Source organism: Rhinatrema bivittatum, chromosome 2 (genome assembly GCF_901001135.1).
Source record: "Rhinatrema bivittatum chromosome 2, aRhiBiv1.1, whole genome shotgun sequence".
NCBI classification, from domain to species: Eukaryota; Metazoa; Chordata; class Amphibia; order Gymnophiona; family Rhinatrematidae; genus Rhinatrema; species Rhinatrema bivittatum.
This window is the reverse complement of record NC_042616.1, coordinates 338,959,846-339,104,024: the sequence shown is the minus strand read 5'-3', so window position 1 is coordinate 339,104,024 and position 144,179 is coordinate 338,959,846. Positions and strand designations below refer to the sequence as shown.

General features: G+C 45.2%; 1 protein-coding gene across 2 annotated transcripts; it reads left to right on the top strand.

Annotated features, from left to right (window-relative positions):
• Positions 1-76,830: 76,830 nt before the first annotated feature.
• LOC115084669 (zinc finger protein RFP-like) lies at positions 76,831-141,332 on the top strand. Of its 2 annotated transcripts, XM_029589848.1 has the most exons (8): positions 76,831-77,244; positions 95,037-95,111; positions 113,848-114,075; positions 117,581-117,603; positions 120,805-120,914; positions 136,612-136,617; positions 136,718-136,747; positions 140,024-141,332. In XM_029589848.1, exons 1-8 carry the CDS (start codon positions 76,831-76,833, stop codon positions 140,542-140,544), a joined length of 1,407 nt encoding a protein of 468 aa, XP_029445708.1. In that variant the 3' UTR covers positions 140,545-141,332. The 2 variants fall into 2 exon arrangements, with proteins under 2 accessions (XP_029445708.1, XP_029445709.1); XM_029589849.1 differs by lacking the exon at positions 113,848-114,075 and having other exon boundaries at positions 140,024-141,331.
• The last annotated feature ends 2,847 nt before the right edge of the window (positions 141,333-144,179 follow it).

Here is a 144,179-nt window from a genome sequence, read left to right as displayed (position 1 = left end):
AGGGGCACACAGGACGAGAGATGGACTTTATCTGCTCTCAGTTTCTCCATGGATAGCTTCACAGTCCAGGGTTCACTGTAAGGGAAGGCTTAAGGCTCTTTTGCATTAGTCCTACTAGAAGCCCCTTTTCCTTCTCTGTAACCAGCACAGTCTTTTGCATCCAAAAATTACACTGAAAGGCAATTTATTGATAACTGACAAGATAACTGATGAATATTTCAAGTAAAGTCAAAGAATAGTTAGGCAGAAGAAAGATTATTAAATTTGTGACCTCACTCTTCTAGTAAAGTCTCAGATTCTCTCTCTGGAAGCAAGTTTCCTTAATTTGTGACCTCCTCTTTCCAGTTATTTAGAGAGAAGATAATTTAACCCTCCTTACACTCCCAAATTTATCACGTTCTCCCCTCTGTAGACTGGTTAGAATAAAGTCCCAATAAATTACCAGGATGTCCCAACTCTCATACCTTCCCTGAAGTCTTCTCACATATTTTGGCTCTCCTTATGAAGTACTAGATGGGTACTTTTGTCTCAAGCGTGTAGACCTGAATAAGCAGCAAACACCATTCTTGAATACTCTCAGCTCCTTCCCTCTGGAAATGGACAGGGTTCCATTACTCCTCCGATGAAATCCTTCACTCCTCTAGGCTCTTCCTAGGTGGAAGTCGCCTCTTCCCAACAGAACAGAAACTGATTCCCTGGTACCAAGGGCACTCAGTTCCTGGTGGAAAAAACAGTAGCCTTCTACTCCAAAAATATGAAAAAATAAACAAGAGACAGGAAGGGTGGAAAAACTTCCTAACCTCCAAAATGAGATAATAGTTACTGGCAGAAAAAAAAAAACAACTGAAGACTTGAAACGTCCCTACATTGGGTCACAGACAGGTTTAAACTCTGGAGGAGTTGTGGAATACAATCTAAATCTTCCCTTCCCTTGTTTTTACTATACTTAGGGATGCCCCAATCTTCTGTGAATAGTTCACACAAGAGTCTCATAAATGGAAGTCTCCCAAAAATGGATTAAAAGAGCAAAAGTAATCAGAAGGAGGTCAGATTTACAGGCTGACTCAAAAAGGGAAACAAACAGACCACCCTTAAGGGATAAGTAAAAATTAACCGACCAGAGACAGAGAGCTCCTGCCTTCAGGAAATCCAACTAAAATTCCATGCTCCTAAGATGTTGCCTGGTAGTGATAAACAGCTAGGGCCCGCCATCTGCAACTCCCACATGGGGAAGTAAAACCCAAACCTCGCGTCACTAACATTCTCTTTGAATTTCCCCATGCCAGTCAGTACACCCCTTTGTTAAGGAAAACCAGGGGTTCCTTACACAGGAATTTGTATCTGCTTCCACTGCTGCCATGGCTTTACAAAATCAGCAGCAAGCAGCTGCACCTGGTGCACGAAGCATAAACATGATGCTTGGTAATATGACAACCCCAATGATGGGACTGCTATAGCCCCATTCATTTGCTGCATCAACTTGCTGGTGTTGTGGGGGCAGATATGCAGTGGACACTTGCAGGTTTTCTAGAGATGCACGCCACAGCTGTAAACAGTGAGGCCACTTGGCACGAGCTAGCTGTAATTCCCATGTTACTTGGCTCTCCTTATGAAGGTGCATGGGCCTTCACTATGGAGCCTGGAGCGGAGTCCAGTTCCCCCTCCCAAAAGCCACAGGGATGAGCAGTCTCATATTTTCTTTCCAGAGGAGTCACCAGAGCTGCATCAGTGAACATAACAGGTGACTGAGGAACAAAAGGAGATGAAGTTGCTGTTTTCAGCACCCATACTGATGACACTCACTTTGCAGGACTGCACTCTGCAGTTTGTTTTGGCTACAGATGACCACCTTCACTGAATTGCCCCTTTCATGGTGCCTTGGAATATTCTCACCACTGTTTGTGTGCTTTGTCTCTCTCAAGCTGCCTTAGGGTGCTGATTTGTCACTCTCTCGGTGCCTTGGTGTGCTTCTGCCAGTATTGGTACGGCTCTGTTACTCTCATGGTGTCTTGGGCTGTTCATAAACACTGCTGGTACCACTTTTCCCCATTCTTGGAGTTTTAGAGTGCTCTTCCTTATGCTATTGATTAGGGATGTGAATCGTTTTTTGACGATTTAAAATATCGTCCGATATATTTTAAATCGTCAAAAATCGTTAGAGCCGCGATACAATAACAATTCCCCCGATTTATCGTCAAAAAATCGTAAAGCGGGGGAAGGGGGAGGGGAAGGGGGAGGGCGGGAAAACCGGCACACTAAAACAATCCTTAAACCCACCCCGACCCTTTAAAATAAATCCCCCACCCTCCCAAACCCCCCCAAAATGCCTTAAATTACCTGGGGTCCAGAGGAAGGGTCCCGGTGTGATCTTTTACTCTCGGACCTCCGGTGCTTGTAGAAATGGCGCTGGCGCTATCTTTGGTTTTTCCGTACGGAAAAACGATTCGCGGCAGGAGATCGCTCCCGGACCCCTGTTGGACCCCCAGGGACTTTTGGCCAGCTTGGGGTGGCCTCCTGACCCCCACAAGACTTGCCAAAAGTCCAGAGGGGGTCCGGAACGATCTCCTGCAGTCGAATCGTGTTGTCTACGGCCAGCGCCATTTTGCGCAAAATGGCAGCGCAAAATGGCGCCGGCCGTAGACAACACGATTCGACTGCAGGAGGTCGTTCCGGACCCCCTCTGGACTTTTGGCAAGTCTTGTGGGGGTCAGGAGGCCCCTCCAAGCTGGCCAAAAGTCCCTGGGGGTCCAGCGGGGGTCCGGGAGCGATCTCCTACGCTCCTGACCTCGGGGGACAAAAAACAAAATGGTGCCGGCGCTACCTTTGCCCTGTCATATGACAAGGCAAAGGTAGCGCCGGCACCATTTCTATAAGCACCGGAGGTCCGAGAGTAAAAGATCACACCGGGACCCTTCCTCTGGACCCCAGGTAATTTAAGGCATTTGGGGGGGGTTCGGGAGGGTGGGGGATTTATTTTAAAGGGTCGGGGTGGGTTTTAGGGATGTTTTAGTGTGCTGGTTTTCGATTTACATGATTTTCACGATTTTCACGATATTTAAAAAAACCCAAACGGCGACGATCCGATTCCCTCCCCCTCCCAGCCGAAATCGATCGTTAAGATGATCGATCACACGATTCACATCTCTACTATTGATGTCTGCCTTCAAGTTTCATTAAACTTGGAGAGCAAACTCCAGAGTTAGAGTTCAAAATAGGATTCACTGCTTGCCTTCTCCCGTTGACTTTAATGTAAATGAAAGATACAACAAAACAAATGAATTTAAGAACCAAAATGAATGGCAAATGAACTGAAATAAACCTAACCAAAATTCTTTCCTGTGTACGTCCCTAGTAATCATAATAATAAAATCATTTCTTATTCCCCACTTTGGTAGCTGTCATGCAGTTCAAGCACCAGAACATACTGCCAGGCTATCCACCGTGGAAGTGTCTTGTGTGCCAGTTTAGGAAGAATTAAAATTGTAACATGTGGTGTGATCCTGTTTGGATCAAAATCCAATTCCTATTAGTAAATTAGAAAGTGAACAATTAATTAAATCAAAACAATTCTTCTTGGTTGCCATGGAATGCTCCTGCTGGCTCAAAAATAAGTTCAGTCTCTAGGCTGAACATCCAGACAGCCAAATGATCAGAAAACCCCTAAAGGTTTCATTACAAGGGAGCAACAAGATCAGCATTAATTGATGCATTTTTTTAACCCACAAATTTCCAATGAATTATTTTAGCAAATCAAACAAATGTATTTTCTCTCAGTTTTAGAGCTACTTTTTGTGAACTTGCTCATTTCAGAACAGTGAATATAAGCAAGTGCACAGTTAGAGCTTTTGCTGGGTATTACTCATTACATAAGAACAATGCTCATGTTCCTGCCTCAGCACTCTCTGGGTTTCCGGATCATTGAAAGGAAATTTTCAAAGCTTCATCCCATATGAACCTCCAAGGGACGTCCTATGAGGTGCATGTGCAGAAACCCAAAAAAGAGAAAGCTCACCAGGGGAAAAATCAGGCTTCAAGAATTCACAAGCAGTTCTGAAGACCTAAAATTCCAACAGAAAAGCAAAAAAAAGGAAATTCACAAAGTGGAGGTAATAACTGGGATTTATTGAAACAGCAAACAGGCCATATTTAGGGTTGCCAACTGGCTCCAGACTTTTAGGACAGTCCTGGTTTTACCCCACTGCATGCTGGGACTTATTTTGATTTCCCTAATGCATTCCCTAAGAAAAGCGAGACTGTAAGTACCTGCATGCAGTGGAGTAAAACCAGGACTGGTTTAACCTGTCCTGAAAATCTGGAGCCAATTGGCAACCCTAGCCATATTTCACCAAACATATGGTTGTGTATATTTAAAGAAACAGATAAAATAGTTATAAAAAGTAACATGAAAAGATTTGCAGATCAATTTGTATGAGTATTTTTTTCTAAAAAAAGAAAAACCCCTGTGATAGTAAAACATGCTGTATGTCAGTTTAAGTCCAATTCCCCACAGGCTAAGGCTGACCTTATGAGGAGTCCATTTGGATCTTTGAGGGGCCCTGTAGTGGCATGATAGCCCCATCCTGCCAACATCCCCCGCGCCATCACAGTAGCTCTACTCCCCAACATTACTTCCTCTTCCTCAGGTTCTGAAGCAGACCACGTGCAGAGACATCCGTGCTAGGCCATAAGGAACAGTCCCCTTTCCCCAGTGCTTAAATCTCAGGGGACCCTACTGTTCTTCAATATCTTGGGGGAGTAAAGGCCTCTGGGGTTCAGTCACCCCAGATCCCGCACTCCTCTAGGGTCAGTCCTGCCCCCCAGGAAAGAGCTTCAGACTAGAACAAAAGCAACATAAATTAAGTAAGAGTTTTCATGAATAAGGTGATCCTGGGCTTCATATACAAAAATTCCAATTTTACAAATTATTTTATGAGGAGGAAGTCTTTTGATATTGGGTGAGAAACTATGTTGCATGCGAAGGTGGATATTTTCTTCTATAATGTTTTTCAATTTGGGGTTAGATCCATAAGATTTATGAGAAAATATTATTTCAGTTTCTAGCTTTTATATAGACATACCTATCCTGAAAAGTTGTTTGGGGTATGGTTGCGGAGATAATGTGCACACAGATGGACAAAGCAAATACCTAAATCTTTTCTTTTCCTTTTTTTTTTTTTAGAAAAAAAATTGCTAAACAGGTCAATAAGTACATTCAGTATAAAATCAAGAATTACAGTATAACTATTATATGGCGCAATTACCAAAGGGATTTCTTCAGATAAATGAGCGTTTATCAGCGAAAAAAGAAACAACTGAAAATTATCCTTCCTATTCTACGGAAGGGTGGCACCGGGGTTAGGGTGGGCACTGTAATTACCCATAGAGATTTCATTTTGAAATCCCCACACATTCTTTATCATGAGCACTTTTTACCTGTAAAGAATCACCTGAAAATTCCAGCCCACATGGAATTTTCAAAGGGAAAATCTGCAAAGGGTTTCTCTTTGAAAATGAGTTTGCAAGCCCTGAGATACATATCTCTGGGTCTCCAAGGACTATAGAAACCATGAAAATTGCCTTCAAAATGTGTTCCAAGTACAATGGAAAAGATTTTAAAAAGATGAAATGCTCCTATAACCTAAGGAAGAATCCGAGAACAAAAAAAGCAGTTGTAAAAAAGTTGTAATAATTATGACCAGATAAGCCTTGATGTGAAAATCTCTTTAGCACATCAGACCTCCTAGTTTATGGGTTGTTGAAACCAGTGCCACATATGAAGTTAGACAGATAACTGAAACCAAAGGGATCTCAAATGCTTCTCACTAATCGAGCGCTGTTTAAGAGAAATTCCCCTTCTTGATCCTTAGTTGCAGTACTTCACATGACCTCTACAATGTTTCATTTTATTTCATAAATACCTCCTAGGAAAACTCAATATTGCAAGTATATCGTTCCTGTTTTTTCTCTGCTAGTATTTGCTTCTGGAGCAATCAGTAGCTGCAGTAAATAACAAGCTGGTTTCCTTCCTAGGCCATTATTCTACCCAACCAGTGAAATCTGCCTTGTAACTATTTCTTATCTTTGTAGCTGGCATAGTTTCAGCATTCTGACAATTCCTGTTCAATGAACTAACATACCATGCATAAGTCCTCTTTGAAAAATATCGGGTACACGCACACCCTTGCACGGCATATCTGCACACATTTATGCCTGGATGGAAGCAGGTGTAGTTATGCATACATTTAGGTACATGTGTTTAATTTTTGAAAGTGCATGTGTAAATGGTTCTCTCATATAGGCCCCTCCTCCTTTGGGTGCAGGCTTCAGTTTGGAAGGGAGAGGTGTGAGCAGAGGCACAATGAGGGAGGGAAGAGAGAGAGTGAAGGCACAGGTTTCAAAGGTGTCATTAGGTATTCAAAGGATTCAAGCCTCAAGCCCATAGACCAGGGAGGCATCCTGTCTAAAGATGGTGCAGAAGGATTTCTCCTTTTGAAAAATGTCATCTTGCTTGACTCTCTTGCCCCACAGTGATCAAAGGGCACCTGCTCTGTCCAAACAGCCCTCCCTTTGATGCAAATGCTCTCTTTAACCCAAATGCTCAGCCACATAGTTGGATGAGTGGCAGCATTCTGACAAAAAGCAACCTACACTGAGCAGAGATCCCTTGAGTTTCCCACCCCTAGGGTCAGTGCTTCTCCTATCTCCCAATCCTACCATCCCCACCCCCCCTTGAGATAATTAAACTTAACAATAATGTATGTCCCCACTTCCCAGCCAACCAGTTAGTCAGCCAGATGGTAAATCCCTCACACCACTCTCAATCTGCGCTGGTGCTTGCTGCCACTGGCAAAACAGCTGATTCCTTCTGGCACCACACAGCTCATGCAGTGCTTGAAGGCATCAGCTGTCCCACCAGGAGCAATGAGAAAGCAGTGACATTTGGGGTACTGAAATACAGATTCAAGGGCTCCTGTTATGTCCATGAATGTATATGCAAAAATGGTTGGGCTACAGCCCTATAGGCCCCTCCTGATGCAGCCTTTTGGGTGAAACATGGTGTCCAAGTCAGGAGACAGAGTCTTGGCCTAGGCCTGGGCCAATGCTGTGGCTTTGGTCAAGGCCTGAACTCCCGAATAGGTTCTTACCTGATCTGTTGGGTATCTGTTAGTAAGGCCAAGGCCTGATGACAGGTCCCAACCCAGAGGCCATGTCCTGATGCCATAGCCTGACCAGGAGGCCAGATCCTGGTGTCATCTAGGGCAAGGCTCCAGAGTCAAGACCCATCCTGCGGCCTAGGCCGAGGCCCAGGCATTGGCCTTGAATAGGCCAAGGCTGAGGCCATGGTGAACTACCAAAGTCTCAGCCTGGGCCTAGGCCTCACCGTTGGATCCCCATTGGACTGGACAAGTGGGGACCCGGAGGGTTCCTGGCCCAGGCATCTTTCCGGGTGGGTGGGGGGGCCGTAAGAGGCCCCGTTTTCAGTGTTTTGGCCATTTTATGTTTATTTTCTTTTTTAATGTTTGATTTGGGGATTTTTTGCACGAAACAAACAAATCAAACATTCCATGAAATGAAATTTGTGGAAAATAAATTTCCAAAAATGAACCAAAAAATGACAACAAATTGTTTTTCCCTGCACATCTCTACTAGAGCTGTGCAAGTCAAAAAATGTTGTGTAGTTTGGGGACAAATTTCCATGTTTTGGTTTTCCCCAATTTTTTTTCTTTTTTTTATGTTTTGGAAATAGTGGGCCTAATTTTAAAAAACATTTACATGCTTAAAACTGGATTTTATACCTGTAAAAGTACTTTACCTGTGAAGTGGGCTTTTGAAAATGTCTACAGTCTATGCCATTGAATTGTCCACAGATTATTCACTTGTAAGTGTACTTTATACGCATAAATGGCTTTTTAAAATTGCTACGATAGTATGTTACAGTTACAAGTGAAACTCCTTTTAAATTATCTGCAGTGTACACTAAAAACAACAGGACACAAAATGTGGTTTTTTTTTCTATCAGTTTGTTTTGAAAACAATATGAAACAACATAGACAATGTCGTTAAAATGATCTATGTCCTTTCAAACAAATGCACATTCCTAATATGCACCTCTAAGTGTTTATCTACAGCACTATGGCAGTCTTGTAGTGCTACATAATGTAAAATGTTTAATAGTAATAGCAGAAGTAGTGATGTTTCAAACCATCTAATTAAAACCTTCATTTAAGCAATCATTAAGCAAACCCCAGAATAAGCATTAAAGGTGTGATTTTGCGTTGGAAAGGGTATCCAGTATTCTGAAGCAGGTGTACAGTAATGCTGCAGCCCACTTGAGCAATCAGCCGAAACCAATGTAGCAAAGTCAGATACTGGTAAGAGCAGAAGCTTTCACCCAGCTGTTATTATGCGAATAGACAAAACAAAGCAACCTGAAGCGACAGCACAAGGAATGAACTTTCAAAACATTTTTGGCTTCAGTTGTGCAATGTTCGTCTATAAAATGCACTGTTCATTCTCACTGCTCGTCAACAAGAGGAACTGGACCCCAACATATCTTGTAACTCTGCTGTGCACGAGTTATGGGAACCTTACTATATTCATCCACAACTGGCAAGAATAAAGATTTTATCTTGTAGGCTACCATTCATATAGGCAAAAAGGTTTCTTCTGGAATTGTACAACTCTTTTTTTTACATTTATAAGGGTCTATGCAATAAGGTTTAACATGCACACTAAGGCTATTTATCATGTGCTAAAAATACTGTGCTAGGCTAATGTGCATGCTAAACCGGAAAACATTAGCATTTATTCACTAAAATTAGACTGAATCAGCCTGTAAATGAAGGAGCATCACAGGCAATTGAGACTTTAGCAGGTGTATGGGAAGTAGCTCTCTTCTGTGCATTCACTAACCCTGAAAATTGTACACCTGTCTTGGAGCAAATATTAAATATTTACCATGCATGCTAAGGCTTAAAACTGACTGTTTCTGGAAATATCCCATGCTAACCAGCTCAAAGTGAAAGGTTTGGGTAACATGGAAAATTTCCTCTGCCTCTAGAAGTCTCCATCTGCAAGCACTATCAGATCCCCACCCCCAGCTCTATCCCCACCATCACTCCTATCCAGACAGCTATCACTTACCCGCCCCCAGATAGTCATCGCGCTCCCAATCATCAGACATCCCCTGATAATCAACAGGCACCCATCTCCTGAACCCCATCCTCCCCCTCTTGCATGAAGCCCTTTTCCCCAAGCCCAGAATAAGAGCTTGGCATTATGGAGGGTCATCCATCTTCATAGGTAGAAGGGATGTCAGAGCCCTCCTGCCCATTCTAATATAGCTGTCAAATGATGCCATTAGGCAACATTTCACCAATCATGTACTGAAGCTCTGCCAAATGGTGTAATTTGGCAATTACAGCACAGAAATAAGGAGGGCTGTGATGTCCCTGCTGCTTGTGAAAACGAAGGACCTTCTAGAATGTAAGCCCTCACTCTGGAAGGGGGAGGATCAAGAGGATGATACTTCATTCAGGGTTTGGAGAAGATGGATAATTGATGACTATCAGGGGAAGAAAGATTTAGATATTGAGGCGGAGTGTCTACTGTCTAGTTATCTGATGGTGGCAATGTAAAGGTTGATGGTAAAGGATGGGATGATACCAGGGGAGGAGTTGGGGCAGATTATTATTGAGGGTTTCAAGAAAAAGGTATATCCTCCAAGCTATTCATCCCTTTCACTTTGAGCTGGTTAGCATGAGGGATTTCCAGTGACAGGTAGCATACATGCCATACATTTTTGAGTTTCGGTGCATGCTATTATCTCGTACATGTTCTGAAGGCAATTTTTTGTGTACTTGTGGTAAAATATTTTTGCATAACAATGTGCACATGAAACAAAAATGTGAGTTTTATTCAGTAGGACCCAAAATGTGAGCACTGAGCAATGCACAATATGCAGATTTTCTAGCAGGGGTAAACAGAGGGTGAAAGCATAAGCTAATTTCACCAATATGAGTCAAAATACTTTACTTACAAACAGCAGAAACACTTCCAGTAAAACAGTATTTGGATTTGTTTTCTTTTTAGTCACTTGTTTACTAAATTTTAGGTCAAAAAAATCAAATGTAATTTTGATTTCAAATTGTGATATTCCCATAACTCAAACTATCCTTTTTAAACCAAACTGTAGTCCCTCACACACTATTCTGTTCCACTCCACCTACAAAACATTTTCCTAATAATTTAATGCACATCAAAACACAAGTTGCGAGTTGCTTCTTTGCCATTATCTTATTTATATTCTATATACACAGTATATATAAAAAGATTGTGTCAGTCAGTTGTGTTGGTCACATTTACATGTCTGTCTTTGGCCGCCAGGTGCTGCTTGAAACAGTGGAAGTTGCAATGTGCAAAGACAATATGCTTTGTCTGCAAAGCACTGTCACAAACACACACATGGACATAAGCACACAGGCACATGCACACATACAAGCACCCGCACATATACATGCACACACACACGCACAGAGGCAACCACACACATATGGGCTCCCCCAAACACACATACATACAAAAGGCACAGGTACACTGACAGAAGCACCCACACTCATAGGCACATATACACAGATGCACATATATATCGGCTGTTATTCAAGCAATGCTGGTTAATGTTCACTAATATGCTGTCTGCAAAGCCCTGTCTCTCACAGTCCCACACACAAGGACAGGCAGGCATAGGCACACGTACGTAGGCACACACAAGTTTGCACAAGCACACACACAAGGGCATGCTACCATGCACAAGCTCACTCGAGCTCTCAAAAGCAAACAGAAGCACAAACGCTCCCACTCACGCACACACTGGCTCACATACGAATTCATACACACACAGGAAAACACACAGAGAGGCAAATATGTACAGGCCCCCCTCACACACACACAGACACACGCAGGCAGAGGTATCCACAAACACAAGCACAGGCCCACACACATACACACACACACAAAACCTGGCATAGATCAGACTACCCGAGCAATGCCAGGAAGTTTTCGTTAATATTCAATAAATGGCAAGAGCCACACTTTATCTTGTTCTTATTAAAATTCTTTGCAATTTTTTTCTCTCATTAACTATTTTTACTTTCTGTTACAATATTCATATCTGAGGGCTATTTAATTTGATTCTATTTGATATTTCATTAGTGTGTTTTCAGGTTGTATCTAGTTATTCACTCTATAGCTGGCAAGTTACCAATTTATCTATTTATTTTATATATTTATTTAAAGTTATTCATTACCCATGCCCTTCCTAGGGTTTGGGGCAGGGAACTAAAGGACATATATCGCCCCGCCTCCTTTCCCCTGTCCCATAGCAGATCTAATTAAACCTTCCTCCCACGCCACCCCCATAACCCCCCCCCCCAGCTCCCCTCTCTCCCACCTAACCCCTGCCCAGTTCCCTCCCCACCTCCCCCTCTTACCCTAGCTTTGTCCCCTCAATAATTATATAAGGCTTAATGTTATCATATACCAGTTAAAATTGTCATCAAGTTATAATGTTTTAATGTTACAATGTAAGACACCTTAGCATTAAGTTATATTGCTTCAATGTTACAATGTATCAATAATAAGACGCCTTAGTCTTACTAGCCCACTAGTTATAATGTAAACCAACGTGATATACTCCAATGAATGTCAGTATATAAAAGCAAATAAATAAATATAATAAGTACATATTAAACAAAGAAAAACATAAAAACTACCAAAAGCAGGTAAATTACCTGAAATTCAGATCCATATTGTAGGAAGTAGTCTGTACTTCTAAACAGTACTTTTTTAAAGATCTCTTTGAAAACCTGCATATAAGAAATTGTTCTAATAATTGCAGGAAGGGCATTCCCTGCGACTGGTGCAACCACAGAGAAAGCCCTGTCACGTGTCTCGCCAAGGCGTGCATAACGGATTGCAGGTTCATTCAAAGTGCCTTGCTGGAATGACCTCAGGGTCCTTACAGGAGCATAAATTTGAAGGATTGAATTAATCGGAGGTGTTTTGATGTTATTTAAAAGCTTATGGATAAGCAAGGGTACTTTAAAATCAGTTTGCCATTGCACTGGTAGCCAAAGCAGTGAGCTTAGCACAGGTGGGATGCACTTGTGCATATGGTCCCATTCAGGAGGCAAGCTGCAGAGTTCTGGGCCTCTTGTAGCGGGCAGATTGTAGTGGCAAGAAAGCCAAGGTATAGGGAATTCCAGTAATCTATGGATGGGAGTTTCCCACTCCTTAGAATGTTCTCTAAATCAGATGCTGGAACTGAGTTACTGAGGGTTTCCACTCATTCAGTGCTCATCGAACATAACATTTTACAATTGAGGTCCTGTGTCAGAAAAGTGTATCCAGTTGTGCACGGATGATTTCCCAAACTCTCCTTATTTCTATACACACAGAATCAACCTTGCACATTTAGCCTGTTTTAATGTACAAAAAAAAAAATTAAATGCACATTTTGGATGATAAGGGGGGGAAATATTGAAAAATCTGCATTTAGCTGGATAACTTGTGAGTTATCCAGCTAAATGCTGCTGAATATTGACCCCCTTAGGGCCGGATTGACTAAGATTTTATTTCCATTCTGTGTCTTTGGCAAAAAAGCTTTCTAAGTCAAGCCCTAGTATTGCTTTCTCAGAGCCCAGAATTCTCAGATGGCTTGAGACAATTTTGTTTTTTTCAGCTCATCTCCCACACAGATTTATTTTTCAAAAAAGATGGAAACAACCATACTGATTGCTTTATGCAAGCCCTCTCTATATAAGACGTATGCTGCAGGGGAAAATGTGTTTGATCTGGTTCCCAAATGTTTGGCTATCTGGGAAAAATAACTTGAGGTTTGATCCAGAAAGAAACTTTTGCAAGGCACATAACTATTTATTTAAAAATGTACTTTCTGCCTCATTCAACACCAGTTGTCCTAAACGGATTACAGATAAAAACATCAATTAAAACCTACAACAAACATAAGAGAAATGCATTTGGCAGTGACAAATAAAAACTTATAGACATTAGACACATCATATCTGACCTTAAATAAGGAATAACAACATAAATGATATGCAGTATATTTATATAAGATTAACTGCTTACCCATTCTTCTCATCAACATCCATTTTCATGAGATAAAGACACTTAGGAACTTCACGTAACTGGTGCAAAAGCCTGCCTAAATAGGTAGGGTCTTAAATATAAAACCTGGCTCCTCTCCATTTCTGAGTTTACTCTGGGGCCAGCTCATCAAGAATTATTTTCACAAAATGATAGACAACCCTTGATGAATCAGGTCCATCAATTTTATACACCAAGAAATCATTAGGTCCAAGACTCGTGTATTCTCAGTTTCTCAAGTCAAGTTTATACAAAATAGATGAGCACAATCTAAAACTTTACCACCCTTTTCAAGCTCAAGGCACACCTACAATAACCAAATTGTTGCACGGCACACCAACCTTAAAGGAGCAGGCAGTACGGCATGGAGAGGACTTATATGCCAAATATTAAAACAAAGGATAGGAGGGGGCAGAGACACATATGAACCCATCACAATGGAACAGTGCCCTCTATATACAAGTGCAGGATAAAGGAGATGTCAGTGTGATGTGACAACCAGCAAAAATAGTTACCTTGGCTGCTGCATGTGAATGCCAGAGCTCCTTCACCGCTGCTACTCCCAACACTGTGAGTAAGTCACACCCAATGCTCAGTGCACACACTCCTCATCTCACTCAGCCAGGGGATAGGACACAGGCTAGAAAGACTCAGAGAAGATAAGGTGCTACACAAAGTCCAGCTATCCATGTCCTGCATTCTGGACGGATTAAGGGGAGATCCAACAGGGCAATTGCCCGGGTTGCCAACCAATAGGGTGCTGAAACCTTACCGGGGGAGGGGGCACCAAATTACTAACCTGCCAGGGGCACCAACATGTCTCAGTCTCTCTCTGATTACTATATTCCGGGTTCATGCCATAGCTAGAAGGGGCATGCATGATTACACGTGTTCTCAGAAAGACGTTCCTACACGTTTAAGAACCACTACTGTTGTCTTTTGTTGCTGTGAGGTATTAAGAGCAGAACCCAGATGCTGGCCTGGTTTTCATTTTTCCGAGGCACACCTGATCACGTCTGAAGGCACACCATGGCACATTGGTTGGGAAACACTCATCTAGATAGTTAATGCAGTGTCCTGCATAGTATTCTGGGATAAAATCACACTTTCTGCATGTTGACTGGAAGTTATTTGGAAACACTTCTCCATGCAGGGTTAATATTGATGTGTGCCCTGCTACCATAACATGAGTGTTGTACTGCAAGGCAAAATTCAGTTTTGTCTATCTCACAGCTATAAGTGTATCGCTGCCCCCTTCTTTTTTAAACAGAATTCTGGTGCTCAGCCTTTTCCTTGGTACCCGGCAGAAATAGCCCGGCTGCTGCATTCCATTATAAATCCACCACGCCCACTCCTATCAATGCAGCTGCCCTCAGTCATTAGCTTTTTACAAATGAGATTTAAAATTGTCAGTGCTGCTTGGAATTTGTATTGAATGCCAATTCCAGACTCAAGTTGGAAAAAAAAAAAAATCTATAGTTTGTTTGAATGAAGTACATGGTTTCCATCTTAAAATTCTAGACTTTCCAAAATATGAAAAATTATCATTTAGAAAATCTCTGTACAAAGCTATAGGGAAAAGAAACAGTACAATGTTAAGTTAAAGTTTAAGCTAAAGATACTTAACTCTTAAGAGTTTTGATGATGTGGTGATTATCCTAAAATTGCTATTATCCACGTCCCCTTTCAGAGATCTTAAAAATCTTCATAAATGGTCAAACTCATTCTTAAGCAGTACACAATACAACTGACCAAAATTATAAGTACCCTTTATTAAATATCCATGAACCAATTTTTTTTTTCAGTTTTGCTTAATACCAAATTCAAAACGGTCCCTAAGGCACTGAATGAAAGAACATTTAATTTGATTTTGCCTCAGCTTCCCTGAAAATGTGCTGGATGCTGCTAACAACTCTTTTTGGTTCCCCCCGAGGGCTTGGGTAGCATCTCAGTATTGGATCTGTGCTGTCTGACCTCTGGTTGCCCTTGGGTTCTTACTTTGGTGACCTTAGAGTATTGTTGGCCTTTCTGTTCATCTGCTGAAGGAACTGTTGGCCTTCTATTAGCAAACATACCAGGGGCAGCAGAACACCTTTTTGGTGGGAGGAGCCATGCAAATTGCCCACAACTCCACCCCCACCTCTGCCTTCAATATTTACAATTAATGTCAGGGGGAGAGCGAGAAGAAGGCTGCTCCACAAGAAAAACAGGGAAGGCTAGGCAGCCCCAACACAATATCCTCCCTCCCAAATACACACACAAAAGCTAGGGCCAGGACTCTCTTCTCTTCCCTCAGCCCTTCCTCTTTTTTCCTGTACCCTCTCTTCATCCCCCTCCCCATCACTAGCCCTTTCAACCTGATCCCAGCCCTCTCTTCTCCCCCTTTCAGCACCCCACCTCTCTCCCTTCAGGCCTCCTCTCCCCACCCTCTCTCTCTCTTCCCACAGCCCTCCTTCTCTCCCTTCCTCTGCCCCATCCTCCCTCTTCCCTTGCCCCCACCCCTCTTTCCTCCTGCTTCCAACCCCTTCCCTCTCCCCTCGGCTTCTCTTTTCCCCTGCTTCCACTTCCTCTCCCTCCAGGACCCATCCCCTGCTCCCAGGGTTTCCAGCTCTCCTAGTCCTCCCCATCCTCTGCTTGCCATGCAATTCCCACCCCCACCCCCCAAGTTTTTAAAAGCAGGAGGTAATGCTGGTCCCGCGGGCACTACTGGCAAGAAGGCAGATCTGGGCAACCACCATGGCAGTAAGGTGGGGTAGATCGGGCGGCTACAGCAGCAGCGAAAGAAAGAAAGAACAGAAGGTCCGGGCAGCCATGGCAGCATCCAGAGAAGGCAGGTCAGGCAGCTGCAGCCACAAAAGAGCACAGGTCTGACTGGTGGTACGGCAAGGGAGAGCAGGCCGGGTGGCAAAGCGGGACTCGCTGTGCTGCTGCTTTTTGGTTTTCTTAAGCTTGCTTATGGTGGAAGTTTTCTTTCAGATGCAAACTTCCACCAGGTAAAGCTGCATGGAAGGGGGAGAATTATGGTGCGGTCCTTTTGTTTAGGTAGCAGGAGGGAATCGGGGAAGCAGGGAAGGGTCGCTGTGGCCTGACCAGTGTGAAATGCAGCTTGCCAGGCCAAATTTCAGTGGCACCATGGCTCCTGCGGCGCACCCTGTTCCAATGCCTATGCAGCATAGCTTAATGGATGCAAAGTGGAAATTCAGACAAACAAGCTGATGCAATAAAGTGTGCACAAAAAATGTGCATCCAAACTGGGTGGCCGTTTTTTTTTTTTACTGCACGCACATTCACCACTCTTGGGCACTTGATGTAATAGGCAAATAAGCCGCCACGCTAAAAAGGCCGCGCTAGGGATACATTCTGTGTCTCTAGCGCGTCCATGGCAGCGGGCACCCAAGACATGTGACTGTGCGCGGGTTAGGCAAACGGACACTCAATTTTACAAGCGCCCATTTTCCTAACCTGACCGCTGTGAGGAATTCTTTTTGCTTTCATATTGCTTATTAAGTCGGAGGAATCATAGAAAAGCAGTATTTTCTGCTTTTCTGTTCAGGGCTTGGGGCCCCTCAAGACTCAACGCCAGCTCTGGGGCTGGCGTTAATTTTTGAGAGTTAAAATGTGCACGTCAGGCGCACAGTGATTTTTTACATTGGGGGATACTAACTAACGGCCTCATCAGCATGGCATTTACATGTGATGAGCGCTATTAGCTATGCGCTGGTTTGGACACATGTTTTGGATGTGCTGATTCTCTTATTGCATCAGGGGTTATGGATGCATGTCCAAAACACGCGTCTGACCACAGGTCAACCTGGGTGCTAGCCTGAATGCACAATTTTGCATCAGACTGAAATTGTGCAGAATTCTGATTGTCCCCAGTAGCTTCAGCAAACTGAGACCATTTTCCAAAGAGTAGCAGTATTACGTGCGGTTCATTGCAGAAGTTGGTTCTGCTGTTCTTGCCCATGATGTAACTTTGACTTTTCTATTTCACCTGCTTGATGAGGACTGAGCCACATTCTCTCATGCTAGCAACAAAGTCCCCAGTCTGTTTTACATTTTTCCTGGCGTTATTTTCTCCTGTCTGCCGTTTATCTTTTATTTTCAGCATCTTTCTGTCCTGTAGTGGTTTACTAAGCTTGGGCAGCTGTTCTCCACTACATGGGGATGAGGGAAAAGAGGCACTTCCCTTAGCTGTCCCAGGTAGTCCTCAAAAGTCAGCTCTCTAAAGAAACTTCTCTTATCATGCTGTGCACTGGCCACTATAAACTACTCACCAAGCCACTGTGCCTGTATACCTTAGAATAACTATCCAAATAACACTTTCCATTGCATTAAGCAAAGAACACTTTTAAAAATAATTTTAGAAAAGCTACTTAACTTTGAAAATGCTAGCATCACTATCCTTAATAGTGGAAGTGGAAGAGAACCGTTCTTACCTCAGCATCGCTGTTCTCCTGGCTGCTTTTTTTTTTTGCATGACATTTAGGTTGACATTCATCTTCCCTAGAAGTCTAATATTCTGCACAAAAGTGCTGCAATCTCGTTTTCTCATGTGGCCTCAGCCACTATCCCTCTTCATGCAATGCAGCTTTCGATTTGAAAATAAAACCAAAAATAAAAAATAGACCAAGCCGAAATAAAAGCAGTGGGGTTTATTCTCACCTGCAGGATCTCGGAAGGCTGCTGCTCAGTTCTTGGGAAGAGTTCCGCTCAGCCTCCTCCTCCCTTGCTGAGTGAATTCACACAGCGTGAACACTGCAAGTTATTGGCTCCAACTAGAACAGAAGAGGGGCACGGAGATCTCAGACTCAGACGTCTCTCCTCTCCCTCCCATGCACTGCTTTTCTTTTATTTAATTATTTTTCTTACCGACTTTTCAAGGAGAGAGCGACACCGGACTGCTGAGCGTCCGGCGCGGACCTCTGGGCTCCTTTGCCTTCCCTTTGTTGAACAAAATCGGAACCGTGACCCCCCCGGCTTCAAAGTCTTCGCGCATCTGAGGCGAGAGCCCTTTATCGCCCTCTGCTGGCCACAGCGCAGCTTGCTGCCTTGCATTGCTAAATGCTCCGACTGCTAAGCTGTCGTCGCAGGCTGACAAAATGAGCGATACCTGGCCAGCGCCAGTGAATGCAGCCGCTGCCCCGTACACGCTTTGCAAAACACTGTACGGGATGAGCAATTAATGAGAAAACATTTTAAGCCTCTGGCTTCCCCCGCCCTTCCCGTTTTCTGCACTGTCAAAATATGGGTCACGTGAAAAACTTATTGAAGAGCCCTGTTAAACACTAAGCACATGCTGCCTGCAGATCGAGCAGCAGACGGTGAAATTAGCCCTTTAATGCGCTTGGCTGTGAGAGTATACTATTATTGGGTAGCACATCTTTTACCAAAGAGTGTTATTTCTGGCAGCCTCTAAAAGGGAATAAAAAGTCCACAACAAAATCTTGCGCCCTTAAAAATCTGTGCAAATAAATAAATAAATAAAAGCCGTTGAAGGAATGTGAGGTGAGAGCTTCTGCCTAATCCTTAAATGTAACCCTTATGGACAAGAACCCTTCTCCCCAAACCCCAATGTGCTTATTTGCACAGGTTTTACTGACACTATTTTTTTTTCAGAAGTTGCAGAAAGTAAAAGTCCCAGGTAGACAATGAACTATTTCAGAGTTGGGCAAGGTAAAAAAAAAAAAAAGGTCGCTGACAACTTTTTTTTTACTTTTATTTCTACAGATCCAAGTGGATGAACACCATAACCACACTACTTTATTCAAAACTGTGCACGCAAACTCATTTTCAGACCTTTTGCAGGTTTTTTTCCTCTGAAAATATTGCTTATGTTTAACTGTCAGCACATAATAAAAGCTGCCTTATGTACAAAGTCTTTCTTGTGGCTGCAAAATCACAGTAAATGTTATCACCATGGCCTGCAGTAAGCTTACCGCAGCTGAATATTCAAATATTGAAACAGGCATGGTGATGAAGAAAAAGAAATGTGCATTCACCCCCTATATGCTAAACCATGATAAGTGATGCAGAACCTCCTGTGGACTTTCTGGCAGTCATTTTCAAAAGATTAGTGCACCAAAAATCGGAGGGTTCAAGTATATGAAGCAAGTGCATGCAGAAGTATTATTTTGCAAAAGCCTGTAGTCCATATGCACTAGCAGTATCACTTGTATGCATAGAAAAAGAGGGCATGTGAGGGGCATTCTGGGGCAGGTTTCAAAGTATACACATAAACAAAGGTATATAAGTGAAGGGTACATGCATATTATCCAACTTATGTGCACTCTTTTTCACCTGCTATTTAAGTCACGGAAACCAAATTTTGCTTCTCTTTTAATCTGCAGTTTTTGAGTGAGGAGTGGGGTGGAGGTGGGGGTCTGGATGTAGTGGTGGAGATCTGGGTGAACAGGAAGTACATGCGCAGATAAGTATTCATAAGTGGAGTGCACACTACATCATCCAGCTTCATCTGCCTCCACATAAAGTCAGGGTTATTACATGCACATATTAAAGTTGTTTAATGTACAAATTATGGGTGAACACTTTTATAATAATTCCAGCATATTAACAGGTAAATGTGAAGCAATTAGACAGCAAATCAAAAAACAAAAAACTTCACATATTCCATATCATTCCAAAAATGTTTTTCTATGTATTCATACGAATGTTATATCAAGGAGGAAAAAGACCTCAGAACCTCTTTGCCCATTCTAAATAGAACATATTAGCATTTTAAAAGGTAAAGTCAATCATTAGTCTTAAAATACCTCCAACCACAAAGTTCATCAATTTTATTATTCCCAAAAATGTATTTAATCCCAAAATGTATTTTTTTCTTTTATATTTTTTTTATAAATATTTAAAATCAAGCAAGTAAATGCTATGACATTTTTCAGATTGGATCCATAGCTGGAGTGATTAACTGTTAAGTACACCATAATTTGGCAAGAATGGCTTGGCGTAGGGGCAGTAGAAATGGTGTCAGTTAATAACTTTTTAAATCGGAATGGTAGGAGGAGAGCAATGCAGCAAGAAGTGGAGCTATGACACCCCCGAAATTGTGGTGTTGCCAGTATCAGGTCCACGTAGTATTCGAAAAACACCTTTGCAGGCAGAAAATGTAGCATTCTTAGGGATTGCAAAGTTCATTGGAAATTATTAAGGATCCTGAGCCTTCCTAAGATTGTTTTGATATGGTTAGAGCATTTCATGCTGAAGCTGGAAGTGTCAGGTCCCATGGGTTGTAGATGAAGCAAAACAGACTTATGCAGGACATGTTAGGCCTGAATGGATATGGTGGAGCAGGGGATGCTGCAGCTGGAAGCGTTAGGCCACAGTGGTCATGGTTGCAGCAAGACAGGCTTATGCAAGATTTGTTAGGCCTCAGTAGTGGCATTTAGAGCAAATGACGCAGAGGGTCTCAGTGGAGTAATGCCCATTGGTGATGATTGCGGAAACGTAGGCAGAGGAACTCAGTGGAGACATGCCCAGTAATGGTGTTTGCTTTAAAAAGGAGATAAAGCAGCTTTTCAATTAGAACAAAGGAGAAATCCAACAGTGGCTCAGCAGTACATGGTTTGGAGGGAAGTAACTTCAAAGGATATTAAAGAAACAGGAGTTAAAGCATCTCAATAGAGAGGTTCCATGTCTTCTCATATCTCTACTTGTTGCGCCGGAGGTGGACCCTTGGACTGAGGTGGGGTTGATGCTACCCGTAGGAGGGATCCTACGGGTCCCCACCGTCGGCAGGCAGAGAGGGCTGATGGAAGGAGGCCAGCTGGCGCTTCACCAATACCAGCCTTTGTTCCCTCGCAGGTTGAGCCTTTGGGTGCCGGGGCCGGCTGGACTTAGGTGGCCTTCATCAGTGGTATTGATGGGTGGATCGAGGTCAGCCCAGAAGCAGCAACTAGTGTAGGTAACAGTCTGTACTGGACGAGGCGGAGTCCCAGAGACCGGGGCGCCAATAGGAGCACAGTCTGATAAAGGGCGCCCGAGCAATAGCAGGCCGAAACCTGAATGAACCACGTCCAGGACAAAGGCTGAAGAGGCATCTTAAAGCAAGCTGGGTTCAGGACTGGTGGCAGGCTGGAAGCAGTGGCAAGCAAGGCTGAGGGCTGGACAAGGAGAGAGTCAAAGGATGGTCAGACGAAGCAGGGCTGGAGAGAAGCAACTGTGTGGTCAGGCAATGCAGAGGTCCAGGGTTGGAGAGAGGCAACAGAGTCTTTGGTGCAATCATAGCCCGTCTTTGGTGCAATCATAGTCCATCCTAGTTAATGTTATCTATGCAAAGTATATTCTATGTTTAAGGTTCTATGTAATGCTCTCATGCGAAATTATTGTTCCACTGTAAACCGGTTTGATTTGTATTCTATACAAGAAGATCGGTATATAAAAGTTAAAAATAACTAAATAAATAAATGTATTCTGTCATGGCCTTGGTCTCGGGAAGTGACAGCAGATAGGGACGCCCTTGGGGGGGGGGGGGGGGTGGTTCCAGGCAGAAGATCGATGGGACAGTCAAATTTCCGAAGAGGAGGTAGGAGGTCTGCCTTCTGCTTCGAGAACACGTCTTCGAAGTCTGCATAGGGAGCAGGTATGCCTGAGGAAGTGGTCACCAGAGGAACCACTGGTGGGAGCGCCACTTTCTGAAGACAAGTCTGATGACAAGCGGAGCCCCATTCTGTCAGCTGGAGAGACCCCCAATTGAATTGGGGAGAGTGACATTGGAGCCAAGGTAGTCCCAGAACTACCGGGTGAATGGACTTCTCTAGAACCAACAGTTCAATTTCTTCAGAGTGGAGAACACCAGTAAGAAGTCGAACTGGCTCTGTGGTTAAGGAGACTCGACCGGGTAACGGTTTTCCATAGATTGAAGCAATGCACAAGGAAGTCTTGAGAGGATGGGTTTCGATACCCAAGAGTTGAACCAGGTCTCTAAGGATAAAATTACCACCTGCTCCAGAGTCCACCAGAGCAAGGACAGGAAATGATCGTGTCCCAGACAATATAACAGGCATGGATAGTTGAGGAGCTGGGAACTTTGTGCCCAAGTTCAGGACCCCAACTGAACTTATGCTGGGAAGTTTTCCCGGATGGACTGGGCAAGTCTGTAGATGATGGACGGCTGCTCCACAATACAGACACAGGCCTGTTTGTCTCTGCCGGAGGTGCTCTTCTGGGGACAGACGCCCATTACCCAACTGCATGGGTTCATCAGTCTCAGCCACAGCAGAATTCCTACTGGTAGTAAGGTTGGTAGCAGGTGGCAAGTGGGAACAGACCCGCGAGAGTTTCTTGGGCATCCAATTCTCCTGGTGATGCTCTTGGAGACAGTGGTCAATTCGGCCTGTTAGATCAATAAGATCCTCAAGAGAGGAAGGGAGCTCTCAAGCTGCCAACTCATCCTTTAGCTGCGGGGAGAGCCCGTCCAGGTAGACAGCTCGCAGGCAGTCCTCCTGCCAAGCGAGTTCAGATGCTAAAGTCCGGAATTCAATGGTGTAGTCGAAAAGGCTTCTTTGGCCTTGTCGCAGGTATAGTAGACTAGTACTTGCCACTGCATACCGCCCAGGATCATCAAAGGTTCGCCGAAACACGGTCATGAACCAAGACAGCTCCCGTAGGAGTGAGTCTGATCACTCCCACAAGGGAGAAGTCCACACCAGCACCTTCCCTTCTAGACAAGACAAGATGAAGGTGACCTTGGTTAATTCATCTTGAAAGATGGAGGGTTGAGGAGCAAACTGCATATAGCACTGGTTAATAAACCCTCTACACAGCTTGGAGTCACTGTTGAAACGAGCTGGGGCTGGCAGGGTCAGTAGGGCTCTGGAGGAGGAGGTAGACAGCTGTGGCAGAGAGGAAGCCATCGCTGGAACTGAGTTGCTGGACATGGCATCTAGCTGTGTATGCAGACACTCGAGGGAAGAGGCCAGAGCTTCAAGAAACTGTTGCTGTTCTTGTACCTTTAGGGCCAGGCCAGGAATAGCCTGGGGGGCACGCAGCTGCGCTGAATCTATGGCCTTTGAAATCTGTTGTTCCGGAGGTGGACCCTTGGACTGAGGTGGGGTTGACGCTACCCGTAGGAGCGATCCTACGGGTCCTCACCGTCGGCAGACAGAGAGGGCTGATGGACGGAGGCCAGCTGGCGCTTCACCAATACCAGCCCTCGTTCCCCGCGGGTTGAGCCTTTGGGTGCCGGGACCAGCTGGACTTAGGTGGCCTCTGTCAGTGGTCGTCAATGGGTGGATCAAGGTCAGCCCAGAGGCAGCAACTAATGTAAGTAACAGTCGGCACTGGATGAGGCGGAGTCCCGGAGACCTGGGAGCCAATAGGAATACAGTCTGACAGAGGGCACCCAAGCAAGAACAGGCCGAAGCTTGAATGATCCACGTCCAGGACAAAGGCTGAAGAAGCGTCTTTAAGCAAGCTGGGTTCAGGACTGGTGGAAGGCTGGAAGCAGTGGCAAGCAAGGCTGAGGTCTGGACGAGGAGAGAGTCAAAGGATGGTCAGACGAAGCAGAAGTCCAGGGCTGGAGAGAAGCAATGGCGTGGTCAAGCGATGCAGAGGTCCGGGGCTGGAGAGAAGCAATGTAGTCAGGCAATGCAGAGGTCCAGGGTTGGAGAGAGGCAATGGAGTAGTCAGGCAATGCAAAGTTCTGGGATTAGAGAGAGGTAACGGAGTAGTCAGGAAATGCAGAGATCCGGGGTTGGAGAGAGGCAACTGAGTAGTCAGGCGATGCAGAGGTCAAACCAGGTTAGCAATCCGAAGGGAAGACGAAGGAACAGGAACTCAGGAACAAGGAAACAGGAATGAAGGCAATCAGGATCAGGAACCAGGAACAGTAGAAGCAACGAGCACTTGACTAGCGAGGGGACCTGTTGCAAAGGGAATTTGAGAGAGCGGAGCCTGGGTTTATATACCGGAGCTCTGCCGACATCATCATCTGGGGCCGTGGCCAGATTCCAGCCACGGGCCCTATGAAAGGATCAGCTGTGCGCACGCAGGCACCTAGGGAGGGGCGCGGTGCTGGTCAGGACGGAGTCTCTCCGCGGGCCACGTGGAGAGGCTTGACGTGGAACATCAGGAACTGCAGCAGAGCCGGAGACCCCATGGGTGGCCCAAGGATGGAGCTGGTGTCCCACAGCTGCCAGAGATGAGGGACCAGGTGCTGAATCACTTTGAAAGATGTGAGGGAGCCGAGCCACGGGTCTGCTGCAGCCAGCATGCGTAACACTACTACTGTCAGAAACTCCTTCTTCAAACTCCACATGTTAAAATGACTCCATCCCTTACTATTTGCTTATGACTTTCGCACAGTCCTACAATCCCTCATTCTTACCAGTACAGACTATTGAAATGCTCTCTATCTTGGTCTCCATGATAATGCACTTCATCGATTACAACTAATTCAGAATACTGCAGCTCACATTCTAACTGGCACTTCTTGGAAAGAGCATATCACTCCAATCCTCTACTCAATTCATTGGTTACCAGTTCATTACAGAATACAATACAAAGTACTATCTATCTTACACAATCTAATTCATAATGACTCTTCCACATGATTTTGTTCACTACTTCACATCTACCAACCTAGCAGACAGCTTCGATCTCTACATAAAAACCTTCTGGAAATACCATCTGTGCATCTGGCCAGGCTCAACATCACCAGAAGACATGCCTTCTCAGTAACAGATCCCACACTCTGGAATTCCATCCCAGACCATTTAAGGCAGATAACTTAGTACAAGGAATTTTTAAAAACCCTAAAGACCTATCTATTTTCAATGGCATTTAAATCACTCTCTTAGCTCTCAATAGGCAGTTTTTCGGCTTGCTATACCCCATATAACTTTCTGTTTTGCCAGGCTCTAGATTATACCTATGCTCCTTTTATCCCCATAATTTTGTATGTCTTATGTTTTATAATATGTTATAATGTTATTTATTATTATGTATATTAACAGTTGCAAACCGTTTTGACCAACGTTTGTTGTAAAAGCAGTAAATAAACCCTTTAAAATAAAATAAATAAATAAATTCCAATAAAAGCCAAAGTAGCCCATTTGCCTGGTTTTGAACCAGTCAATCCAGTTATCCAGTCAGTTGTACAATGTCTGGTTACAAGAAGGACACTAAAATCTGGTCAAGGAAAGTTCATCTACTGTGGCTGCACCAAGTGCCAATCGGATTACGCCTAACTTTGGAACTTGGCGCAGGCTCCCGAAGCCACAGAAGAAGTGCCAAGAGCATGCTTATGTAAACACCCTTGGGCACCAAACTATCTCGAGCACTGTCACATGGGGCTTCCGCATTTAAAGATGATATGGAGATAGTTTGCACATCCACAGTGTCTTCACCAGAAAATACATCAAAATAGAAAAATGATTTCAGAAACACTTTTATAATTAAATTAAAGGATATTATTTTGCTGGCAAATGGATAATTTTCTAGGTTCTTCACCTCTAGATCTTTCATCCAATTCTCCTGGTGATGCTCTTGGAGACAGTGGTCAATTCGGCCTGTTAGATCAATAAGATCCTCAAGAGAGGAAGGGAGCTCTCAAGCTGCCAACTCATCCTTTAGCTGCGGGGAGAGCCCGTCCAGGTAGACAGCTCGCAGGCAGTCCTCCTGCCAAGCGAGTTCAGATGCTAAAGTCCGGAATTCAATGGTGTAGTCGACAAGGCTTCTTTGGCTTTGTCGCAGGTATAGTAGACTAGTACTTGCCACTGCATACCGCCCAGGATCATCAATAATGTCAGTAATTTCAATTAGAAATCATTTACTTCTGATGCACAAAAAAACAATTTTTCATATGTGACTCACTCTAATTCTTAACACAGTTTAGAATAGAAACCGGTTCCTGTACAAAGATTACTTCTTAGTGAGAACAAATGTTGAATTTCAACTTTAATTCAAGAAATCTGATTCTTTGTGTAAACTTGTTATTACAAACTCTTTAGGCAATTCTAGAAATCTCCAAGTAAGTATTAAAAACTTAACTTTGACTTCTTGTGTGTCCATGTGTGTTGCACTAATGCAATTTACCAAAATTGTGTCACAGTTCTTTGGTGCGCACTTGACTTTGCTGGTAATAATTTTTGAGAGCACTGCTTGTGAATGCTGGATAGAGAGCACTGACCCAGGAATGATGTGAAGCTTTGGTAGCTTGTGATCAAGGAATAGCTCACGCTGCTTGATGGTGCAGACTGGACCTAATCTACCACTCTTGACCACGAAGTCTCAGGATACAATGGTTCGCCTACTACACTATCTCAAATCCAAATCAATAATAAAGACTGACTGCCTCATACCGCCAACCTTCCACAGTCCATAATGTTGCTGGCGGTGTGTGTATAAATGACACTGGAGTTCTTGCTGTTAGAAATCAAAAAATAATTATTTCAATCCTATTTAAGGATGCTTGCTTTAAGAGAACTCACAGAGTAAAGAAAACATTTAATCACACTCTCTCTATCTGCACTTATTTGCCAGTAAAGACAGGAACAAGTTGTAGGACTTCTATATTCCAAGTTATTTCAAACATTATTTTTCCTCTAAGGAAACAACACAGAGATGCCTTTATTTACAGGTCCTGTGATTAAACACTGCAGCACCTTTATCTACAGCTGGAATGTACACAATCTGAGGTCTATAGGACTTGAAGCAAATTTTCTTTCTGAGGCAATATGTACTTCAATTAAATCAGCTCAGAATCAGACCATCATTCATCCACTTTTCTATCAAAGCTGGCAATAAACACCGCAGACCAGCTATAGGAAGTTATCCTTATTTTTAACTTACCTCAGGAAAGGATTAGAATCCTTATTTTTAACTTACCACAGGAAAGGATTAGAATTACAATAAGCACCATTTTCATACACTGTCACAACAGCTCTTCTCTCAGACTGCATGGGCTTTCTCTGCCTCAGACTGCACAGGCTTTCTAAAAAAAAAAACCCTTAGAAGAGATCCTTAGTCCTCTGAAGTTTCTTCAAGAAATAGTTCCCATCTACTTTAAAAGACCTTCTTATCCACCAAGAAACCTTTTAAAAACACTTTGACTATGGAACATAGCTTTCAAAAGAATTTTAAGTATGTTCAAAAACTCTTTAAAGGCAAATTATTTCTCAAATCTTTCTGTGCTCTGCCTCAGCTTGGTATTATTTCACAGACCTAATCATCCAGCTGCCTTGCATAGACCCTGGGGTGGGCTAGCATTACCATGGCATTGTCTATGGGATGGCAAAGAGTTTTCTTTTTTTTTTCTCTCTGCGAGTTGGAAAATGAAACCAATAAGAAAACTCCACTTGCACAATTCAAAATCACACCAAACTTTCAGGATAGCTTCTAAATAAATGTAACAATAGTCCTGTGTCTTTTCATAACCATATTAACTATTTTAACATTTTTACAGCTAATTATATTTTTAACTTTTTAATTTTCCTACAGGCACTGAGTAGGCAGCCTCTTGCTGACATCACTAGTCCAAGTCTGTGAGGACCCCTTGGCTAGCACTGAAATTATGCAGGAACTTTGATTACAGCCCTGACACTATCTGCTGGCTTAAGCTGGCAGAGGCAGCATTCCCAGTGCTGCTGCTGCAATGTGGCACCAGCCGCACTGCGTGGCATTTATCTATTTAACAAAAAACTCATTGCAGCACTTCTGGGCTCTCTCTGGCTACCAGGAGCTCCCCAGGTTTCTGTGGCCTCAGCAACAAAGTATATGAGATTCCATAATTTATGTATTTATTTAACAGCTTTTCTATACCGACATTAGAATGCGCATCATATCGGTTTACATCTCAAAAGTAGGTGGAAAATACAATGAACAGGGGTGGGAGAAGGAGGACAGTAGAAACTCAAGGGCAGGAGGCTCTAGGGGGAGCCTGAAAATTGAACTAGAGAAGTAACAATAACTTGAAAGGTAACATATTTACATGATGCAAATTATTTGGAGCCAGTCAAAGATAACAGAGAAGCAGGAGAAGAGGGTGAAAGAGGTATGTGGAATTAGTCTGGAAATGCCTGGTGGAAGAGCCAAGTCTTTAGCATTTTCCTGAATTTAGTATGGCAAGGCTCCAGGCGGAGGTTTGTGGGTAGGGCATTCCAGTGAGTTGGGCCAGCAATTGAGAGAGCACGGTCCCTTGTTGCTGTGAGTCAGGCCTTCTTGAGGGGTGGGACTTGTAGGGTGCCTTTGAGATTTGATCTAGTGGGGTGGGTGGATTGTGTGGATCAGAGCGGTTCACTGAGCCAAGAGGAATTATTTATGTGGATGGATTTGTGTATGATAATGAGAGTTTTGAATAGGATGCGTGATGGGATGGGGAGCCAGTGGAGGTCTTTGAGGATGGGGGTTATGTGGTCTGATTTGCGTGCGTTCATGATTATCCTTGCAGTGGCATTCTGTAGTATTTGGAGGAGTTTGATGGGGAGTAGGGAAGGCCAAGGTACAAGGAATTGCAGTAATCCAGCTTGGATGATAGGGTGGATTGGATGACGGTTCTGAGATGTGTGTGTGGAGGAGTGGCTTGAGCTTTTTTATAACATTGAGCTTGTAAAAGCCTCCTTTTAGGATGGAGTTAATGTGTTTTTTTAGGTTTAGATGTGGATCAATTAGAACGCCAAGGTTTCATACAGGAGGCTGTGAAGTTAGGGAGGTATCTGTAGGGTCGTTGGGAGGAGAGAGCTTAAGGGTTTGGTGGTTGTGGATGAGGAGAAGCTCAGTTTTTGAGGAATTGAGGGCAAGTTGTAGGGAGGTGAGTAGTGAGTTTATGGATACAAGGCATTTCTCCCAGAAAATTAGTGTTGTTGATAATGATTCACAGATAGGGATGATGACTTGTACATCATCTGCATAGATGTAGAAATTGAGGCCAAAGTCAGATAGATGATGGCAGAGGGGCAGGAGGTAGATGTTGAAAAAGGTAGATGATAGGGAGGAGCCTTGGGGCACTCCTTGGGTGAGGGCAAAGTGTGTGGATTCTGAGTTGCCAAGTTTAACAGAGAAATGTCTGTTAGCCAGGTAGGATTTGAACCAGAGTAGGGCTATGCCAGAGATACCGATGTCAGCCAAGCGGGAAATGAGGAGGTTGTGGCTAATCATATCAAAGGCTGCAGAGATGTCAAGGAAGGCAATGAGAAAGCTATGACCGTGGTCAAGGCCAGTGAGGAGGGCATCGATGAGGGATAGTAGAAGGGTGTCTGTGCTCAGGTTCTTACAGAAGCCAAATTGTGAGGAGTGAAGAATGTTGTTGTCTTCAAGATAGTCCATAAGCTGGGTGTTCACCACCTTTTCCATGATTTTGGCGATGAGGGGGAGATTTGAGATGGGATGGTAGCTGGCCGGGTCTTTAGGGTCAAGAGATGGTTTTTTGATCAGGGGTTTGATGACTGCGTGTTTTAGGGAATTGGGAACTGAGCCAGCAGATAGGGAGCTGTTAATGATGTCTGCTAGGCGTTTGGCAATGATGTTGGGGATGGATAGGAGGGTTTTGGTGGGGATGGTATCAGATGGGTGGGAATGTCTTCAAGGTCCGACTGGTCCTTTCAGCTGGTCCTTTCGAATAATAGAAGGACTAGGGGGCATTCCATGAAATTAGCACATTTAAGACTAATCAGAGAAAATTCTTTTTCACTCAACGCACAATAAAGCTCTGGAATTTCTTGCCAGAGGATGTGGTTGGTGTAGCTAGGTTCAAAAAAGGTTTGGATAAGTTCTTGGAGGAGAAGTCCATTAATGGCTATTAATCAAATTTACTTAGGGAATAGCCACTGCTGTTAATTGCATCAGTGGCATGGGATCTTCTTAGTGTTTTGGTAATTGCCAGGTTCTTGTGGCCTGGTTTGGCCTCTGTTGGAAACGGGATGTTGGGCTTGATGGACCCTTGGTCTGACCCAACATGGCAATTTCTTATGTTCTTATGTTCTTGACCATTGGCCTGTGGATGATAGGCCGATGTGAAACTCAGGGCAATATTAAACTTCTTACATAGGGAACACCAATACTTGGTGGCAAACTGTGGTCCCCGGTCGGATATCATCTCCTTGGGGAGTCCATGGAAACAAAAAATATGTTTCAAAAACAACTTGGCTAATTCTGGGGCCGACGGAAGGCCCGGCAAGGGAATAAATTGACCCATCTTCGAAAAACGGTCGATGATGTTCTGGGATGGAGGCAGGTCTGTAATAAAGTCTGTTGAGATGGTGGACCATGGCTCGGTAGGTGCTGAAGTGGTTGAAGTAAGCCCCAAGTCTTCCCGGTAGGCCGTTTCTGTTGGGCGCAGACGGGACACAAGTCCACATAATTTCGGGAGTCTTGCACCATGTTGGGCCACCAATAGTGTCTTCATAACAGCTCTAGGGTCCTGGCATGACCCGGGTGTCCTGCCAACTTGGAATCATGGGCCCATTTCAGAACTCATTCATGTAGTCTATGTGGAACGACGGTTTTTCCAGTAGGAACTGTAGTAGTCACAGCAAGCTATATGCAGGCAGGATCTATGATGTAACTAGGGATTTCAGGAACATATTCAGGTTCAAATGATCTTGACAGTGCGTCAGCATGGAGGTTCTTGTAACCTGGGCGGAAACATAGAACGAAGTTGAACCGTTCAAAGAAGAGCACCCATCGGGCTTGTCGGGAATTCAGGAGTTGAGTTTCTTAAGGTGCTCAAGGTTCTTATGGTCAGTGAAGATGGTAAACTTGTGTTGCACCTCTTCCAACCAGGGGCGCCACTCTTGGAGTGCCAACTTGACTGCGAGGAGTTCTCGGTCACCAACGGTATAATGTTGTTCCATAGGAAAGAACTTATGTGAATAGAATGAACAAGGTATCAATTTACCCTTGGGAGAAAACTGGCTCAAGACGGCTCCTGCGCCAATTGCAGAGGCATCAACTTCAACAACAAATGAATGTCTTGGATCCGGATGCTGAAGGCAAGGGCCAGAACAGAAAGCCTCCTTAATCGTTTAAAAGGCAGCTTGAGCTTTAGGAGTCCATACCCGAGTGTTAGCCCTTTTCCTGGTCATGGTGGTAAGCGGGGCAACTAAGGTAGAATAATTGGCAATGAAGCTCTGGTAATACTTGGTAAAGCTAAGGAAACGTAGGGCCTCTAGGCCTACTGGCTGGGGCCAGTTATGGATCCCCTAGACTTTCTCTGGATCCATGGAGAAGCCTCGATCGGATATGATATACCCTAAGAAGGGTAAGCGATTATGCTCAATAAGGCATTTTTCCAACTTGGCATACAGATGGTTCTCTCTCAGACGTTGAAGGACGATCCGAACATGCTCTTGATGAAATTCAAGGTCCTTGGAAAAGAGTAGGATGTCGTCAAGATATATGACTACGAAGGAGTACAAGAGGTCTCAGAGAATTTTGTTTATAAGGCATTGAAAGACCACTGGGGCATTGCATAGCCCAAAGGGCATCACTGTATATTCGTAGTGACCATCCCTCATGTTGAATGCGGTTTTCCAGATATTTTCGGGTTGGATGCATACCAGATTGTACGCACCTCTCGGATCCAACTTGGTGAAGATCCGTGCCCCTTCAAGGCGATCAAACAGCTCACTGATAAGGGGCAGGGGATATCAAGCTTTGCAGGTGATGGCACTGAGCCCTCTGTAGTCAATACAAGGGCGTAGACCTCCGTCCTTTTTCTTAACGAAGAAGAACCCTGCTCCAGCAGGGGAATAAGAAGGATGAATGAACCCTTTTTCTAGGTTCTCTTTAATATACTCAGACATAGCTTGGGTCTCAGGTTGAGACAGTGGATAAGTTCTGCCTTTGGGAGAACTTATCCGGCAGCAGTTCTATAGGGCAATTGAACTTGTGTAACAGAGACAAGATATCCACTTTCAGCTTCGAGAAGACATGTTTGAAGTCAGAGTACTGCGGAGGCAAACCAGGTAAAGTAACAGACTTCAGAACAGGAACTACTGGAGATACAGAACGTAAACAGGTCTTCTGGCATTTAGAGCCCCACTGCACCAACTGCAGGGAATGCCAATCAAACTGGGGTTTGTGGGCCTGGAGCCAGAGCACCCCCAGGATAACTGGATGTGTCGATCGATTTAATACATAGAAGGACATCTCCTCTTCGTGGAGAGTGCCCACTGTAAGACGAACAGCCACTGTTTGATGGGTGATGAGCCCTGAAAGGTGTTCTCCTTGGATGGAGGCAATGCGAAGGCTCACCTCTAATGGCTGAAGAGGAATGTTCAGAAGCTTGACAATGTCATCCATAATGAAGCTGCCACTTGCTCTGGTATCGACAAGAGCAGTGGTGGCGAAGGTGTGGACCTTGATGCCCAGAGAAACGGAAAGCAAGAGCTGAGGGCCAGTAACAGTAGCGCCTAAGCTCGAGACTCCCGCCGGGCTCAGTCGTTGCAGTTTCCCGGATGAACTGGGCAGAATTGCAGACGATGTCCAGAAGTGCCACAGTAAAGGCAAAGACCCTCCTTCCGTCGACGGAGGTGTTCGGTCGGAGACAATTGCCTACGGTTCACCTCCATGGGTTCCACCATGCAAGAGGGTGGTGGTGCTGGAGTCTTAACTGGAGGACTAAGAACATGCATGGGACGTGGTGTAGGAGAGCGGGGAGCCTTTACTTCTAGGCATCTTTGCCGGAGGGAAATCAGGTCTTCTAGAGATGTGGGAGTTTCTCGGATGGAGAGCTCATCTTTCAGAGCGCAGGAGAGTCCATCTACGAAGATGGCTTGCAGAGAATCTTCTTGCCACCCAAGCTCAGTGGCCAGAGTCCTAAACTCCACCATATACTCAGAGAGGGTCCGTGGTCCTTGGCGAAGGTGGAGTAGGTTATGGCTGGCTAGAGCCTGGCGGCCTGGGTCTCCGAAGGTCTGCTTGAAGAGAGCGATGAATTCAGATAGCTTGGAAAATATGGGATGAGAGCGTTCCCATAAGGGAGAGGGCAAGAGCCTTCCCTTCCAGGTGAGATAGGATAAAGGTCACCTTGGTGATTTCCTTCAGGAACAACGAGGGTTGCAGTGCAAATTGCATGAAGCACTGATTGAGGAAGCCATGACAGGAGCGTGGATCCCCATTATATCGAGGAGGTGCAGGAAGTGCCAACGATGCTTTGGGAAGCATGGAGGCCGATAGGCCCACGGAATTGGCCAAAGCTGTATCTTGTAGCTGGAAACAAAGCTCTACCACCGAAGAAGCCAGCAATTCCAAAGCTTGGTGATGTTGACTGTGGCGGCCAAACCCGGTAGGGCCCTGGAGGGGGGAGACTCCGCCGAGTCCATGGCTTTGGCAACCTGTTGTGCTCGGGGGTGGACCCTTGTCCTGGAGCAGTGGAGAATGGCTCCCTGGTAGGGACCAGGAAGCACTTGCCCCCAGGGGGCAGAGCACTGGAGGAGACAGAGGCTAGGATGAGCTTCACCACTGGAAGCCCGAGGTCCCCTCGGGAGAAGCCTATAGGGATCCGTGCCGCTTGGACTTAGGTGGGCCTCGCAGGGTCTCCTGGAGAGATGATAGACAGGCATGCCCACAGACAGGAGAGAAGCATGCTCAGGTTCAAGACTGGAGGTCAGATGGAGCAAGGAGGACCAGAACAGCGTAGGGAATGACAAGGCTAGGGACAAAGCCAGAATCAGGAGATGAAGTCAATCAGGCAGAGGTCAGAATCCGGGAATCAGTCCGGTGAGTGGTCAACAAAGTAGAGGTCAGGTTCCGGAGGTCAGACAAGGTCACAGGCAGGCCGAGGTCAGAAGGCAAGTAGCAAGCAGAGTAGTCAAGGAGCAAGCTGAGGTCAGAAGGCAGGCAGCAGGCAGGAGGGTCAAGGAACAAGCCGAGTCAGTACCAGTAAGAGTCTGGAGGTACTACCTGGGGAGACGACAGATGAACACAGGAACAAGAGGACACTGGAACGGAAGGATGCAGGAACAAGGCTGGAACAAGGCTGGATCCTGGAATGAGATTGGAACTAGACTGGAACAAGGCTCAGAATGCAGTGACAATCTGGCACAATACTATCCCGATTGCCAAAGCAAGGAAGTACAGGCAGGGACTTCCTTATATCAGGCAATCAGGGCATGCTGCGGAGCTAAGACCCACCCCTGGCCCTACAAGAGGCCAGGCAGTCCGTGTGCGCACACGCTCGTAGGGGCATGGCCAATGCCATGGAAGGTGCCGAACTCCGATGTGAGGCCTGGTGCGCAGTGGAAGGCCCAGCGACCACTCCTGCGGGATGCCGAGGCCTGGAAGAGCTCACAGCTGCCGCTAGGGAGGCCAACCCGGGACCTGCCGTGGAACCAGAGGGTTGAGCAGGCCCATACGTGGGCCGGACACGGACGGGGTGCACAACAAAATCTATGTGTGCTAGGTGGTATATCCCAGGACCTTTTAGTTTTCTTAGAAGCCTCTCATGAGGGACTTTGTCGAACACCTTCTGAAAATCCAAATACACCACATCTATTGGTTCACCTTTGTCCACATGTTTATTTACCTCTTCATAAAAATGTAGATTTATGAGGCAAGACTTCCCTTGGGTCCATGCTAGCTGTGTCCCATTAAACCATGTCTATCTAAATGTTCTGTGATTTTATTCTTTATAACAGTTTCCATGATTTTTCCTGGCACTGAAGTCAGGATCACCAGTCTATAGTTTCTCGGATCTCCCCTGGAGCCCTTTCTAAATATCGGGATTATATTGGCCACCCTCCATTCTTCAGGTACAATGGACGATTTTAATGATAGGTTGCAAATTTTTTTACTAATAGGACTGAAATTTAATTTTTTAGTTCTTTCAGAACCCTGGAGTGTTTTCCATCCAGACCAGGTGATTTACTGCTCTTCAGTTTGTCAATCTGGCATACTACATCTTACAGGTTTACCATAATTTGGTGCAGTTCATCTGAATCATCACCCTTGAAAACTATCTTCGGAACAGGTATTTCCCCAACATCCTCTTCAGTAAACAGTGAAGGAAAGAATTTGTTTAGTCTTTCCACAATGGCCTTATCTTCCCTAAGTGCCCCTTTAATCCCTCAGTCATCTAACAGTCCAATGGACTCCCTTGCAGGCTTTCTGCTTCAGATATATTTAAAAAATTTTTATAATGAGTTTTTTACTCTATGACCAACTTCTTTCAAATTTTCTCTTAGCCTGTCTTATTAATGTCTTACATTTAACTTGCCAGTGCTTATGCTTTATCCTATTTTGCTCTGATGGATCCTTCTTCCAGTTTTGGAATCAAGATCTTTTGGCTAAAATAGCCTTTTTCACATCACTTTTTAACCATGTTGGCAATCCTTTGGCCTTCCTTCCACCTTTCTTAAACCCAACCTGTACCCAGACAACCTAAACAACTATCACCCAATCTCCAATCTCCCATTCTTAAGCAAAATCATTGAAAAGAATGTCCTATACAACTAACTACTTCCTACAGACAACAAATGCTCTTGACCCATACCAATCAGGCTTCAGGCCTCAGCATAGCTGAGGTACAAACTTAGATTGTAAGCCCTCTGGGGATAGGGAAATATCTGTCTGCAACCCTTTTTAACATATACATGCTGCCATTATGCCACTTACTGGCAGGACTAGGAATTATACATTACATTTATGCTGACGATATTCAACTAATTCTACCTATAGATGACACAATAGAGAAAACATTAAATCTAGCTAACATGTACCTAAGCATTATAAAACAACTACTAACCCAAATGGAACTTGTAATTAATATTGATAAAACAGAATTTCTACACCTAGAACGGAAAAATACTGAAATCAGCCAAACTTCAATAATCCTCAAAGACAACCAGAAAATTGAACTAGCTGGAAAAGTATGTAACCTTGGAATATTAATGGACCCTGAAATCAATCTAAAACAGCACATATCACTAAAAGTAAAAGAAGGATATGCAAAACTCATGGTACTCAGAAAACTAAAACCACTACTAACTCAAAATGACTTCCGAACAATTCTACAGGCACTAATCTTCTCCAGCACGGATTACTGTAATGCCCTTCTGCTAGGACTACCAAATATAACATTAAGACCACTTTAAATACTTCAGAACACAGCAGCTAGAATACTAACTGGAAAAAGAAGGAGGGACCATATAACTGACACCCTGCGAAACTACATTGGTTACCAATTGAACACAGAATTAAATACAAAACCCTATGTACCATCCATAAACTAATTCATGATGAGAAACCAGACTGGCTAAACACAGCATTACGGGTACACGTCCCACACAGAAACCTTCAATCAGCAAATAAAGCACTCCTAACCATTCCTTCAGTAATAACAGCAAGACTAACCCAAGTAAGGGAAAGGGCCTTATCATTAGCAGGACCCACAATATGGAACACAATGCCTCCAGAGATCAGATTACAAAGTGACCTCAAGGCATTTAAGAAAAGTTTAAAAACATGGCTTTTTAAACAAGCATTTTACAAAGAGATGGGAGAATAGGAATTATTCAGGAATAGGCAGATAAGCACCAACACACAGTACTTAGGACACAGTAGAGTATGAACTCTACATCACAGTAAGCATATTGATAACACTATGTATGATAAATTTACCCGTGAAAGTACCTTCGGTACACTTAGTCATGACCTACTTCTCTAAAAATTATTTTGTCTAATGATATATTGTAACCGAACCTTTGAAGGCACCTGTTAGAATGTACTATAATACACTTTTACCTACATTAAATATGTGCCTACATGTAAACTGTTGCCATGGTATATAACTTAGCGACGGTATAAATAAATAGGTAAATAAATATAGTACCTTAATGTAATCCACTTTGAAGCGCTGAAAAAAGTGCAAAAAGCGAAATAAATAAATAAATAAAAAGCACAGAAATTGTTCTGATAAGCCTAGTAGATGAGCTAAGACTCTAATTGGATTGTGGACAATCTGCTCTACTGGTCCTCTTAGACCTCTCCACAGCATTTCATATGGCAGACCTATGGGACCTAGGACTAGCAGACTTAGCACTTTGCTGGTTTCAATCCTTCCTTCAGAACCGCTTTCAGACTGTCTCTGTGTTACCTGCATTATCACACCTCTATCCCCTCCTATGTGGAGTGCCACAAGGATCGGTGCTCTTTCCCATACTCTTTCTTTTTTTTTTAATTTTTAATTTATTGATTTTCAAAACATTACAAAGCATTAATCATCTTTGTACAGTAATAAATGAAAATTTTGATCAACATTATTAGACAAAGGAAATCCAATCTTATTACATTAGCCCACAAAAATATTGAGGTGGAGTGATAATTATAGGAAGCCTATTAACATCCAAAAAACCAAAAAGAAACTGGTCAGAGCCTGGTATTCTTTACCCCCTTATTGTAGGTTAAGTAATTGGACTAAGCATGGGTGATAAGGAACTTATCACCCATGGGTGCTCTTTGGGTGCTAAGCTACGTCTTTAGATGTTCCGGCATAAGGAAAACATAAGTACAATTATTAAATGTAACGATACATCTACAAAGGTATCTAAGCTGGAAGCAGGCTCCTAAAGCTCTAGTTTCCTGCCTTAACACCAAGAAACCTTTCCTACGTTCTTGCGTGGCTTTAGCCAGATCCGGAAAGATCTGGACGAATTGCCCCATGAAATGAGTCTCCATATTTTGAAAATAACTTCTCATGATTGTCCCAATATCTTTCTCATAAATAAATGAAACCAACAAAGTGGCTCGCTCCACAATCTCAGTAGTCGATGATTCCAGGAAATTAGTCAGGTTCGCAATATCAAGTTGGTTATTTATCCTGTTGTCTCTTGACTGTTGATAGGGCAAAAAATATACCTTATTCAATGCTGGTATATCTTCAAGAGATATATGTAAGATTTCAACAAAATACCTCCTCAAGGTAACTCTTGGTAATTCTCCTATAATCTTAGGAAAATTTAAGAGTCTTAAATTGAATCTTCTAAATCGATTCTCCAGCATTTCTATTTTCTTATTTAGATTGGTGCAATCTGCAATTGTAGTGGATTGCACAGTTTGGAAATTCTTTAACTGATTTTCCATAACCTGTATTTTATTTCCTTGTTCATTCATTTTCCTATTATGGTCTTGAGTCACTAAGTCCATTCTGGAGGAAATTTGGGAAATTTGTGCCATGCATGTCTGGAGCGCTACATTCTGCTGAGCAATTAGCTCCCAAATTGTGTTCAAAGTTACCACAGGCGGCTTAGACGGAAACACTATTCGTGATTGAAGCTCCTGAACGCCAGAAAGTATGGAAATGTCTGTTGCTAAAGCAGAAACTGGAGCAGTCTTACCGCTTTCGCATTGTTCCGCTCTGTAGTAATGATAAAGACACATCAGGCAGGATTCGTGGTGAAGAGTGTCCCCGGGAAGGTCACCTCCCCTCCTCCTTCCCTGGGGCTCCTTTTTATTGTCCATAATTCCATCACAAAGCATGGCATGCAGATTTTTCATAACATCATTGGGTCTTTGCAAATACATACATCAATCATTGGATGTTAAAGCGACATACCATAAATGTCCTTCCTGGCCTTTATGCTGACTACGCGTAAGCTAGCAGGTCAGGAGGGGAAAAGTTCATAACTGGACATTGAGCTGTGTTAAACTAGCTATGTGTGAGAGGAAGTAGGCACCGAGCAGTTTTGGTTTGATACAGTTTGAGATCTATTCCTGGGGCAGGCCTGTCTGGAGCAGATTGTTTGAGACAGATTTCCTGTCTCAGGGGCAGGAGGAAGCTTGCGCAATTCTGCTGTCTCCAGTGAATGCCGGAGAAAGAGGAAAGTTAGAGTTAACCCCTGAGATACTCCTTCAGGGGCTAAGCTTACGATCCCACACCGCTCCTTGAACCTCCGCTTCTCTCTGAACAGTGTCTCCGCCATGCCCCGATGTTACTCCCTCCGCCTCCTCCGTCGCAGTTGTGCCCTCCATGGTCTCCTCCGGGCGCAGTCTGCTCAGGGTTTCCAACGCAATCGCAGATGGCAGCGAAGATGAAATAGCCTGAGGAACCCTTAACTCCGGTGGGCTGAGCGATGTTTCCCCAGATGAGGCGGCGGCCTCCCTCCCGTCTCCATCAGCGGGGATCAGTGTCTCTCCTCTCGGGTAAAGCTGCACGGTTTCAAGAATGGTACGTTGTCCAGCTGGGAGTGAGGGTGTTGAGGGGAATACCCTCACCTTCCCTTTACGTTTCGGGGGCATTCCGATCAAAGTAGAAAGAAAATAGAAGGACAAGCAGGAGCTACTGAAACGTGCTGCTACCAGGTGGCCCTTTCCCACTCTCTTTATCATCTATATGGCACCCCCCTTACCAAAGTCCCAGATCACCATATCACCTCCCCTTCTTAAGTAGATGGCATTTAGCTTGTGATCCCACTTTGTCTTGACCTAGACAAAGCAATTAATAACCTCATTGAATGCTTAGAAAGAACATCTGCTTTGCTTCAGATTAACAAACTGAAACTCAGCCCGCAAAAGACCAAAATACTGTGAGTTGGGAAAGAAGATCTCAGCCACCCAGGTTCAAAGGTTACCCTGGAAGGTATAGATCTACCTTTATGCCACCAATTTTGAAGACTAGGATTTCTGCTAGACTCTAAGTTGATCACTGAAGCCGAAGTCCAAGCAGTGACTAATGTACAGTCATCCTGGCCTCCCACCTGGACTACTCTGCATTGGGATGTCTATCAAACTAAGCTGGTGGCTATAACTCATCCAAAACACTGCAGCTCAAATGCTAACAAATGAAAGTAAAGGCCCTTTACTGGCTCCTAACAGTTTACCATGCCACATTTAAAATTCTAATTCTAACCTGTAAAACCTTCACAGACAACATACCACTCTATCTCAGCTATCATCTTATCCTTAATACACCTTCCTGCCCCCAGCACTCACTATCATGACCCCAATTAGCCGTCCCAGCACTCAAGGAACTATGCCTCACAAGCACCAGAAGAAGGACCTTCAGAGATGCAGCCCCAATCCTATGAAACTTGCTACCACCAATTATCAGACAAGCCCCAGACCTGCTTGTCTTTAGTAAGCTGCTAAAAATTTGGCTCTTTCAAACAGCATTTGGCCATAGCCATAACCCAGAGGTAAATCCTGAAGACTTTACCCAATAATCAGCACCCAGCTGTACTTCTAAAACTCTTTAATGTTACTCCTTTGTCTTCCATAGCCAAGCTATAAAGACTCCTAACAATTCCCTATTACTAAGTTATTTTAACTTGTTTTATGTTATATTATTATATATATGTGCATCAATTTCTATTGTGAATTTTAGCCTGCTATGAATTTAGCCATCACCCTGTAAGATTTAAACTTTTATTATCTTATTCTATTATTTCTATGCTTAAATCTTTCTATTATTTTTAGAACCCAGCAAATGTGAATGTTACCATGCTGTGAATGCAGCCATCATCCTGTAAGTTTTTAACTTTTATTAATTTATTATATTTATTTATTTGTTTGTTTGTTTGTTTATTTATTTATTTATTTTAACTATTATTTCTATAGCTCTGTAAACTGTGATTTTTTTTTAATCTGTTGTAACATGGTTTTAACTCTTTAGCTGGAATAGCATGAAAGAAATAAAGGATAATGAGGAGGAGGAGGAGGATAGTCCAATCTCTAAGGGCCCTAAAGTGATGCTTCCTCCTGGTTTGGAATGGACCCATGTCTGAGACAAGCGAGTTAGGTCTCAGCCTCCAGCTGGTCCCCTCTCTGCTTTGACGACACAGGAGACAGCTACAGAGCTGTTTCCATCCTAGGACACCCTTCAGCTTTTCCTCCGTGATTCAACATTGGTTGGTGCATGACCTCCTTCCTTCATTCTTGGTAAAAGCAGCCTGTAAAGCCCTTTGTAGACCATGCGCTCCCTCTTGCAGGAGTCAGCACTAACTAAGCTTGAATTCCCCCAGACAGGTGATGATTTCGTCCTTTGGTAGCTTCTTACTGGACTCTTCCATAGGAATACTGAGCAATATGCCAGGATCTGCTTATGAAGAAGCTCATTTTCCTCTACTCAGAACAGGATGCAGTCAGTCTAGGTTATGGGTAGTGGTGTCCCTGCTCTGCTTGCTTCCTGTGATACTACTTCCATATTTAGCAGATCTGGATGAGGAGGATACTTCCTCACTTTGGTCCATATCCAGCCTCTCTTCTCCCTCTTCCTTTCCCATGTCCACATCTTTCTTTTTTGTTTTTTTATCTTCTTCCTCCTCTTGCCCCATCTCAGCTTCATCTTACTGTATTTCTTCTACCTCCTTGTCCTCCTTCAGCCACTTTTACAATCCTCTATCACCCCTGTGGACAGCTAACTTTGATAGCCATACTTTCATACTTGTCCAGAAGGGCTAGTGTTTCTCAAGATTAGTAGCCAAGGAAGCCTGGTAAACTTAATGCAGCTTTAAAGTTCTACTGCAGTAACTAGATTACCATACTGGAGTCAAGTGTTACTGCAGAAATGTCACAGCAGCTGCCTTGCGAATATCATTAGCTTCATACATATGGTGCATGGTAAACTTGGAAGGTCACCAGTGGAAACCTTCTATATTTACTGAGCTTTAGTGCATTGATCTCCAAGTATTAAATAGTGAACCTTACAGTCATAGGGATAGGAAAATAAAGTTTCATTGGATGCGCATAGAAGCTGCTGGGCTCTGCCCAAAAAAAACCCCATGAGTTCTGATTAATAATCGGGCTTTTTTGACAGAACTCAGCAGTGTGTACCCAAAGAACTTTTAGGCCTGGTGTAACCGGGTGTGCATACCATGCAATTGCACAGGGCGGCACACCTGGAGGGATGATGGCAGTAGCGTGGGTGGAGTTGTTGTGTCCTTCTCCTCCCAAGTCCCAGTGGTCCAATGCAGTGCCGACCAGAGCAGAAGTTGTAGACTCTGCTTCTTCCCTTCATCACCTCTTGCCCCGTGGTGCCAGTCACTGAAGCCAGTATCTATTTTTTTTCATGATCAGATTTCAATGATTGCTTCCTGCTGAACCCTCCTAGCAGCTTTTTTTTTTTTTTCATATCCAACCAGTTCCTGCGTCAGAAGGGGAGAGTTATAATTGCCTCAGGCCAGGAACCGCCGGAAGTGTTTGAGCTGTGCAGGGCCTCCAAAAGGAAAATGTGCAGAGTGCAGGAGTAGCAACAGAAGGCTCTGAGCAACATAGGGGCCTGATAAGATGAGGAAGGGAAGCAATGCTGTACCAGTGTGTCCTGTTGTCAACTGCAGGAGGAATGAGTGAGAATGAGAGCCAGTCTATCAGCCTGGGGGGTATGTGTGTGTGTGTGTTAATGGCAACCTGGCTTATGTGTATGTGTGTGAATGGCAGTCTGGATTGTATGTGTGTGTGTGTTCAGTTTAGTTTATTGAGTTTTATATACCATCGTTCAGACATGCCATCACAACGGTTTACAATGTTAAGAGAAAGATAAAATACAAAGATACAGATCTAAATTATCAAAAGAAAAAACCTAAAGGCAATGAAATGAAATGAAATCTAATAACAATAAACATTAACCAGTAAATTAAGTTTATAAAAATTTTAAAAGCAATCCAAGACATATTAAAAGTGGGTGCAATAAAATTGGCTGGGGCTGTTGTCAATTGGGATCATTATAGGCACTGCTGCACAGCCATGTTTTTAGCTCTTTCTTGAATTTTTTAGTTACGGCTTGTAATCTCAAATCTACTGGCAACGAGTTCCAAGGTTTGGGGCTGGCTAGTGATATTGCTCGCTCTCTTACTTGACTCAAATGTGCTGAGTTTACTGACGGTATAGTTAACAGACCCTTGTTTGCCAATCTAAGGTTTCTTTGAGGAGTGTGTAGTCGAATGGCCGTCTTTAACCAGTCTGTTTGTTCGCCATAAATAGTTCTGTGTAGAATGCAGGATACTTTGTATTGAATATGATACTTGACTGGTAACCAGTGTAATGACATCAAAATGGGCGTTATGTGGTCACATTTTCTGCTACATGTTATTAGGACTTGTAAAGGGGCGTATTGTGGATAGAAGAAGGCCGAGTAATAAGGAATTGCAGTAATCATATCAATACTGTATGTGTGTATGTGTGTTTGAATGCCAGCATGGGGTGGGGGTGTGTGTGTGTGTGTGTGTGTGTGTGTGTGTGTGTGAATGGTACCCTGCTAGCCTGGATTGTGTGTGGTGAAAGTTTGTGCCACCCCCAGTAATCCACGAGCTCAGGGTGACTGGAAATTATTAATTAAATGTTTTCAGTTATGAGGATTATGGGATTTTTCCATTCTTAGTTTTAATTACTGGGCATTTGTGTCTTCTATTTTGAAATATTTTATTGCTGTTTGGGAAAAATTTTTAAACTTTTTATATATGTTCTTAATTATTGAATGTTATTCTGTTCATCATCTCTTTGGCAATATTCTTTTTATTAGTATGGTTTCTTATGATTTATTTATATTTCTTGATTTTATTGTTTAATTTATGAGGACTGATTATGTTTCTATTTTTCCATTGCTGCATTGCATACAGAGTCTGGCTTATTGTACTTTCCAGTTTGGTTTCTGTCTATATGTTTCTATTTATATTTTATTCTGTATTTGGTGAGGGCCTGTGTTCTGCATGTGTGACAGTGGTGGGGTATTCTGCTAGCATGTCGTTTCAATGTAGAAATTTATATCACCTTGGTTTGTTCTGCTTTCCTAATAGGAGGTAATTTAGGGCCTGGTGTAATATCTGCAGTGTTGCCTTTTCATAGATATAGTTGTTCCTGTTTTAATACTTGAAGTTGGTATTGTTTTGGTATGAGAAGTTTACTATATTGTTGTCATTCAGTTTATTCAAGGGTCAAACTCACACCTAATACACGTTGCAAAAGGCCTAATATTATATGGGTTCCAAGTGTCTTTTTTTGCAGGTTTTTCTGGGTGGCATCATAGCAGTGCATGTTTTTCTGTACAACAAAATGGGCCCAGCTACTGGGCCCAGCAAGTGTTAATTTTACAAACTGGTAGGTGGGGCAAGAGCACCTGAGGATCACTCCTGCAGAATTTAGGAATTTTGGACCTGTGGATGGGGTAAGATATGTTCATGGAGTGGTTCAATTTTGAAAGTCTGGATCACTGGAGGCAGCAGGCTTTTTAGGTGGGGAAAGGGGTTCTGGGACAGAGCATGAGATTGATATTTTCTATTGTGTGTTGGTTGTTTGGAACACAACAAAAATTCTGTGTTTAAAAAAAAACAGAATAGTGGGGCACAGCAGGGCAATGGGTGTGTTTACACAAGGCAGCAAAAATGCTAGCACCGGCCCTGAAAACTTTATTTTCCTACCCTGCTTTCTCTGCTGCCTGCTTTAGATTATATCATGGAATCTGTTTTTCCCCTGCTTTTTACTAGATCAGTACCTCAGTGGAACAATGACAGTCAATGGACCTCAATTTATAGGTCTTCTGGACTCATATAAAAATGGCTCATCAAAGCTACCTGTGCAGAATGGTGATAGACAATCACAAAGAGCAGCTGGAGGGCATAGAGAAGGAGGACAGGGAGGAGGCAGAGGTACAAGTATAGGAAGATGAGATGGAGGTGGGGCAAGAGGAGGGAGAGGAGGAAGTAATTTATAGGTTATGAAATACTTAAACAAAACTGTTCTAAGGTCTATACATTCTGTCATGGTGCAGATACCAGGCAGTATGTTATTCAGTAAACCTTTCATCCTACTGTATAAAAAGTGATCTAAGATAAAATAAATCAAATTACTGCTTTCTACTATAAGGGAACAATTTTGCTGTTATTGTGGTCTGGGTGGGTTTTTTATTGTTGCATTTCTCTACTTCCCTACAAGATTAGAAATCAAATGCCATTTTCAAACAATCAAAATGTTCTCAACCGGATAAAGTAATTGTGATTTGGATAGTACAATAGAATGATGTGTAAGCCTTTTGCCTCTGAAGACCTTATTTTAAATCTGATTGTTTTTACTTTTTAAGTGAACATGAGTTTGAACCGGTGCTACACTCAGCATAATTGGCAGCCAGAAGCTCTGGATAATGACACAGCTTTAAAAAGCAGTGGGCACTGTGAAGTGGCTCAAAAGAGGCATTCGTCTACTGGCAAGAGCTAGATAAGTACTCACCTATAAATGGTTACTCTCCAAAGGTAGCACATTTCCACGGACTCACACTGCAGCAGCAGCAGTACATTAACCTTGGAGGAGCTTCTCAAGCTGAGAACTGTAAACCTCTAGAGTTCTGCTATATTCATTAAGGTGCAGCCCTTCCAGCCATTCATTCCCACTACCGGCTGCTTTGTGATCTGGGGGAGTTGAGATCCAGGATGAGCTGGGTGGGAGGTGGGTGGTGTGTGAATCCTTGGAAAGTGCTGTCTTCAGAGAAGAACACTTATAAAGTATTGTCTTTTTCTCCAAATGCAAGAATGTACCATTGATTTAGATGCTCCTAAGAAATAGCTGAAAGGTCCAAGAAGAATCCTAATATGTATACAGCTCAGCTGGGAATGGAGTTATATAGTTAGCTTAAAAAATATAAAACTTAAAAGGAATTTGTTTAAATAAAATGTCATTCATGTAGCAGGGGTGATCAACTCCGGTCCTCAAGAGCCGCAAACAGGCCATGTTTTCAGGATATCCACAATAACTATGCATGAGTAAAATTTGCATACACTGCCCCCATTCTATGCAAATGTATCTCATGTATATTCATTATAGATATCCTAAAACCTGGCCTGTTTGTGACTCTCGAGGATCAGAGTTTGCTACCCTTTATGTAAAGGATTACCAAATACTAACTGTTTTTAAATGTGTTTGTGCTGTTAATAGATTTTATTTATTTATTTTAACAATCTTATATTCTGCTTCTTCCAAAGTATTGATTGGGGGATGACATAAAAACACATTTATGAATAATATATAAAAACACAAATAAACATCACACAGTGAACAAATAACACATAATATTAATACAACAAACAATAACTTTAAAAAATGATTTTAAAGCTTTGCTAAAATATAATACCTTCACTTTCTTCCTGAAGTGTTTTACATCTCTCTCCTCCCTCAGCTCAGCTGGCAATGCAATTCCATAATGTGGGGGGGCAAAGGCCCACGCCCATGAACACTGCAGCCTGTATTCACGAGTCATGGGAATGCTAATAGCCTTGCCCCAGATGATCTTAACAAACGTACAGGCTCATACCACTGCAATCGTTTTCCTACTGAACATGGATTCTCTGAATACAATAACATGAGTTTTCACCAGAATCTTAAACTGTGATCTCCATTTTACTGGGAGCTGGTGCAAAGAATACAGTACTTGATTAACATGATCCCGAGCACTAATCCCGCTTACCAGCCTAGCTGTCACATGCAGAACCAATTGTATTACATGGAACAACTTATCCAAAAGTCAAACACGCAGACTACTACAATAATCCAAATGTCCCAGCACCAGGCCTCTAGAACAGTTCTAAACATATTAGCATGAAGAAGAGATTTCAAGGGTCTTTAACTAATAAAAAGATATCCTTGCCAGATGCAGAATTTGTGGCTTCAAACTCAGCTTAGAGTGGTGCACACTTAGGTTCTTAACCTCAGTTAAAAGTGGCAACACAATCCCTTCATGTGACAAGGGATGACATCCTAAGACATGTTGTGACCAATGATTACTATTAGATGACGCTGCTATCAGAGTTCAAAAGCTATTTTATAATGAAACTCTTGACTTGCTGTCTCACAATCACTGCCAAACAATAAAATTATCTCTCTAAATGCAACCTGTAATGTATTAATTATGAAGGATCAAGCAAAGTTTGTGCAACAAAACTGTAAAAATTCTGCAAATCTGTTTCCTGACACAATGTTGTAGTAGTCCCACCTTTGCTCATGGCTTCATTTTCCTGTACCTTCTAGATAGAAGATAAACAATTTCACAGAAAAAAAATGTAGAAGCAGAAACCACTAAGTACTATGGGAATCTTGCCCAATCCTTCAGTGTGACCCCTTAGGAACAAAAGATCCAAATTGTATAATTATTACAATCATAGTGGCATAGTAGATGTTGGCAGAAAAAGTCCAATTAGCTCATCCAGTCTGCCCGGTTTTCCTGCTCCACATTGCTAAGGATATATCCCAGCTGCAAGCCATAGAAGTTTGATGGCCTGTAGGATATTACTCCTTATACTGGACAATGTTTTATTTTCTTCTTTATTGGTTCTCTACCATCTTGTATAAGTGAGCATTGCATACAAGATCCCATATTAAATCCAGCTCTCAGCCCCCACCCCATCCCCATCCCCATGTCTTATCATCAAGCTTTTTAATCATCTAAACAGCTACCAAAATGAGGTTGTTGCACGAACATCCAACCTCCTAGGTCCCTGTGGCCTTGTTGGACAGTACCCGGCTACCATTGCCCTGCTAATATTGAACCAATTTGTTTCTGGGAAGCTGTTGCCTGCTAGAACCAATCTGGCTGTCTGGCCTGCAGCAGTGCTGGGTCGTGCTTCCTTTCTCTATCCTTTATATTGTCCGTATCACCTCTCTTCTTGTTTCTCTTCTTCAGAGGATTAAGGGTGGGTTGTTTGCAATACTGCAACCTCCCAGTTCTGTTCCTACAACTGTCATACAATCTAATAGCGGGTAAGAATGATTAGGCACATCTAGTCTGCCCAATTTCACTCCTGGTATAATACCTTATACCTCAGTGGATCTAAGGATCTTCTGTGATTATCCTGTTATTTTAATTCGGTTTCCACCTCAATTGGGAATCCTTTTCAGGCATCTACTACCATTTCAGTGAAGAAATATTTTCTGATGTTGCTACTGAGTCTAACCTCTTGGAACCTTATACTATGACTTCATGTCTTAGAGCAGTGGTTCTCAACCAGTGTGTTGCCAAATACATGCAAGTGTGTCACCATACTTCCTGGTCTCCTGCTAGCCTGGCTGCTCTTCCCTCCCCCTCCTCTACCCCAGTGAGAAGCAAACTCTTCCTTCTCCCGGGCTTCAAAATGCTGATAGCCTGAGCAGAACACATCAGGGGAGATGGCGAAAGCACTTTTGGGCAGCGGCACTAGTGGCATGGTCTCTCCTTCTACCTGCCCCCTGTGGCCTGGAAGAGGAAGTGATGTGCAGTGGACCCAAATACACAGGAAGAAGAAGAGATTATACTGCAGTCAGAAGTACAAGCAGCAGCATCCCGAGCAGGGGGAAGAGCAGTGTGGCTCAGAGGAAGAAGAGGAGCAAAATCAGCACCCATGGCCAATGGGATTGTTCTTTCTTGTGGCTGCAGGGGTTGGATGAGGAGGCAGAGGATCATGCTACCATCACTTGTTATTTTGGCGGGTGAGGAAGTGAGTGAGTGAGAGAGAGTCTGTGTGTATGTGTGAATGTGTGTGATTGAGGCATGTTTATGTGTGTGTATGTGTGTAAGTGAGAGAGAGAGTGAGAGCACATGTGTATGTGTGTGACTGAGAGCCTGTGTGTGAGAGAGAGAAAAAGAGAGCATGTATGTAAGTGTGTGAGTGAGAGCCTGTGTGTGTGTGTGTGAGAGAGAGAGAGCATGTGTGTAAGTGACTGATTGAAAGCCTGTTTGTAAGACAGAGAAAGAGAGAGCTTCTGTGTAAGTGTGTGATTGAGAGCCTGTATGTGTACGTGAGAAAGAGAGAGAATGAGTGCATGTGTATAAGTGTGTGATTGAGAACATGTGTGAAATGATACAGCATGCGTGTGTGTGTAATTGACAGACTGTACATGAGAGAGATTGTGTGTGTGTGTGTGTGTGTGTGATTGAGTGAGAGGAGAAAGTTGCGAGCAAAACCCCCTCCTCTCTTTCTGCTAATTCATGACAATCTCAGGGCACCTGGAAATGAAAGGTTCCCAGGTACGGAGAGAAGAGAATTTTTTTCTATCCTTGTTAGTTTTAATTATTGGGTTTTTGTGTCTGCTTTTTTGAAATATTTTATTGGTGTCTGGAAATGTTTTAGATAAGTTTTTAATTATTTTGAGGCCTGAGTTATTTTTTTTTTCTCATCATATAGGTTAAAGCAGTGGTTCTCAACCTTTTTCCCATCGTGACACACCTAACTGATCACACTCACATGTGTGCCACACTGCTCATTACAATTTACGGTGGAAATAAAAAATAAAGGTCCAGTATTATTTTTATTGTTAAGAATGACACAAGGAAAAGATACATATACTGTCTGAACAGAAATTGCATAAACGGTAAACATCCCACACCAAAACACAGTACCAATTTCCAGAACTTAACAGTAACCACCTTACCTAAGAAAAGGCAAACCTGAAAATATTACACCAGGCCTTAAGACACCAATACATCTCCTATTAGGAAAACGGACCAAGTCAGGCTGCTATAGAGCCCTACAGAGAAACTACACGCCAGCAGAAAACCTCACCTGAATCACATGTGCTGACCCTCACCTAACAAAGAATAAAGAGACCAAAACACATAACTAGAAGCATGCAGACAAAACTGAATTGGAAACCGCAACAAGCCAAAAGTCTCTGTATGCAGTGCAACAAAGGAAAAAAAGAAACATCACCCATCCTTATAAAACATATCACGAAATTAGAATCAGTAGCAGTAAAACCATACTAACAAAAAGAACAGATTATTTCAAAACAGCTGATGAGTGGAATATCCAATAATTAAAAACTCATATAATACATTTCCAGATACCAACAAAATATTTCAAAATAGCAGAAACAAAGACCCAGTAATGAAAAATAATAAGGATACAAAAAATGATTTGCTTTGCATACCTGGGAATGTTTGATATCCAGGTGTCCTGAGATTGTTCTGAATTAGCAGGAGGAAGGGTGGTTTGCTTGGAATTTTCTCCTCTTTCTCACACTGGCTCACAATCGCTCACATATACACTTGCTTTTTCTCTCTCACTTATATAGGCTCTTAATTACACATTTACACACATGCTATCTATCTTTTCAGGCTTACACACACAGGCTTTCAATCACACAAATACATGCTGTCCTTTTCTCTCTTACACATACTCTCATTCACATGCTTACAAACATACTCTCTCTCTTTCTCTCATTTACACAGAGGCTCTCAATCATATACTCACATGCTCCCTCACCTAAACCAGCTCTCAATCACATACAGACATACATGGTCTCGCTTTCTCTCACTTTCACAGAGGCTCTCAATCACATATTCAAATGCTCCCTCACCTAAACCAGCTTTTAATCAGACACAGACACACATGCTCTCTCTTTCTCTTATTTACACACAGGCTCTCAATCACTTACTCACATTCTCCCTCACCTAAACCAGCTCTCAATCACACACATACTCTCTTTCACATGTACAAGCTCTCAGTCATTCACATACATGCTGTCTCACCCACACACACACAGGATCTCAAACACACATGCTTGCTCATTCACTCACTCTACCCCCCTCCCCCGAATTAGCGGCAGCAGCACCTCCTCCACTTCTAACCCTAAAGGCAGCAGCAACCTACTTCATTTTCAGCCCTTGTGGAGCAAGGAGTCCCATCGGCCGTGGGGGTTGACATTGTTTTTCATTTTTCTGCGAGCCGCGCTGCTCATTCCTCAGGCCGTGGCTCTCTTCTGTTCTTCAGGCCGACGCTGCCTGCACTAGCATGGTCTCTTCTTCCCGCGCACGCATCCGCTGATCACCACTTCCTCTTCCGGGGAGTGGGGGGGGAAGCGCAGAAGAGAGCATGCCGGTGCTGCTGACTCCAGCTCTCCTGCCGCGTTCCACCCAGGCTTTCAGCGTTTTAAGCCCGGGTAGAGGACCTATCTTGCTCAGGTAGGTGGAACAGCTGGGTCAGCAGGGGACCGGGAAGTGTGGCAACACACCTGTGTGTGCTTGGCGACACACTGGTGTGCTGCGACACACCGGTTGAGAACCACTGGGTTAGAGTGTATTGGGAGTGATTTCAAGGAGATTTCTTTGGATTACGAGAAGTGGGGATTTTTCAGATGTATTTTCAGAGATATGTAGTGAGTTTGGTGGTTCTTGGGATCTTTTTCATTGAGATATGTGTTATTTCTCTGTAAGCCAGAAGCTTAAGAACATGAAATTGCCATGCTAGGTCAGACCAAGGGTCCATCAAGCCCAGCATCCTGTCTCCAACAGAGGTCAAACCAGGCCACAAGAACCTGGCAATCATCCAAAGACCAAGAAGATCCCATGCCACTGATTCAACTAACAGCAGTGGCCATTCCACAAGCAAACCTGATTAATAGCTGTTAATGGACTTCTCCTCCAAGAACTCATCCAAACCTCCTTTGAACCCAGCTACACCAACTACACTAACCACATCCTCTGGCAACAAATTCCAGAACTTTATTGTGCGTTGACTGAAAAAAAATTTTCTCTGATTAGTCTTAAATGTGCTACTTGCTAACTTAATGGAATGCCCCCTAGTCCTTCTTTATTCGAAAGCGTAAATAACCGAATCACATCTACTCGTTCAAGACCTCCCATGATCCCAAAGACCTCCATCATATCGCCCCCTCAGCCGTCTCCTCTCCAAGCTGAACAGCCCTAACCTCCTCAGCCTTTCCTCATATGGGAGCTGTTCCATCACCTTTATCACTTTGGTTGCCCTTCTCTGTACCCTCTCCATCGCAACTATATCTCTTTCGAGATGCGGCGACCAGAACCTCACACAGTTTTCAAGGTGTGATCTCACCATGGAGCGATATAGAGGCATTATGACATTTTCCATTTTATTAACCATTCCCTTCCTAATAATTCCTAACATTCTGTTTGCTTCCTTGACTGCTGCAGCACACTGAGCCGACAATTTTAAAGTATTATCCACTATGATGCCTAGATCTTTTTCCTGGGTGGTAGCTCCTAATATGGAACCTAACATCGTGTAACTACATCAAGGGTTATTCTTCCCTAAATGCAACACCTTGCACTTGACCACATTAAATTTCATCTGCCATTTGGATGCCCAATCTTCCATTCTTGCAAGGTCCTCCTGTAATATATCACAATCTGCTTGTGATTTAACTACTCTGAATAATTTTATATCATCTGCAAATTTGATAACCTCACTCGTCATATTCCTTTCCAGATCATTTATATATATATTGTTCTTGCTCTGACTAGCAAAGGTGAATTAAACTGCAAAGGAGAGAACCGGTATTCACTCTCTGTTTGAAGTAAAGGCAAATGGTGACATGTGAATTACTTAGCAGTACCTTTGTTGGTCTAGACAGAGAGGGGCCGATACAAATTCTTTACTTTGAAGCCAATAGGAGTCCTTCTCACTTATGCAAATATTAAATTACCCTCTGGCTCCAGTACAAGGGAGGGGAGTGCCATGGCTGGAAACCAGTGGTATTATCCCCTGAATTGCAGTGACAAAAAGTAGACCTGACTACAATTGCTAGGATTAAATGGCAGGGGCAGGGGCAGGGGCAGGTTCAAGGCATAGCGGCCATATTTGCTGCTGTGCTGGGGATTGCGCGCCGGCAGTTGGCCGGCACGCACAACTTGCGCCTGCCCAGAGGCAGGTGCAAAAGGTAAAACTAATTTTTTGAGAGGGCTTAGAGTAGGGCTAGAGGGGGTGGAAAGATTAGGGGAAGGTCAGGTTAGGGGGAAGGGAACGGGGGAAGGCAGCACGACTCGGCGCACGCAAGGTGCACAATTGTGCACCCCCTTGCGCACACGACTCCTGATGATTAAAGATATAAACTAAATAAGGTTGGAACTCTTCTTTCATGATGTCATCAGTACAAAAATATTCTCTATGAAAATTCAGTATGTGTCAGTTGTTTCTGTTGCTGCAGAGAGAGAAATTTAAAGCAGGAACTGTGGGTTCTTTCCTCTTTCATAGATGTCTCTGTTTAACAAAATTTACAGTAAAATCACCCAAAAATATATTCTCTTATACTGGTGTGAATGTTTTGGTGTGTGTCAACATTGTTGGAATTCTTTTGAATTTTATAGAGCCAAGGTAAGAAAAGGAAGCTGAGATACTATTAAATTGTGGCTATTTGCAGGTTTATTTACAGCCTTTGAGGTATTTGAAAGGATAGTACTGAAATAAATTATACACAAATTCCCTAACAGTTTTTGAAATGCTAAAATTTGTGGGGGGGAATGCATGTGGGTTTTTTTAAAGATACATTCGCTACAGCATATGTGGTTAATAAATGCTGAATGGCATGTGTCAAAGTAGTTAATTAATAGAGTTTGGATAATTTTATAATCGGATTAAAATTGGGTTTATACATCCTTTCTTTACTTCTGAGTGGAATTAAAATTTGGAATTGGGAGTAACAGATTAGACTCCCTGAAGGTGTCACTAGATGCTTACAGTTTATATGTGCTGCAGCATATGCAGAAAATAAATGCAGCCCAAGCATATTGTGTTAGCTTAAATAGAATACCTTTTCTATAAATCCCTGTAAAGGACTAGTCATCTAGAATTCATTGCATAAATTCTGAACTCATGTACTGTAAACATGGTAAACATTGAGTACATGTAAACCCAGCTCATGTACTCAAGACATGGTTGTTCGGTCAAGCCTTCCCCTGTTCCTAGACCAGCATTACTGTTACAGAATCTAATCTAGCATTTCATTTGCAAAACCTAGACAAGCACTAATTTTCACATAAACATGTCATAGTTTAGAGATAGGCCATTCAAGCCTCCCCACACACTTATCGGTATTTAGTATTTATTATCGTATTATCCCCCTCTTCTTTTCCAATTCCCAGTTATATTCCCTTGTTTTATTGTAACTTAATACTTCTAATTACGGTCTCATGTTAATTGTTATTGTTATTGTGAATGTTAAGATCTTTGTTCTCTGTAAACCGAGTTGATTTGATTTGTATCAAGAAAATCGGTATAAAAAAGCTCTAAATAAATAAAATAAATAATTGGTAGAAACTGCATGTAAAAGTGTGAAAAGTCACAATTATAGAATAGATCTCATCTCTATTGTGTAAACAGAAAAGGGAATTTAAATTATTCTGTATTTTCTCATGATATAGACAAGTTCAATTAGCCTTCGTGAAAATACGTAGAAAGATTTTAAAACATTATTGGAAGAATTATACGACAGAGTAAATAGGGAACATACTATTTTAATTAAATATAGATAGATTCCAAGAAGAAGAAAATCACTACTACATCCCTGCTGAAAGAATGAGAGTGGGCAGAGACTGTGGACGGATGAATGGGAGAGGAGACACCCCTGGCCACTCAAGCCATGCCTCCTAGCAGTGATACACAAATAACACCAGCTAGCATTGGCAGGGAGAAGACAGCAAATTCTGTGACCTACAAAGGAAAACAGATGTATATACTCAAATGGACAAATCAACAAAAGTCTAGCTAGGCAGAAGAAGTAAAAATATTTCTCATAATATAATGCACTCATACATTTCTTCAACTAAAATTTACAGAACAGAGACAGAAAACCCAAAGTTAAACAACATAGCATAAAATATTGAAGAATTTATAAAGATACTTACCATGTTCAACAACAGTTTCAGGAACTTTGAGATTCTATGTAATCATATGAATTTCACTTTAGAATATCATCTTATAACATAAGAGTTAATTTGTCAAGGATGAGCTTGTAATCCTCATCTGAGGATCACTGTTGCATAATAGAATTGTTTCTTTGCAGATTTTATACTTAAAAGAAAGCTAAAGTTAAGGATAATTGCTACAATACTGTTGACTAGGAGGCCTTGAAAGGCCTTGCATTCTGTTGTAAAGGATGGCCTCTAAAGGCCTTGCATTCTGTCACGAACGGGTTGATTTAGTGTGCCCATAGGCCTCAGCCCCACCCTAGACGGATCCAGGACCGAACCAAGGGTTGACGGCGTGTTCCACCATGGCTGACGGTCTGACCCTCTGCCAGGCCGGCAAGCTCCCATGGCCAACAACAGATGATGTTGGAATGTGAATGGTCCTCCGACCATTCCGAGCCCTTTCGGACCTGCTGCGTGGAACAGCATGGAGCAGCAGGCCTGGCCTGAGGTCGAGGGCAGATGGGCCTTGACATGAAGACATGACAGCAGACTCGATGCATCGGCATCGTGGATGAAGACATGACAGCAGGATCGATGCAACAGCATCGCGGATGAAGACATGACAGCAGACTCGATGCAACGGCATCGTAGACGAAGACTTGACACCACAGCTGATGCGAAGACATCATGGACCAGGGTCAATGCAACGACATCAGGAACAAGACATGATAACAAGAGTGATGCAACGGCATCCATGACGAGGAACTGACGAAGTCTCTCAGGGCGCCCTACTCAGCCCACCCGTGGGACTGAGTCACGGACCACCCTGACCCACTGCGCGCCCTACACAGCCCTAGGCGGCTGGTCACGGACCACGCTGGGAGCGGGACGAGCGCAGGGAAGGATCCAGTCAAAGTAGAACTCCAACGACGGAGCCGGTGTCGTCCGAAGCTCCACCTACGGCTAGCAGGACATGACGGCTCAGGAGCACAGGACACCAGTCCACCTGTAGGCTAGTCCACGCTCGGGCACACATCATCCGAGGGACCCCCGGCCTAATAGGTACCTGAAGGCTCAAGAGCGTTGAAGACGAAAACACAGGAGCAAGACATCAAGGAACCTGGAACATCAGGAAACAGAAGACCAAGACGAGACACCTGGACGGGGACCTCAGGTACGAACATGACTTGGCATGACAAGACGAAGCAACAAGAATTCCATGGAGAAGACAAGAAGACCTGACGGAGCTCTGGCAGGCAGGAGCCTCCAGAGTGAAGCAACTCCGATGCAAGGCCAAGACGGACTGACGGAGCAGCCCTTTATAGGGCTGAAGCAGGAAGTCCACGCCCTAGGTGGGGTCAGCCACACTTCCTGTGGCCGGCGCCATTTTCCGTACGAAAACGATTCGCGGCGAGAAATCGCTCCCGGAACCCCGCTGGACTCCCAGGAAACTTTTGGCCAGCTTGGGGGGGCCTCCTGACCCCCACAAGACTTGCCAAAAGTCCAGCGGGGGTCCGGAACGACCTCCTCCGTCGAATCGTTTTTGTCTATGGCCGCCGCCATTTTGCGGCGGCCATTTTGAAAAATGGCGCCGGCTGAAGACAACACGATTCTATTGAGGGGGCCGTTCCGGACCGCCGCCGTTCTGGACCACCGCCGGATCCCCAGGTAATTTAAAGCATTGGGGGGGGTTCGGGAGGGTGGGGGATTTAATTTAAAGGGTCAGGGGTGGGTTTTAGGGGGTTTTAGTGTGCCGGTTTTCCTGCCCTCCCCCTTCCCCCGATTTACGATTTTTTAACGATAAATCGGGGGAATTGGTATTGTATCGTGGCCCTAACGATTTTTTGACGATTTAAAATATATCGGACGATATTTTAAATCGTCAAAAAACGATTCACATCCCTAATTTGTAATCCACGAAAGGACATCGCCACCTATCCCATGACTTTTTACTTTTCCTAGAAGCCTCTCATGAGGAACTTTGTCAAACGCCTTCTGAAAATCCAAGTACACTACATTGGAGGCCCTGGTAATGCCCCTGGTGCTTACAGGACGTGAAGACCAGTAACCTGGGCCAGCAGTGATGCCAAATCCAGTCCTGCAGGTCTGCTGCAGCCAGATTTTAAAATTAAATAAAATTAAAAGTGCAAGGTTAAAAAATTTAAAAAGCACAGATTCAAGGTCAAGTAGATCTCAGGAGATCCCACATAAAATGTTAAAGTACCAATCAAATCTCTGATGTTGATATTTAAAACACTTAAAACTCTTCAATTTCCCACTAATTCAATAAAATAGATGTTGGTACCATGTAAAAGGATCCTATAAACCTCCAATCTGGCACCAAAAGAACTTTTAAAGGGGTATTTTTATTTGAATTGGTAATGTTTGGAATGTAGGGAATAAAGTGCTTACAGTACTCCAAAACAGTCAATCAAAGGTCGAGAACATAGGGACGGTAACTCTTAAACCAGCGTGCAAGCTCACATGTGCATGCATTCAGGGACGAAATCATTTTATAGCACCTGCGCGTATATGTGCGTATGTTATAAAATAGCCTGACTGTGCGTACATGTGCGCAATGTTAGGTGGGCCCATGCCTGTATTCGCAAATGCCACTTTTACCCTGTAAGGGGGGGATTTTAAACTAAACACAAGCCGACGCCATTAGCTGTTTTCCTAGTTCTTTCCCAGTTCACCTAGTTAAGAGATAGTATTTTCAAACACCCCTAGATTAATAGCCTCCCTTTCCCTGTGTTAACCTTGACCTTTAAAACCCTGCTGATCTGCCTATATTTTTTTGTTTTACTCCTTACATTTCATCCATATCAGAAGAAAAGTTACGCAACAGGGGACCCTAGCATGCACCAGTGCGTGTAAGTATTCACATGCTAATTTCAAGTTTAAATTCAAGAACACCCATGCCCTGCTCAGACCATGCCCATGCCCCACCCCTTTTTTTGAACTTTTCATTTGTACGCTCAACGACAAGTATGTGTGTATCCGGCTGGCTTTTAAAATACGCTCAGCGCACGCCAGCCCAACATATTTGTGCATTCCCTAATTTCAGCACGTCAGGCTTTTAAATTTCACCTTTAAGGGAATACTTATAAATGGGTAAACTGGGTTTTGTTACTTTAAAAAATGTGGAGAGCAGGTCCTTGCTGCAGGATCACTTACTGCTTCACCAGGGTGATGTTCTCCAACTGGTAGATCTCTGGAGTCCTCTCCTGGGGGATGCTGAGAAGTGATCCTGTAGCAAGGACCTGCTCTCCAGGTGATGTATTGTCCTCTCGCACTGAGGACAAGACTCCCAGGGCTACTGCCCAGGAGGGAAGGGTTAGGCTGGCCATCAAATTTGACGATTCAATTATTAGAAATGTAGATAGAGTGGCTGGTGGATGTGAGGACTGCCTGGTAACCTGCCTGGTACAAAGGTGGCAGACCTTACGCATCACCTATATAAGATTATAGACAATTCTGGGGAGGAGCCAGCTGTCATGGTACATGTGGGCACCAACGACATAGGAAAATGTGGGACAGAGGTTCTGGGAGCCAAATTTAGGATTTTAGGTAGAAAGCTGAAATCCAGAACCTCCAGGGTGGCATTCTCTGAAATGCTTCCTGTTCCACGTGCAGGTCCCCAGAGGCAGGCAGAGCTCCAGAGTTTCAATTCATGAATGAGATGATGATGTAGGGAAGAGGGATTCAGTTTTGTAAAGAACTGGAGAAACATTTGGGGAAAGGGGAGACTTTTCCAAAAGGACGGGCTCCACCTTATCCAGAGTGGAACCAAGCTTCTGGCACTAACTTTTAAAAAGGAGAGAGAGCATCTTTTAAACTAGAACAAGGGGGAAAGCCGACAGTCACTCAGCAGTGCATGGTTCGGAGGAATGTATCCTAAGAGGAGAGTTAGGGCATCCCATCAGAGAGGTTCTAATAAAAGCAAACATAGTCTATGTGCCTATATGTAAAAAATCACCTGAGCTAAAGATTTCCAAATTATCCCTGAAAAGCAGGTTGATAATACAAACAAAAAACAAACTTTGAAATATCTGTACACCAATGCCAGAAATCTAAGAAGTAAGATGGGAGAGTTAGAGTGTATAGTAGTAAATGATAAGATTGACATAATTGACATCACAGAGACCCAGTAGAAGAGGACCGGAAGGCTCATCTGCATACTGCTCCCAGCATCCCCCGGGAGAGGAGTCCAGAGGTCATCTCAAGCGATCCACATTGAATTCCACAGCCCCAGCATGGCGACAACCATCACCTTTTCAGAAGTGTTACCTGTTCAGGGAAAGGGGAAGGAGAGGCTAAGCCATATTGATAACTTCAATGTATGGCTCAAATCCTGATGTAAGGAACACAATTTTGGATATATTAGGGGCTGGGGCCATGTATGGAACAATAAAAAGCTATATGTCGAAGATGGCAAGAAAAAGAATCCTAAGAGATAAATTCAAATGCTGTCATAAGGCATTTAAACTAGAAGCTGGGGGTGGCAGAAAGAAATTAGAATGCACCCCTTAAATACAAATGCAATGGGAAAGGGTGACGTGGATAACAAAACTCAACTAAATAAGTCACAAAAGGAGTCCAAGAAAAGCAGTAACCTGAACGAAAAAAACTGGAAAGCTATGAGCACAAACGCTCGTAGTTTGGGCAATAAAATCCCAGATCTACAAGCCCTAATGGTGGAGGCGGACTTGGACGTTGTTGCTGTCACAGAGACGTGGTTCACGGAATCTCATGATTGGGATACATCCATACCGGGCTATAACTTACTAAGGAAGGGCAGAGTGAACAGGAAAGGGGGAGGAGTGGCTCTTTATGTCAGAAACAATATCCAAGCATCTGAGTTGCAAGGAAGATGGGGCAAAGAAGAAGCACTATGGGCCAACCTAAAAAAAGATGATGGGGTGTCCATTTTTATTGGAGTGGTTTACAGGCCTCCAAATCAAATGGAAGAGCTTGACAGAGATCTGGTTGAAGACATCCAAAAGATGGGAAAGAAGGAAGAAGTAGTGATTGTTGGAGATTTTAATCTGCTGGATGTAGACTGGAGAATCTCTTCTGCAGAATCTAACAGTAGTAGAGAGATAGTGGATGCCCTGCAAGGGGCTCTGTTCAAACAAATAGTAATGGAACCCATGAGGCAGGGAGCTATACTCGATTTAGTGCTCACTAATGGAGATAATGTCTCTAATGTCCAGGTGGTTGCCCACCTCAGCACCAGTGATCATAAAACAGTATGGTTTCATATCACACATAGGATATGGAGAAGTAGCACGAAGACCCGAGTTTTGCAGTTCAAAAACAAGGACTTTGATGAAATGGGGAAGTACCTGGAGGAAGAACTTGTTGCGGTTTCCACCGCTTCCCCTTTATCTGCTGTGCTTGGTGCTCACCTCCAGTGGTGGGAACACCGCTCCCGCGGCTCCACTAGGCCTTCGGGGCGCCCGCCATTACCGGATCATCTCGTTGCTGCCACGTGCACGTGCAAGGACGCACGGCCGCCGGAAGTCTGGCCCCGCCTGGATTAACAACGCCAAGCCCCAAGCCTGATTTAACCGGCGTTCGCCTGCCTTCTCATTGCCTTGCAACGAGGGTCGCTACTGTTAGTAGTTCTTAGTTGCGCTTCTTCTGTTCTGCATCCCGATTGACCTCAGCTCATTCCTGACTCCGCTTCTGCCTGCCGCCTGCCATCGACCTCAGCTTGTACCCGACTCCGCTTCTGCCTGCCGCCTGCCATCGACCTCAGCTTGTGCCCGACTCCGCTCCTGCTTGCCGCCAGCCTCCGACCTTGGCCTGTTCCAGAGACTGCTTCTACTGGCTGCCAGCCTGTCTTGGGTTCATCTCCGTTCCTACTCTCCACCCGTTCCAGCTCTATTGCACGCTGCAGACTCCAGTCTTGCCTTCAGCTGGTCACAGTCTACTATACGCTACAGACTCTGTTCCTGTTATCTGTCTACTCCGCTCCACGGCGTACTACAGACCCCGGGCCTGCTCGCAGGCTGCTTCTACTCAGCAAGCTAGAGACTCTATCCATCCGCCCTGCTCTCGCTGGGCCTTCCAGCCCCCTGTTTACTGGACTCTGTGGTTTGCTCCTTGCCCAGGCTTTCTTTCTATAGAGACTGTTACTGTGCTCCTAAGTCCCAAGGTTCTAGGACCCTATGGGCTCCTCCTGGGGAGTTCCTGGTTCCCGGGTGAAGACCTTTGCCTGTGGCTCTGCCTCCCGACCTACTCTGCCTCCAGGGTAGTTCGGCTCAAGGGTTCACACCTGGACTGCAGCTTCCCAGACTGCAACAGAACTAGAAGGCTGGGAGAACAAGAGAGATGTGGAACAACAGTGGACCAAACTAAAAGGAGCAATTACCAAGGCAACTAATCTATATGTTAGAAAAGTAAAGAAAAGCAAGAGAAAAATGAAACCTATCTGGTTCTCAAAGGAGGTGGCAGACAAATTAAAAGCTAATAGGGTGGAGGCTATAGGAGGTGGCAGACGAAATAAAAGCTAAAAGCTAATAGGATGGAGGCTCCTCCCTCTCCTCCACCCTATTTAACATTTACCTCCTGCCACTCTGTCAGTTACTATCTGAACTCGGCCTCAAATTCTACCTCTATGCGGATGATGTTCAAATCATCATACCAATACAAGAATCCTTATCCACCACGCTAAAATATTGGGAGAAATGCCTCACATCCATCAATTCCCTACTCACCAATTTACACTTTGCCCTTAATTCCTCAAAAACTGAACTCCTCCTCATCCACAACCACCAAACTCACAAACTCCCATCTCCCAACAACTCTGCTGCCAGTACCTTCGCCTCACAGCTTCCAGTACAAAATCTAGGTGTTCTAATTGATCCACACCTAAACCTAAAAAAATACCTCAACTCCATCCTAAAAGAAGGCTTCCATAAGCTCAACGTCTTAAAAAAGCTCAAACCCCTACTCCATAATCACGACCTCAAAACAGTCATCCAAGTCACCCTAGTTTCCAAACTGGACTACTGCAACTCACTTTACCTAGGCCTCCCCTACTCCTCTACCAAACCCCTTCAAATGTTACAGAACGCCACCGCCAGAATAATCATGAACGCTCGCAAATCAGACCACATAACCCTCCTCCTAAAAGACCTCCACTGGCTCCCATCCCATCACGCATCCTATTCAAGACCCTCACCATCATACACAAATCCATCCACAAAAACAACTCCTCCTGGCTCAGCGAACCCTTCAGATTCACACACTCCTCCCGCCCAACCAGAACAAACCGTAAAGGTACACTACACATCCCACCCCTCAAAAAAGCCCGCCTCACATCAACAAGGGACCGTGCCCTATCAATTGCTGGCCCCACTCACTGGAATGCTCTACCGACAAACCTCCGCCTCGAGCCCTGCCCATATAAATTCAGGAAAATGCTGAAAACTTGGCTTTTCCACCAGGCATATCCTGACTAGTTCCCTTTACCAATGCCACCTTCACCTCCTCACCTTGCAATTAACTCTCAGCGCCCTAAGCACTAGGTTAATATGTTAATATGTAAATATCTTTAACCCTTTAGTTTCAACTTTTCAGGCTCACATATAGAGCCTCCTAGCTGCAGCACCTTTGTTGCAAATTGTTACTCTTTTTGCTCCCCTTTCCCCCCTCCCTGATTTTTGTATTTTCCACCTTTTGTTCAGATGTAAACCGATATGATGTGTCCTCTAATGTCGGTATAAAAAAAGCTGTTAAATAAATAAATAAATAAAAGGACAGCGTTCAAGAAATATAAAGAATCCCAAAGGGAGGGGCACAAGTAAGAATATCTGGTGGAACTGAGGGAGACAAAGAAAGCAATCAAGAAAGCGAAAAGTCAAGTGGAAGAAAGGATTGCCAAAGAGGTAAAGCGAGGTGACAAAACATTTTTCAGATACTGTTGCAATTGTCGCGGCCCAATGGCTTCACTCTGCCTACCTTTCTTTTTCTGCGACTCCTCCTGCTCCCTGTGGACGTCTGGCTGCCGAGGCGTCTGCCCGCCGTCCTCTCCGGCATCCCCAGACTGGCTTGGGCACTGCCTCCCGCCATGCTCCTTAGGTACCTTAGGGCATGCGCGCCGCGTGGCCCTCATTCTTATTTCCTCTATGGCGCAAACCTCAGGGGTGTCCCCCCTGTGTTGACGTCACACTGCCCAGATATTTAAGCCTGTTGTTTATTGCTAGTCTTTGAGTTAGCTTGGGAATTACTATGGATAGGATTCGCTCTCCGTACCCAGCTACTCTGCCTCCAACGTCTATTTGGACTCTTTGCTGTTAACGAGGTACCCACTCCTTGGGGGCCTCTCTGCTTCTTTCAGGTTGCTATCAGGAACCAGTACTCGCTCCTCGAGGGCCCATGTTCCCTGACTCGCTGCCTGTGTCCATCTCCTCTTCTACTTGGAAGAATTTGCTACAGACACCATCTGTGAGTACTACCATCTACTCCTCAGAGCTGTTTCCCTGGAACCAGGTACTCACTCCTCGAGGGCCTGCCTCCGTTCCAGCACCAGTGCCATCTTCTACAGAGAACTGCTGCGTGAGTACTTGCCAACGAGTCTCTGTGCCCAGGGATCTGGTACTCATTCCTTGAGGGCCAGCTCTACCTATCTCGGGGCTTCTCCATACTGGGGATTCTGTGAATATCTCAGTGTACTCATTTTCTCAGTTCTTCTTCCTACAGCACTGTTACCGGAGAAGCCGCTGTTCCAGCACCCTGAGGAATACTAGCCCAGCCGGGCTCCATCTTCTACTCACTAACGCCACCTCTGGTGGCTTCATAAACTGTCTAATAAAAGATATAATCTGTGATTGTGTGTCCAGAGCTGAGCCTGACCTGTGGCCCCTCACGGGACTTCCCCCCGTGGGCATGGTCAGCTGTCACAGTGTCCAAGGGTCCACCCAAACCCTACAAAACATAACAGATACATCAGTGAAAGGAGAAAAGTCCAAAGTGGTATATTGAAATTGAAAGGTGAAAAGGATCAATGGGTGGAAACAGATGAAGAAATGGCAGAAATTTTAAACAGATACGTCAGTTCGGTATTCACTAAAGAAGACCGCGGAGAAGGACCGATGCTAGATAACAAGAAACTGGAGGGGAGCGGAATGGATGAAACTCCGTTTACGGAAGAGAATGTATGGGAAGAGCTAGGAAAACTGAAGGTGGACACAGCCATGGGGCCTGATGAGGTTCATCCCAGCATACTGAGGGACTTCTCCTCCAAGGGCCTTATGAACCCTTTTGCCAAGTTTTCTTTGATGTGGTTGACATTGCTTGAGTTTCCAGGAGTGAAAGAGGGTAGGTTCTGCCCTTGGGAGGCGTGGTTCCTGGGAGGAGTTCTATGGGACAGTTAAACTTCCAAAGTGGAGGCAGGATTTCAGGTTTTGTTTGGAGAACACAGCTTTGAATTCCATGGCCTGGATTGGCCACTGTTGGAAACAGGATACTGGGCTTGATGGACCCTTGGTCTGACCCAGTATGGCATGTTCTTATGTTCTTATGTATGGAGCAGGTAACCCAGGAAGGGTTATGGAACTTAAGACTGATACAGAAGGAGACAACTGCCATAAACAGTGGGCTTGACATCGAGGTCCCCACTGGGTAAGTAGCAGGGATTGCCAATCGAAGTGGAGTGAATGTAACTGGAGCCAAAGGAGTCCGAGTATTACAGGATATGTAGATCGTTTCAAGATCAGGAGGGAGATCTCCTCGTCATGGAGGGTCCCAACAGTGAGGCGAATAGCCAGGGTATGATGGGTGATACGATCAGGGAGAGGTTCTCCTTGAATTGAGGCAATACATAGTGGGACCTCCAATGGTTGGACTGGTATCCAAAGGAGTGTGACTATCTCTTCCAAAACGAAATTTCCACTCGCCCCAGTGTCCACGAGGGCGGTGGTGGCAAATGACTGTGACTCCCTGAAGAGGGATACAGGCAGCAACAGTTGAGGGCCAGAAACTGTAGCGCCCAAGCTCGGGATCCCCGTCAGGTTCAGGCTTTGGAGTTTCCTGGCCGCACTGGAAAAGTCTGAAGAAGATGGCTGGAACCACTGCAGTACAGGAAGAGGCTTAGTTTTCTTCGCCGAAGACATTTCTCTGGGGTCAGGCAGCCACAGTTGATTTGCATAGGCTTCTCGGGAGGTTGCGGAGCCACTAGTAAGGCCTTCAACTGGGGACTCGTCGAACAGGATGTCCGTAGGGCATCCTGTTCGACGCATCGACATCAGACGCATCGGCATCAGGAGCTCTTACCTCCTGATGCCGATGCTGAAGACGGTAGTCGATCCTACCGACCAGGGAAATCAAGTCTTCTAGAGAAGTGGGGATCTCACGGGTGGCTAGCTCATCTTTGAGGACAGGAGACAGTCTCTCGAGGTAGAGTGCCCACAGACAGTCCTCTTGCCAACCCAACTCAGTTGCTAGGGTTCTGAATTCCACAGTATATTCGGTGAGCAGGTGTGAACCTTGATGAAGGTGGAGTAGGTGGTGGCCAGCGACCGCCTGTCGGCCTGGGTCTTCAAAGGTACATTGGAAGACAGAGATGAACTGAGGGAGCTGGTGGAGAACTGCGTCGGAATGCTCCCAGAGCAGGGGAGCCCATGCCAGGGCCTTCCCCTGAAGACACGAAAGGATAAACGTGATCTTGGTGGTTTCATCTGGGAAGAGCGAAGGTTGCAGTGAGAACTGCATGTAGCATTGATTTATGAAGCCTCGATAGAGGTGAGGGTCCCCATTGAAACGGGGTGGAGCTGGGAGGGCCAGCGGTGCCCGTGAAGATAGGATATGGGCAGAAACCCCTGGGTTGGCCATGGCATATTCCTCCAAGAACACATCTTTCCCACAGAGGAGGCCAATGCTTCCATGACCCATTGTTACTTTTGGACACAAGTGACCAGACCAGGGATGGCCAGCAAGGCAGGTGACTCTGCCGAATCCATGGCCTTGGCAACCTGTTGCACTGGAGGTGGACTCTTGGCCTGGTGCAGGACTGGTACGGCCCTCTGGTTGGAACCAGAGAGCACCTGCCACCAGGAGGCAGAGCACAGGAGGAGACAGAGGCTAGCTGGAGCTTCGCCAATAAACGTCTGGGGTTTCCGCAGGTTGAGCCCTTGGGTACCCAGACCACCTGGACTTAGGTGAGCCTCACAGGGTCTCCTGGAAAGGTAGCGGAGAGGTGTGCGCACCACGAGCAAGGGTGCACGGTCAATGTCCAAGCAGGATGTTCTGGTAGTCACAGAAGGCCAGAAGAGAGTGTCCGAGTGAAGCGCAAGGGTCAAAGCCAGGGTATCTGTCCAGAAGTGGTCAGCCAAAGCAAGGGTCAGTTCCGAGGTTAGTCCGAGCGTAGTCAAGGCAAGTGAGGGTCAGTTCCAGGCAGGGGTCAGCATAGTCAAAGGTGTTGCGTCCGTCGGTCTCAGATGGCTTCGACCTCTGTGCCTCACCTTTCTTCCTTCTCTCTCCACAAGCCTTGGGAAGATGGCTGCTGCCGTGTCATCCTGCCGCTCTCTCTGGCGCCCCCAGAATGGCTATGGCGACGGTGATTGCCATGTTCTCCTGAGGGCCTCCTAGGGTGCGTGCGCGTACACCACCTGCGTCTTTATACATGTCATGGCGGGAACGTCGGGGGCGTCCTCTCCGTGTGACGTCACGCCATCTGGGTATTTAGCCTGCCCTTCATTTGCTAACAAACTGAGTTAGCAAGGATTGGATTCACCTCCGGTCTAAGCTGCTCTGCCGCTTCCTTGCTGCCGTTGGAAGTTCTCTCTGCCCTCCGAGGCCATTCACCTCTAACCTGGGTACCCGCTCCTTGGGGGCCCTATGCTTTCTTTCAGGTGCCTATCTGGGATACCGGATACTCGCTCCTCAAGGGCCTGCTCTCCCTGCCTTGGTGCCTGCAATTCCATCTACTTCTGCCTGCCAGGAACATCATCTAATACAGCTATCTACTCAGTGAGTAAACTAACTTTGTCAGCTTGTCTCACCTTCAGCTTCAGTGCTGCGAGTCTACATCCGGGACTCTCTTCTCTACCCAGCACTGCCTACCATCATTGAAGTGTGGGACGGGTCTCCTCTGCCGAGGACCCCTGGACTACTCTACTGGGTTACCTCACTGCTGCCATCTCCTGGGCAGTACCATCAAGCTGTATAATAAACAAGAATTCTCTGTGTCTGCGAGTATAGAGCCTAGCCTAATACTGCGGTTCCTCATGGGGCTCCTCCCCATGGGAGTGGCCATCTTTGCAGTACCCAAGAATCCACTCAAATACCTTGAAACCATAACAAAAGGGCAGGCAGAGGTCAGTTCCAGGCAGCGGTCAAATGTGGTCAAAGAGCAGGCAGAGGTTAGGACCAGGCAGCAGTCAAACGTGGTCAAGCAAGCAGAGGTCAGTACCGTGAGATCAGTCCGAAGGCTACTACCAGGGAACGAGGAGCAGGAAGACACTGGAACAAAGAAATGCTGAAAAACGAAGACGCTGGAACAAGGAGACACTGGAACAAGGAGACACTGGAACACAGGATCAGAAGCAAGGAACAGGCAAACTAGCACACCAAGGTGTCAACCCGATTGCCAAGGCAAGGTCCTGAGGACAGGACCTCACTATTTATAGTGCAATCAAGTGATGTCATCAACTTGCGTCCAAATTGGGTTTCCCGCGCTTGGCCCTTTAAATATGGCGACGTCAGCCGCACGCACGCCTAGGGGCGGGGCCAAAACAGCCGAAGACGCGGAGCCCCAATGGGAGCTCCGCTGCGAGGCCTGCGGCATGGAGGAAGCCGAGAACACCTGGGAATATCGTCAGGGATGTCGGGAGCTGGCGGCTACTGCAAGGCCGGAGCTGGTAGAGGGCAGCGTGAGGTGAGCAGGCCCGGTCGCGGCACCAACGCGGCCAGGACACGCAACAAATAGGAAGGGAATGGTGAATGAAATGGAGATTGTCATAATGCCTCTGTATCGCTCCATGTTGAGACCGCACCTTGAATACTGTGTGCAATTCTGGTCACCAAAAAAGATATAGTTGCACTGGAAAAAGTACAGAGAAGGGCAACCAAAATGATAAAGGGAATGGACTGACTCTCCTATGAGGAAATGCTAAAGAGGTTAGGGCTGTTCAGCTTGGAGAGGAGATGGCTGAGGGGGAATATTATAGAGGTCTACAAAATCATGAAAGGACTTGAACAGGTAAATGTGAATCGGTTATTTACTCTTTCACATAATAGAAAGACTAGGGGGCAATCTATGAAGTTAGCAAATAGCACATTTAAAAGAAATCAGAGAAAATCCTTTTTCACTCAATATGCAGTTAAGTTCTGGAATTCTTTGCCAGAGGATGTGGTTAAGGCAGTTAGTGTAGTTGGGTTTAAAATAGGTTTGGATAAGTTTCTAGAGGAGAAGTCTATAAACTGCTATTAATCAATGAATAATAACCACTGCTTGTTATCAGCATTAGTAACTTAGGATCTATTTAATGTTTGGGAACTTGCTAGGTACTTGTGACTTGGATTGGCCACTGTTGGAAACAGGATACTGGACTTGATGGACTCTTGGTCTGACCTAGTATGTCATATCTTATGTATCATATAATCACAGCATATTTTAGTTGGTACTTCTATACTCGACACTAGGAATAAACAATTGAACATCATTTGCATATAGTAAGTTTACAACTCCCAATGAATCTAAAAGCTGCCCTAGAGGAATGAGATAAAGATTTAACAGGAACAAAACAGAGCGGAACCCTGTGGTACTCCCAACTTAATACTCCGCCAAGATGAATACTTAGTTCCAATGTATATCTGCTGCTTCCTATCCCTAAGTAATGAGCTGACCCAATTCAGCATACATCCTGAAAAACCTAAACTGGTCAATCTTGAAATTGCAATACTATGACACACAATGTCAAATGCAGGAGCCAAATCAAGCTGTACCAAAATATCACTCCCACCATGCTGAATGCTGCAAAATAAAGTGTCAAGCAAATATACCAATAGCAATTCTATACTACCAGCTTTTCGGAAACTATATTGGCACTCATCAAGGATATCATTGCAGAAAGATACTCATCAAGTTGCCCTAGAACACACTTTTCTAGTACCTTTGCCAAGGTAGGGAGATTGGATATAAAGTGATAGTTTGAAAGCTCCAAGGGGGAAACTTTATTATCCTTACGTATAGGCAGGTCCGGATTTGTCAATAGGTACAGTAGACCTGTGCCTAGGTCAGCAGAAATCTGAGGGGCAAAAGGCCAGCTGAAGATTTTCTGCCCTTCCAATAAAAATAATATAAATTATGCTAATAAATATTACTTTAGTTTCATAATGTAATATAGAAGATGGAAATGTTTGCCAATTTACTTCAGAATTTTTTTTATTTTTGCCACAGGATCTACCTCTGAGCTGCCACAGGAAACTAGGGGGGGACTGTGCCTTAGACCTTCTGCCCCTGTTGTTCAATCTTGGGTGGGGGAGGGAAGAAGGGGGTGACGGGGGACGACAGCACCAAATAGTGCCAAGGGGTACCAAAATCCTAAATCCATCACTGCGTATAGGCTTTACTGTTGTTCTTTTTAATGAATCAGTACTAAACCTTCTGCTAAACTTTTATTAATCAGTTTTAATAATAACAATGCAGGAAGATTCCTTTGCAATCCTTATGTAGGAAAAAAAGACAATGGATCCAAGTGGAAAATGTGGATTTTAAACTGGAAATAAGAGAGGCCACTTCCTTCACTGTTACACGGTGAAATTGTGACAAGACTGCATTAGTATGAGAATTCTGAAGGGTGGAATCTGTTAAAACCTGTCCCACCTGTTTCCAAAGACTAACAACCTTGGTGTAAAAATAATCTTCTAGAACATTCGGCTCAAGTTCTATTTCTGTCAAATGCTTAACTATTTTAAATAGTTCTAAAGGCTTATTTATAGCTGTCAGTAACACATTAGCATAATGATCTTTTTCAGCCTTAGCACAAGTGTTCCTGTATTCATGTAAAGAAGCTTTACATACTAATTTTACACCAGAGACTCTGTACTTTCTCCATTTTTTTTCTATTTTACACTAATTTTTTTCGCAAGTCAAACAGTGCCTTAGAAAAGCAAGGTGCAGACTTGTGAGGCGCCCCAACCATTCTGAGCCATGAATATGAATGCTTTTAATAAACCATGGAAAGCCTTGAATTCCAGGTGTCTACAATTTGTGTTGAGGAAATATCATCCCAATCATGTTTTTCAATTTCTAAAACCCAGTCAACTGTTAATTGATCAGGATTCACCTGAGAATCAGTGGCATAGCCCCCACCCAAGATTAACATGGGTGGGCAGTTGACATACATGTCTAGGCCCTACTATTTGTACTCTTATCAATAAATAATGCCTTAGAGTGCATCTGACATTAAAAGCATTCACATGGCTCAGAATGGTTGGGGCGCCTCACAAGTCTGCACCTTGCTTTTCTAAGGCACTGTTTGACTTGCGAAAAAAATTAGTGTAAAATAGAAAAAAAAATGGAGAAAGTACAGAGTCTCTGGTGTAAAATTAGTATGTAAAGCTTCTTTACATGAATACAGGAACACTTGTGCTAAGGCTGAAAAAGATCATTATGCTAATGTGTTACTGACAGCTATAAATAAGCCTTTAGAACTATTTAAAATAGTTAATGATTTATTTTTTTTTGGGGGGGGGGAGCCAAGATTAACATGGGTGGGCAGTTGACATACATGTCTAGGCCCTACTATTTGTACTCTTATCAATAAATAAATCATTTCTAAGTAGTTTTATCATGAGTTGCTGTTGCTTTAAAATATTTTAATTCTATTATTTCAAGCACTTACTAGTATTAAAAATAGCTTATTAATCTATATTAATTTATTTTATATTTATTGCAGTTTATAAATACATATCATGTATAAAGTAACGAGTGTTTAACAGAAACATCAGATCCAATTATGAAAACAAATATAAATGTATTCTTTTATGAATCCTCTTTCCAAAATTGCAGAGAATATCATATGTACAATAAAACAGCAATAATCATAATAATCATCATACGAACTTAAGATTTGCAACTGTTACCCTTCATGGACCGCTGTGGCACGAATGCCATCATTCCGTGGCAGAGACGTGCTGCCGCGGGTCCTCCCAGGTGAACTCGCACGCGCAGTAACCCTTTTCTTAAAGGGACCGCGGCGGGAAATTCGGCGACGCATGTGATGGACGTTATCAAGCTGCCCCAATTTAAAGGGCAGCTTGACTTGCCTTTGGGGCCTCAGCTACAGGTCCCTGTCTGAAGCATTCTCCTGCAGTTGTCTGTTTTCTCGTCAGACTGTGCCTTGGTTCCCCTTTGCCTGCTGCCTGCCCTGTCTCGGACTGTGCTTCGGATTCCTCTTTGCCTGCTGCCTGCCCTGACTTGGACTGTGCCTCAGATTCCTCTTTGCCTGCCGCCTACCCCGGATTGGATTGTACCTTGGATTCTTCTTACTAGGGATGTGAATCGTGTCCTCGATCGTCTTAACGATCGATTTCGGCTGGGAGGGGGAGGGAATCGTATTGTTGCCGTTTGGGGGGGTAAAATATCGTGAAAAATCGTTAAAAATCATGAAAAATCGAAAAATCGAAAAATCGAAAAACCGGCACATTAAAACCCCCTAAAACCCACCCCCGACCCTTTAAATTAAATCCCCCACCCTCCCGAACCCCCCCCCCCAAATAACTTAAATAACCTGCGGGTCCAGCGGCGGTCCGGAACGGCAGCGGTCCGGAACGGGCTCCTGCTCTGAATCTTGTCGTCTTCAGCCGGCGCCATTTTCCAAAATGGCGCCGAAAAATGGCGGCGGCCATAGACGAAAAAGATTGGACGGCAGGAGGTCCTTCCGGACCCCCGCTGGACTTTTGGCAAGTCTCGTGGGGGTCAGGAGGCCCCCCACAAGCTGGCCAAAAATTCCTGGAGGTCCAGCGGGGGTCAGGGAGCGATTTCCCGCCGCGAATCGTTTTCGTACGGAAAATGGCGCCGGCAGGAGATCGACTGCAGGAGGTCGTTCAGCGAGGCGCCGGAACCCTCGCTGAACGACCTCCTGCAGTCGATCTCCTGCCGGCGCCATTTTCCGTACGAAAACGATTCGCGGCGGGAAATCGCTCCCTGACCCCCGCTGGACCTCCAGGAACTTTTGGCCAGCTTGTGGGGGGCCTCCTGACCCCCACAAGACTTGCCAAAAGTCCAGCGGGGGTCCGGAAGGACCTCCTGCCGTCCAATCTTTTTCGTCTATGGCCGCCGCCATTTTTCGGCGCCATTTTGGAAAATGGCGCCGGCTGAAGACGACAAGATTCAGAGCAGGAGCCCGTTCCGGACCGCTGCCGTTCCGGACCGCCGCTGGACCCGCAGGTTATTTAAGTTATTTGGGGGGGGGTTCGGGAGGGTGGGGGATTTAATTTAAAGGGTCGGGGGTGGGTTTTAGGGGGTTTTAGTGTGCCGGCTCACGATTCTAACGATTTATAACGATAAATCGTTAGAATCTGTATTGTATTGTGTTCCATAACGGTTTAAGACGATATTAAAATTATCGGACGATAATTTTAATCGTCCTAAAACGATTCACATCCCTACTTCTTACTAGCGGCCGGCCCTGACTCGGATTGAGCCTAGGATTCTTCTTGTTGGTCACTGGTCTCCTCCAGATGGCGGGTGTCAGGCCTAGTGCCTAGACCCTGGCCTTTGTTGAAGTGTCCGCCTGCTATGGCAGAGAGTTTGGGGCTCCTCCATTGGCCCCTCTACCTTGTCGCAGTCCAAGGGTCCATGTAAGTAACAGCAATAGGTGCAGAACAGAACTAGGACATGCAAAAAATATATATTCAAATGCTGGTGCCACCTCAGTGACAGCAAAACATACTTCATCCAAAGCCAAACACTTTGTGAAGTAAGACAAATCCCTACAAAAAAAAATCCAACCCACCTAGAATCTTCCCATGCCCTTCCATAGCAGCATTAACTCTCAGGACCCAAACAGCAGTAACTTTGTCTAAAAAAAGGCAGCAAAAGCAAACAGTACACCAAGTCCTAGAATACTAATAGACTACATAGTGGGCATACAGAACAAACTGCTATAAATACAGAACAAACTGCTATAAATCCCTACTAGGAAACTACACACCAGGTAAAATACTGCACTTCTATCTCACATATGCAACATGAACAGAGCCTTACCTAATATAGAATAAGGAACAACAAATTAGAAACAAACATACAGACAAAACTGAAATGAAAAGCCTGAGAAACCAGCCTCAGCCTCTGTGAACACTGGAATACTGAAGAAACAGCAAAATACAAGTATATGAGAAATGCACATTCCTAAAGATGGCATATTCCAATTGCTGAAAGTCAAAATAATTTTTTTTTACCTTTGTTGACTGATCTTATTTTTATAATCAGTTGGTCCCAGTCTCTTTGTTCCCTTGTCTGTCTTTCCTAGTTCTTTTTTCAGGGTCTCTTTTATTCTTTCTGTTTTTTCTCTCTCCTCTTGTCTTCCTTCTTTCCTCCTTCATACACACACAGATTCTCTCTCACATGCACTATTTCAAACAAATGCTTTCTCTCACACAGGCTCCCACTCTTGCATGCTCTCTCTCATATACACAGAGGCTCCCACTCTCATATGCTCTCTCTCATATCTAGGCTTTCACTTTCACATGCAGGATCTTACTTGCAGATTCCCACTCCTGCACTCTCTTTTACCCAGGATCCTACTCACACACATAGGTTCCCACTCTCACATGAAGGTTTCTACTCCCACACACACACATCCACAGGCTATTTTACATGCTCTATCCCACATGCAGGTTTCCACTCCCACATGCTATCTCTCACATCAACTGTCTCTCACACCCACATGCTTTCTTTCATACATACACACACAGGCTCTTCACTCCCATGCTCTCATACATACACAGGTAGGCTTCTCATTCCCATGCTCTCTCTCATACACTCACACACACACACAGACTTCTCATTCCCATGCTCTCTTTCATACACACACAGGCCGATTCAGAAAACACGTGCCCAGGCCACTTTCCTGGGCGCACGATTCAGGAGGGTGGCCTATGCAAATTAGGGCCCATGGTAAAAGGAGCGGTGGCTGTCAGCAGGTTTGACAGCCGACGTTCAATTTTGCTGGCATCGGTTTACAAACCCGCTGAGAGCCACGGGTTCGAAAAATGGACGCCGGCATAATTGAGCGTCCGTCTTCTGACCCGCGGGCCGCGGGCTGATTTTTAAATTTTTTTTTTAATTTTTACTTTTTTTTTTACTTTTGGGGCCTCTGACTTAATATCTCCATGATATTAAGTCGGAGGGTGCACAGAAGAGCAGTTTTTACTGCTTTTCTGTGCACTTCCCCGGCGCCGGCAGAAATTAACGCCAGCCTTTGGGCAGGCGTTAATTTCTGAAAGTAAAATGTGCGGCTTGGCAGCACATTTTACTTTCTGTATCGTGCGGGAATAACTAATAGGGCCATCAACATGCATTTGCATGTTGCGGGTGCTATTAGTTTCGTGGGGGTTGGACGCGCGTTTTCGACGCGCTATTACTCCTTACTGAATAAGGAGTAAAGCTAACACGTCGAAAACACGAGTCCAAATGCGGGTTAACAGTGCGCTCCACTGGCGCGCACTGTACTGTATTGGCCTGATAGTCAGGCTTCTCACTCCCATGTTCTGTTTCATACACACACAAGCTTCTCAGTCCCATGCTCTCTCTCATACAAACATTCACACACATACAGGCTTCTTACACCCATGATCTCTCTCATACACACACACACACACACATAGGCTTCTCACCCCCATGCTCTCTCTCATAAACACACACACACAGGCTTCTCACTCCCATGCTCTCTTTCATACACACACACCCAGGCTTCTCACTCCCATGCTCTCTTTCATACACACAGACAGGCTTCTCACTCCCAGGCTCTATTTCATACACACACACAAGCTTCTCAGTCCCATGCTCTCTCTCATACACACACACACAGACAGGCTTCTCACTCCCATGCTCTCTCTCATAGACACTTTCACATACACAAGCTTCTTACTCCCATGCTCTCTCTCATATACACACAGGCTTCTCACTCCTATGCTTTCTCTCATACACACACACACATACACACACACAGGCTTCTCACTCGAATGCTCTCTCTCATAGACACACACTCAGGCTTCTCACTCCCATGCTCTCTCTCACAGACACATTCACACACACAGGCTTCTCACTCCCATGCTCTTTCACACACATGTACACACAGATGCTTCTCACTCCCATTCTGTATCTCTCTCATAAATACACAAACACACACATTCTATCAGAGCCTCTCCATCTCTTCCTGGCCTCCTTGCTGCAAGGCCTCTTCTCTGGCTGTGTGTGTTGAGCTCCGTGATGGCACTGTGACGGTTGGGCCTCTTCTTGGGCCAGATGAGATGAGCTCCACGATGGCCCTCCAATTGTCGGGCCTCTTCTCGGGTGTTGGGCAGCATAGGATGAGCTCTACAATGGCCCTTCAACTGTTGGGCCTCTCTTCTTGGGCAATGCAGGATGAGCTGTGCGACAGCCCTGTGATGATCAGGGCTCTTCTTAGGCATAGGGCTGCATGGGATGAGCTCCGTGATAGCCCTGTGACAGTCAAGCCTCTACTTGGGCCGGGTGGGATCAGCTCCGCAATGGCTCTGTGATGATCAGGGCTCTTCTTGGGCATCGGGACGCAGGGGATGAATTCTGCAATGGCTCTTTGACAGTCGGACCTCTCTTCTCTGGCCACGTGGGATGAGCTCTGCGAAGGCCCTGCAATGATCGGGGGTCTTCTCAGGCATCGGACTGTGCGGGATGAGCTCTGCGACGGCCCTTCGATGGTCAGGCCTCTCTTCTTGAGCCGTGCGGGATGAACTCCGTGCCGGCCCTTTGATGGTCAGGCCTCTCTTATTGGGCTGCACGGGTGAGCTCCGTGACGGCCCTTCAGTCAGGTCAGGCCTTGGGCTGCATGGGATGAGTTTTGCAATGGCCCTGAATCGGGCTTCTCTTCTCAGGAACCGGGTAACTTTGAGTGGGTGGGCCTGAGCACAAAGTGGGTGTGCCATGGCCCACCCAGGCCCCCTCGTGGCTACGCCACTGCTGAGAATGAATAATATTTTCTTAAAAGTGGGTAAACCTGTCAATTATGCTATGCCTGCTATCTCAAAAAGAATAAGATGATGATCTGACCATAATACCTCTTCAGTACAAAGATTTAAAATGATATTACTGCCCTATGAGTTGATTCTGTAATCAACTTATTTAGCAGCTGTCATATTTAGAAGAAAATCTTGAGCGTGGTTAGCAGTGGGATCATCCAAGTGTAAATTAAAATCTCCAACAACTATCAATCTAGAATCACTAATGATGTTAAAATATCTAAAAGACTATTAACTACTCCAGCTGTATGGCCAGAAACAAAATGTACAATACAAAAAAACCCCAAAAAACAATCCTGACAGGAATGACAAAAGTTATATCTACAGTTTGCGATGACAATGCCTGTAAAATAATCCAAACAGATGGGACAATAAACTTCATCTTTCAAACTCTGAGCAGGGTTTACAGCAGCCATGTTTCTTACAGAAATGAAAAGAAGATTTTAGTTTGTTTCATTTCTTGACTGCTAATAAATTGTAAAGTAAGGAAGTGTCTCTTTAGGATGAGATCTTTGTCATTTCCCAATCTGGGATATTCCAGGTCTGTCTGCTCTCTCTCTCCTGCATCCCAGACCCTCCCCATGGATCTTCTTGTGTATATGGTTTTGTTTGCTGCAGAGAGCTGTGCTGTGTCCCTGCCACAGGTTTCTTGTTACACACTGGCAGCTTCCTAGGGAGAGGCCACTACTCCCTGACCCCTGGCTCTTTGTCACTGGGAAGGCAGAAACTTGAGATCTGGGAGACACGAATGAAGGTGGACAATCCAAGAGTCTCCCAGATTTGGCTCTCTGCAGACAGGAGACAGTTATTAGAATTCCTTTACTAGACAACTAGAGAGTCACTTCCTTATTTCCAAACTAATTAGCAGTCAGGAAATGAAACTGCAACTAAAAATCTTGCTATTACTTCCTGAAAGAATCATGGCTGCTGCAAACCCGGCTAAGAGGCTCAGAGAAGAAGCTTCTTGTTCTATCTGTTCTAATTATTTTACAGACCCAGTTACTTTAAACTGTGGTCACAACTTCTGTTACTCCTGTATCACTCCGGGCTGGGAGGGATTGGATACAGATTTCCCCTGTCCACAGTGCAGAGAAACGTCTCAGAAGAGAAACCTCAGACCTAACAGGCAGCTGGCAAATGTGATAGAATATGCAAAAACGTTCTGTCCAAACTCTGTGAAACATAAAAAGGAGGACCTGTGTGAGAAACATGAAGAGGAGCTGAAGCTGTTCTGTAAAGAGGATCAGATACCAATCTGTGTGGTGTGTGGCAAATCCCGGGATCACAGACCTCACAATGTGATCCCCATAAAGGAGGCTCTGCAGGAATACAAGGTATGTGTCATTATCTTTATTATCACATTACAATGTACTGGGGGTCACATCTCACACTGATCCCCACAGAAGAGGTTGTGCAGGAATACAAGGTGTGGGTCATTATATTATCACAGTATGTGAAGAGGAAGACAGGGATCCACTGGGTCCATGCAATAGGAATTTAATAGGACAAACTTTATGGTCCTTAGGGTTCTTACCTGTCATAATAGTCTTTATTTCTATGTTTCAATATTTAAATTTGGGGGTCACGTTAGCAAGGAGGTGCTAGGGTCACTTGCACGTCCCTAGCACCTCCTTGCTAATGAGAGCCTGAGTGCATCAGCCCTCGTCAACTGAGCATCTGTTTCCTGCACCCAATTGCTGGCACTTTTTTAAAACTTTTTTTTTTGGTTAATTTACTTTAGTTTTTTCTCCTACTTAATATCGCAATGATATTAAGTAGAACAGTGCTCTCTAGTGAAGATTTGATGACCCTCAGAGTGAGGACACTCACCCAAAGATGAGATTTGTGCAATGTTCTCTCAACCTAGCTTGATGTTACCCAGATAGAGCGTCCATCAAGCTAAGTCCCAGCGGCCGTGTCCCTACGGACTCCTCCTGGGGGGATCACGTGCTTCCAGGGTGAAGGCCGCTCTACGTCTTCAAACAGGCCTCGCCATCTGACGGTAGAGACCGACGAGGGTTTTTCTCCTTTGCAGCAGCACAGACTCTACCTCAGAACAAGGGTCCACGCTCCAGGTCCTAACAGCCTACAGGTCAGGGCCAATTCTGAATGGCTGCCAGTTTGTCCAGATCCATTCTTAGTCCCTGGATAGAGACTATGTATCCAGAAAGGGGAGTTTAATTTTTTCGATGGAGCACATCTCTAGTTTTGTGTACAGACTTTGACATGCTTCTTATGTTGGACAAGAGAACAGGAATAGACAAGGTGTCATCTAATTATACTAGAACACAGAACTAAGAGATCTAAGAAGATTTCATTCACCATGTGCTAAAACATCACAGGGGCATTGCAAAGTCCAAATGGCATGACTAGGTATTCACAATTCGATCCCCAGCTGATTAGTTTCAAAGATGTCCAGTCGAATTGTGGGTTGTGTTGCTGTAACCATGGAATGCCAAGGACTATAGGGTGGATAGCTCTCTGAATGACATCGAAAGAGATGCTTTCGGAGTGGTTCGGAGAAATGTGTCATTCCATCGGAACGGTGTGATGAGTTATCCTCCCCAGCAGGGGATCTCCATGAATGGAAGAGATAATCAACGGCTTCAGACATAAGCACATGGAAATGTATAATTGCTTTAACACATCCTGTAGAATAAAATTTCCACCAGCTCCAGAATCTACTAAGGCTAATGTGGAGAATCGATGTACTTCAAACCCCAGGGTAACATGCAGAGTTAGTGGGGGAGCCGGAGAGGTGATGCCTAGGGTTACTCCCCCGATGGAGCCTCGGCTTTCGAATTTCCCGGACGTGTTGGACAACGGGCAATAAGATGACCCGCCTCTCTGCAGTAGAGGCAAAGACCTGCTTTGCAGCATCTTAGTCTTTCTTCTGGAGAAAGTGGGCCCCGACCCAACTGCATGGGTTCTTCAGTAACTCCTTCAGGCAGGGCCGGTGCAAGGGGATTTGGCGCCCTAGGCGAGCCTTCTTCCTTGCGCCCCCCCCCCCCCGGTCTCGGCCCCGACTCCTACCTCATTCTCAATCACGCCCGCTGACTGGGGTTTTCTGGGTCGCGAGCAGATTGGGCACTGCTTGCGGCCCGCCAAATCTCCACTCCTCTTTGCCACCACTTGCGGCCCCATATGGCTCGCACCCAGTGGCGCACCAAGGGTCTCCAGCGCCCAGGGGCCAATGCATTTGTGTGCCACAGAAAATCAGTGGCATCTCTAGACAGAAGAATTTGTTTTGGGTGGGGGGGGGGGGAGCCAAAATGACATTTCTTCATCACACCCACCTCTATAGCATGGATCCTGCTTTAAAATTGGTTATAAAAAAAAGTGTTGTTAAAAAAAGTCCAAAGGGTCCTCTGCATTATTTTAAAAAGCTGGCCAGTTTCACACTTCTAGTAAAACTACTATAAAATTATTTGATAGCCTCATTCAACTAATTCTATATGGATTATGAGAGTGAAGTCTGGAATATATAGGAAGGGACAGAATGTCAATACAAATCCTGCACCTCCAGTTCTGTATCTCTGTGCATCCACTGAAATTCCCCCAAACAATGGAGCTTGGATGTTTCCCTTACAGCTCATCATACTAAAAGATATTTTCAAATTCTGGTGTCACCTCACAGTAACAGCAGCACAAACACCTTCCACTGCCAGACACATTGTGAACTAACATAAAGCACTGCAAAAGAGACACCCAAAATCTATACTGCAATCCCATCATAACATAACAGTAATAACACCAAGGACTCAAACAACAATAACCCTACCTGTGAATAAGCAAGGATAAATATTACACTGGGTCCTAGAATACCAATACACCACCTACTGAGGAAACAAAACAAACCCAATTGCTATAGATCCCTATGCTAGCAGAATCTCTCATCATGGTCACACACACAGAGCAGAGACAGACCTTCACCAAATACAGAATACAAAATAAAGGAGCACAAATTAGAAAAAACTGAAATGGAAACCCCAAGAAGCCAGACTCTGTGTATTAGCAATGGAAAAACAGAACAACCATTCCTCATAAAACAAATAAAATCAAGAAACAAAGCATCAGTTATAATAGTAAAACCATACTAATAAAATATTTTAAAACTACTGATAAATAGAATTTCTATTAATTAAAATCATATACATTTTTTACAATTTCCCAAACACCAATAAAATATTTCAAAACAGTACATATATCAAATAACACACAATAATTAAAACTAATAAGGATTTTAAAAAGCCCCTGCTGTCCATACATGGGAGCTCTTGATTTCCAGTCACCCTGATATTGTCGAGGATTATGAGGTTATCCTCTCTCTCTCACACATACTCACATGTCCATTCTCTCTCACACATACACTGTCACATACATACACATTCATGCTCTTATACCCAACCATAACCTCTCGCTCTCTCAGACACTGACACACTCTCAGGGTGTAAGACACTCTCTTCTTCCCCCCCCCCCCACTCACACACACTCTTACTCCCCTGGATTTTCTCATACACACTCATGCTCTCACTGGCTCCCTCACATACACACAAACACACACTCCCAGGCAAGCTCCCACTCGTTCTCACACAGACACACACACACAGGCAAGCTCCTAGTCATTCTCACACTGAACCCCAGGCAGGCTCCCATTCATTTTCACACCACTCTCTCTCCATCCCCCAGGCATGCACACATTCATTCTCACACACAGAGACCCCCAGGCAGGCACCAATTTATTCTCACACACACACATACACCACAAACAGGCAGGCACATATTCTCACACATACAAACCCCAGGAAGACACCCATACATTCTCATACACAGACACACCCTCAGGCAGGCACCCATGCATTCACACACATACACCGCCAGGCAGACTCCCATTCATACACATGCACACACTAAAGGCAGAGACCCCCTCTCTTTCTTTTGCCAGCAACCTCAGAGCCTCTCTCATCCCTCTGCTGCCACTGTCACTGCTGCTGTATGGCTATTGCGGAGGTGCTGATTGCTGCTATTGGCACTGAAGCCCATTCTGCTGCCTCCTCTGTGCAGGCCCCATGGGCTTCCAGTTCCTCTTTGCTGATCTCGTACATTGTGAGATCCGCATAGAGAAAGTGCTACTCTTGCACATTCCCAAAGATTACATGTTCCAATCAGTAAAAAGTAATTTATTTCTTTTTACATTTGCTGTCTGATCTTAGTTTTCTAATCGGTTGGTCACAGGCTTTTTTTTTCCACCTTCCCTTTCTTATTTTTTTGCCAATTCCTTTTATAACATATTTCTTTTCTCTCCATCTGTCTGCTTCCCTCAAACACACAGTCAGGTTCTCATTCTCACATGCTTTCTCTCTCTCACATACACAGGCATTCTCACATGCTGTCCCTCATACAATTATTTATACACAGTCTCTCTCTTGCACATCCTAACTCTCACTCCCACATGCTGTCTTGCTCAAGCACAGGTTCTCACTGTCACATGCTCTCTCTCATACAATCATTCCTACACATAGGCTCTCACTGTCACATGCTGACTCACACACACACACACAGGCTCTCTCTCACTCCCACATGCTGTCTTGCTCAAGCACAGGCTCTCACTATCACATGCTGTCTCTCACACACACAGAGGCTCTCCCATGCTGTCTCTGCAAACATTCAGGTCTTCACTCACACCCACACACACAGTCTCTCAACTCATCTCATACACGCACACATACACACTGTACAAACCCTCAGTCTCTCTCTCACCTCTGGGCCTCCTCTTCACGGGCCACTGCAGGATGGGCTCTGCAGCGGCCCCGGTCTTCTCGAGCCGCGCTGATCCTCTTCTGCACGCGGCTGATGCTCCTCCTCTTTCCTGCCCGCGCTGCTCCGGCCACATTTTTCTTCCGGGGCTGCGCGGGCAGGAAGGAGGAGAAGTTCCTGCATTGGCTGATGCTCCTCCTCTTTCCTGCCCGCGCGGCCCCGGCAACATTTTTCTTCCGGGGCCGCGCAGGCAGGAAGGAGGAGAAGTTCCTGCATTGGCTGATGCTCCTCCTCTTTCCTGCCCGCGCGGCCCCGGCAACATTTTTCTTCCGGGGCCGCGCGGGCAGGAAGGAGGAGGAGGAGCACCAGCATGTTTAGACGCGACTGTACCACGGTCCTGCCGATCTTCTTGCTGTGTGTATCCGGCACACAGCATAGCAGTAGTTCACCGCTCAGCCGCCATTGGGATGACGTCCACCGGCGGCCATTGGCCATCAGCGGCTCGGCGCCCCCTAATGCTCAGCGCCCTAGGCGATCGCCTAGTTCGCCTAGTGCTTCCGCCGGCCCTGCCTTCAGGCTTAGGGGCGGTTTGGGATACCGGAACCGGATGAGAGGAAGAGGCACCTGTTATGTGATTCCTTGTACTTGATCCTTCCCGTGCTCTCTCCTGTAGCCATCGATCGATTCAAGTTACTAAATCTACGATAGAGTCCAAAGATTGAGGTAACTCTCGGGCTGCCATTTCGTCTTTTATTCTGGGTGACAGGCCCTCTAAAAATATGGACCGGAGACAGTTCTCCTCCCAATGGAGTTCGGATGCCAGGGTCCTGAATTCGATGGTATAATCTGCCAACGGTCTCCCTCCCTGCCGAAGTTGTAGAAGTTTGGAGCCAGCGACTACTTGTCTCCCTGAATCATCGAACACAGCTTGAAATAGTTCTAAGAATTTAGGTAAATCTTGTAAGACTGGATCTGACAGTCGCCAGAATGGAGAAGCCCAGGCAAGAGCCTTACCCTCCAATAATGACAGGATATATGTCGTTTTGGTGAGATCATCTGGGAACAGGGAAGCTTGAAGATGGAAGTGCATACGGCACTGGTCGAGAAATCCTTGACACGATCAAGAATCTCCAGCGTAGCGTGGAGGAGTTGGTAGAGGAATCACAGTCCGGGTATTACTCTGTACCACCGGAGGTACAGGTGGCGGAACAGCCTGAGCTGCAGCCATAGAATCCATAAGGGCGTTAAGTCTTTCTAAGGACGCTGCCATGGATTCTAATATACATTGTTGCTCCATGTCCTTCTGGGCTATTCTGGGAATAGCCTGCCGGGCTGAGGCCTCTGCCGGGTCCATGGCCTTGGTATTCTGTTAGGACCTGGAGCGTGGACCCTTGTTCTGAGGTAGAGTCTGTGCTGCTGTGAAGGAGAAAACCCTCGTCGGTCTCTACCGTCAGATGGCGAGGCCTGTTTGAAGATGTAGAGCGGCCTTCACCCTGGAAGCACGTGATTCCCCCAGGAGGAGCACGTAGGGACTCAGCCGCTGGGACTTAGGCGACTCCCTGAAGACTGAAGATGGTCTGGATGCAGGCGCCTCCTGCAGGTCGTGGGTTCCAGACGGCTGGCACCTCCAGCAGGTCGTAGGTAGTCTCTATAGAGAAATTGAAGAAAATCCAAAAGCCATTCCAGGGGTCGGTAACCAGAGAGCGGTCCAAAGCCAGTCCAGGGGTCGGTGTCCAGAGAGCGGTCCAAAGCCAAACCAGAGGTCGGAGTCCAAAGCGCGGTCCAAAGCCAGTCCAGTTCTGTTCGTACATCTCACTTTGAATGTCAAACTGGCCCCTAACCCCTACACTAATACCTAAACCTCACCTCGAGTTACTAGGTGGGCCTCCCATAGGGTTATAAATACCTACCTAGTGTTAGGGCAATATAGCTAGGCTTGTCTCTCTCTCTCTCTCTCTTCTGAGGTTCCTGATAGCTAGGTTAGCTCTCTTGGGAGCTTCAAACTACCAAAATTACATTGCACTATACAATATGGTGCTATCACATGCAATAAGGCCTTATAGCATTTTGATAAATGAGGGGGAAATCACTGAGAACCTGGAAGATGTAGTAGGCCAGATTGACAAACTAAAGAGTAGCAAAACACCTGGACTGGATGGTATGCATCCTAGGGTACTGAAGGAACTAAAAAATGAAATTTCTGATCTATTAGTTAAAATTTGTAACCTATCATTAAAATCATCCATTGTACCTGAAGACTGGAAGGTGGCCAATGTAACCCCAATATTTAAAAAAGGCTCCAGGGGCGATCCAGGTAACTATAGACCAGTGAGCCTGACTTCAGTGCCGGGAAAAATAGTGGAAACTATTCTCAAGATCAAAATCGTAGAGCATATAGAAAGACATGGTTTAATGGAACACAGTCAACATGGATTTACCCAAGGGAAGTCTTGCCTAACAAATCTGCTTCATTTTTTTGAAGGGGTTAATAAACATGTGGATAAAGGTGAACCGGTAGATGTAGTGTATTTGGATTTTCAGAAGGCGTTTTACAAAGTCCCTCATGAGAGGCTTCAAAGAAAACTAAAAAGTCATGGGATAGGAGGCGATGTCCTTTCGTGGATTACAAACTGGTTAAAAGACAGGAAACAGAGAGTAGGATTAAATGGTCAATTTTCTCAGTGGAAAAGGGTAAACAGTGAAGTGCCTCAGGGATCTGTACTTGGACCGGTGCTTTTCAATATATATATAAATGATCTGGAAAGGAATACGATGAGTGAGGTTATCAAATTTGTGGATGATACAAAATTATTCAGAGTAGTTAAATCACAAGCGGATTGTGATACATTACAGGAGGACCTTGCAAGACTGGAAGATTGGGCATCCGAATGGCAGATGAAATTTAATGTGCAAGGTGTTGCATATAGGTGTTGCATATAGGGAAAAATAACCCTTGCTTTAGTTACACGATGTTAGGTTCCATATTAGGAACTACCACCCAGGAAAAAGTTCTAGGCATCATAGTGGATAATACTTTAAAATCGTCGGCTCAGTGTGCTACAACAGTCAAAAAAGCAAACAGAATGTTAGGAATTATTAGGAAGGGAATGGTTAATAAAACGGAAAATGTCATAATGCCTCTATATCGCTCCATGGTGAGATCGCACCTGGAATACTGTGTTGCGATCCTGCCCGCAAGGAGCGCGGGCAGGCTCTTACCTTCTCGCAGCCAGTCGGGCTGCTAACGATGCTGCTTCTCTTTCCCTGAATCAGCTGGGGCCGTCCCCGCAGCTGTTGCCATGTGGCCGGCTCCTCTGCTCCTGTTTCGGCCTTCCCCCGACGTGCTGCTGCAATCCCGGGACCTTCAGCCAGCAGGGAGGCCGTCCCTACCAGTGCCTGTTTCAGCCCGGGTCCTCACCTGGCAGGGAGCCGTCCCTGCCGGTGCCTGCAGCCTCTCACAGCTCCCTGCAGCCAGCACTTCTCTCTTCAGCCTTGCAGTGTGGAGCAGTGCCTGCAGCCTGCTACAGCCCCCTGCTTCCCCTGCAGCCAGCCTTACCTCTCTCTGCTTCTTCCTGCTTCAGTCCTTGCGGCTGGGAGCTGCTCCAGCGACCTGCCTTCACCCAGCTCCAGTCCAGGGCTGCTCCGCGGCTTCCTTGGGCCTTCCACGTGTCTGAGGATGCCACCAGCTTCCAGCTCTTCTCTTCAGCTTCCTAGGGCGCGGGCGCGCGCCTCTCTGCTCCTCTTAAAGGGCCAGCCAGGTGTGGCCCCCTGCTGACCCCTCCCTGGGCATTGTCCACCTCAGCTCTACTAAAAGGGCTCAGCGTTCAGTCTGTCTTTGCCTTCGCAAGGAGTTGATCACTCCTGAGATCCTTCGCTCCAGGAAGTCGTCCGTGTTCCAGCACTTCTGCAAGGTCCTGTGTTTCTTGTTTCCTGTCGGAGCTCCTTTTCCAGTCCTGATGTCTGCCTTCTGTTCCAGTCCTGATGTTACCTGCTGTTCCAGATGTCCTTGTTCCAGCCCTGAGGTCTGTCTTAGTCCTTGTTCCTGACCCTGATGCTTAACCTTGCCTTGAGCTGCCAGGAGTGCAGCAAACCTTGCCTTGAGCTGCCAGGAGTGCAGCAAACCCTGCCTTGAGCTGCCAGGAGTGCAGCAACCTTCTTCTTCCCTGTGCTCTCCCGCTCTCAGCGTAGTCCGCGACCAGCCTTCCAGGGCTGTGTAGGGCGCGCTTGGGACAGGGTGGTCCGCGACTCAGTCCCGCGGGTGGTCTGAGTAGGGCACCCTGAGGGACAGTGCCCATGTCTTCCTTCAGCCCTCGTTCCTGAATCCACCTCTGTGCATCCAGTACCTCGTCCTGAGTCCACGTCTGCGCCTGTGTCCACGTCTATGCATCCTGCGCCTCGTTCCTGAGTCCACGTCTATGCCTGAGTCTACGTCGTTCCTGACTCTCGTCTGAATCCATGTTCCAGTCTTCACTGCCCTGGCCTCCATCTGGCCTGCCGCTTGGTGCCGTACCCTGCGGCAGGTCCGAAAGGGCTGGGAACGGTCGGAGGACTGTTCACAAGACCAACATTGCGTTGTTGGGTCTTCCGAATGGTGCAGGTCCGGAGGAGGGCCTGTCTTCCAGTCATCACTCCAGCCTTGCTCCTGTCCAGCCCATGCTCGGGCATGCCACGCCTCCTGCGGCACCTCTTCAGAGTTCCTCTGGGGTCGAGCCGTGGCCCAAGGACACACATCTCCGAGGAGTGGGATCGCTCTCCTAGCGCTCCACAACAGATTGCGAAGGCCATGTGTCCGGCGTTCATGTCCTTGTGATGGGCCTGTGCCAAGTTCCGGAGTTTCTTTGCCAAAGGAATTTTTTTTTTTTAAAAGGAAAAAAACTTCAGTCCCAGTTTTTTCGCTGTGTTTACCGACCTGCTGGAGGCGCCAGCTTATTTGAACTTTTGGTTTCCCACACCGCTAGAGGCCTAGCACCTGTTTTCACCAAGTGCCTTCTTGAGACTTTTGCTTAGCCTGGGTACACTTGCTGTACGACCTGCAGGAGGCGCCTGCACCCAGATTCACCACCATCTTCCACGCTGCAGCATCTGGTTCCTGTGCTGCACGACTATCTTGTCCAGAATTTTTATTTTTCCCTCCGAGAATGCTTGTTCACCAACAAGAGGTGCCTGCTCAGAAGAGCTTACTCTGCTGAAATTCCTGCGCATCTCACTCACTGAGTTTACCATCTTACAAGTGATGCCTACTACATGCCAGCTTGTGGTACACCTCTCCAGACGACCTGCAGGAGGCGCCTGCACCCCATCTGTGGTCATCTGTCCAATGGGGCCTGGAATGTCTGTCATCTCTTCCAGCTGAACCAGCAGATGTCTTCGCTCTTCCCGCTCAGCCTCTACAGTACTTCGGTTACCACATGCTTGTCTCGCTCACTACCCCGAGCGCGAGTCCAGCAGCCTCTTCGGGAATCCGCTGCAAGCTTCACCATCCAAGCAAAGGTACTGGTCCAAGTGTGCCTTTCCAAGTAACCTACTACCAGCTTGCTCTCAAGCCATCCTGAAGATGTCCATCTCTACCATCAGCCTAGGACCACTCGAGTGTGAGTATCAGTTAACCAAGCAACACCAAGATTCTGCTCAGTTTTAGGGCTCGCTCCTAGATGGGAGTTACTGAATGTTTGTGCCTTTGATCCTCTGCACTGCTCTAACCCTGATTCTCACCTCCAGTTACTTGAGCGGCCAATTCTACCCACCTGAGCATCAGCAGTATGTCTTCACTAAGGATTCCTATTACCAACCGAAGAACTCCAGCTTACGTGCTTTGCCAAGCATATTTCCATCTGTGACCACCAGCAGTGACTAGCAGTCCACCTGCCCTCTTGCATCTACACCTCAAAGGAAGTCACGCTTGCTTGTACTGCATATCTTCTAGACAGAGACTGCTATACCATTTGGTCACCAATATTTCCAAGCCTGACCCTTGAACTACTGGTGGGTACCTAACCCGGAGTGCCTCAACATACTTCAAAGCCGACTTGTACCAACTGAGGGATGTCCTCCATCCTCTAGTGAGACCAAGATCATTTCTCGCCACATCTTGTATTGCTAACTTGACGCCTTGCTCCAGCTCTTCCACCTTGTGTCACTGGAGTCCCAAGTCTCTGGAACCATTAATCAGCATCTAATCTCCACCTTGTTACTCCACCCTGCACTACTGCTTCAGTCTCAAGTTTTAGGACCTCCATTTAAGCCAAGTCTTGGATGGAGCCTTGCCTCTGCCATGATCCTAGAACCTAGATGTCATCTTGTGGTTCTGTACCCTACACTCTGCCTGACCAGCGCCTTCAACATTCCATGTTCTATGTTTGTCTTGCCTGGACCTTGACCACTTCTGCCTTGTCTTCTGCTTCAGTATTCTTCTCGCTACAGTTACTCGCCAAGAAGTACCAGCTCGTACTTGGATCCTCGCTTGCTCTCGACGGTATGGACTACCGCCTTCTTCTCAAGCTGTTGACAAGAAGCTTGAGGGGGGGCTTTGAGGAGGGGGTACTGTTGCGATCCTGCCTGCGAGGAGCGCGGGCAGGCTCTTACCTTCTCACAGCCAGTCGGGCTGCTAACGCTGCTGCTTCTCTTTCCCTGAATCAGCTGGGGCCGTCCCCGCAGCTGTTGCCATGCGGCCAGCTCCTCTGCTCCTGTTTCTGCCTTCCCCCGACGTGCTGCTGTGATCCCGGGACCTTCAGCCAGCAGGGAGGCCGTCCCTACCAGTGCCTGCTTCAGCCCGGGTCCTCACCCGGCAGGGAGCCGTCCCTGCCGTTGCCTGCAGCCTCTCAAAGCTCCCTGCAGCCAGCACTTCTCTCTTCAGCCTTGCAGCGTGGAGCAGTGCCTGCAGCCTGCTACAGCCCCCTGCTTCCCCTGCAGCCAGTCTTACCTCTCTCTGCTTCTTCCTGCTTCAGTCCTTGCCGCTGGGAGCTGCTCCAGCGACCTGCCTTCACCCAGCTCCAGTCCAGGGCTGCTCCGCGGCTTCCTTGGGCCTTCCACGTGGCTGAGGACGCCACCAGCTTCCAGCTCTTCTCCCCAGCTTCCTAGGGCGCGGGCGCGCGCTTCTCTGCCCCTCTTCAAGGGCCAGCCAGGTGTGGCCCCCTGCTGACCCCTCCCTGGGCGTTGTCCACCTCAGCTCTACTAAAAGGGCTCAGCATTCAGTCTGTCTTTGCCTTCGCAAGGAGTTGGTCACTCCTGAGATCCTTCGCTCCAGGAAGTCGTCCGTGTTCCAGCACTTCTGCAAGGTCCTGTGTTTCTTGTTTCCTGTCGTAGCTCCTCGTCCAGTCCTGATGTCTGCCTTCTGTTCCAGTCCTGATGTTACCTGCTGTTCCAGATGTCCTTGTTCCAGCCCTGAGGTCTGTCTTAGTCCTTGTTCCTGACCCTGATGCTTTAACCTTGCCTTGAGCTGCCAGGAGTGCAGCAAACCTTGCCTTGAGCTGCCAGGAGTGCAGCAAACCCTGCCTTGAGCTGCCAGGAGTGCAGCAACCTTCTTCTTCCCTGTGCTCTCCCATTCTCAGCGTGGTCCGCGACCAGCCTTCCAGGGCTGTGTAGGGCGCGCTTGGGACAGGGTGGTCCGCGACTCAGTCCCGCGGGTGGTCTGAGTAGGGCGCCCTGAGGGACAGTGCCCATGTCTTCCTTCAGCCCTCGTTCCTGAGTCCACCTCTGTGCATCCAGTACCTCGTCCTGAGTCCATGTCTGCTCCTGAGTCCACCTCTGTGCATCCAGTACCTCGTCCTGAGTCCACGTCCGCGCCTGTGTCCATGTCTATGCATCCTGCACCTCGTTCCTGAGTCCACGTCTATGCCTGAGTCTACGTCGTTCCTGACTCTCGTCTGAATCCATGTTCCAGTCTTCACTGCCCTGGCCTCCATCTGGCCTGCCGCTTCGTGCCATACCCTGCGGCAGGTCCGAAAGGGCTGGGAACAATCGGAGGACTGTTCACAAGACCAACATTGCGTTGTTGGGTCTTCCGAAGCGTGCAGGTCCGGAGGAGGGCCTGTCTTCCAGTCATCACTCCAGCCTTGCTCCCGCCAGCCCATGCTCGGGCATGCCACGCCTCCCGCGGCACCTCTTCAGAGTTCCTCTGGGGTCGAGCCGTGGCCCAAGGACACACATCTCCCAGGAGTGGGATCGCTCCCCTAGCGCTCCACAACATACTGTGTACAATTCTGGTCGCCGCATCTCAAAAAAAGATATAGTTGCGATGGAGAAGGTACAGATATGGGCAACCAAAATGATAAAAGGGATGGAACAGCTCCCCTATGAGGAAAGGCTGAAGAGGTTAGGGCTGTTCAGCTTGGAGAAGAGACGGATTAGGGGGGATATGATAGAGGTCTTCAAGATCATGAGAGGTCTTGAACAGGTAGATGTGAATTGGTTATTTACACGTTTGAATAATAGAAGGACTAGGGTGCATTCCTTGAAGTTAGCAAGTAGCACATTTAAGACTAATCGGAGAACATTATTTTTCACTCAACGCACAATAAAGCTCTGGAATTTGTTGCCAGAGGATGTGGTTAGTGCAGTTAGTGTAGCTGGGTTCAAAAAAGGTTTGGATAAGTTCTTGGAGAAGCCAATTAACGGCTATTAATCAAATTTACTTAGGGAATAGCCACTGCTATTAATTGCATTAATGGCATGGGATCTTCTTAGTGTTTGGGTAATTTCCAGGTTCTTGTGGCCTGGTTTGGCCTCTTTTGGAAACAGGATGCTGGGCTTGATGGACCCTTGGACTGACCCAGCATGGCAATTTCTTATGTTCGTATGTTCTCTGGTGGAAGGGAGGCCCCACAGAATACCCAGAACAGATAGTTTGGTAAATGGACAGAATAGAAATTTCTATAAATAAATAAATAATGCCACATAAGGTTTTTACCTCACTGAGAGGGAACATTTTTTCATTTGGAAGAGTAAATTGCCCCATATTAAAGTTAGTTTGCAACAACCATTAGATTGTGGTGGTTAGGATGTCCCTGATTTATATCTCTATTATTTGTCTGTCAGAATGTTGGGGGTTAGAGATAGGTTGGAACAGATTCTTCTTTGTGTCCTTGGAGGGGATTGGAAGAGATGCAGTCCTATATAGCTTGGCTGCCTTGCTTTGTTCTTCTACCAAAAAATCCATAGTTACTAGGATTGATAGAACCAGTCTTATGGTGTCACATGCCTCAAAGATTTGGTATTTATTTATTTATGAACTTTTCTGAAACACATCATGCCGGTTTACAATGAACAGAAAGGAGGAACATTACAATAAACAGGGGAGGGGGAGATGGGGAAGGCAAGAAATGGAAGAGGGATGGGAGAAGAGGGTGGAGACATAGAAACATAGAAATGACGGCAGAAGAAGACTAAACGGCCCATCAAGTCTGCCCAGCAAGCTACGCACTTTATCCATTTTTTTCCCCTTTTTCTCTCTCCCACCTGTTACTATTGGCTTCCAGTACCCTCCAGCCCTAATTCCCCTCCACACAATTTAGAGAGCAGCTCTGTATCTGCATCCAAGTGACATCCAGCTCAATTAGGGGTAGCAACCGCTGTAACAAGCAGGCCACCCCCTTGCCCCATACTCTTACCCACCCCTGTGTTTATTTTTTTGTTTTGTTTTATTTTATTATTTTTTTTTTTTGGAAATAGCAGCCCTCCATCCTTCCGCTCCGTGAAGGTGGAACACCAACTACTGGCCACTGGCATCCCACTCCGTGAATGCCTCTGTGGCTACTGCCGCTCCGTGCAATGTTTGAATGCCTCTGTGGCTACTGCCGCTCCGTGCAGTGTTTGAATGCCACCACTTTATTCACGCCCTCTAGACTTGATGGATCCACAGTGTTTATCCCACGCCCCTTTGAAGTCGTTCACAGTTTTAGACTTCACCACTTCCTCCGGAAGGGCATTCCAGGCATCCACCACCCTTTCCGTGAAGAAATACTTCCTGACATTGGTTCTTAGTCTTCCTCCCTGGAGCCTCAGCTCGTGACCTCTGGTTCTGCTGATTTTTTTCTGACGGAAAAGGTTTGTCGTTGTCTTTGGATCATTAAAGTTTTTCAAGTATCTGAAAGTCTGAATCATATCACCCCTGCTCCTCCTTTCCTCCAGGGAGTACATATTTAGATTCTTCAATCTCTCCTCGTATGTCATCCTATGAAGACCCTCCACCTTCCTGGTCGCCCTTCTCTGTACCGCTTCCATCTTGTCCTTGTCTCTTTGTAGATACTGTCTCCAGAACTGAACACAGTACTCCAGGTGTGGCCTCACCAAGGATCTGTACAAGGGGATAATCACTTCCCTTTTCTTACTCGATATTCCTCTCTCTATGCATCCCAGCATTCTTCTGGCTTTTGCTATCGCCTTGTCGCATTGTTTTGCAGACTTCATATCATTAGACACTATCACCCCGAGGTCTCTCTCCTGCTCCATGCACATCAGCCTTTCCCCCCCCCCCCCCATCGAATATAGTTCATTCGGATTTCCACTCCCCATATGCATGACTTTGCACTTCTTGGCATTGAATCTCAGCTGCCATATCTTCGACCACTCTTCCAGTTTCCTTAAATCCCGTCTCATTCTCTCCACTCCTTCCGGCATGTCCACTCTGTTGCAGATCTTAGTGTCATCGGCAAAAAGACAAACCTTACCTTCTATCCCGTCCGCAATGTCGCTCACAAAGATATTGAACAGGACCGGTCCCAACACCGATCCTTGCGGTACACCACTTAAAACCTCTCTCTCTTCAGAGAAAGTTCCATTTACCATCATGCATTGTTTTCTGTCCGTCAACCAGTTTTCAATCCAGGTCACCACCTCAGCACTCACTCCTAAGCTTCTCGTTTTATTCACCAGTCTCCTGTGCGGAACCGTATCAAAAGCTTTGCTGAAATCCAAGTAGATGACATCGAGCGGTCTTCCTCGATCCAATTCCTTGGTTACCCAGTCAAAAAAGTCAATCAGATTTGTCTGACAGGATCTTCCTCTGGTGAATCCATGCTGCCTCTGGTCCATCAATTCTCCGGACTGTAGATAGTTCACTATTCTCTCTTTCAACAGTGACTCCATTACTTTTCCCACCACCGAAGTGAGGCTAACCGGTCTGTAGTTACCAGCCTCCTCTCTGTTCCCACTCTTGTGGAGAGGGACCACCACCACTCTTCTCCAATCACTCGGTACCACTCCCGTTTCTAGGGATCTATTGAACAGGTCGCAAAGCGGTCCCACCAGCACATCTCTGAGCTCCCTCAGTATCCTTGGATGAATCCCATCAGGCCCCATGGCTTTGTCCACTTTCAGATTCTTTAGCTCTTCCCATACATTATCTACTGTAAATGGATTTTCATCTGTGCCACTTCCCTCCAGTTTCTTGTTGTGTAGAGATGGTCCTTCTCCAGGGTCTTCTTTAGTGAACACAGAGCTGAAGTATTCGTTTAATATTTCTGCCATTTCTTCGTCTCTCTCCACACATTGATCATTTCCACCTTTCAATTTCACTATACCACTTTGGACTTTTCTCTTTTCGCTGATGTATCTGAAAAATGTTTTCAGACAGGGAGGAGATGGAAAAGGAAGTAAAGACTGAATACATAGGAACTGCATACAACAATTGAACTATATACAATGGAAATATTTACATCTATATACATCTTATGTAGCCCATTAACGGCTATTAATCAAATTTACTATATATGACTATAAATATCTTATCATTCAAGGTTGTTATCATCAGTATAAATATTTAGGGGGTGACAGGTGGGGGGAGGTAGGGCAAGGGAGGAACTGGAGATGAGAGGAAGGGGCATAAAGGAAGGAGATAGGAAGCCACGCAAGAGTGATCTGATTAAGGGAGACAGTCTATGTTTGGTTCGCATCAGGGTAGGCCTGCTTGAAGAGCCATGTCTTGACTCCTTTCTTAAATTTGTGTAGGGATGGCTCTAGACGGAGGAAGGTGGGGAGGGAATTTCAGAGGGTGGGACCAGCGATAGAGAAAGCCCTTTCCCTGGTAAGGGATAGATGCGCAGATTTGATGGGTGGAGTGTGGAGAGTGCCTGCATGGGCGGTTCTTGTGGGGCGGTCGGTGGATCGGTAATGAGGCATTTCATCTAGCCAGGTAGGATCGGTTAGGAGTTGGAGTGTATTTCTCCTATTTCTCTTTTCTCCTTTTATCACATTTTCTGTAGATTCTTAGTTATGGCTTAGTAAGGAGCCTAGATTTTTTGGTCAGATCTGCAGGGGTGGCACACTTAAATATTTTACGATCTTAGTGGAGGAATGTTGTATATCACCTCATACTCTTTTTTTATATTTACAACTTTGTAGCAATGTTATTAAATGTCATGGAAATACAGAAATTCTTACAAAAAAGTCTCCAGGCAAATTTAGATCATAAATGTATTATTATCTTAGTGATGAAACTAGGAATAATGTAACTAATAATGCTTTAATTGGTAAATTGAATGAAGTTCTTTCTTTGGACTTGGGTGAAGATGACTGGCATGCTATTTGGTATTCTCTTCAGAAACTATCCATCTGTAATAAAATATGAGCATTGCTATATAAATTACTACATTGTTCCTACACATACTCTGAATTTATTAAATTTAATCAAGTTAGCCCGTTATATTGGCGTGGATGTGGGAGGGTTACTTCATATCTTCATATGTGGTGGGAATGTGATATAGTAATTAATTTTGGAATGAAGTGTATAAGGAAATTCATAACTGGTTTAACTCTGCAAGCAAATGCTACTTTGTGTTGATTGGGTAGATGGGATTGTGTTACCCCCATCCCCCCTGCTAAAGTGAAGAAGCTTGTTCCTCATTTGCTACACACTGCTAGGCTAACAATTGCATTTTACTGGAAATCGACATTCCAAATGGATTATTACTGGAAATCTGTGGTGGCTGAAATTGCTGGCATGGAAAGACTCACCTTCTTGCAGCGAGGACACTCTGTAAAATATGAAGAGTTTTGAGGATGCTATTGAACATGGTATCATCTTCACTATGTATCTTAATTTTTTCCTTGTTTGATGGATAGACTGCCTCTGCCTGACCTTTATGGTTTTTATGATGTATTCTTTTGCTGCCTCTGTTTTGTTGTATTCTTCTTTTGTTTGATAATGTGTCTATTTGTAATAGGTAAAGTAATGCCCATGTAATTAAACATATAACAATCCAATATTCAAATTAATTAATGCACACATCTTTGGTTTTCAAAACTGGGTTGTTTTGCACAGGTTTGAAATTACAAATGCATCTTTTCAGTTAGGGATACGTGTTCAGTAAATCACTTTCATTTGAAACTGATCTCAGAGAAAAAAAAAATCAAATGTTATGTTTAATGTTCACAGGAGCCTCTGAGAAAGCAGCTGGAAGAACTTCTGACATTTAAGTCTAATGAAGAGAAGGCAGCTGAATTATTAAAGGTGGGTAACTATGTTTTCCTCTAAGCTGGTCTCTGCGCCTCTCACTACCTCAGTCCCCTGAATCAGATCAATATTAGAATAATAGGATTCATTCTGCCTTGTTACAGAGGGCCTGGAAAGTATTTCTTGGTTTCTTATTGGCTGAGAACAGGCACATTGTAAATCAATACTTTTCTTCTCAGTCCGTCAGAGGCAAGGGAGATGTTGTCCTGATGCATTTCAACCAATTGAAGGAACAATTTTCAACCTGTCTGCTTTCAAAGGGACAGCGTGCACGTACTTATCCTTTTGAAATTGCCACAGGTACAAAATAACTGCTGAGCATACCTGGGAATTTTGATATCCAGTCACTCTGAGATTGTTGCAGGATGGAAGGGTAGCAAGTGGGGGGTGTGGCTGGTAGCAGCATGTGCACAAACCTTCTCTCTCACACACTAACACACTCACATATTCATTCATACTCTCATACACATGCTCACTGTCACTCCTTATTCACCCACAAACATACATACACACACTTAGTCCTTTCCCTCTTCCACACACACATGCATTTTCATACACATGCACACTCACTCACTGCTCTCCCTATTCCACACAGACATATGCACACTCACTCACTCATAGTAACACAGTAAAATAGTATTGTCAGCAGAAAAAGACCAAATGGTCCAACTTGTTTAACCAGAAAGTTTCTTATGGTAGTAACTGCCATTCTGTGCAGGTTACCCCCCATGTGTCTGTTAAGGGTAATAACTGCCTCTCCATGCAGTTTACCCCCATGCCTTTTGATAAGGGCAGTAATACTTACAATCAAAACCAAGAAACTATCAAACCCATAACAAAATTATTGCTATCAAAATGTTTATGTGGTGAGCAGCCTTCCTGATAATTCAGACAATGCTGCTTGAACGTGCTTTGCTTTTGGACTTGGCTGTAGAAGTAGTGCACTTTTTCCCTAGTGTCTGCGTATCAGTACCTCAGACCGAAAAAGTTAGATCCTAGTGTTGGCAGTCATCTGAATCCAATTTCCCTTTTCCTTCCTCCACCTTCCACTGCTGTTGAGTCACAAGCATCAAGGATGTTAAGGTTACTAACTGCCGCTCTGTGTTGCGCTGGTAGTGGACCCTTGGGCCAAGGTGGGGTTGACACTACCCGTCCCCACCGTCGGGAGGTGGAGCATATTAGGAGGTGGAGGCCGACTGGAGCTTTGTCAATACCAGCTCACGATCCCCACAGATTGAGCCCTTGGGTCCCGGGGCCGGCTGGTCTTAGGTAGGCCTCCATGAGATGACTCCCAGTAGGTGGTGTAGCAGGTAGCCAGGGATCAGCAGAGGTATCGGAGGGACCGAGGCAGGTCCGGACAAGGCAGGGATCCAGAGGCCCGGGCGCCAGAGGAGAGCCAGACATGAGAGCAGGTGATGCCCGGACAGCAGAAAGCCGGAGCCTGAGAGGGCCAAGTCCAAGAGATATCGAAGGTGTAGTCGGGAACAGGCTGGAGTCGAGGCAGCGGCAGAGCTAGTCAAGGTGCAGTGGAGCGAGAGCCAAGGACGGGAATCCATCTGGGGCGTAGTTCCAATGAAGCAAGGGTCAAAGCCAGTAATCAGTCCTGAGTGTGGTCCAAACTTAGCAGGGGTCAAAGCCAGTAATCAGTCCAAGCATGGTCCAAACGTAGCAGGGGTCAAAGCCAGTAGTTGGTCCAAGCGTGATCCAAAAGTAGCAGGGGGTCAAAGCCAGTAGTCAGTACAATCAAGGCTAGGGAGGAACCAGGAACGGAATCAGCAACTGGGACCAGGAATGAAGTCAAGAACAGGAACCAGGAACGAGGTCAGGAACTAGGATGAGCAACGAGCAGATGACAAGTGTGGAGACCTGTTGCCAAGGCAAGGAACGAGTGGCGGGCCCTGCCTTAAGTAACAGGGCCTGATGATGTCATCACCCGGGGCTGCGGGTTGGATTCCCGTCACGGGTCCTTTAAAGGTAGAAGAGGCGCGCATGCGTGCGCCTAGGAGGGAGCAGGTCGCTGGACGGTGGCATCTCCCCGTGGCACAAGTGGGGAGACCCGCCTGGAACTGGAAGTGTCCGTGGAAGAGCAGGGAGAGCCTGAGGAGCCGCAGAGAGACCAAGGGAGGCTGAGAAGGCAGCAGGAATGCAGGAGCATAAGCAGCTAGCCACCGCTGCCAGGGAGGACGGGCCAGGAGCCAGGCACCAGAGGTGAGTAGGCCTGGTCATGGGCCTGCCACAACAGGGACACGCAACAGTACCCTCCCTTTATGCCCCCCTCTTGGAGGCCTGGGTTTGCCTGGATGGGCATGATGAAACCAGAGGAGGAGTCCCTTGTCCAGAATGTTATTTGCTGGCTCCCATGAGTTCTCTTCGGGGCCATAGCCCTCCCAGGATAAAAGGTATTCCCAATGGTGGCCTCTTCTGCGGACATCTAAGACATCATGGACTTGATAGACCGTATCAGTCTCGGAAGCAACCTGGGTAAGTTCGGGAGCCTTACGTGATGGCCAGGAGAGTACCAGTGGTTTAAGCAGGGAGACGTGGAAAGCGTTGTGTATTCCCAAGCTTGGTGGCAGACGGAGCTGGTACATGACTGGTCCAATACGTTGGGTGACCAGAAATGGTCCTATAAATCTAGGTGCAAATCTCTGTGAGGGAAGCTTGAGTCGGATGTACTGAGTACTAGGCCAAACCTTTTGGCCTGGCTGGAATTCTAGAGCCGGTCGACGCCAAGTGTCTGTGGATTTCTTGGCTCAAGCCGCGGCCTGGCACAGACGAAGGTTAGTCCTGGTCCAAAGTGTCTGGAGGGCATCTGCTGTGGCCTGGCCTGCAGGTGAAGGCACCAAGAGAGGAATCGGTAGCGGTGTAACCGTCTCTAATCTCAGAAAGGAAGCCCAGACAACTGATCCGTAAAGATAGACTTTTATTGCCAGCAAGATGCAGCTAAGACAAAGGCTTAGTACAACTGCATGCCCCTCCCCTTCAGGAGCAGACTCTTATGCACTTTACAGTTCTTATCTTTTACACATGCGTTCTAAGCATTGCTGAGCAAGCATATTCCGGCTGAAGGGGCTACTGACCCCCTCCCTAGACACCCTGGAACTTTCGTGAAACTTCTCCCATGTTCTGCAGGAGAGGCTGCTGGAACTTGCAGTTCTGGAAAGGAATTTGCGAGTCTGCAGCAATACAGCCCGTCACATAATACATCCATTGTTCTAATCTAGGTTACAGCAGTGAAAGCTTATCAGAGAATAAGAACAGCGAAGCCAAAAAAATGAAAATGTGCAATGTGCTGACAGAGAGTTTCTCAATGTCCTAATTACAGCTGTATTGCAGACTGTAAGTAAACCCGTCATGAAGCAGGGAATTCTGGTACATGAAGTCCTGTTTGGCAGGAGTTTCAGGTTGGCCTTTGTCAAGTTGTAGCCTTCAGACCCCTTCATTCCCCCCTTTGATACTTATCATTCTCTATGAAAAGTATCACACCATCACAACGCAGCTGAGGAGCTAAAAGAAACAGAAACAAGAAAAATTAGCAATTTGAGTTCTCAGAGGGCCCTAATTTCCCAAACAGTCCGATGGTTTCTTCACGGGTTTGAGACTACAGCGGGAGCCGGGGTTGTCTGCCATACACGAGTGAGAATGGAGAGACTCCGGTAGCTGCTGCAATATGAGAATTATGGGAGAATTCTGCCCAGGAAAGTAGTTCCACCAAGTTGTCTTGTTGGTCATTGGAATAGGCATGGAGGAAACTCTTGAATGAGTGGTTCATCCGCTCAGCCTGGCCATTGGCCAGGGATGGTACGCTGTAGTCAAGCTGATGGTGATCCCAAATTTTTTACATAGAGAATGCCAATAGCGGACGACGAACAGAGGGCCCCTGTTAGAGGCAATATTCATGGGCAGGCCGTGCAAGCGAAAGATGTGTAAAAAGAACAGATTTGCTAGCTCCAGGGACGATGGTAAGGCAGGCAAAGGAAAGAAATGAGCCATTTTGGAGGATCAGTCCACGATAACCCAAATGACCATATTCCCCTTAGATGCTGGAAGGTCCACCACAAAGTCTGTGTACAAGAGGGTACAAGGCTCTTCAGGTGCAGGTAGTGGCTGGAGAAGTCCCCAGGGGCAACCTACGGGTGGCTTCTGTTGGGCACAATAGAAGACATGGTGGGCCCTCAATAGTATCGTTAGAGGAGCGATAGAGTTCGGGCACATCCTAGGTGACCAGCCAATTTAGAATCATGCACCCAGCGCAAGACCTTCTCTCGGAGCTGGTGAGGTACCACAGTTTTCCCGGCTGGAACAGTAACGGTGGCAGGCAAATGCTAGCCGGGTCAATGATGTGACACAGCTCATCTTGGGTGTCTTCAGGCTCAAAGGAGTGGGATAAGGCATCCACTCTGAGGTTCTTCTCCACCGGACGATAGCGGAGCTCTAAGTTAAACCGGGAGAAGAAGAGTGCCTAGTGGGCCTGGCGAGCATTGAGACACTGGGCATGTCGAAGATGCTCGAGATTTTTATGATCGGTAAAGATTGTGAATTTAAACTGAGTGCCCTCCAATCAGGGACACCACTCTTCGAGGGCGAGCTTGATAGCGAGCAGTTCTCTATCCTCTATGCCGTAATTTTGTTCGGCGGGGGAGAACGTGCAGGAGTAAAATGAGTATGGATGGAGGACTCCTTGGGTCAAGTGCTGGCTCAGAACCATCCCAGCCTCTATTGCCGAGGCGTCTACTTCCACTATGAAGGGGCAGTTCGGATTCAGGTGGTGCAGGCAAGGGCCTGAAAGGAAGGCGTCTTTTAGGCTCTAGAAGGCAGCAAGGGTTTTCAGGAGACCAATTCTTGGTGTCGCTGCCTTTACAGGTCATGGCTGTGAGGGATGCTGCCAGCAGGGAGTAGTTTGCTATAAAGTGGTGATAATAGTTAGTGAATCCTTGAATCTCTGGAGGACCCAGAGGCCCACAGTCTGGGCCAGTCTTGGATGCCCTGTAGCTTGCTGGGATCCATCGTGAAGCCTTGTTGAGAGATGATATAGCCTAGGAAAGGCAAGCTGGACTTTTCAAAAAGGCATTTATCAAGCTTGGTGAACAAATGGTTCTCCCTTAGGCACTGGAGCACTGTGAGAACATCAGCATGGTATGTTGTCAAGTCTTCGAAAAGATGAGGATGTCATCCACGCGACAACCTTGCTGTATAGGAGGTCATGGAGGATTTCATTTATCATGCGTTGGAATACCACAGGGGCATTACAAAGTCCAAATGGCATTACGAGATATTCGTAGTGTCCATCCCTGGTATTGAATGCTGTTTTCCAGACGTCCTCAGGACATATACGGACCAGGTTATAGGCACCTCGCAGATCCAATTTGGTGAAAATGGTGGTGTCCTGGAGGCGGTCAAACAGCTCCGTGATTAACGATAAAGGGTACCTGTCCTTGCTGGTATGGCATTTAAGCCGTGGTAATCAATAATTGGTCGAAACGACCCATCCTTCTTTGTGACGAAGAAAAAGTCCACGGGCGAAGTAGAGGGATGGATGAAACCTTTAGCCAGGTTCTCTTGTATATATTCTGACATCGCTCGGGTTTCGGGCACAGACAGAGGGTAGGTCCTACCTCTAGGAGGCGTACTGCCGGCAGCAACTCAATGGGACAATCAAACTTGCGCAGAGGCGGAAGTATATCTGCCTTCTGCTTAGAAAATACATCCTCGAAGTCAGCATATGGAGGAGGAAGACTAGAAATAGCCATCACGAGGGGAATCGCGGGAGAAGGTGCCACCTTCTTGAGGCACGTCTGACGACAGGCTGGGCTCCATTCGGTGAGCTGTAAGGTTTCCCAGTCAAACCAGGGGGAGTGGTGCTGAAGCCACAGTAATCCCAAGACCACTGGATGGATGGATTTCTCTAGCATGAAGAGCTTGACCTCTTCTTCGTGTAGAGCTCCAGTGAGGAGACGGATGGGTTCCATCACTCGGGAGATCCTTCCAGGCAGCAGGTCACCGTGAATGGAGACAATGAGTAGTGGTGTCTCAATAGTGCGAGTGCAAATGCCTAGGAGGTGCACCACGTCCTTGATGATGAATTTCCCACCTGCTCCTGAGTCATCAGAGCCAGGGCTGGGAAGGAGCGAGAGTCCCAGGTCAGGGTGACTGGCAGTGTCAGTTGAGGGGCCGGGGTAATAGTGCCCGAGTTCAGACCCCAACTAAACTTTGGCCTGGGAGTTTCTCGGATGGACTGGACAAGACAGGAGGTGGTGGCCCGAAGCCCCGCAGTACAGGCACAGACCCGATTGCCTCTGTCCGAGGCATTCCTCCAGGGACAGACGCCCTTGGCCCAGCTGCATGGGTTCTTCTGCTTTGGTAGGTGACAGGGTTCTGCTGGGAGTGGACCCTGCTGCAGATGGAGAGTGGGAATGTTCCGCAGTGGGGTGTCGGAGCGACCAAACTTCTCGGTGACGCTCCTGGAGGCAGTGGTTGATGTGGCCTGCAAGGTTGATAAGGTCCTCAAGGGAAGGTGGTAGCTCGTGGGCTGCGAGTTCGTCCTTGAGTTGATATGACAGATCATCCAGATAAATGGCTCAGAGGCAATCCTCTTGCCAAGGCAATTCTGTGGCAAGAGTTCGGAACTCGATTATATATTTGTTGAGGACTCGTTGGCCTTGCCGTAAATGTATGAGACTGGAATTAGCTACAGCCTGCCTGCCCGGGTCGTCGAAGGTCCAATGAAAGACAGTCGCAAAGCATGACAGTTCTTGGAGGAGAGAGTCCGAACACTCCCACAAGGGAGATGCCTATGCCAGCACCTTGCCTTCTAGACGTGAAAGAATGAAGGTATCCTTCGTCAACTCATCCTGGAAGATGGAAGGTTGCAGAGAGAACTGCATATAGCACTGGTTGATAAACCCTCTGCAGAGCCTGGGGTCCCCATTGAAATGGGGTGGAGCAGGTAGGGCTAGCAGAGCCCTGGAGGGTGAGGATGAAGGCTGAGGGCTGGACAGAGCAGACGTCTGTGCTGTAGGACCAGCATGGGTATCTAGATGGACATGGAGGCGCTCAACGGAAGAGGCCAGCGCCTCTAGGAACCGCTGCTGTTCCTGGATCATCAGAGCCAGGCCCGGAATTGCCTGGAGGGTAGATGGCTCCGCAGAGTCCATAGCCTTGGCAACCTGTTGCACTGGTAGTGGACCCTTGGGCCGAGGTGGGGTTGATGCTACCCATTGGGCAAGCCCCATGGGTCCCAACCCTCTTGAGGCAGAGCAGACTAGGAGGCAGAGGCTGACTGGAGCTTCGCCAATACCAGCCCACATTCCCCACAGTTTGAGCCCTTGGGTGCCGGGGCCAGCTGGTCCATGAGACTACTCCCAGTAGGTGGTGCAGCAGGTAGCCAGGGACCAGCAGAGGTATCTGAGGGACTGAGGCAGGTCTGAACGAGGTAGGGGTCCAGAGGCCCGGGCTCCAGAGGAGAGGCAAACACAAGAGCAGGTATCGCCCAGACAGCAGAAGGCCGGAGCCTGAGAGGGCCAAGTCCAAGAGATACCAAAGGCATAGTCGGGAATTGGCTGGAGTCGAGGCAGGCAGCAGAGCTAGTCAAAGTGCAGTGGAGCGAGAGCCAAGGACGGGAATCCATCCAGTGCGTAGTTCCAACGAAGCAAGGGTCAAAGCCAGTAATCAGGTCAAATCAGTAATCAGGTAGCCAGGGACCAGCAGAGGTATCTGAGGGACTGAGGCGGTCCGAATGAGGCAGGGGTCCAGAGGTCCGGATGCCAGAGGAGAGCCAGACATGAGAGCAGATTGACAATGCCACAAATATTTTAGATTGGTACTAGAGAAGATGTTACGGGTCATTTGGAATCTAAAAAAGCCGTAAGTTGTTCTGGATAAAAAAGAACAAAGCAGTCATTATTATAGTTAATAAAGCATTTACAAGGATACCTTAATGAAAAAGTACAGCCTACAGAAATAGCTTCTTTCTAAATGAGAGAAAAACACTTCTTCTTTCTTGGGTTACTTGAGAGAGGTCAGGAAACACCCGCACGTGTAAACCATAAAATAAAGACGAAAATTCCTAATGAAACTATGCATAACCTTACTCAGATCCTGCATAGCAAAAAGAGTAACTACTAATGTGGCACAGTCAGGAATTTTAGAAGAATTTTCAAGATATTCAGTCAAGTTAGGAAAACCAGGAGACTGATTATTAGAATTTGAAGAAGAAAGAAAAGGAAGAAAAGACCTTTTATTAATTGAAGGAATACTATCAGTTGATGTTAACAAGGTAAATGTAACGCCTGTTGGTGGCGTTGAAATTGAATTGCCTATTAGCCATCCCCCTGATCCCATCTCATCACTGCTAGAATCAGTGTCTGTGTTTCTCAATTCCTCCGGTCTCGGAGTCCACGCAGTGGGGGACAGTGGGGGAGGGTCATCCTGGGAGACCTTTTCTACAGGGTTTGCAGTGGGGGTTGGGCTCCTTCCGGTAGACCCAGCCGCTGAGCCTGACCTGCATGCAGACCTTTTAGGTTTGGTCCTCTTGTCTGAGGGCCCTTCCCCACCCAGTGCACAGTCCGTGCACAGTGACATGGGGTCTAAATAAAATGACCATACCCCACAAGCCTTACAGGGTTCCACCAAAGGAGTTTCTGCCATGTTCCTCCTGCAAAAAAGGGCATATTACTAGCCCCCTGGAAGAAAACAGGTGCTGCCACCCAGCCCTGGTGATGCGCACCAAAAAAGCTGTGAAAATCGGCCCCAGGAATGCTGGGGAGCCACGTGGGAGGTCGAAAAAGAAAAACCAAAATGGCCACCGTGGTAAAAATAGCTCCGGAGCCGGTGTTAAAAATGAGGCAGGGATCCTAAAAACGTCCTTCGAGGTTCTTACGAGGGCTGAAACACTCTCCCCTCCTCTTTAGGGGTCTGCCTGGCTCTGCACCACTGGGCAGACTGATTTACCCCGGGAGCCGCGGTGAACAGGGAAATTGGAGCTGGTTTTTTTTTACACAAAAACTTAAACTTCTAGTAACAGAAAAAAATTAAAGCCTAAGCTAAGAATAATAGAAAAAAATCCCCAAAGGGGCTACTTCCTTGTACTGCACACACTGAGGGTCGCTGAGGGAGCCAGTCCCCTGGCTATCAGGGAACCCGGAACCACACGGGCTAGCACCGCCAGGGGTAACCAACCCCCTGTTCGCCTGGCTCTACCTGAGGGCTGGCCCAGACACTGAACCTAGCACCTCAGGGAGCAAGAAAAATCTGTCTTACACAGAGCTGCAGGTATACACGACCACCATCTGCAGGAGTCAGAGAAATACTGATGAGCTGTAGGTGGCACACTTGGGATACCAGTGCCTCGAAGCTTTGCTCTCTGACTCCATCTGCTGGTGGGAATGTATAACCCACTGGTCTGGACTGATCTGAGTATGTACAGGAATACCACATGCTTTCTGTTTCAAAAAATCTTTAGAGTGACTGCCAGGTAGAAAATCCTAATTCCCTTGGAGGGGCAACAACTCTAAATAGTGAGACAACTGCTGGTATAAGGTAGTCAACTGCTTCTAAGCCCACCTAATGGGGGCAATTAGAACAAAGCATGCTATCCCTCTAGGTAGTTTAGTGGACGGAGCATTCAATACATATTTTAAATCTAATGGGGCCACTCAAAACTCTCTGCCTCTAAATTTATGCAATCACATTAGGGGTAGAGCCAATCTAGTAAAATACATAGAAGACTGGCAAAATCATGTTCTGCTAAATCTGGTAGAGCTAAGCCTCCTTGCCCCCAATCCTGTTTCAGACACTCAAGGGGAATACAGGGCTTCTTTCCTTGCCAAATAAATTCTCTAATCAAAGAATCCAGCATTGCATGGTCTCTCTTCAGCAAATTGAGGGGTAATTGCTGAAGCACATAGAGCCAATGGGAAAAAACCAGCTTTTTGTATAGATTTATTCTACCCACCAATGAAAGTGGCAAGGCCCGCCACGAATAGAATCTCTCCCTTAGTATAGTCTACAAGGTGATCCAAATTAAGGTGGTAAAGTTCAGCTGGATTAGTGTATATGTATATCCCTAGATATTTAAAAACCCCACCTGCCCATTTAAGTGGAAAATCCTGTCCCCAACATGTCTGCAAAGAAAAAGGAAATGCCAAAACTTCAGATTTTTCCATATTCAACTTTAGGCCTGAAAAGTGCCCAAAAGCGGAAAAGTGCTCCAGCAAACATTGCAAGGATGGTAATGGATTAGTGAGGAACACCAAAATGTCATCTGCAAAAGCTGTATATTTGAAGTGATATGACCCTAGTTGTATACTCTGTATATGTACTTTCTCTTTAAAAGAACATAGAAAGAGTTCTAAGAACAACAAAAACAACAAGGAAGATAGAAGGCAACCTTGCCTAGTACCTCTTCTAATGCTGAAAGTGTCCAACCTGGATTGATTAGTAATGACATAGGCTTTGGGATTAGAGTAGAGCAAATTAATCACCTCCCTAAATTGTCCAACCATCCCTAATTTAACCATAACTGGCAATAAGTAATCCCACTCAACCCAATCAAAAGCTTTTTCAGCATCAAAACTAATCACAAGGAAGGGTTCTTTAAGTCTTCTACAACGAGTGAGTGCCATCATCACCAATTGGACTTTAGTAAAGGCATGCCTCCCCCATACAAAACCCACCTGACCATGTCAAAATATCTTAGGCAGAAGCAGTGCCAACCAGTCTGCTCAAATCTTGGCTAACAACGTTTGATCAAAATTTTGGAAAGATATGGGCCAGTATGATGCTGGTGAGGTATCATCTTTACCTTTCGTAGGAATTACAACAATCTGTGCCAAGTTCTCCCCCAATGGGTATAACCCCCTGCTTACCAAGGCAGGAAAAACTTTAACAAGTATTGGAGGAAGCACATCCCATAGAATCTTATAGAATTCACCTCTAAATCGGTCCAGCCCCGAGGCTTTTAATGGTTTAGCATGACCAATAAGGAACTACTATGTAATGGGAGATGACATAACTGAAGATAATTAGGAAGGAGTCCAGAGAAGACTATATAAGAAAATAGACTCAGGTGGGTAGGTAGAGGGGTAGGGAGGGAGGGAAACAAACAGTTGATATTATTTGCAGGAAAAACTTAAGGACTCTAATTCAAAGGTACCATGCCACTTCCTAATACAGAAAGACTCAGGAAGTTTTACTTCAGAGTCACAAAAATATAGTTTCTAGCCAAGCACTTTGTTACCTTTTTCTCTGTTTTGTTTTTAAATCAACCCCTTTAAAGCACACAGGTACAAAAATGCAAGCTTAATACTTTCCCCAAGAACTTTAGAAAAACAGCACAGACTTATCCATTGATTAACTGCAAAATACTTATTCTTAACACTGGAACTCACTTGCTTCTCTTCCCTCTTACACACACACACACACATACACTCCTCTCACACTCACATGCACTCACACAAAAATGCACTCTCCTCTCCCTCTAACACACACAAGCACACTCACTCCTCTCCCTCCTTCACACACACACACACATGAACTCTTATACACACTCCTCTCCCTCTTCCACACGCACTCACTCTCTTCCATACACACACATGCACACTCATTCTCTCTCCTAATCTCGATCTCCATTGGCCATAGCAGCCTCCTTTTTCCCCAGGCCTGCAGGACCATCGCTCCTTTTCTTCCTCCTTCTGCAGTGCAGGCCTGGGTTCCCCCTGTTTCATTTTCCCTAAGTGAGCCTGACACTGCAGCTCTTCCTGCATCTGATCAGAGGGGCTGATGCTGTCCGTTTCTATTCCCCATTAGGAGGGGCCAATGCTGCTGTTGTTCCTCACCCTGCCACATGGGAGCAGCCACTGCTCCTTGTTTTTCTTCTCTGCGTAGCCCCAAAGCACCTCTTCATTTGGGCCCATGATGCTCCAGCCACTCTTTATTCTGTGCTCCTTGGTGAGACTGCACCTTGAATACTGTGTGCAATTCTGGTCACCACCTCTCACAAAAGATATAGTTGCACTGGACAAAGTGCAGAGAAGGGCAACCAAAATGATAAGGGGCTAGGAACGGTTCCCCTATGAGGAAAGGCTAAAGAAGTTAGGACTATTCAGTTTGGAGAAGAGATGACTGAGGGGGGATATGATAGAGATCTACAAAATCATGAAAGGACTTGAACAGGTTAATGTAAATTGATTATTTACTCTCTCAGATAATAGAAGGACTAGGGGGCATTCCAAGAAGTTAGCAAAACAAATGGAAGAAAATGATTTTTCACTCAGCGCATAGTTAAGCTCTGGAATTCATTGCCAGAGGATGTGGTTACAGAAGTTAGTGTAGCTGGGTTTAAAAAAGATTTGGATAAATTCCTAGGGGAAAAATCCATAAACTGCTATTAATCAATAAGGAACAGTAGCTGGAGATCTATTTAATGTTTGGGTACTTGCCAGGTACATTTGATTTAGACCGGCCACCTGGAAACAGGATGCTGGGATTGATGGACCCTTGGTCTAACCCAGTATGACATATCTTATGTTCCTATGATCTTATGTTCTTCTGCAAACAGGGCACCTGGAGAGTGTTGGCCTGGAGATCCTGTAACTTGTTTGAGTCTCTAGGCCAAATCCGGAGAGTTCCCAGGTTTGCTGCAGAGTTTTGCCCCTGCTGTTTGTGGGTACAGAATTCTTTTTTTTGGGGGGGGGGGGGGGGCAGAAATTGTGCACATAGATCTGAAAATATAATCTGTGCACAGTATTTTCTAAGCTCGCCAAAATATCACACTCCCTGGAATAGCTCCCCCAAATGCAACTGAAAGTCGGATCTAGCGTGCATTTTTAGCCAGATTGAGAGAGGGCACCCTTCACAAGGCCCAAGTGACCCAGGTAAATCAATATTTAGCAGCACAAATGGTTTTTAAAATTGCCCTCTTCACTGCAGGTTGCAAACTCTATTTTTAAATGAACTTTGTAAAATCAGCCAAATAAGATTTTCATCTGTTCATCTAATGTAAGTAATAGTACCAATATAGGTTTGTGATTCTAAACTACCTTTGCATTTTTTTAGCTCAAAGCAGTTGACGTTTTGCAGGTATGATAAGGCCATGCCATAAAAAGTTTACATTCTAACTGGGAGATGCATCAAGCCACAGTAGGGCTCCAATGCATGGTAAGCAGCATATATCAAGTGATATATGCTGTTTATCACAGGATGTAGCCCTATCATGGCAATATCATGTGATATACCAGACATTTTGCATAGCCCTGCCTAGATTCCCTCCCGTATTACAATTACCTGCTTTGCGTGGGATTTGCATGCATGAATTTTGCAATTCCATGCAAAGCAGCTCATGAATAGGCAATCTCATGTTAATAAATTAACGCGACTGGCTTAGAAAGTTGTCAACCCTGTTAATTTGACAACATATCCTGAGAAAACATTAATCTAACGTGGGAGTCTCGGGACCCTAACAACGGGTCCTGATACTCCCACTTTCGATTTAAACATCCGACCCTGGGGAAAAAAAAAGGCCTACAGTATAAAAATTGTGCAGGGGTTGAACCTGACACCCCTAGTTACCCCAGGGCCAGATCAAGTGGCAGCCCCAACATCCAATGTGCAAGTTCACATGACGAGAGAACTCCAACTCAAGCCCCCCTGCCTAAAAATGGCAGGCTAAGGTCCCTCCATTTCCATATATAACCAGGCAGGCATTTACACTCTGGCACACCCAACCCCCCATATCAACAAATAACCCTTTGTTGGTATATAGTAGTTCTCTCCCTCTTCCCTCCAGACCATGGCCATAGTCCGATGCCTGGTCCTTGCCCCAGTCATGTGATTGGGGCAAAGACAGGTTGGCACCTTTTTGGAAAATGGTGCCAACCGGGTCCAGGGATAGGGGGCACCCCGTGACCTTTAAAGTGGAGGATTTTGTATTTTTAAGGTAATGGGGTGTGGGAGGGGGCTCAGGGTGGGCCCACTTGAACCCAATAATTCTTGCATCTTGCAGGATTCAGGGGATGGGGTAGGAAACCACTATATACCAACAAAAAGGGTATTTGTTGATACAGGAGGAGTATAAATGCGTGTCTGGTTATATATGGAAGGAGGGTGGGGGGACTTTAGCCCACCATTTTTAGACTTTAGGACTGGGTTGGGGGTCCTCCGCCATTATCCAGGACCCACTCAACACCATCTAGCAGCATCTAGCAGCATCTAGGACCCACTCAACACCATCCAGCTGCATCCAGGACCCACTCAACACCATCTAGCAGCATCCAGGACCCACTCAACACCATCCGGCTGCATCCAGGACCCACTCAATACCATCTAGCAGCATCCAGGACCCACTTAACACCATCCAACTGCATCCAGGACCCACTCAATACCATCCAGCTGCATCCAGGACCCACTCAACACCATCCAGCTGCATCCAGGACCCACTCAATACCCATCCAGCTGCATCCAGCTCACATCCAATTCCATACAACACCCATCCAGCCACAACAGGACTCAGCCACACAGAACTCCTCCTGCTCAGAAAGGACGACATATTGGAGAAAGAATATCTAGAAGGGAATCTTCTTCACTCTAAAATTCATAGAGGCCAAGACACCTCTCCTATCGCCACCCCAAACGGCCACTTTATCTTCTAGGAGACTATATACTATATCTATAATATCTTCTAGGAGACAATATATATTATATTTATAATATCTCCTCAGCAGGCCTTCTGAACATCTACGACATCTTCAATATCTCCTCAGCAGGCCTTCTAAACATCTACAACATCTACAATGATCAACCGGCCACTCACGTACAAATCTCTCATTCCGATCATGATCTCCCCCACCACACAGCTTTTAGGACTCACATTATTCACTATCATCCTTTTCAACGCTCAATCGCTCACAAACAAAACGCTGATTCTCAACGACCTTCTTCAAGATAACAACCCAGACTTCTGCGCCATAACTGAAACATGGCTCAAAACAGCGGACATCGCCCTCATAAACCAACTTCCTACCCAAAACTACGACCTCTTCTCCATCCCAAGGCAAAAAAAAAGAGGCGGGGGTATTTTCCTAGCAGTAAAAAAATCCCTGAGATTCACTCATCATCCGATCAAATCACCATCCAAACTCGAAATAGGCCTCTTTAAATCGGAATTTCTTCAAATTCTCTTAGTTTACGCCCCCCCCAACCCTTCTTGAATGCGATTCCTCTCCAATTCTGGAAATCATAACAACTCACCTAAACTTAGACTCACCCGCCATTATCATGGGAGACTTCAATCTTCACGTGGATAAATCCCCTCTCTCTCCCAACTGCGAAACCTTTCTCACGGCCATGGCAGCCTTGGGTTTTAAGCAACAAATTAACAAACCCACACACAAAGCGGGTCACACGCTGGACCTTATCTTTACTAACTCCAGCATCTCACTCCCAGAACACCCGGAATGCAATAAAGTCCCATGGTCAGACCATACATTAATCTCCACCTCATTCTCACTGTTAAAACCAAGCTACAATTCTCCCCCCTCCCAATCATTTATATACAGGAAAACATGTCCCTCAGAACACCTCGCCAAGCATCTAGCCCCAGATCTTTCGCTCGTAGACGTCTCCACTCCCAACTCAGCCGTCCAATCCTGGTCCAAAATAACTGAATCAGTAGCTAACACGCTATGTCCCCTAACATCAAATAATCCCAAGCACAATGCGCCAAAGAATCAACCTTGGTTCAACGAGGAACTGCGAAAACTCAAACGGACTTTATGACAGAAGGAAAAAAAATGGCGAAAAGCCCCTTCACTCGCATCACTACAGGAATACAAATGTGCCCTCCACCTCTACAAAAACAGTACATTGAAAACTAAAAGAGACTATTACGCCCACAAGATCCATCACCTTATATTTGACTCGAAAGCTCTATTCAACTACGTGTCTAGTCTCACAAGAACCATCATTCCAGCCATCCCAGAGGACCTAGCACAGTCTAAAGCAGATGAACTGGCTCTCTACTTCAACAGAAAAATCTCTGACCTCCTTAATAAGCTGACACCTAACGCAAACGGATCCTCCTACACTACATATCTTCATCCAAACAAAGACATCGCTCTCAACTCTTTCGAACCCATCTCTACTGCTGACATACTAACGATCCTGAAGAAAATGAAACCATCATCACACCCATTCAACCAAATCCCTACCAAAATACTCTTACTAATTCCGGATACCATTTCTAAAACTTTAGCCGACATTATAAATTGCTCCCTAGCTCAGGGTATCTACCCAGATGACCTGAAAACGGCATCAATCAAACCACTACTCAAAAAACCAAACCTTAACACCAACGATCCAGGCAATTTCCGCCCCATTTCCAATCTCCCGTTCATATCAAAAATCATGGAAAAACTGGTTAATACACAATTAGCTAACTACCTTGAGGATCACCATATACTATCGCCCAACCAATTTGGATTCCGCAGAGCAGCAAACACGGAAATGCTACTACTCTCTCTCACAGACTTCCTCCTAGCCGGCATTGATAAAGGACACGCATTCCTTCTAATTCTACTTGACTTTTTGGCGGCATTCGATACGGTCAACCATCACATCCTACTAAACCAACTAGCAAACATCGGAGTTTCAGGCACTGAACATACCTGGTTCAAAACCTTCCTGGAGAACAGAGGTTACAAGGTAAAAATCCATAACAAAGAATCTCATTACCAGCCATCTTCGCTAGGGGTTCCACAGGGCTCCTCCCTTTCACCCACCCTTTTTAATATTTACCTGCTCCCACTCTGCCACCTCCTTACTAAACTAAACTTGAAACACTTCCTATTTGCAGACGACGTTCAGATCGTAATCCCCATAAAAGAATCCATTACAAACACATTAGAATTCTGGGAGAGCTGCCTGAGATTAAACTCCTCCTTAACAGTCTGAACTTAATTCTCAATGCTTCTAAAACGGAATTCCTCATCTTAGCCCATGAAAACAACAGTATCACCACAAACCCACCAGCCAACCTGCAAACCACACACGTAAGAGACCTAGGAGCTATCATCGATAACCGCCTAAACCTAAAACCATTTATTAACCAAACGACCAAGGACTGTTTCCACAAATTATACATCCTCAAAAGAATCAGACCACTCTTCCACTCCCACGACTTCAGAACAATTCTTCAAGCAATTATCTTTTCTAAGCTGGATTATTGTAATTCCATTCTACTAGGCCTCCCTGCTTCTCATACAAAACCTTTACAGATGGTGCAGAACACAGCCGCCAGAATTCTGACCAACTCCAGGAGATTCGACCACATCACCCCGATCCTGAAAGCTCTCCACTGGCTACCGATTCAATACAGAATTATGTACAAGTCCATTACCACCATTTTCAAAGCCATCCAGCATCACGCACCATTAATTCTTCAAATTCCCCTCGAAAAACACACCACTGTCAGACCAACTAGGGAATGTTACAAAGAAGCATTACAGGTTCCACATGCAAAAACCTTCCAACACAAATCACTCGAAGACAGAGCACTATCAACAGCAGGACCACGTTTATGGAACTCCATCTCATCCGAGCTGCGCCAGGAACCGTGCCTACTAACTTTTAGGAAAAGGCTAAAAACCTTGCTTTTTAAAAAAGCCTTTCAGATTAAAGACTGACCCATGTTAATACCATCCCTTAAGTTAGTCATCCCTAGTTAACGGCATCCCATAATTCCAGTATCATGACATCACTTTATTATCTTATGCATCTTCGACTTAACTCAGCCCATGACTTCATTCAAACTTGGCTTTATATTGTATATTATGTAAAGATCCTTTGTAAATGTGTTTTTATCAATTGTCCCCCTTTCTTCTTCTTCTTCCTATTCTCCCAGTTGTATTCTTCCTTGTTTATTGTAACTACAATTCCTGCACCTGTTTAGTTGCTTAAGTTCTCTGTTCAACTCACGACTTGTTAAATGTAAACCGGTTTGATGCGACCCCTGGTCGTGAAAGCCAGTATAGAAAACAGCAAAATAAATAAATAAATAAATAAATAAATAAATAATGCAAACTTGCATGACGGATCTGGATGTTTGGATGTTGGGTCCTCAACTCGAGGCGGCCCTGGGTGAGGAAGAGGGTCAAGTTTGTCCTCCGTATATTTTAGACTTTTTTGGCCAAGGTCTTTTTTCTCTCCTCCTGGCCCTTTAAGGCAATGGCAGCCCCGTGATTTGGGAGCTGCCATCGATGAAAATGGCAGATACTGTGTTGTTTCGCCCCATGGAATTTTACTGCATGAGAAAACAACTCAGCAATACAACTACAATGTTTTTTCAGGGAAGGGGCCCACTATCACTATACCCACCCCCTGTGATAGTGGGTCCCTTCCCGTGAAAAAACACCATGGCTGGATGAATCCAAACCTAATGAGTACTTGAAGCAACAGGAGACAGAGAAACTTTCCCAAGGTCACAAGGAACATCGGGGGGGAGGGGGGGGGGGAGTGGCATTTGAACTCTCAAATCACTAGGCCTCTCCTTCCACGTGTAGCTTTTAATTGTCTTTTGAAAGCCCTGTGATACAGTTTCTGATTGTGTAGCTTCTGCTGACACAAAGCTTGGTAGGACTCTGTTAACAAAAGAGATCGCAGGACTGTATTCAGCGCTCTATGCAACAAAAACACTACCCTGTGGTCTGTGTTACTGAGATTTATATCTCTTTGCTTAATCCAGAGTGAGACAGAGATCAAGAGACAGAAAATTGTGTCTGAGTTTGAAGAATTACTGCAGATTCTGAAAAAGGAAAAGAAGAACCTTCTCTCAAGACTGGAAAAGAAAATGAAGAAGATTCTCCAGAAAATCAAGGAAAATGTGACTCAGCTAGAGAAGCAAACTTTCTCCCTCACGCGACTGATCTCAGAGATAGAGAAGAGTCAGCAGCCAGCTGCTGAGTTACTGAAGGTGACACCTACACATATATTTCTATGGAAGTTACAGATCTGCCACAGGACTCAAGGAATTCACATAACATATCAATAATAATTCAGATTTTTAGCCCATCTTTCCAAAGGATGCTCAAGGTGGCTTACAGAATTCAGATACAATAAATTCCTACCCCCAAGAGCTTACAAACTAAGCAGATACATACATCAAAAGAAGAGAAATTGAGTTACCCAAGGAGTGTCATTGGGATTTCAACCCAGGTTTTATTTTATTTATTTATTAAATGGATTTAACATTTATCTTTCTAAAAACTCACCCAAAGCACAGTACAGCAGCATCCTATACAGCTAACAAAATTACAACCAAATATAAAATCATAAAAATGTAAATAATGTAGTGCTCAAAACCTGACAACTCCATAATCAGGGATCAACATGAAATCTTATGCAGGAATAAATTTAAAACCCAATGCACACCCAGGTCAGACAGGGCCCTATAATAAATCTAGATCACAAAATATCACATAATATTACAACTCTTTTTTTTTTTTTTTGCGTAAACGTTTTTATTGGTGTCAAACATATACAACATTCAGCATCATTGAAAAGAAAATGCCAGAGTATGGCACCGTTTCATTGGTTACCCACCTCCCGACGCCCCCCTAGCATACAGTACATAATACAAATGCGGAGGATAACGTAAAAATAACAATAACAACAATTATAACAACTGGAGGTTAGGGATTGACCATGTGCGAGTTCTAGTTGTTTGTAGCATCAATGAATGCCTTACAACACTCTTTTCTAATAAAAAATAAAATCCTTGCCGACATATATTAATACAAAGATAAAACCTTGTATTAGGGTTGCTCATGTTTTATACTTATTATAAAATCAGAGCAGCCCTAATACAAGGAACAAAATCTTGATAATTTATTTTTATCGCAAGAAGGAAATATTCCATATATTAGTCTCCTAATTTTACTGACCAGAAAATGCCTTTCTAAAAAATCCATGCCTTTAGCAATATTTAAACTTCAAATGATTTATTTCTATTTGACATTCTAGTGGTGAAGTATTCCGAAGTGCAGCTTCTTCAGATGAAAATGCAGGATTCCTAAACATAGCTAAATGGAAAATCTTAAGAAACCATGTACACACTTGAGCCTCAGTTAGAGATCTTAAAGAATGACCAGGAATATAGAAAGAGGCAAGATTGCAAATAAGATGGTCCCTTACCTCTTAATGCTGTGAAGGCCTGACATTTTCCCTGGCTCTCAGCCCACTACTCTAATCACTAAGCCACTCTTTCTCCTTGAAATAATTTCCATTTGGCTTCATAAAAATGAAGTGTTCTGGGGGAATTTCAGGAGGGGAAGGGACGTGGTACTATGGATTTATGAGCAAACCTTAAAGTTTCAGAAGAGATAATTAAAAAACAGCAAGCTGTTTACACATAAAACTTTACGCTTCATTTTACAATGGGTAAAGTTACATGCAGGTATTTACCTACATAACAACCTTATATTCAAACAGAATTTAATTGAATATCTTGTGTTTGAAAATCTGGAGGTTCAAATTCAGACAAGAGTCCAGATAGCAAAGTTAGGGCTGGATTCATCATTCTTTGCAGAATGATGAATCCAGCGAAAAAGGGGCGGGGGGCGAAAGGGGGGGCAGGCCTGCGAAAGGCCACAGCCGTTCACACCACAGCCTTTCGCACAAATAGCACCACCGTAAAAGGTGGTGCTATTTGCCGTGCTACTGCCGGCGATAATGTCCCTCTCATTATCGCCGGCAGTGGTGCCGCGGCCGACTCCTCCCCCTCCCCCTCCCCACCCCGACTCCTCCCCTCCAGCTTATTTCCATCCTATCGCATGCGAAAAGGCCCTTTTCACGTGCGATAGGGGTTTATCGCGTGAGTTAGGGCCCTAACGCACACGATAAACGCTTAGAAAATAACTCCCTTAGACAGATAAACTTATCTGGCAAACTTTGGAGATATATTCAATAGTGCAGCCACACTATTGATTATAGTTGGCTACCTTAACAATAGCAGCCAACTTTAGGTCAGGTCTTTAGCCCCACCAGACTTAGCAAGCTAAGTTAACCGGCTATCTGAATATCAGAGTTAGTTACTTTAGCTGGCTAAATCAACTCCTCCCAGTTATTAGCCAGCTGGAATTTAGCCAGATAAGTGCCCAAATATTCATTTAGCCAGTTAACCTGAGTTAGCCGGCCAAATGCTTTTGAATATGGTCCTTTGGGTTGTTTTCTGCAAGTTTGAAATTACTCTAATAGCATTGCAGTTAATCACATGACTAAGAATTTTCCCTACAGCATGCAGATGACTATAAACCCCATGGGAGCCAATTACAGCACACAGATTCTGCCTTAGAGAGAAGGAGGGATTTGTAGAAGGGTTTCACTTCTTCGAGTTCTTGTAATTGTGAGATCTTCTCTCTGGAAAGCGCATTGGCAAAGATCTCCACATTGTTATGAGAAAATGTCTGTTGTCTGATCACATCTTTTGGCTTACTGCTCATCCTCAGGCCACATGAGTGGTCAGACCAGAATTGGATCCATTGATGGATTCTTTCCTTATGGTAAAAAATACACACTCAGGTTTCTTGCTAATTCCAAGAGTTTCATCTTCTTGTATACCAATATATTGTTAATGTGAAATGTTTGGATTTAGAAACTTCATTACAGGGAATAAAGAGAGAAGACATTTTTGGGAGAAATCTTTACTTTCATTCAGTTGCATTTAGAATTAATTAAACTTCTATCTTCAATGGACAGAGTGCTGAGGATCTATTATTAGTCTGTAACTATTTTAGGAAGTAGTTATACAAGCCAGTTACACATCTCTTTTATTTTCTGTCTCCAGTAAATAAAATGTCTATGGGTAGGATCTAGAGTGGGGAACAGAAACTTAACTTTAATATCACATTCAGTTCCTGGAGCTCTGCTTCAACAGCCACAATAGCACTGTTAAGTTACCATCGAGTGTGGTAGGATATACCCAGCCCTCACCAACAGCTCCATCTCTTGAAGTAGAAGCTAATAAGAGTCTCATTCTATCTGGCCTTTCTCCTTTCACCAGAGGAGTTCTTATAAGAAAATCCATCAGATTCATCCTTTCTTCTTATTCCTTCTCATGTATCTTTTATTTGGAGCTCCCAATGCTTGGCCCCTTAGCAAATTGTTTATTGCCTCTGGGAAACAGGAGGGATAATCCTATGACATTAGTTAAAGTTTATTTTCTCCATAAACCAACTACTTTGTGATTTTAGGACTGTGTATGGAATACCCTACAGTATATTATATTATTTATTTATTTATTTATTTAGTGATTTTTTTAGTGATTTTTTTATATACCGCAGCACGTTAAAAACATCACCTCGGTTTACAAAGAACACTAAATCAGCAACAGGCTTTACAATCAAATGAAATTAAAATGAAATGAATGCTCATAATCCGTGGAATGGAACTAGAAATAATTTGTCTTATTTCCCCTCTAGGATGTGAAGGATACCCTGAGCAGGTACACTTACTTTTCTGACCTTTTCTGTGTGTCTGTATAATTTTTTTTTAATGGGAAAAATAGAAGCTCATTGACTGGTGCGAGAGTGGGAGAAATAGTATTGGAATAGGGGGAGGAGGTAGGATTGAGTGAGGAGAGAGAGGATTAAAGATGGGAGGAAGCTCTGAGAGGAAATGGAGGAGAGAGGAAGAATGGAGAGGAGGTCCAGAGAAAGGCAACTAAAATGGTGTGGAGTCTTCACCAAAAGACGTATGAGATGAGACTTCAGGACCTGATCATGTATACCTTAGAGGAGAGGATGGACATTTAAATATTTGAAAGATATTAATACACAAATAAACCTTTTCCAATGGAAAGGAAGCTATAGAATTAGGGATCATAGCTTGAAACTACAAGGAGGTAGATGCAAAAACATCCGAAAATATCTTTTTATGGAAAGGGTGGAGGATGCATGGAATGCCCTAATGGAGGAGGTTGTGGAGACAGATAGTATTAGGATTCAAGAAAAGCATGGGATAAACACAGTATATACCTTATTGGCAAGGACATGGAAATAAAACACTGGTAACCTGCACTAAGCAGTGGTTTAACCCAAAACCTCATTGAAATGATTGTATTGTGCTTCCAAAAAAAGAACTGGGGTAACCTGCATGAAGCAGCAATTACAACCCTAAAAACCTTGCTGGGCAGACTAGATGGGTCTTTTTCTACTGAAATTTACTATGAGAGAGAAGGAGACTCGCAGACCTTATCTCTCTTTCCTATCTTTACTCTCCCTCTTTTCTGCCTGCCATGACCAAACTTTTCTCCCATCAACATCTGGACCTCATCTATTCGCTCCCAATCTGCCTCTCCATGAATCCCCTCTGCATCCTGCATGAAACTCCATTTTATGGAACTCTTTCCCATCCCTGTCCTGCCAGAATTAGTATCCCCTAAACCGTAGTGAGGAGGGAGAATTTGGGGCAGTCTGATCTAGCACTAGCAGCATGCAGTAATTGTGGGGGACTGAACTGCCTGATGTGTGTCCACACCTCTCCCTGACTACCATGAGGACAAGGTCCATAAGCACATGTGAGCCAGCAGTCCCTTCAATTAGTGCATGCTGTCACTACAGCTTCTGATGGATCAGTGACTTGTTTTAACACCTCCCCACACTTGAAGAGAGAAAAGAGAAAAGGTTTGTGACACCTACTCTAAGCAACAGGAGTTTTGGATTGGGGCAGAATAGCACAAATGGTTTCCAGTGATTCTGCAGAGATTAGTAACTAGAGATGTGAATCGTGTGATCGATCGTCTTAACGATCGATTTCGGCTGGGGGGGGGGAGGGAATTGGATCGTCGCAGTTTTGTTTTTTTAAATATCGGGTAAATCGGGGGAGGGCGGGAAAACCAGCACACTAAAACAACCCTAAAACCCACCCCAACCCTTTAAAATAAATCCCCCACCCTCCCGAACCCCCCCAAAATGTCTTAAATTACCTGGGGTCCAGTGGGGGGGTCCCGGTGTGATCTTCCACTCTCGGGCCACAGGTGCATTTGATAGAAATGGCGCCGGCACATTAAAACAACCCTAAAACCCACCCCGACCCTTTAAAATAAATCCCCCACCCTCCCAAACCCCCCCAAAATGTCTTAAATTACCTGGGGTCCAGTGTGGGGGGGGGTCCCGGTGAGATGTTCCACTCTCGGGCCACAGGTGCATTTGATAGAAATGGCGCCGGCGCTACCTTTGGTTCCTGTCCCCCGACGTCGCAAGCGTAGGAGATCGCTCCCGGACCCCCGCTGGACCCCCAGGGACTTTTGGCCAGCTTGGGGGGGCCTCCTGACCCCCACAAGACTTGCCAAAAGTCCAGCGGGGGTCCGGGAACGACCTCCTGCACTCGAATCGTGTTGCCGTACTGCAAAATGGCGCCGGCCATATGGCCGGCGCCATTTTGCAGTACGGCAATATGGCCATACGGGCGGCGCCATGAGTATTGCAAAATCGCCATGAGTATTGCAAAATCCCCACATGAGTATCCCCCCATGAGTATTGCAAAATCCCCACAAGACTTGCCAAAAGTCCAGCGGGGGTCCGGGAACAACCTCCTGCACTCGAATCGTGTTGCCGTACTGCAAAATGGCGCCAGCCGTTCCCGGACCCCGCTGGACTTTTGGCAAGTCTTGTGGGGGTCAGGAGGCCCCCCCAAGCTGGCCAAAAGTCCCTGGGGGTCCAGCAGGGGTCCGGGAGCGATCTCCTACGCTCGCGACGTCGGGGGACAGGAACCAAAATGGCGCCGGCGCCATTTCTATCAAATGCACCCGTGGCCCGAGAGTGGAACATCACACCGGGACCCCCCCACTGGACCCCAGGTAATTTAAGACATTTTGGGGGGGTTCGGGAGGGTGGGGGATTTATTTTAAAGGGTCGGGGTGGGTTTTAGGGTTGTTTTAGTGTGCCGGTTTTCCCGCCCTCCCCTTCCCCTCCCCTTCCCCCGATTTATGATTTTTCACGATAAATCGGGGGAATTCCTATTATATATCGCCTCTAACGATTTTTAACGATTTAAAATATATCGGACGATATTTTAAATCGTCAAAAAACGATTCACATCCCTACTAGTAACTTCTATAACAATGACCAGATTATGCAGACTTTGCTAGATCCACATGATCATGGGAAACCAAGGGTCCTTGGTATATCTCTTTCCCAGCAATTGTCCCATCTCTATCTCCTGCAAATGACCATCTCCCAGAATAATCCCAGTGACTTTCTTATCCATAAGTATAATTGCTGCTTCATGCAGGTTACCCCAGTTCCTTATTTGGAAGCACAATACAATCATTTCAATGAGGTTTTGGGTTAAACCACTGCTTAGTGCAGGTTACCAGTTCTTGCCAATAAGGTATAAACCTGAAATCTTTTCTCAGCAACCTGGAATCTTTTTGAACTTGCTTCTTTTTCCCCATTGGGAAAAATTGGAATGTGAAAGCCACTGCTGGACCTAGTCTGGTACCATTTAATTAGAAAATTACAACTGTCCATTGGTATATTTCGCATCGCCTTTCCCTTCTCTGTCCCCTGGGGTGAAGATTTCCCAGAATAATCCCAGTGACTCTTTTACCAATAGGTATATCTAATTCCTTTCACTTGTCCCAGCTCTTTCCCCTAAAGGTGAATCTCTCCAAAAATAATCTCAGTGACTCTCTTACTTATAGATATCAGAAAGGGCAGTTTCCAGAATCAAAGGCTGTTTCTACTGACCTGAATATGGGTATTCATCTGAGCTATCCTGAGCAATTGAAGACATGTATCACAAGGTTTGGAGGTAAGGAAGAATCATGCTTTTAAACTTTTGATTTCTATATTGTATTAAGTTATTAGCAAATATATGAGTTTATCAGATATAGATTTACAAGCAGTTTGTGCAGTTGAGACATTTCTACTTTCTTTCCATTTCTCTGCTTGTGCTCCTGCCCCCATGTTCTCCTATTTTTTATTTTCTCACTTTCTCTTACACTTGACAAAATCTCTATATTGCAAAATTTATCATATGAAATACATTTTAAATCTAAATATATATTTTTTCTTAATATATTTTATATACAAACCTGTGGAAATAAAAATCTGATAAATTGTTTCCTGATGTTTAACTATGTATAAGATGATGGAAAATTATTTTATTAAAGAAATAATATGGAAACATTTAGCCTTACCTGATAATTTCCTTTCCTTGAATCTTGCTATACCAGTCCTGATGTATGGGTTTTCTCCCCCTAGTAGCAGAAGGAGACAGAAGACATACCTTTTTCTGTGACATCATCACTGGTTGTGACCATGGTGCAGCTCCAGCACAAAGCCAGTATGTCAAAGCCATGGAAGAAAAACTAACTGATTTCATATTTCAAGTAGCATGGGAGTGAGCCCTTACTGCTTTGACAGCCTCAAAGGTGAACCTACAGATCCTATGACAACAGTTGGAAAATGCGCCCTGAAGCGGGCAGACTGGAGCTTCACTTATACCAGCCACCTTCCCCATAGGTTGAGCTCTTGGGTTCTGGCAGCTGGCAGGCAGGTCCCTAGGGTGGAAGTGAGAGCACGAGTCCAAGTGCATGCCGGGGTCAGGACAGGCAGCAGTCTGGAGATAATGGCGACAGGCCAAGGCTCAGAGCAGGCAGCAGACAGGTGGAGTCAGGTATAAATCAAGAGGTTAGGTCCAAGCAGCAGGCAAGCATGGTCAGGTCCAATGCAAGAAGTCAGAAACAGGAGATCAGGCCAGGGGTGGTGCAAGCACAGATTATGGGTGAATTCTTCCTTGAGGCACTGAAATGCCTGGATAGCGCTGTCAGTTCAATTCTTGGTATCTGAACCCTTTTTAGTAAGAGTCAGTGTCGAGTAGCCATAGATAAATTGCCTGTAATAGTTCACAAACCCGAGGAAGTGCTGCAGGGCTTTGAGGCCCACGTCGAGGCAACTTCAGGATGGCTTTCAGTTTCTCCAGGTCCATGCATAGGCCTTGCCAGGAAATGATTTAACCATGGAATGAGAATTCCTTCTGTTTAAAGGTACACTTTCAAACTTTGCATAAAGGTGGTGCTCATGGAGCCTCTGGAGAACTTGATTCACATGATCTCGATGTTCCCTTAGTGATTTTGATAAGACTAGGATATCATCCAGATATATCACTACATGCGAATAGAGAAAATCCTAAAAAATCTCATTGACCATAAACTGAAAGACCGTAGGGGTATTGCATAACCCAAAGGGCATCACCAGGTACTCAAAGTGGTCTTTCATTCATTACCCTCTCAGATTCTAATCAAGTTGTATGCCACTCGCAGATCAAATTTGGTAAATATATGCACCCATCTGAGATGGTCGAAGAGCTCTATAATTAATGGGAGAGGGTATCAGTTCTTCTTGGTAATTATATTGAGCCCATGGTAGTCAATGTGCGGGCATAGCAAACTGCCTTTTTTTTCCCACAAAAAAGAAGCTGGCCCGGCAGGTAACAAGAAAGGGTGAATGATCCCCCTATTCAGATTCTCTTTGATATATTTGGACATTGCCTTTGTCTCTGGCACAGAGAGTGGGTAGACTCTACCCCTAGGAGGTACCTTCCCTGGAATCAAGTCAATGGTACAGTCGTAGGAGCAATATGGGGGCAAGACTTCAACCTGCTGTTTGCTAAAGACATCCACAAATGTGGCGTATTGCAGAGGCAGACCCGGTAGCTCCAGGATGACTGCTTGGGTGAGGTGTACAACAGGCGAGACCTTAGAGACACACTGCTTGTGGGAGCGGGAGCTCCATCAGCCAATCTGTAGAATATCCCAATCGATGAGAGTCTGATGTGATATGAACCAGGATAGGCCTAAGATGACAGTATTGACTGCTTTGGGAAGCACATACAAGCTGATCTGTTCTCCGTGCAGGAGAGTGGTCTGCATAACCAGTGGGACAGTAGACATCGTAAGGGTTCTCCATGGACAGAAGAGATGGTGACTGCAGTGTCCAATGTGACAGTTGGGATACCATACTGATGCACCAAGGACTCATGAATGAAGCTGTCTCCAGTGCCGGTATCATGGAAGGCTTGTGTATCAACGTAGGTATCCCCGAATAAGAGATGTATTGGGACTAGCATTTGTGGAGAGGAACATGATCAATCTAAGGTGTCCTCTCCTACCAGGTCTAGGTCCTGGAGTTTCCTGGCTTGGCTGGACAACAACGGCACAATATAGGCACAAGTTAAGACATTGGCGCCTCTGCTTCTTCTCAATGAGGAGGCCACCTGGAGACCACTGGCCATTGGAATCTAGGAGCAAGGTGAACAAGACGATGAGCCAAGCCCTTCTTGCAAGCCCATTCTTGAAATCTGAGGTCCAGGAGTATGGCCAGACTGATTAAGTGCTCCAATGTATCTGGCAGATCCCATCCAGTCAGTTCATCTTTGATATGCTTTGACACTCCTTGCCTGAAGTTGGCTATTAAGCTATCACTGCCCCATTGGAGTTCAGATGCCAGCATGCAGAAATGAACCATGTATTCCCCAACAGACTGGAAGCCTTGTCTGATCTGCAGAAGCTTAGTGGCCGTAGAAGACATGTGGTTGGGCTCATTTTAAATTATGCAGAATTCTCGCAGGAAGTTGTTCAGATTCCCTAAGAGTGAATCAGCTCTTTCCCAAAGGGGTGAAGCCCAGACCAAAGCAGACCCACCCAACAGGTGACTTTGAGCTGATCAGATGGGAAGAGAAGTGCTTGCAATTCAAATTGCATCCAGCATTGATTCAAGAAGCCTCTTTACTCAGTGGGATCCACTCATACCATGGAGGAGAAGGCAAATGAAGTGTGAATGTAGCAAGCCGAACCAAAGGTGTTGGAGCAAGTGCCATGGGAGCTGGATGAGCAGCCTTAACCTGAAGATAACTGGCTATTGTTTTCAATTGGTCTTGTTACTGTTTCAACTGATGGGCTAAACCGGCAATGGTGGAGGCCTGCAATTTGGCTGCTGATATCATGACCGCAACAAACTGTTATGAGTAGCATGGGAGTGAGCCCTTAGTGCTGTGGTGTAGTTGATGCAGCCTTGTAGCTGACAGCTTGCAAGTGCACCCTGAAGTGGGACAGGCTGGAGCTTCACCTATACCAGCCATCTCTCCTGTAGTTTGAACCCTTTGGTTCTGGCAGCTGTCAGGACTTAGGTGGATCCCTAGGGTGGTAGCAAGAGCCCAAGGATATGCCAGGGTTATGACAGGCAGCAGACTGGAGATACTGGAGACAGGCCAAGGGTCGGGGCAGACGGCAGACAAGTAGAGTCAGGTACAAGGCAAGAGTTTAGGTCCAGGTGGCAGGCGAGATGGTTAAGAGGCAACTGGAGGTTTATTTTTCACTTCCTCTTTTTCTTTTTCTTCCTCTTCCTCTTCATTAATCCAAGAAAATTTTGTAAGGATCATCTTTTGGAGAATCCTTTAACTGTTTCTAATTATATACATGCTATTTAAGAGTTTGAATTGTTAAATTTGGCGGATCACAGATCAGTCCCTTGAACCGCTGCACTCACTCCACATGCTGACAGCCTCTTCCACAGCAAGGACGCTGCCCACAGATGAACTCCACCAAGAGCAGCCCACAAGGCCCGGACACCACATTGATTGGACTCCTTCTGAGGCTGCCTATGCGCATTCTAATACTTAAAGAGCCCACGGTGGGAAAGTCCCTGTGGCACTCTTTGATGACATCACCAGGATCTCCCTATATAAGGTGCTCCTGTTCAACAGGAGACGTCAGTAACAGGAGATCAGGCCAGGTGTGGATGAGGACACATGAACAGACACTGGACAAGACTGGGACAAGGAGACAAGGCTGGATGAAAGAGGCTGGACACAGGAATACCGAAACCAAGTAACACTGAGGCACAGGAAATGCAGCAGGAGCAACATGCACTGCACTGTGCAGGAGACCCATTGTTGAGGCATTTCTGGCTTCAACTGGAACCACCACAATCTCCTTAGGCGGCTCCACAAACTGGATGATCTCAAGCATTTTGTGCCTGGCATGCTCCTGTCAATAACTGAAATGCCATCACCTTCACAAAACCTTCAAAGGTTAAGTCTTCAGGCGGAGACTTCCTTTACTTCTCTGGAGGAGAAGGTTCTGAAGAGAGACCCTCAGAGCCTTTGGAGGAGGACTCAGAGCGTCATCCCCCCAGGGATCATAGGGTTCCTCATCTTCACTGTAAGCTAGAGGGGATGGGTCCCTAGATGCTTGTCCTTCATCCAGAGGTGCAGGCACCAGTAGAACTGGATGGGGGGGGGGGGGGGCGGCAGACCTCAGCGTCTCTGCCAGCCTTAGTGGAGCTTCCTCCTCGGAGGAACAGACAATGACCACTGTATTGGTAGGGGAGGCTTTGGTGCCCCGCCGGACACTGATACTGTCCCAGGAACCAGCACCAGCTGGGTTGTTAATGCACCAATGAGCACATTGAGCTTCTCCAGAAGCGGTACGAGGACGGGCAGCAACAGGTCCGGTGTTATTGGTGCCACAGGACCTAAGCCCTGCAGCGCCTGGTCCACCGCTAGTTGGACTCAGCGCTCCAGCTCCTCTTTGAACATTGCCAGTGCTAACACTGACTGGGAGGAAGGAGTGGCCAGATCCTCTTCGGACCCTCAAGGTGGATCGGTGACTGGCATCAGGACCGGTGGAAACTGTCACAGACCCCCAGCACCGATGGAGGATTGGCATTCCTTACCATGGGGTTACTTCAGGGGCATCATGGAAAAGCTGGTGCATCCCCATTCCTGGCACAGTACATCAGTGGGGACTGGTGCCAATGCTTCTTCAGCTTCCCTCGATGCTTGGCCCAGTCTTTCCCCGGTGCTGAGGCTAATGATGAGGAACCCAATGTCCTCGGTCTTGAGTAGATCAATGATGGTCGGTCTCATGGTCCCCTGTCCCCCAGTGGCATTGACGAAACAGATGGTCCTGTTGATGGTTCATTGTCCATCTGTGCAGCTCCTTGGTCCTTCAGTGCTGATGGCTCGGACTTCTTTGACCAGAAGAATTGCTCCAACTTGTAGAGTCAAAGCCGGATGTCATGCGATGCTCCCAAGCAGAGGACACATATCTCATGTGGATCTGTGCTGGATATGGTCCTCGAGCACCAGGGGTTTCGCCAAAAACCAGAAGTGGCCATGACAGACGAAACAAAAGGGGCACAAACTGAAGGGGATGGTGGCGCGTGGCTGCGATTGCTGGTGGGGCGGCAATAGCCAGCAGGCACCAATGCACTGCTGCCACAAGGAATCAACTGCAAAAGGAAACTTACGCAAATCGTCAAAAATCTGACTAGGAGACATTATGGGAGGGCTCTGAGAGGGACCAGGCAATGGAACAACAAAGAAAAACCACAAAAAATGTGAGAAACTAAAGTTTTCCACAAGGCCAAAAATAGCCAAAATGAGTTCACTCACACCACGAGGCTGACAGCTCCATGGAAAAAGAGAGACTGGAGAGGGACCCCGAAAGGATGCATGGTATAGGGCATGCTGGCTATGCTCAGTGTACCTAGTGAAAGTTCTAGCATGTGTTCTGCATCAGGGCTTCATCACCTATGTGTGAGGAATACCATCCTGCTTATCCTCGGAGAAACTAATTTCCTGCATAGGGAAGGGGAGCAAAAACTTTCTTCTCACCCTCTCTCTCACACATACACCCACACCTACCCCTAATACTGTATCATTCCCTTGGGTTTTTGCAACCCAAATGCATAACCCTGCATTTTTCTGCATTAAATCTTGGTTGCCAAACTCTATCATTCATCAAGCTTCGCTAGATCCCTCATCATGTTTTTCTACATTTCCCTGGGTGTCTGCCCTGTTGTAGATACATAATCTGCTTATGGCAACATTGTTTTAAGTATGCCTAATCAGTTCAAAGACAGCCTCTGGGAGTGGAAATCATTAAATCTGTAAACAGGAACCACTAACAATTCTGAATTATCTGACAAATAAACAATAAAACAATTTTAAATCGTCTTGTTATTTCCAAGTATAGTGAACTTAAAACAAGAAGAGCATTTATATTTTGTAAGTATATGTTTATGGTTATATTCTAGTGTCGCATAAGCATTCACACAAGTGACACTTTTACCATAGCCATAGATGTCAGGCTAGTTGAACAAGCAATTCACAATATTTCATAGGAAGCCCATTTTCAATGGTTTGCATAAATCACCAAATGTATGTGTAAATGTGCCTATGAAAATTTATACTAGTATTATATAAACTGTGAAATACCATGCATTTCTGCCCCAAAAGTATGTACATATGTTTCAGTAGGTATATATATTTATAATGCATGAAAGCACATACTTTCACTATCCATTTTATAAAATCATGTGCTTATATTTTACATGTTAAAGCAAGTTTGATTACCTTAAATGACGTTTTTCATAGATAGCAGGATGAATTAGTCATGCTGTCTTGGGTGACATCATCCAACAGTGCACGATGCAGAGCTCTCTCTCAGTGGCAGAGCTTTTCTGCTCTGCTCATACATGGCAGTTCCCACGCAATCAACCAAAGTCAAATCTCCTCAGTTCATTACAAAGTCCCGTGGAGGGTAGAAACTAACCAGGAAGGGAGGGTATGCATGGTTGATTCATCGTTTGAGCTAAGGAAAACACCATTTACAGTAATCAAACTTGCTTTTTTCTGTTGATAAGCAAGCTGAATTAACCATGCTGTCTTGGAGTCCCAAGCTAAGGGTTGCAACTACTTTGTCTCTTGCTACAAGTAGCTTCTTTTCTTTTCTTTTTTTTTTGCAAGTCGTCTTTCTGAGTGGTAATCTCTACCCCTCATGGATAGAACTCAAACTCGCTCTTCCCACTGACCTGTCCAAGGCTGAGTTCTGGTCCAGGCAGTAGTGGGCTGTAAAAGTGTGTACACATGACCATGTTGCAGCTTTGCAAACGTTCACAATAGTTACGTTTTTCAAGTGCACTATGGAGGAAGCAGTAAATCTGACTTGATGTGCCTTGACCTTAGCAGGGAAACTGAAGAATAGCAGAACTGTGTACAGTCTATGATCCAGTTTGAAAGAGTAACTGCCACTCCTAGTTTATTAGGGTTGAAAGAAATGAACAGTTGTTGAGCTTTTCTATGGCTCTGCAATCTTTGCTTGTAATAAGCTATGGCCCGTTTACAATCCAATGTATACACAGTTATTTCCTGCTGGATTTGGTGTGGCTTGGGGAATAAAGTTGGCACTGCAATTGACTCATATAAAAGTTGGAGACCACCTTCAGTGGGAGCTTTGGGTGTGATCAGAGAACCACTTTGTCATGGAAAAACTGTAGGTAAGGCGACATGTTCTTATTTATATTCTTATGTGTACCAAGGCTTGAAGCTCACTTACTCATCATGCAGAAGTGATGGTCAGCAAGAATAAGACTTTCTATGTTAAGAACTTTAGTGGGGCTGACTCTTGTGGTTCAAAGGGCGTCTTCATAAGGGCACAAAGAACAATGTTAATATCCCAAGGAACAGAAGAACTCCCCTCATGAATCTTGATAGGAGCTGGTATAATGAAATGGAAAGTCCCTTCTCTTGCGAATGATACACTGCGATAACATTCAGATGAACTCTGACCGAAGATGTCTTTAGACCCCTCTGGTAAAGATGGTATAAATAGTTGAGTATTTGTTTTGGGAGGCAAGTGAAAGGGTCAAGAGAGTGTGTTGTACACCAATTGGAGTAGTGTTTCCATTTGAAAGAATAGTTCCTACGAATCAAAGGGTTTCCTGGTGGAAAGTAGGATGTCTTGTATAGGTGGTAACAGTAATAGTGCTAAGACCTTGCTCTTAACATCCATGAAGTGAGGTGCAGAGAGGAGACTGAATGTAGCAGGGTTCCCTCCTCCTGTGTCAGAAGGTTCAGGTAACCCTCTAGGAGTCTTGGAGGTTTTATTGACATAGGCACTAGATAGGCATACCAAGGTTGTCTGGGCCAGGCCGGGGCTATCAGAATCATTTCTGCCTCATCCTGGATACATTTTCTGTATTGTGCATGTGATGAGGGGAACTGGAGGAAAAGCGTATAGAAGGCCTGCTGACCATGACAGAAGGAACGTATCTTACGAAATTCTGTTATGGCTGGGTAGCACTGAGCAAAAACATTCCAGTAGGTCTATCCACGATATGCCCCACTGGTAGAAGACGTTATTTGCTATTTGTTGGTCCAGAGACCACTCGAGTGGAAGAAACATTCTGCTAAGTCCATCCACTTGGACGTTTTCCACATCGGGCAAGTATATTGCCTGAAGGTTGATGGAGCGATTGACTGCCCAATCCCATATCAGAACCGCCTCCTTGAACAACATTAGAGAACCATACCCTCCTTGCTTGTTTATGAAAAACATAGCTACTTGGTTGTCCATGTGTATCATTACAGTTTTGCTCTTGAGTAAATGCTTGAACGCCACCAGGGCATAGCAAATTGCTCTGAGTTCTAACAAGTTGATTTGCAATGTTGTCTCCTGCCCTGACAACTGGCCTTGTGTCTTGTATTGGAGGTGGTGAGCCTCCCAACCGTGGGAGGATGCATCCATCATGAGGATCAGTTGATGTGGGGGTGGATGCAAAGGTGCTGTGATCCTCAGGACTTCTGGATTCATCCACCAAGTAAAGTCTTGTTTCATTGAAGCAGTGAGGAAGATTCTGACAGAATGTGGCTATTGAAACTGCGACCATTAAGCTTTCAGGACCCATTGCAGTCATTGCATATGTAGACGAGTATGGGGAACTACATGGATGGCTTCCACCATATAGCCCAGGATGACCAATAGTTTGCAAACCGTAGTTGAGGCTTGAGCATTCTATTGTGAGACATGATAGTGTAGACGTTCCCCTCTGTCTCAAGGGAGGAATACTTTCAACTGGAGGTGTCTATTCTTGCTCCTATAAACTTCAAGACCTGTGTCAGGTTTAGAAATGTCTTTTCATAATTTATTAGGAAGCCTAACTCCTCCAGGCATTGTATTGTGCTCCCCCTCCACTCCCTCCCCTCCTCTCATACCCCTCCCACTCCCCTTCCCCCTCCTCACACACACACACACACTTCTCTACATACATTCATGCTCACTGAGGCCTTCATCTTTGCCGTGAGTGGAGTGCGTTCCGAGGCACGCAGGGGCCTTCATGTGCACTCCGTTTGCGGCACACTGGGGCCTTCATCTTCACCACAAACGGCGTACTGGGGGCCTTCAGCTTCATTGCGACCGGCGTGCCGGAAGCCTTCATCTTCCCCACGAACGATGTGCTCCATTCGCGGCATTCTGGGGTCTCCTCTGCCATTTTCTATGCAGAATTTGGCAATTCTGCGCAGGGGGATATTCTGCGCAAATTCTGCACTCCACAGTAGCGCATAATTCCCAGGACTAGCTATGACCCAGGAAAACCAGGGTTCAAATCCCACTGTCACTCCTTGTGATCTTGGGTAAGTCACATTACCTTCCATTGCTTCAGGAGCAAAATTAGATTATAAGCCCTATGGAGATAGGGAAATACCTATAGTACCTAAATGTAATTTGCTTTGATGTACACTTTGAAGTGCTGAAAAGTGGAATATAAAAAAATCTAAATATGGAGGGTCAGGCACCTGATGAAATCTAAGCAGTAACCCCTCTTTATGATCTGAAGGACCCATTGGTCTGTTGTTATCCAGGACCAGGGTGAATAGAACCTGGTCACCCTGCCCCCTACCAGAGTGGCTGGCTGTGGCATGTTCTGACTCAAAAATGCTGCTGCAACTTTGGTGCTGCTTGTTGCTGTTGTTTTTATGGCCTGCAGTCGCACTGACAGCCCCTTGATAATGCCAGTGGAGCTTGCGGACAAGGTTGTTGGTAAAATGGCATGCGGTACTGTGAATATTGTCTGTAGGACTTTCTTTGAAAGTATGGGTTCTTGGATTAGGAGATAAAACATTTGTAGGAGGCATGTTGGTCAGAAAGTAGCGTTACATTTTACATTTATTAATATTAGTCACCTAACACAAACAAGGCCTAGGCAAAATATAAAATAAAACATCCATAAAAATATATGTTACACATAATTAAAACATATATAAACAGATCTGAAACATGCCTTAAGATTAAAAGAAAAAAAAAAAGCCTGAAGTAAGCAAAAATAGGGCTTCTTAAAAAGGAAGGTTTTGAGAAGACCCCAAAACATTCCTTCTGCAAGTGCACCTCAACATTCTGCTCCTTAATCTGTGCAACTGTTTCTTTGAGTTTGTCCCCAAACAGGTTGTCTCCCAAGTATGCACGTTGTCATGCACGTTTTCTCATATCGCACTCGCTCTAAGTCACGCTATCCGATGAGCGGCAAATGAGACCCCTGATGTATGAAGTGTTGTCTCAAATGCTTCATTCACAGAGCACAACATGTGTCTCAGGTCCTCCTCCCAATCTTGAAAAGGTTGTTCTGTTATGTGCGCCCCAGTTTCAGGCCGCACAGATGGCTTCAATTGTTGGAAGCATACATATAAGTATTGCAGCATGTAAAATTGGTGCTGTTCAGTATGGGAGATGAGCATGGAGCTCTGGAAGACCTTCCAACTGAAGTCATCCAAAATTTTATTATCTTTCCCAGGTAGAGCATTAGAGTGGAGCTTTGACTTCTTTGCTTTTTTCTTAATTAATTCCACCACTACCGAAGTGTGAGGTAAGTGGACGCTCCATACCCTTGGGACTTCTGCAAGCAGAATTTTAGATCTGGTTTCGAAGAAACTGGCAGATTTGAGTGTGAGGACTCCCAAAACTTGAGCAAAATTGAGTCTAAGATGGCATGAAATGGCAATGCTGTTGGTTCTGAGGGTATCTCCAAGATTTTTAAGATACCAAAATCCTCAAAACAGGGGTCTGGAATTTTTCAGACCTCTGCCTGTAAGGTATCACCCATTTTCTCCACAAATCTAGAGTTAGTGATATCCTCTGGGAAGATGAGGGTTCTGGTGGTTCCTACGGAGGGTACGATGGTAGACCCGTGGACAATGCCGAAGATGGAATAGGGGATCCCTCCAATCGCAGAGATTCTGGGGAAATGGGTTCTTGTCTTGGAGCAGGTGTGGCATGATGGCTCCAAGGAGAACAATGTACAGGACTGACCTCCCTAGTCAACCCTGGTGGACACTTTGTTACTGTTGCGTCTCGCTCCACAGGGTGAGAAGGAAATGAAGGAGGTTGCATATCTGGATGCAGAGACGCAAACAGACTAGTAATGATGGAGGTGATCTGTTGTATAGGCTGTGATGATCGAGACCCTGGAAATAGAGTCTGGCTGTATCCCTGGGAGGTCGTCGAAGCGAAGAAGATAATGGATGCTTGTGGCCCCTGGTTGGAATGGCCACTAAGGTGATGTCAGAAGCTGGGGGACAATGGATGGGAGAATAAAATGGGCTCCTTCCAGCAAACTTGTCACATGTGAGCAGCTCTTCTTGAAGAGGGGTTGACACTGCCTCCTGAGGGAATCCATGGAAAGATCTGATTAAACTTTCATTTCACTCTGAGAAGAGACCAAAGAACTCACTAAGAGTGCTCTGTGGGGAGACAGCCATGACTGTTCAGAGAAGGTATGTAGAATAGGCTCCACCTCCCCCTGGTGTTCTATGCAAAGTGGCCCTGCACCTTCTGATTTCTTTTTCTTCGATGAGTCATGAGGTTTTACGACATTGATCGTGGATACTTTTTGGAAACTTTGTGCGTCGCATGTGTCATGCTCTTCGGCTTGGGAGCCAGGATAGCAGGATGTTGCACCATATACTTCAGCTTGGTATGTGCGGGTCATACGTTCTGCAACGAAGATGGTAATGGGCCATGCATTGATTGCTTTGGAAGCGTGGTGAGCGTCAATTGCAAAGATGACTTCAACGGATGTGCATCGTGAGAGAACACTGCTTGTGAAGTCGACACTATGACGCATTGAGGAGCATCGGATTGGGTTATGTCGACGAGGGTTTCAATGCACCTTTGTGATGCGATGACTCGGGACATAGCATCAACGATGCAGTTGTTCTTCCATGCACCTCAGAGCCCAACGCAGAAGTCTCACCCGTGGTAGACAGGAGTAATGCTTCAGCATGTTCCAGGGTTTCCTTTGAAACTCCCATGGGCTGGTTTGATGGCTCCATAGACACAGCATGTCGTTGCTTTGGGTAGTGCTTTGATTTTGAGCCCAGTGACGAATGTGTAGAGCGTTGGGATAACGGGGCATAACTGTCCATTGCTGAGGAGACATATTCCTCCCGGAGACAGGCAATCTTTTGGGCCTGTTGGCATCTGGCACAATGGGACATGCAGCCGCAATCCCTGCAGTTGGTCTGGTCATGGTCTGGGCCCAAGCAGGTGAGGCAGTAATTATACCCATCTGTTGCTGACATTATGTGCATGCACTGGCAGTATTTAAATCCCAGCTGCCTCTTAGACATGTTTAGCACTGAAAAGTGCTATTGTGTGGATCGCTGATGCAAAAAAAAAAATCTCAGAAAAGTGATGAACGTGAGAAAGAGAGGCTCCTTCCATCCATGCAATGGCGCAGAAAAAAAAATAACTGAGGAGACTTGACTTCGGTCAATTGCATGGGAACTGCCGTGCATGAGCAGAGCAGCAAAGCTCTGCCACTTAGAGAGAGCTCTGCATTGTGCACTGTTGGATGATGTCGCCCAAGACAGCATGGCTAATTCAGCCTGCTTATCAACAGAAAAAAAATTATTTATTTATTTATTTATGATATTTTATATACCGACATCCGTTTGCACATTGTATCGGTTTACAAATAAATTGGAACTTTTAGGCAAAGCCTTTACATGCGCATAATAACCCTGAGTTATATGCAGCAACATGTATTTTATAAAGAATTCACATACTCCACTTCTGTGTACCTGCATTAACCAGTTCATCAACATCTCTACCAGTTCGCATAGACCTTTCAGCATTTCACTCTGAGCCCCTGTTACTTAGCCCAGATACCTCCCACCCAAAACTGCAGACAAAAGACAAGCGTAAGCTCACTTCCGTGACTTAATTAGCAGGTGTAAAAGTGTACAGACAAGATTGGAAATGTATGCATGTATACTGTTTACAAAACAGCTACTTGTGCATGTACTTGCAAACCCACACCCTTGGAACACCCCTAAACCATTCCATGTTTCCCTGTTAACATTTACAATGACACAGCAGGCATGTGTTGTATACTCACAAAGTGGGGAGTAGCTGGCTTGTTACGGCGGTTATTACCCCAAACCAAATAAGCCTGATACTTCACTTTCAATGCATATCCAGCATAGCTCTCTGCTTCAACGGTAGGGGAGAAGAAAAACTGATACTTCACGCATAGCTCTCTGCTTCAACGGCAGGGGAGAAGAAAAACTGATACTTCACGCATATCCAGCATAGCTCTCTGCTTCAACGGCAGGGGAGAAGAAAAACTGATACTTCACGCATATCCAGCATAGCTCTCTGCTTCAACGGCAGGGAGAAGAAAAAAGGATTCGCACTCACAAAGCGGGGAGTAGCTGGCTTGTTACGGCGGTTACTACCCCAAACCAAATAAGCCTGATACTTCACTTTCAATGCATATCCTGCTTCAACCGCAGGGGAGAAGAAAAACTGATACTTCACGCATATCCAGCATAGCTCTCTGCTTCAACGGCAGGGGAGAAGAAAAACTGATACTACACGCATATCCAGCATAGCTCCCTGCTTCAACGGCAGGGGAGAAGAAAAACAACCAATAAGGGCTGAATAACACAGTCTGGGTAAAACAAATAAACATGGGTGTAGCTTGCTTATTGCGGCGGTTACTACCCCTACTACCCCTAACTAATCAAGCTTGATATTTCACTTGGTTGCAGCTCCATCACTGCTCTCTACATTAATGGTGGGGGTGGAAGAGAAATAGAACCAAAGAGCTAAGAGAAACAGATAAGTATGAGAAAAAAATGTGAAGCTTGCTGGGCAGACTGGATGGGCCGTTTGGTCTTCTTCTGCCGTCATTTCTATGTTTCTATGTTTCTATATACATGTTGTTTCCAAAATAACATATATGCATATACCCACTATTTACACATGTATGCCAATTTTTTGTGTGGCAGCCTTTTGAAAATTAGCCCTTTAGTGTATAATTACCCACCTGGTTCATATCAGAAATAAGACACAAATCTAATATTTGACTTTTTAAGATAAACTTGAAGTAGTTTATACCTGTCCAGGGCTGTTAGTCTCACCTGCTTCTCTCTGCTTTCCCTGGGGTCTAGCACAAAGCTTGGTAAATTCTTTTTCTCTGAAGATTATCTCTGATTCTGTGTTTACTTCTTATCATAAAACCATCTTATGAGTTAATGTTTTCTTCTAATGATGTTACAGATTCTCCTGTTGCTTTATTCTTATGTTTACTGACTCTGTAACAGATCTTGGTAGACTAGTGCTTTCCACAAGAAGTTCATTATCTCATTTTCAGGCCGATGCAATACCATGTGCTAGCTGCAGCACACGGTTTAACCCGTGATTGGACACATGTTTTGGACACGCGTCCATATCCCCCGATGCAAAACAGGGGATTGCGCGTCCAAAATGCTCATCCTATCGTGTGTGTAGGTAATAGCTTTCAACACATGCACATGCATGTTGATGAGCCTATTATTGATTTCCCCTCCATGCAAAAAAAAAAAATGTGCACAGGAGGTGCACATTTTTACTCTTAAAAATTAACACCAGCTCTGGAGCTGGCGTTAAGTCTTGAGGAGCCCAAAAAGTGTACATAAAAGCAGAAAATACTGCTTTTCTGTACTTCCTCTGACTTAATATTCTGGTGATATTAAGTCAGAGGAACTAAAAAATTAGAAATGTTTCAAAAAAAAAAAAAAAAAAGTTACAGCTGTCAGCTTAAGAAAACGGATGCTCTAAAATTGAGCGTCGGTTTTCCTGATCGGCTGACAGCCACCTCTCCTGGGCGCCCATTGCCGAGGAGGCGCTAGAGGTGCTCAATTTCCCCTAGTACCTCCTTTTTACTGAGGCAGCCAATTTAAATTTAGCATTGTGGCCCCCAGAGAGGTGGATCGGCGCACGTTAAGAGAGCAGGCAGTCAATCATGAGCACCCCTTTAACACATGCCGATATTGCATTGGCCCGTTTGTTAATTAGGCAAGCTTCTTCCATATTCTACTCTATTAGTCCTTCTGCCTAGTAAGCTTTTGTCCGTGATCAGCTCAGTCCATTCTCTTTGGGTAGGATATCTGCCTAAATCTGTGCAGGTCTACGTATTCATGATCAAGCTACCAGGAAGAAGATGGGGCATGAGGTCCAACACAGAGTGTACACAGCTGTACTAGCTCATAAAAAAATGTCAAACTCTTATTTTGTATCAGAGGAAATTTCACAGATTTTCTGAGGAAAGTTTTATATACTGGCATTTCTAACATTTGTCTATTTTTTACTTTTTTCTTCTCTACAAAAAAATTCCACCTGCAGGACTTGGTAAGTTTTCTTCATAGTTAGATAAATATATTTCCTCATAGAATTGTATTTTTTTTTCTACTGTCTGGCATCTGATCACTGTTTCTTTGTTTTAATTCAGACTGGCGGATGGGATGTGCTAGATATGCAGGTAACTGAATCAAAAACATAGCTAATTATAAAAAATGATTAAAGCTGCCAATGCGATGCTGATTTTTCTTTTAATTATTCTCACTGTAATTTCACAATATAGATACCCCCAGTCAGTATTAGGGATCATTTTCTCTGCTGTGATAGAATAAAATGTGTGCCTTTTTCTTGATCATGCACTGCAATGTCAGAGAGTGATTCCTTTGGTAAGGGAGAGAAAAGGGACAGAATTATTTCTCTACTGTGATAGAGAAGAGTGATGAGTGTTTCCCGATCGTACACTGACCCTTTTGAAATGTGCAACATATGGGCCGATTCAGTAAAGTCCGTGGGAGAGTGGACGAATGCCCGCTTTCCCGGCGCGCGCATAGGCCACTCGCCTGTGCGCGCGATTCTTTATTTAAATTAGGTGGTGCGGTAGAAACGGGCATCCCTAGCACCTCCTTTTGACCCAGAGTGGCAGCTGTCAGCGGGTTTGACAGCCGACGCTCAATTTTGCCGGCGTCGGTTCTCGAGCCCGCTGACAGCCACGGGCTCGGAAACTGGACACCGGCAAAATTGAGCGTCTGGTTTTCGGCCCGACAGCCGCCGGCCCATTTTAAATTTTTTTTTTTTTTTTTACTTTTTGTACTCTTCGGGACCTCCGACTTAATCGCCATGATATTAAGTCGGAGGGTGCACAGAGAAGCACTTTCCCGGTGCCAGCAGAAACTAGCGCCTACCCAAAGGTAGGCGCTAATTTCTTAAAGTAAAATGTGCGGCTTGGCTGCACATTTTACTTTCTGAATCACGCGGGAATACCTAATAGGGCCATCAACATGCATTTGCATGTTGAGGGTGCTATTAGGTGCCGCGGGTTGGACGCGCGTTTTCCGCCCCTTACTGAATAAGGGGTAAGGGAAAACGCGCTTCCAAGGCTATGTATCGGCCTGATACATAGTAGTGGGAAAAGATAAGAAAGTATGTCATTATCAGGGAAAGTGTATTCAGCGCATTCATTGCAGCCATGTATTGTAATGAAAAACATAAGAATTGCCATTTTGGACCGAAGGTCCATCAAGCCCAGTATTCTGTTTCCAAAAGTGGTCAATCCAGGTCACAAGTACCTGGCAGGACCCAAACAATACGTAGATTCCATGCTGCTAATGACAAAGGGAAGGGGTTGGGGGTTCTAAAATTAAAAACTTTCTATGGGAACTTCTGCCGCCACCAGGGTCATCGGGGAGAAGTGGTACAGGGGTTCTCTGGAAACCCACAAGGTCTTAGCTACACTTGGGGAAAGTGACTCGAGGCTGATCAGCCCCTTTAAGGCATTTTGGTCTCACTGCCTGGCACCACTATCATACTTAATTGGTAGGGGCAGCTAATCCACAGTATTTTTCCCACCATGGGAAATATTGTGGAGTTTACTTGCTGTGGTACTTAGTAAACCCCATGATATTTTCCCTTCTGAGAAAAATACCACAACTTAAAAAATGAGTTCTTTAAATTGTAAACCCTCTGGGGTCAGTAACATATCTACAGTCCCTGAATGTAATTCAGTTTGAAGTGGCTGAAATGTGAAATACAAAGCAAATAAATAAATAAATGATGATCAGGTAACTAAACACCCTTCAGCTCATCCCACAGGCCTCCTTAGGCGCGCGCACACACACACACACACACACACACGGGAACCAGATTGCTGACACTCTTACATGATATCACGCGGCTGGGTATATAAGCCCCAGCCGTGCATCCTAGCCTTGCCGCAGCAACAAGTCTACTGCCTTGGAATGTGTGTGCGTCCTTGTCTCCTCCTACTTCATCCAGATCTTCCTGCCTTGCTCCTACCCTTTCCTTGGACTGGCCTTTCGGATTTGACTATTACCTGGACCTGGACTACTCTTCTGCCTGCCACCTGCCATTGACCACTGCCTGGACCTGGGCTACGTTTGCTTGCTTCCTGCCCCTATTTCACAATCTGGCGCCCTCCATGTAATGGTGGCGCCAGATAGAGTAACCAAAATGCCTTAAAGGGGCCGATCAGCCTCTAGTCACATGTTCCACTTCTCCCAGACAAACCTGGAGGCAGCATAGAAAGTTTTTTTAATTTTAGAACCCCCCAAGCACAGGACCTGCTCCCTGGTGTTTCTCTGATTGCTGCCTGCCCAGACCTCAACTCAGCTTTGGACTCTTTCCTACTCTTTGCCCTGTGGGACCATCGCCTAACCCTGCTAGTCCCTGGAACCTAAAGGCTCAACCTGTGGATAAAGGGGTTGGAAAAGGTGAAATTCCTGCTCAGCCCCATTCCAGGGCACGTTTGTTAACTGTCGTGTGGGCCTAGTGGGTTCGCTCGTTAGGCTTCGCCAACCACACTACAGCACAAGGGTCTACTTCCCTTACAGGTTCATGCTATTTTTCCCACGTGTGCAATGTAACCCCAATAAAGGGGTATTGTACTATTGTACAAATAGGTGCTTTCAAAAATATCCAAGGAGATTCATGATACCCATTGTCCTGAGCACATTCTTTTTCAATATTAACCCCATGTTTTTCTTCTGGATTATTGTGCATGAAACAACACTGTTCAGATGCACTGCTGCTTGATAACCAAACAAAAGGCGTAAGATAAATATGAATAAATAAAAATAACAATGGGAAGTGGAAAACCGAGTCCCTTCCTCATCTCTCTTGGAGCAGAAAGTACACCCAAGTGTAATTTTTGGCCTTTTTCCTAACTATATAAATTTTGATAATGTTGAATTTCATACTTTCAAGAAAGAGTCTGGAATCTTGATTGGCCACATGTCCAGAAGAAATGCCACCCTGAGAAAGATATTCATTTCTACAGCCAGTATCCTACCAATCCATGAAATAGCATATGGAATCCAAACAACAAGATCTTGCTGGAAGGGGCTGGAAAATCAGGGAATGTAGGTTATTCAGATTACAAGGAATACATACTCCCAGATACTTTATGGTTTGGGAAGCCCATTTGAATGTCAGTGTTATTGGAGCCGGGAAGTAAATTCACTAATCAGAGTCTCCCTATCATTCTCATTCAGAAATGGTGGGATGTGAACCAATTGATTGCAGTGAGTTGAAGATCCGATAGCTAATAGGATTACTGGTATCTTAAAGCTTGTCAGTGAGTGATAGCCAATAGCAGAGTTCCTTCCTCCATAGAACAAGGTAGTAACTAAGAAACCAGTAAATGAGGGTTAAAAGCAGGTGTATGAGAAGCCAAAGAGAGCAATCTGCTCATGTTTGTCATTAATGTGTTTCCTCCCTTCAGTGGATGTGACGCTGGATCCTGAAACAGCTCATCCTACGCTCAGAGTGTCTGAGGATCAGAAAGTTGTTACTTGTGGAGACACAGAACAGAAAGTGACCAACATCCCCCAAAGATTTGATTCTCATGCCTGTGTCCTGGGGTGTGAGGGCTTCACCTCTGGGAGATATTACTGGGAGGTGGAGGTAGGGGATGCGACTGCATGGATGTTGGGAGTATGCAAAGCATCTGTGAGGAGGAAAGGAAAGCAGGACCCATCACCTGAGGAGGGATACTGGATAATATGGCTGTATAATGGTGAATATAGGGCTCTCACCTCCCCCATGACTCTGCTTCCCTTGAGGGTGAGACCCCAGGCAGTGGGAATTCTTCTGGACTACAGGGCAAGAAAAGTCTCATTTTACAATGCAGATAATAAATCTCATCTTTTCACCTTCACCCACGCCTTCACTGAGACACTCCAACAATTCTTTGGTCTATATAAAGGAACTCTGAGAATATGCCCAGTGCCAGCCTCGAAATGAGAGCCAGACTCAGGATTATCATCTCCATTCTCTGGGAGATTGTGAGAGGTGAAAGGACTTTTCTGATTTCTGTTAAATAGGTTAAAAGAAATCACTAACAGAGCATTAAAGCTTGAGGATTTCCTTCTTTTATAGAACTAAAGGTTATTTCTTTGTATATCAGTGGATTAACATAGCAAATACATAATTTTGTGTTTCAAAAAAAGATAAAATAATTTTATGAAAATAATAGAAGTTTTGTGTTTTTGAGGTATTCTAGTGACTGAGTAAGCTGAAGACTGCTACGGTAATTGCTAGGTTCACCATCCAGCCGAGCTCCTGAAACAGGGAAATCACCTTGTGAGTCACCAGGCGGCTCTCTTCCGGTGACTTGGCTCGAATCAGCCAGTCGTCCAATTATGGGTGTATTGGGATTCTATTCTTTCTCAATTCTGCCGCAGCTACTGCCATTACCTTGGAAAAAGTTCTGGGAGCGGTAGCCAGACCAAAGTGCAGTGCCTGAAACTGAAAGTGGCACCTGTGAATGTGAGGAATAGTCTCAGAGACTTAGTGAGAGTGCCAGAGATGGGATTCTGATTGCTCTTCTCAAAGCTACCAGAGCCCTATGTGACTCGTTCATGAACAAATTAGCTCACTTTTTTGCACATACCATTCTATAGTTTCACATTCACTGTTGTATAGATTTATCTTTAATATTTTCATAGAATCACAGATGAGGCTGGAAAGATAATCAAGAGGTCACCAAGTCCAAGCCCTTCCTCCAGGTAGACTCTACTGCAGTGAGAGACTTCAACTAGGGACCACAGAATGAAAATCCATCCAGAATCTGATATTCTTGGCTATTTGGTATTACCATTGTAGTCTCGTAAATGAGATTCTTTCCCTTACAGGCTCTATGTAGGCTGCCTCTGAAGCATCACTCCCAGGCTGGCCTGCATAGCAGAAGCTGGGTCTGAAAAGTGAACCCAAGTTTTCTGTATGACAGCATGCAGCACTGCTATTGAGGCACTGTTTCAGCCTTGTCTAACCAACTTTTTAAAAATATCCATGATTCCATTGTCTCCCATGGAAACTTGGCACAATGTTTGATTGTCCTCGTGTATCATTATGCTGATCTCACAAACACATTCTGCCTTCACTTCTATTCTAAACAGCTAGTTAACTTTTTTCCAGCTTCAGATATGAAAGCTGAGTTCTTGATTACCAAAACATTTATTGTAATGATGAACAATACAACATCTCTCCAGGCAATAAACTGTCCCAGGCTGCACTGGTTCAAAGTGACCAATCAGCAGGGGTAAAACTTACTGAGTAATGGAATGCAGGATAGGCACTGTCCAATCAGGAATTTCAAAACATTCAAACAGAAGCTAATAATAACCAATCAGGTTAGACTGCAGAAAAACCTCAGTGGGACTGTTGAGGCCTAGTCACAGGAGCCGTGTGGCGTGAGTGCACAGAATGGCCAGAGTGAGGAGTGACGGAGTTCTACAGAAGTGTTGGTGGTGGTGCGTGGAGTCGTTTGTGATTCCCCAGAACTACATTTTTTTTCTTTATTTTCATTCTTTTTTTCTTATTGTTCTTATTTTCAATTCTTTTTAATGTTCTCTGTTTTACTCAATATGACTTAGAATTTGTGGATGTGGGGGCAAGGGTTTGATGTGACAGGGGAATAGGGGGGAGGTTATGGGAAAGGAAGCAGTGGGGGGGAGAAGCTGGTGGGTGATGGTGGAGATTTTACTCAAATAGGCATGCTTTTCCACTGTATGGTGGATCGGTGTGTGTGAGTTGGTGGATTGGTTCGGCACACTGATTCGAGGGGGGGTCACAAAATGGAGCAATGTTGCGATCATCACTAGGTGTGGACTGTGCTCTCAAAACCTTATGCACATTACATTACCCACCCAGTGTTTATTGCAAGACAGGAGGTAAGATGTAGCTATGGTACTACACAGTTGGTGCATCATCTGCTGACTGGTCGGTTGCTTTCTCACTCACTTGGGCTACAAATCCATCAGGGGGAGGGGGATATCTCTTCACTGTTGAGCTGGGTGCTCTTGTTGGTAAGGGAACTTTTGATTGATGGATTGTATGGTCACCACAGACGTTGCATGGGTCATCATCCTCTCTCTCTTTGCACATTATATTGGGCAGGGGAACAGATGCAGTTTTCTTTGGGAGTTTCTGTGTTTGGGAGAAGGTGTTTGGCAGGGGGTTTGGGAGTCACTGAAGAGCTGCAATATGATTCTGGAGATTGGTGGTTTGCAGCTGGACATGTAGGGGGTGGGGGATATTATGAAAGGGTGGTAGTGAGGGAGTGGGAAAACAACTGGTTAGAAGTGACACAGCTTCGGCACCAAGATAGCTCCTGCCAAAGGGGTAGGTTGCTTCATTGGCATTGAGAGTGGGGATGGGGGATGGGGAGGAAGAAGTTTGTAGTTTTAAGGTTTTAAATGAGAGGGGGTATTTCTCTTCCTGTCTTCGTCTTGGGAAGGGTATATATAGAAACATAGAAATGGCCCATCCAGTCTGCCCAGAAAGCTTTCACACTTATTTTTTTCTCATACTTATCTGTTACTCTTGGCCCTTATTAGTAACTTTTTGGTTCTATTTAACTTCCACTCCCGCCACTGATGTATAGAGCAGTGCTGGAGCTGCATCTAAGTGAAGTATTTAGCTTAATTGGTTAGGGGTAATAATTGCCGCAATAAGCAAGCTACTCCCACGCTTATTTGTTTACCCAGCCTGTGCAATTCAGTCCTTGTTGGTTGTTGTCTGAATATAAATCCTTTCTTTATCCCCCCCTGCCGTTGAAGCAGAGAGCTATGCTGGATATGCATTGAAAGTGAAGTATCAGGCTTATTTGGTTTGGGGTAGTAACTGCTGCAACAAGCAAGCTACTCTTCCGCTTTTTTGTGAATGTAAATCCTTTTTTCCACATTTCCTCTTGTCGTTGAAGCATAGTGCAATGTTGGAGTCACATTAACCGTGTGTATATTTATTGAATAAGGGTATTAATCTCCAGGTAGTAGCCATCAGTCCCGCAAGCCACCCCTATGCCTCTTCTCTTCATTCACATCCTCAAGACTTTATGGATCCATAGTGTTTATCCCACCCCCCTTTGAAATCCTTCACAGTTTTGGTCTTCACCACTTCCTCCAGAAGGGCATTCCAGGCATCCACCACCCTTTCCGTGAAGAAATACTTCCTGACATTGGTTCTGAGTCTTCCTCCCTTGAGCTTCAAATCGTATGCGATTTGTAATGGGGGGGGGGGGGTTTCAAGTTGGGGTTTGTTTATGGGATCTTGAGGTGGTGGCTTAAAACTAAAAATAGCAGAAACAGGATTGTTTATCATTTCAAGCACTGGTATAGCAGTGATGTGGTTGCCAAGTATACATGTTTGGGACAATGGAGATATTTTCTTTTTTTTTTTGAGAATGACTGATTTTATGGAAATTTTATGTCATGGAATGTCAGAGGTATCATTTCTCCAATTAAACAAAAACTTATTATTCAATTTCTTAAGACATGGGCTGTACAGGTTGCACTGCTACACGAGACCCACCTGATTGACAAGGAATATGAAAAGCTGAAAAGAGAGTGGGTGGGTCAGGTATACTAAGCCTCATACAA

Coding starts and splice junctions, on each gene's coding strand:
- LOC115084669 (XM_029589848.1), top strand. CDS start 76,831: ATGGCTGCTGCAAACCCGGCTAAGAGGCTCAGAGAAGAAGCTTCTTGT. Junction 77,245..95,036: donor AGGCTCTGCAGGAATACAAG/GTATGTGTCATT, acceptor TAATGTTCACAG/GAGCCTCTGAGAAAGCAGCT. Junction 117,604..120,804: donor GTGAAGGATACCCTGAGCAG/GTACACTTACTT, acceptor TCTTACTTATAG/ATATCAGAAAGGGCAGTTTC.